Source organism: Hibiscus syriacus, unplaced genomic scaffold (assembly GCF_006381635.1).
Source record: "Hibiscus syriacus cultivar Baekdansim isolate YM2019G1 unplaced genomic scaffold, ASM638163v2 tig00111151_pilon, whole genome shotgun sequence".
NCBI classification, from domain to species: Eukaryota; Viridiplantae; Streptophyta; class Magnoliopsida; order Malvales; family Malvaceae; genus Hibiscus; species Hibiscus syriacus.
Window position 1 is genome coordinate 1,098,978 of NW_024062999.1, and position 144,179 is coordinate 1,243,156.

Sequence of the window (144,179 nt, forward strand, 5' to 3'; positions counted from 1 at the left end):
GGACCCGTATACCCAAATTATAATATTATATGTATACAATAAAGCTTGAGTTGTCCCTCTAGAGCAATTGGTTAAATGCCCCGGCTTTATGGACATAATTTAGCTAGCCTAATAAAGGTGATGATATTATATATACAATAAAGCTGAGATATTCCACTAAAGCAATTGGGTTATAGAGGAAACTCGAAAGCCCTGGCTTTATGAATAGATTATATTCAAACCATGACCTTGATCGGGTACCTGGCAATTTGGTGTATGCTCCACTGTGATTGTCAAGTCAAAGACTTTGTGATGAGATGAACCCTTCAGCTAGCCCGATAGAGGCAAATTACAATAAAGCTGATTTCAGCTAGCCAGATAATGGCAAATTAAATCAATTTTATGAATAAGGAGTTTCGGTAAAGATGGACTAAGGGAGTTAAGGAACACCTGTTATAGTCAATATCACACGAGCATCAGGAATTTCATTTTTAGACCGATATTCTACACTGCCTTTGTTAGAGGAGTCTACGAGGCTTGAACAAATGGAAGATTTCAGAGAACTGAAATAAAAGTGTTCTATAAAGTCTAGTAATTGATTATACAAGTTGCTTCATTTTGTCCGTATCCGATTAAAATACCAAGCCAGAAGGAGGGGCATGTTGTGATGTTCGCAAGGACCGAGAAAGAAATGTAAGTTTGTTGGCCGAAACCTTAAAAAATAGGAAGCCAACCTCAAGCCAACCCATCAATTTTAACACTTGTCAAAGAGTTATAACTCTGAAAAATTAAATAGTTATTGATTCTTTTGATATTCTTTGAACTCATGTTTATGATTTGATTTGATTGTAAGCCTGAATTAAGAGGCAAGTTTTATAAATTCTTTCATTCTTTGATCCCTATAATAAGAGAAAAGGGAAAAACATTTTAAACATGACAGTTTCAAGTGTGAAAGGTCCTTGAAGCTTGTGAGACTCATTATGTCTCTATTGAGAAAAGGAATAAGCAATGCCAGAACATGAAGCATTCCACGATCTTGAAGTAGATGGTCCAAGAGAACAGAATGAATGAAGAATGAAACTTATAACATTTCCTTGTGACGTTGTCAATTACCCATCAAGAAGAAGATGATCTCATTATTCAGAAGGGGCACATATTACAGCTTGCATAAAATGCAAGACATTTTGTTAGAAGAATTGACCACTTCTTAAGTGTTTGTGACAATGCGAAGAGACACCCTCGAGCTATTCAACATTACTGTGTAGTGACACCAGAATGAGAACATTCAAGTTAGGATATGTTGGGCACGAAGAGACCCAAGAGTACCCACTTTGAGGCATGACCAGAAACCCAGATCATGTTGGGATGACAAGATTCAGACCAAGAAGATATTGAGAATGAGTCTCACAACTTGAAGTGTTAGGGACATACCGTGAATTTGAGTAGAGCTTACCTCGTAAAGCAAACCAACCGAGCATCAATCAATGGCAGAGTTCAGAAAGAACAACTTAGAAAGCGTAATTGAGCCAATGATGGAAATGGGGCAACACAGTGGTATTTCTGATCATAGCAAGAAGTTGAGAGAGAAAACAATTTCTCCGAAATGAAGATAAAAAATGAAGACAACAAGAAGATAAAAGAAGATCAGAAGGCTCTTCAAAAATGCAAGTTGAAAATTATAAGTTGTTATACGAATATCTAAAGCAAACCCCGGAAAGGAATGATCAAGTAGAAAAAGACTGAGTTTGCCACTTTCAAGTCAAATGAAGATGGAATCGACATTTATACATTCATGAGAACATCGTTTGCATAAAAGAAAATGCATTACACTAATACATTTAATTGCATTCGTGTTTCATACATAAACACATGGTTTTGACAGATCTTCCAGTGAAAAGAGAAGATGCAGGATATTAAAATCCCGACAATTGAAAGGTAGAAGTTAAACATCAAATACAGAGAATCATGTTTAGAGAGACAGAACTTGAGGAACGCATGGGTCAATCCACAGAGGAAGCTTTGCTTTGAAGAGGGGCACGTGGACCGATCATTAAGTCATTTTTATGAAAGGAAATGAGAAGGATTTCTCATTAAAATATGAAATTTGAGATTTTGAAAAATAAGTAAGGTTTCTTACCAGTAAACAATTTAAGTCCTTCGGGACCATCAGTAAGTCTTTCGAGCATGATGATTGAAAATCCTTCGGGTCATCTATAAGCCTTTAAAGCAAGATGATAAGTCCTTCGGCCATCCATACCTTTAAAAAAAAGATGATTTTTCCCCAAAATTTCGTACTTAGTAAACCCATCAGTAAGTCTTTCGAGCATGATGATGAAGTCCTTCGGGCCATCAGTAAGTCTTTCGAGCATGATGATTAAATCCTTTGGGTAATTTGTAAGCCTTCACCGAAGAGTAGTGAAGCAAATCCATCAATAAGTCTTTCGAGCATGATGATGAAATCCTTCGGGTCATTTGTAAGTCTTTCGAGCATGATGATTAAATCATTCGGGTAATTTGTAAGACTTCACCGAAGAGTAGTGAAGCAAATCCATCAGTAAGTCTTTCGAGCATGATAATTAAATCCTTCGGGTAATTTTTAAGCCTTCACGGAAGAGTAGTGAAGCAAACCCATCAGTAAGTCTTTCGAGCATGATGATAATCATTCAGGTATTGTAAGACTTCACGAAGAGTAGTGAAGCAAATCCATCAGTAAGTCTTTCGAGCATGATAATTAAATCCTTCGGGTAATTTTTAAGCCTTCACGGAAGAGTAGTGAAGCAAATCCGTCAGTAAGTGCCATCAATAAGTCTTTCGAGCATGATGATGAAATCCTTCGGGTCATCAGTAAGTCTTTCGAGCATGATGATTAAATCTTTCGGATCATTTGTGAGTTTCTCGAACAAGATGATAAATCCTTCGGGTCATCCATAAGACCTTCGGGTAGGATATTTTCACACCAAGATGATAAGTCCTCCGGGCCATTTTAAGCCTTCTCGGAAAAGCATTGGAGCCAGCCATCAGATCATCAGATGTGGGAGGAAAGAGAAGGTTCTCAAGTACAAAGAAACGGAACAATTGATTAAAAGAAAATGCGCACGAATTAAATGATTCAAGGTCCCAGGAAGAGAAAGGTTTAGATGGTAGCCGAGTCCAAGAAGATTCTCATATATAGTTTAACCTTCGAAGTTGAGCCTTCATGGAATAATAGTGAAGCAGAATCACACCAGAAGATTGCTCGAGTTCTACTCCCTGAAGCAAGAGGGAGCGAACCCATAGGCAGAAGATTGTTCGAGTTCTACTCCCTGAACAAGAGGGAGCGGACCCATCATTTGAAGATTTTTCAAGTTTAATTTATCCCGAAGTAACAGTGAAGTGCTTTAATCTTTTGAAGTTCTCAACACCGGACAAACTCGATTATCTTTTGATCTTTGCTCTATTCTCGTTACACGACAATGAGCAAAGAGGGGCAGCTGTAGATACTCAATTTGTCCGGGGCTAAGTCGGAACAGACCCGAAGCAATGGCAGACCGAGAGAGGAACTTTGAGGCCCAATTCAAGCTCAATGATCCAGTAGAGAAGCTTCCAACCCACGTGAATACTCCCTGGAAAATAAAAACAGTTATGGGGGTTAACAAGTTATCAGAAGTTACCTAAAAATGAGGTTCCATGAAGAGCAGAAGTTTTAAAAAAAATTGATTGAAAAATGAGGGAACGAGACATAAAAAAGGGAAAATGGGAGTTCTGAATGGAATGAACAAGAGAGAACAGAGGGAGGGGGTATTCAGGAACAAGAAAGAAAAAGTGTGAAAAGAAAAATAGAGAGGGATCATTAAAAAAACTATTGGAAACTAAAAAAAGGAGAAAAAAGCAGAGACCATTTTCAGGAAAAGCAGAACACAAGAACGAAAGCACGGGGAAATCGTTCGTTTTTCTCAGAACAAAGAAAATATAAAAGAGTGTGTAAACAACTAGCAAATTGGAAATTCAACTCTTGTAAGATTTCCTTTCCATGATTATTTACAATTACATTTTTGTTATATTTGTTTTAACAGCTTTCAAAATAAATTTAAAATTCAAAACAAAAGGAACAAGGTGGATCGAATTTACCTTCGGTTTTAGGTTGGCGTTTGAAATAATTGAGTCGTAGGTGCCGGAGTCTTAGCGTCAAGGTTGTAACGTTGTCGGAATCGGGGTTAAAATGTTGAGAGTCTTTCGTATAATCTGCGTATGGTTCAAAATATAGTTTTTAGATTATGAAAAGGGGGTTTCAAGATAGAAAAAAGAAAAAGATTTGGTCTGTTACCCGACTGGTTCGGGTTTACTGTTGAAGTAGAGAGGTCGATAATTGTTGGGTCCCTTCGTCGGAGTTGTAGAGTAATCGCAGTCGAGAGAATTCCAGATTCGAACTTCAACTAAGTTTCATTTTTTTAAGCTTCGGGTCTGTAATTTGGAAGAAAAGGAGAGTGTGTTTGAGCCTAGGCGATGTTGGAACTCGGGCGAATGTTGAACATTAGGGCTCTCGACAGCCATGTGAGTATGAGGGAGAGAGTAGAGTGGAGAAGGAAATGAGCGGCCATTGCTTTTGCTAGGAATAATTAATTTAGCCTAGGTTTAAGTTTTAGTTTAGGTTATATATTATGATTTTTGGGTTAATTATTCACTTAGCCATTGACACTTTAGAGTAAATTAGGTTTTAGTCCTCTTAAGTTTATTTTTGTTTGCATTTCCATCACTTTTAAAGTCTGTTTTCAAAATTTGGCATTTTAAATTTGTCATGTTTTTGGATTATTTGAGCTACTGTTCATTCGAGTTTTCTTCTAAATTCATTTTAATCGAATGTTTTCATGTATTTAATTTTGTCCCTTTATTTTACCGGCATTTAATTTCGGTCCCAAGTAGTATTATTGTATTTAACTTTTATTGTTTTAGACATTTGAACTCTAATTTTTTTTTATATTACTTTTTTAGCCCTTAAACATTTCGGATTAGTATTTTAGGAAAATTACATAGAGACTACTTAATTTGGGTTATTTAGGTGTAGATCTATTGTTTATGCGTGTTGTTTATTTTAGTCCTTGGTTTAATTTTCGATTTGCATGTTTAATTTTATGTATATTAAATTTAGTCATTTTTAATATGTATATATATATTTTTAAAAAATTATTGTTTAGCATGTCATGTTTTCATTTTTGTATTTAAGTCACATTTGTACATTATATGTTAATATGCATGGTTTATGATTTTTAATTAAAGTATATGTATATATTTTTTTTTGTATGTCACGTTGTATGATATTTTTAATTTTGATTAATTAATTTTGGCATGACTTCCTTTTTGCACAATTTGTATGATATCCTCATGTGCATAACTCGACTTATAAATACATAATCGGACTAAGGGTAATACTCTTTTAATTTAAAATTGTCTTGAGTGGCTCTTAACTGATTAGAGGGCCGTTTTGACTATTTTAAATTAAAAGTGTATCCCGAAAGTGAAACCTAAAAAATTGATTTGTCACTTAAAATTTGGGAACGAAAGAAAAGGAAATGTTCGTTTATTTAAATTTTTCGAGAAAAGGTTGTTACAACTCATATAAGATCTGGTCTCGATATTTTAAATAACCGAACATTCTTTATCTTTCTAAAACAACTCGATAATTTTAATTTAGTTTGTTTGGGTGGTTTGAATATTTTTTAAATTTTAAAACTTTGTTTTATGGGATCAAAAGCCAAATTAAATTCAAATTTGTAAAGTTCATTGCAAAGACGTTAATTAATCGACTAGGTACCGATTTAGGGCGTCGTGAGGGTGCTAATCCTTCTCCACACGTAACCGACTCCCGAACTCGATTTTGGTAACGCAGACCTCAATTTGTTGTTTTAATTAAAATTAATTTTTTATTTAAAATGACAACATTTTTTGGTGTCTAATCACACCCTAATCAAAGATTGGTGGCGACTCTTCGAACCATATTTTTCTATTGTAAACGAAATCCCAAATTTGTCGAAACGAGAGGTCTTTTAAATCGCATTTGTTTTTAAATTAAAAGAGAAATTAAGAATTAATGTGGTTTTCAAAATCTCACCTTTTCACCTTTAAGGAAAAATCGTTTCGACATAACTAATTGATTTAATGAAAATAGTGTTCAAATCTTGAGTCATTATATTATAAATAAAATAAAATAAAATAAAATAAATAAAAAATCCTTTTATGATAAAATGTAGGGGATGAGAAAAATACAATAATTATATAGGCTGTGTATTTGATATAATATAAGTTCGTACATTTAGGAACAAACCAAGATTGCGAGGCATTGGCTCTCCTTAGGCCCGTAAAATAACCGAATATTCAGCGAACCGTTCGTGAATTGTTCAACAGGAAGTTCATTTATGTTTGTTTATTTATTAAACGAACGAACATGAATAATATTTTACGTTCGTTTAATTAAATGAACGAACATGAACATAGGGTTCGTTCGTTCATTTACGTTCCTGAACGTTCAGTAAATATGTTCGTTTATGTTCGTTCATGTTCGTTCATTTATGTTCATTCGTTTATGTTAGTTTATGTGTTCATTTATGTATAGCCCAATCTCTCTAGACTCATTTAAAATACTAAAACCCAATAAATTGTAATCTGATTACCCATTAATATTTTAAAATTCAATTAATTTTAAATACAAATAAAAAAGCTCAAAACAGTTAAATAAAATATAATCTTAAAATTGCTAGGAAAGAAAAAAAATTTATTTTCATTTATTTTCGTTTACGTTCATTTATGTTCGTTTACGTTCATTTATGTTCGTTTACGTTCATTTATGTTCATTTATTGTGCTCGTTTATGTTCATTTGTGTTCGTTTACGTTTGTTTGTGTTCGTTTACGTTTGTTTATTGTGTTTGTTTATGTTTGTTTATGTTCGTTCATTTGTGTTCGTTTATTATTTAAATGAACGAACACGAACGAACACGAACAAGCATATTCCTTAACGAACGAACACGAACAAGAACAAAAAAATTTTCGTTCGTTTATGTTCGTGTTCGTTCATTTGTTCAGTTAAAGTTAAACTAACGAACATGAACATACCCCCGTTCGTGTTCATTCGATTCGTTTACAGGCCTAGCTCTCCTTGATTGATGGTATAATTTTTTTATATCTTAATTAAATAAAAAATATAACCTACCAAAAATTAATAAAAAAATTTAACCTTGATTCTTTAAATTTTATCTCAAGTTAAAATAAAATTTAAGATCAATCACATATTTCATCATTCACCTATTATTTAGTTTATGTTTATATAAATCTAATAATTAATAAAGTCATAATCAAAAACATTTAATTTATATAATATGCAAGAATAAAACAATTTCAGTGGTAAAAGAATTGTTGTTATTCCTTAAGGTCTGAGTTCGAGTATCATGAATGTCAATAATGCGAACATTCAATATAAAATAATTAAAAATTATGTTTAAATAGATATTATCTTGTAATTACCTCAAATTAATAAAAAGTTCATATAATGTAAAATTACCTTTCGTAATATGGTTATCAAAAGAGTACTTAAAATTTAAAATTTTATAATTAAATTTTTAAACTTCAGTATTCATATAGATATAATTGTGTAAATTAAAATTTGGGTAAATTACGTGTTTAATAAATAAATTATCAGTTTTGATCCGTTTTAGTATTTAAACTTTTGATTTTTTTAACATCATACTTAACTTTTGGTTTTTGTTTCATTTTAGTACCCTTTGTTAAAAACTTAACGGATGAGCTCGTCGGTCGTCGCATCTACATTAACCGGTTGTTGCATTCAATGGTTGATGAAGCCCAAAAATTTATGCCCACACCTTTTTGACCCCTGAACATGATTTCGATTTCTATTTCATCGAAAAATACCTCAACTCTCCCATATCAACGATGGACTCTTCGACTTCTTCATTCTCTGATTTTTGTCATCACCAGTCTAGTTGGCATGAAACTGAACTATATTGGTCGACGCGTAATTCTCTCATAGTTCATCTTTCGGATTGGTAGTCCGTCCACCGGAGCTATGCCCCGTCAGCCCATCCGTTAAGTTTTTAATGGTGGGTACTAACATGAAACAAAAATTAAATGTTAGGTATGATTTTGAAAAATTTGAAAGTTTAGGTATTAAAATGGACCAAAATTGATAGTTTAGGTACTAAATTCATAATTTACCTTTAAAATTTATAAATTAAAAATATTTTATTTTAAAATCTTAATATTGCTAAAAATATAAAATTGACTCAAAATAATCTTACCAATATTTTATTTTAAAATCTTGATATTGTTTGGGTCAACAATTTTTCTCTTATAGATTTCGATTTTTTATCAAAATTAGAAAGAGATGAAAAATTAACAATTTACAATATAAATTTGTTCTTATCAATATACCATGTGCAAAAGGTTTATTGTTTGAAATGTTGGAAGCAGGTTGTGGGGTAATACTACCAAGACGTGGGGACCTTCGATTCTCGAGGTGGAGATATCACCATTGGAGAAGCACTAGAAGCCACCGCTCTTACATCGGGAGAGAAGCCGGTGGAATGGAGCGATGCTGCCGCAATACACGCTGTGGAAGTGAGAGCCACCGGGCGTAAGACCATAATGCCCAGCGGCCTGCAATGCTAGAACAACTAGAGATGAGGATAAGACTAGATTGGATGAAGTTCTACGAGTGAGTAGCCACAATCTACAAACTTAAAAATCCCAACGATCGAATTCCATTAGAATTGAAGTCTCGATTTCGAATTCCGAATTTACATAATATTTTCTATGAAATTGCAAAATGCGTCGACTATGTTGGGTTCGGATAAGGGAGCATCAAGACGAGATGCGGAAGCAGTAATGAGTGCGGAGAGAAGGGATGATCCCGACTCCACTAAACCTCCGGCCGCCGTTGCTAGTTCCATGGCAATGTAAAAGAATTGAAATGCAATGTATTCATATTTGGTTTATTAGGTCCATTTAATAAACAACTTCAAGATTCATTTTTTTTTAATTTTTTATTTTTTATAAACTAACAAATTAAAAAAAAGCCAACAATATTTCAAGAAAAATGGATGTCCTCAGGTTACACACTATTTGAATACAACAAAACTGGGCCTTTGTCCTATATAATAATATACAAACTATTGTGACAAAATAACAATAATAATGGAAAATCGGATGATCAATCTATTTAAACCTCTCAATCAAACAAGCTTGTTTTTCCAACAAAAAAGAAGAGGAAAATGTTAAGTGTATCAAGAGACTGTAATTACCTTTTCTAATGTCAATTGCTTTGCAATGAGTTTGAGCAAATCTTTTACCAGCTCTCTCACTCTCGCTTCCCTGCCCATCCAAACGGATCATCGTTCGGTTTAGTATGATTGCGGGTAAAGAACCTGTTAAATGGAGAGCTAAATAAATATATTTATTACTCTCACCTCGATACAACTAGTTCGGAGAGAGTGGGGAAAAGAACCAGAAGATGTGGTTGCTTCTTGTTGGAATTTCCTTCTGCTAGGATAGTTCTTAAATGCGGCTGCAGAGGAAGAACAGATGCAGTGTCGAAATGAATAACTATGCAAGCGAGTTCCTGAAGGACGAAGATTACTTCTTCAAGCCTTGTTGTTGGTAGAGGACGATCACCTGTAGGTCGATCAAGATTCAGGATTTCATACTTTGTAGGCCAAGGGAACCTGAGTTCAACATTTTAGGATTTGATTGCAATAGGAATTATACTTACCGATCTCCTTCTCATCGGCTAAAAATCTATTCAAGATGCATTCACATCTCATCATGAGTACCATGATCACATATTTGCTGATCTCAGATCTCGTCGAGTTCCAACTACCCTCTTCATCACTAAAGCTGTGGGAATGTAGACAAAAGGTTAATTTTTTTTTAATAAAATAGACATAATAGTTACTTACAGACGATTAAATGATGTCCTAGAGGTACAACTCATGAAAGGCAATTCATTCCAGAGGCAAGGAGATGTTTGCAGCAAGAAAAATTCTGTTTCTATGATTCTTCAAGTTCTCTAAAATCCGATGTCTAAAACATAACCGGACATGGTGTGTAAATATGCCCTAGTAATTTATTATGAATGAGGCTAGTCTAATATCTAACTTGATTCAAGAAACAATGTTCTTGTTACCAGATAAAGGAAATTCAAACGGTTTTTGGAATGCCATGCGAAATATGGACAATTTTCCAGTTTGACAAAAGAACATTTATGTAAAATTGGACTCTCTATAGGAGAAGCCTGCAGCGCATACGATTTTGCTAATGAGATTGTGATCGGGTTTTATAATCTCGGTTACAACTTATAGAAGCGATCAGAGCAACATTGAACGCGATATTATACTAAATCATCTTGCATTACCTGCTCAAGGAAATAATGCCCGTAAGCATTTCAAGGAAAACCTGCTACAGTGAAGAGGCATAAGTCCCACAGTCTCAACAGGTAAAGAGCATGTACGAGACGCGCAGCGATCCAAAGTGGAAACAAGTCGTTGCAGAATCTGTTAACATATACCAAATTAGGACCTTGAGCCTTGAAGTAACACATCAAGTCGGCTATCTTAACTCAAAACGTAGAGCTGATTTAGGTGGTAAAAAACAAAATAAAAACAGAGTAGAACCTCAGCTAACTATGCTTTATAAGGGGATTGCTTACCTCACTAGGGGCATCAATCGAGGACTTAAGAATCTGCTCAGCCAGAATGTCTACAATGGTCATCTCAAGGGACTCATCATCCTTGAGAGTGGCAGGTGAGAGGGAATTGGGAGGAAGAGCACGTCCACAATAACCCACAAGAAATATTTCGTAGACATCTGCAATTTCTTTCCATATACGCAATCTTGCAGGCTTACTAATTTTTGAATCTGGTTCACTGTCCACGGGTACTTTGCTGATATCCTCAACAAGGATGCGATTAAAGCCTTTAACAGCTAATCTCCAAAGTGAACCCTCAGGATTGTCTCTTCTCGTTATCATTGACCTAACAAAACCAACAATTATTGAAACTAATAAAAGCTAATAAGTCTATAACAAACACAATAAACAGGTATAAAGGAGCATATTAGTTCTTTTGGCAGTTACCAAAATCAGATTCTATTGATTACCTACTGATTACATCAAAACCTAGAAAATAGTATGAAAATAATCACAGTAGCAAATACAATATCATATACCTCCCAAGGCTATGGATAACTTCTGGAAAAATGATGTACTTTTCTATTGCTGGAGCTTGTAGAACGAGATCAACCAGAACAGGAATAATCTTTTCCGCAAACAAATAACTGGGGATATTAAGTGTTGCTTCTTGAGCAGAACTGGAGGTTAGAGACAGAACTTCAGCCTTCTGGACAGACGCAGAAGCGGTATCATAGGTTGTCCCACTCTTCATTTTCCCGTTAGCTTCTGCAGAAATAGGGCATAAATCTAAGCTTCATTTTATCAATATAGACAAAGATAACTGGTCAACTGCAATACTTTTTCCTATACCTATAGTAAGATCACTAGTGCTAACTTCTACTGCCTCCTCTTCCTCACCATGTGGAGGAGAATCTAGACCTGGAAGATACTGTAAGAGCTCTCGTAGAAGAATAAGCCACATTGAAGAAAGGTTCTTGGCTGGACGTAACATTGGCAAGACTTCCAGTGCAGTCCGCAGCAGATGATGAACATGTCCCTGCAAAAGTGCAGCATAAATTCATCCATGTGAATGCTACAAAATTTTCAAGGCTTTTTTTTTTGGTTCTGGATTATTCGGCTTGTAAATACTCAGTGATTCAGTGAGCTACCTTCCCTTCAACCCATTCCAATAGGGGGAGGCAAAGCCAATGAGGCTCAAAGGCCTTACAACTAACATGGTAACTGTTATGATAAATTCAAAGCCAAAAGACATTGAAGTATTGAAAGTTTACAACAAGAAAAGGGGATGACTTAAATAAATTATTAAAAAAAGAACCTGAGCTAGCCCATAGGAAATCAAGGTACGAAGAGCTAAGGGAAGATTTAGCTGGTGTCAAACACAGTATGTGCACATTATTGCTGATCAATGCTACATCTAATAGTTGATTTTGACATTTCAAACTCATCTCTTCTTTCCAAGGGCAAAATGAGCTATTAAAAAAAACAAAAAAAAAGCTTTGTTTATAAGACACTTACAAACTCATCTTCACAGTTGTCACTTTTTGTCACATTCTGCTTGATTGCTAAACCAATTATTGCAAGCAACCGTGTGTACATTTGATTGTCAAACATCCTTTGTGCTTGCACATACAGTTCTCCTATCATATTTGAAGAAATTACAGAAGTGCATATCCAAAATATGGTTCTTCATTGAGCTAGAAACAATGTAACAATTATGTTTCTTATAATCAAATTATTAACCAATGAGGTGAAATGAATCGTACTATTGACATCAATAACATTTGCATGCATTTTACTTTCTTTTGTAAATAAATTCAACTGAGATAATAATCTAAGGCATTACCAAGACCGAGCAAGACCTCCTGCTTCACTTTGACAGTTGTACTGTAGTTTGAAGATTCTTGAATAAAAACTTCATACACATCAAGTACTGAAACAAGGTATGGCATCGGCAAGTTCCCCTGAAAAAATTGCATTTACTTTTATGGAAGAAGTGAATATTTTAACAAGGTTTTGAGGAGGTCAAATGAAATTAACTTCATAATACGAACTTCTACTACAGAGAACAAAGTTTTAGAAGCACCTTGCTGCAATGACCAAGCACAGTTGTCTGTAAACAATTTATCGCGGCAAGAGAAACTTCTTTACTACCATTGAAAATGCTATCTTTTACAATGAGAAGCAAAGATTCCCACCCTGCAAAAATAAGTGAATTTACTAGGAGATCTTAGCAAAATGACAAAAAAAGAAAAAGAAAAGAAAAGATCCAGAAAAATGAAACTACTGATACATCAAAGGAACCAAAATAATGGTCATACCTGACCAGAAATTGTTTATGTTTCTGAGGAAAGAAAAGAAAGAACGCAACAATCGTGCTATTCCACTGAAGACTAGTACAAGTGTCTCATCCCATTGTTTCTGAGCTGTGTTCCGACTACATTTATCTTTAAGGATTAGAAAGTCATATAGCGAGAGAAATGACTGTCTACAATTACAATAAAAGAATGTGAACTAAGTACGTATGTATAGATTTTTAGCCAGATTTATTATGTTACCTATGATGAATAAGCATGTGAACTGCTTTTCCTCCTCGAATTCCAAGTTCTTTCCCTTGCCATTCATCCCTTGATGAAGTTGCTGCCTGCAAGCAAAATCCTTGAAGCCTATTTACACAATAAAATGAAAGTCTTAACCTATCCTATACAGCTTACTACCCTACCATATGGGAAACACGATCTAATGTTGGGAAAACATAATTCCAGAGACAGTCCTCCCACATGCTTTCCGAAAGTTTGTGCCCATGGCCTCCAAGAATTTGAAAAAGTGTCCTGATAGCTGAATTTCTAACCTACAATATATGTTAAATTTAACATAATTAAAGGATTTACATATTCAATGACAATCAAATGACCGCTTCAGTCCAAAATTAAAGAACCCAGCAGGAAGATTTCACAAGTTTTGGATACGGAGATGGAAGGTAAATAACGTAAAGTATAGCAGGAATTAAAAATGTCAAAAGAGAATAAATTTTCTTGACTTAGCTCTTGTCCAAGTCCAACACCGTTGTTAAAGAGTATCAGTAAAGCCTATTACTTGAATCCATCAAACTAAAAGTTAAACCTGAGAAGCTAGTCAATTCCTAAATGAAATATACATCTTTAATAAACCAACTTTTTACAGAGAAACTAAGCCTGCTGAGAAACTACCAACCGCAAAGAACAAATCCTAAGCACGTACATTTACATAAATATATTAGCCGAAGCCAATCTATACCTAACCAGAAAAAAGAGCTTAACAATATCCAACCTACAAGGCGTTAGTTAGAGAAGATCCACCTAGGCGTTTTAGAAAACTTTTTCTGTCTTTATTCCTTTTCTTTTCTCTTTGATGGCGAGTAAGGTGAGAAGATCTGTTGGGAAAAATTGTGTCACAGTGATCATTTTCAACATTCCAGAGTGTCTTCATCATCAAGGTCTTTGGTTATTTTTCGATAAATATGGCGAGGTGGTGGATTCTTTCATCCCTAATAAAAGAAGCAAGGGAGGAAGTAGATTTGGCTTTGTTTGTTTCACCAGACTGGAGGATGCGAGGAAGGCCATCAACTGTGTTGATAGATCTTGGATTCAAGGTAACAAAGTTAGAGTTTTCATGGCGAGATATCATCCTCGTGATGTTTTCTGGAGGAAGAAGTTCTCTGATCCATATCCAGTCGAGGGCAAGAGTTTAGTGGAGGATGCTAGTCATACCGAGGCTCCCATTGTTGGTTCTGTTGACGAGGATAAGCTCTCAACTCTCAAAGACAACTTGGTAGGATGGTGCAAAAATTTTATTAAGATGAAAGAGTTGGTTGCCATTATGCACAAGGCATTGTTGGTCCGAAAATTATAAGATTAAGTGGGCTAGCAATTTTAATCTTATTTGAAGATGTAGAGAGTAGGGACTTTACTCTGCATAATCAGATTGGGGTGTTGAATAAATGTTTCGATAGAGTGGAATTTTGGTCGGAAGATTTTAAGTGCAGCAGCCGTCGGGCATGGCTTTCGTGCAAAGGGATCCCTCCGTTTATGTGGAGTCTCTCCACCTTCAGAAATATTGCACTCAAATGGGGAGTTCTTATTTCCATTGAGGAAGGGACCTTAAATAACAGCTCTTTTGATAGGGCTTTGCTACAGATCATCACGAACTGTCAAGCTCGTGTGGAAAATTCCATTGTTTTGAAAGTCGGGGATAGGCTCTTTACAGTTCATGTTTTTGAGTTTGAGCCGTGTTTCAGTCCAGAATCTGTCTGGATTGAGTCGTCTTCGATGGAAGAGGCAGTCGTCTTCGATGGAAGAGGCAGTCGCCTCCCCGTTATCCAAGGTGGGGTAGCTCGTTGGTGTCTCTCCAGTTAAGTTTCCCGAGTTGGAGGTGTGTGCTGAAGAAGCTGGTAGAAACGTTAACTCATCGGAGTTGCAGTGTCCCGAGAGGTGTTCTGAGGAAGAAGAAATGTTTTCTGTTGTATGGGGAGTGGTACTAGAGGTTGCTTCTTGTCGGGTGAGGGCGAGGAGGACAGGAACATAGGCGAGGAAATGATGATGGGTCTGAGGAGCGCTGTTGTGGGTCAGGGGACGGTTCATTCGCAAATTGAGGAGGTGGGGGAACACGAGACAGTGCTGGTGCACGCGGAGAGAGAAACAATGGATGTCTATAAGGATAGGTGTTTACCTGCACGTGGCTATGAGGGTTCGAAGGATTATTTTTCTGATTTCCCCATGTTGGATGGCCGAGTTGAGTCAAAGGTGGTGGAGGATGTGCTTAAAGAGGACCTTATAAATAATTGTGCATTCAATAGATTAAATGGTGAGGCCATGCTGAACCGGGGAACAAAGGAGGTGGAATACGAGATAGTGTTGGTTTTTGAGGAGAGTGAGGCAGAAAATGTCAACAAGAATTGTTGTATGATAGCACGTGCTAAGGAGGGAATGAAGGACTTTTTAATTGATTTTTCCATCAATGGTGGTGCACGGTCTTGGAGGGATGATTCATTCTCGCACATTTCCAGGCAAAAACACAGAGTTAAGGAGGGGAATTATAATAAATATACCTCTCTCCATTCTTTTCATGAAAAAAATTTGGCTCGTCAAAGGAAGAATTATCTCTGCCGAAGCAAGTTTAAACAGAAGAAGGTGCAACGAGAGGATCCTGCAGGCAGATCTCGCGTTGCACCTTCCTTTATGATTTGGAATTTCCAGCATTAGGGCAGAGTCTAAAGAAGGTAGAGACAGACTCCTTAAAGTTAGGGAAAGATCTGGATTTTGAGTCTTAAGGCCCAGTAGTGGTTCTGTTTTCGGAAGATTACGGCAATGGAAGTTTTGGAAGATGACTTACATATGATCTTTGTTTTTGGAGTTGGAAGTTCGGTTGGTCTCCGATGACAAGATGAGCAATATTTAGCAGTAAGGAGGAGATTCGAAGCTTGCTCCTCTGCATCCATTTTATGTTGAAACTCTTGGCCTTTGTGGTTGATCATGGTGTATATGGATTGAGTCGTTTGTTTTATCTGGCTTATATTAAAGTTGTTTTGTGTTGTGGTGTCTTTCGGGCCAAGCTTAGGTTTTAAGTTTGGTCAGTCTTATTTGAGGCTGTTGTTCTAGCTAAGGTGGATTAGGCAGAGTTTATGTTGTTATTTAGGGTTATTTTCGATTGTTTTTGGTGTTCTGTTTATGTTGGGGGTGGATTTCTGGTTGTATCTTGTAATTTCTTATCTTCAATGAAATCCTAAGGCACTCTTTTCCTCCTTCCGATGATTAAGGAGTTTGTCTTTAAACTCCTTTAATCAAGAAGGGGGTTTTTAACAAGGCCTTCAATTCCTATAAAAAAATATATATATATATATATATATATATATTAGCATTTTTTTTGCAAGGTCACCTCTTCAAGAAAAGGACTTTCCACTAGCCACATATCTAATGTGGACTGTAAAACATATCTCACCAGGAGCAGCATAGACATAGATATTACCTAATCTCAACATTTTCATTCATCTGTTCTTTTCTAGTTGCTAGGTTCGTTAGCACCTAGCAACGGTTGATGAGTGGAATGAGAATTGCGGAAACAGAAATAAAACAGAGACATCATTATAACAGGAAAGTTATTGTACCTCTGGCCTTTCATCAGCTCCAAGTTTTTGAAGCAATGAGAAAACAGTGACTATCAACTTATCTCCGCTCAACATATTGACTGAGGGAGACTGGCTGTTCATGTCATTGGATATATTGTCAGGCTGCTCTTCCCCATTTTGACCATCCATTTTATCTGAAACAGAATTAACCTCTGCAACTTCTGCAGTTGTCTCTCTAGTGTAAATCAATACTACTAGCAAAAATATGCGATTACAAAAAAGATGAGACAAAATTATAATGGCATTTTACCTGTTTCCTTCTCTTCTGCAGGCCCATGTGACAATCCCTTCACAATAAAATCTGTGGTAGTCCACAATAACCCAATTGCAGTCAAGCTTATATTCAACTCGGTTTTTTGAGCACCATATGCTCCAGTAACATCAATACATCTGCAGTTTTCAGATGCATATTTTGTTATCTCAATGAGCTATTAAACAGTAGTATTGCACATATTCATCTTCCAATGGTCAAAAATATCTTGTGAAAAAAACCAATAATGCAGTAAAAAATTTAATCACCCAGGATCTTACTCATTGAGGTAATCGGGAGGTATGGATGAAAGTCCATCATTCATAATTACACGCAGGCTCTACATGGTAAAAGAAAAAGTTAGAATGAACTTACTTTATAGAACAAACCACAATGCCTGTATTTATGTGCTTGCATAACCAAGGAAAGATGTTTTCAAAAGATCAATATAAATTTCCTCAACACTTCTCTGGAAAATATTCACTAACCTGGAAACCCAGGGTGACAAGATCCTTTTCAGATGCATCTGCAACTGACCTAAAAGAGAGAAAAAGCAGAGATTACTGACAAACAGAACCAGACAAAAGGAAGTCAATTACCAGAAACCTCTATAGAAATCAGAGTAATTCTATGTATTTTCTTATTAATTCAATAGGACATATTGCATCTTTATATATACAAATTATATCTCTAAATTAGGAAACTCTAAGTTAGGGAAGATACTAATCCTAGGAGATATGATCCCTTAAAATAAGGGATTGTAAAAAAAAGAATATTTATAGAATCCCTTAACCGAAGGGATGGTAACAGCTCATATATTTCTATAATTCCTACAATCCCCCTCAAGCTGGAGAATATACATTGTATAATCCCAGCTTGAATAAGAATTTATTGAAAACAGACTTTGGCTAAGCCTTAGTAAGAATGTCTGCAATTTGTCCTTCTGAAGGAATGTATGAAAGGGTGATTGTCTTTTTGTTGACTTGATCAGCAATAAAATGCCTATCAATCTCAACATGCTTTGTTCGGTTACGTTGAACTGGGTTCTTGGCAATCTGAATAGCATATTGATTATCACACAAAACTTCAAAGTGATCCTCTTGATTAGTGCCAAGTTCTTTAAGTAGTTTAAGTAGCCAAATTCCTTCACATATTCCCAATGCTAGTGCTCTAAATTCAGCTTCAACACTACTTCTTGAAACGACAGATTGTTTCTTACTTCTCCAAGTTGTAAGGTTACCCCAAACAAAAGTGCAGTAGCCACTAGTGGATCTTCTTTCAGTGAGATCTCCGGCCCAACTAGAGTCTGTAAAAATCTTAACAGTTCTGTCTTGTGTCTTCTTAAACATTAAGCCATGTCCTGGAGTTTTCTTCAAATACTTGAGAATTCTATTTGCTGCTGCCATATGTTCTTCAGTCTGATTAGTCATGTGTTGACTTATCACATTTACGGGAAAGGCTATATCTAACCTTGTCAAGGATAAGTAAATTAGTTTCCCAACTAATCTTTGAAATTTCTCTCTGTCTACTAAGGACCCATCTTCTTTGTTGAATCTCAAGTTTGCCTCCATTGGTGTATCAGTCAGCTTACAACCAAGAAAACCAGTTTCTTTGAGTAAATCAAGTACATACTTTCTTTGGTTGACCACAAATCCTTCTTTTGATCTTGTCACCTCCATTCGTAGGAAATACCTTAGCTTTCCCAAGTCCTTGGTTTCGAATTCCCTATTTAACAACTTCTTCAAATTGCTAATCTCTTCCTCATCATCTCCGGTAATAATTATGTCATCCATGTACACAATTAGGATAGCTTTCTTATTTGTAGAAGTTACCTTGATGAAAAGAATATGATCGGCGAGGGACTGCTTGTAGCCTTTTTTAAGAATGACTTTAGTGAACCTCTCGAACCAAGCTCTGGGTGATTGTTTTAACTCGTATAGAGATTTGTTGAGCTTGCAAACCTTGTTGCTACCTTCAATAGACTTTAAGCCATGTGGCAATTCATATAGACTTCTTCCTCTAGCTTACCATTAAGAAATGCTTTTTTTACATCAAGTTTGTGTAATTGCCAATCGCAATTTACAGCCAAACTTAGGAGTACATGAATAGTGTTAAGTTCTGCTATAGGTGCAAAAGTTTTTGTGAAATCTATCCCATATATTTGCGTAAAGCCTCTGGCCACTATTCTAGCTTTGTATTGTTGGGTACTACCATTGGAGTTATACTTTACAGCAAAGATCCATTTTCAGCCAATAGGCTTTTTCCTTGAGGAAGGTCTGTAACGATCCAAGTAGCATTTTTCTTTAGTGCACAAATTTCCTCTTCAACAACCCTTCTCCATTTTAGATCCTTTAGAACTTCAGCTATGCTTGTGGGAACCTGTTCTTTATCCAAGGTTACTATAAATACTTGAAAAGAAGGCATCAATAAATTATAACCAGCAAATTTTCCAATAGGATGCTTGGTGCACTGTCTAACCCATTTTCTAATAGCAATAGGGAAATCATTTAGAGTAGGAGAAGTGGGCTTACTGATTTCTTCTTCCATTTCGGAGTTGGACCCAAATCCAATTATCGGCAAGAATCAGATTGCAAAACAGCCTCAGGGATACGTTTTCTTTTCCTTGTGTAGACACGAAGCTGTTTGGGTGTTGTTGTTTTTGGAAGACTTTCAATGGGAGTAAGTGTATTTTCAGGAAGGGTGTTCAAAGTAGGTGTGGGTGAATTAGCGATAGGTATTACAGGAGAATCAATGGGAGTAGTCACGGGTGACAAATCTGTAGGTAAAGACAAAAATGGTGGCAATTCTAAAGGTTGAGAATGAAGATTAGGAGGAGATACCTGATGTGGCATAAAATCCCTCCATGTCTCTCTCTGAATTTCAGCCTGAGTGAAATAGGGATCCTACTCATAAAATGTTATATCTGTAGTGGTAAAAAATCGTTTAGAATGAGGATAATAGCATTTATAACCCATTCTTAAGTGAAGAATACCCATCCAATACACATTTTAAAGACTTAGGATCTAACTTGGACTTATTAGGGGAAATGTTTTGGATAAAACAATACAACCAAAGATTTTAAGTGGCAAAATGGAGGAGATAGGTTTAAAATAGGGAAAGTGTTGCAAAAATATAGATTGAGGTGTTTGGAATTGTAAAACCTTACTAGGCATAAGGTTGATTAAATATGTGGCAGTTAATAAGGCTTTCCCACAAATATTTGGAAACATTAGTGGTAAATAGAAGAGAACGAGTAACTTCAAGAAGGTGCATATTTTTTCTTTCGGCAATGCCGTTTTGTTGTGAGGTTCCAACACAAGAACTAAGTTGAACTATTCCCTTTTCCCTAAAAAAATACCCAAAGACCTAGCAAAAAATTCACTGTCATTATCAGATTTAAAGAGTTGGATTTTAGACCCAAATTGAGTGAGAACCATGTTATAAAATTGGGCAAAAACACCAGCGGTTTCAGATTTATCTTTCAGCAAATAAGTCCAAGTTATCCTATTGTGATCATCAATGAACGTGATAAACCACTTACAATTATCAATATTTGTCACCGAAGAAGGGCCCTAAATATCACTGTGGATCAAAGCAAAAGGGTGAGAAGACTTGTATGTAGAAGGAAAATAAGATGATTTAGTATGTTTGGCAAGAGAGCAAACTTTGCAAGAAAAAGAATTTGGCCTTTTATTAATGAATAGAGCAAGAAACAATTTTGCAAGGGAAACTAGGATGGCCTAAACGAAAGCCTCTCGAAGGGAGGGAAGAGGAGAAATAGCCAGGACTCTGCCGCGAACCTCGTCCAGGTTCTTGTTTAAGCCTTGGAGAAATTGAAAAAGCCTTTGCTAAGTGACAATTTGTTGGTAAAGGGTAGCATCTCTTGGATCTGCCCAATCATGTTGTGCATACAAATCTAATTGTTGTCAAAGGGCGGTAAGGGTATTGTAGTAGAGAGTGACGGGCATGGTTCCCCGCTTAAGGGTGGTTGCCTAATCTTTAATGTGATATAATTCAACAATGTTGTCAGTGCTAGAGTAGGTTTCGCGAACTGCACCCATATTTTAGCGGCTGTGGTGTACAGAAGAAAGTTTCTACTTATACTCAGGGTCACGAAATTAAGGAGCCAAGTCATAACTTGACCATTGTCACGCATCCACTTAGCAAAAACAGTTTCAGTCGCAACAGACTTCTTGATTTCACCAGTAACGTAGCCCAATCTTTCTCTGCCCAAGAGAAAAATCTTAACAGATTGGGACCATTCAAGAAAGTTGTTTCCATTCAATCGATGGCAGGTGATAGTCAGACTAGATGAATCTGATTGAGTATCAGAACCAGAAAGATTTTCTGGATTTGAAGTGATCTCCGGAGTAAGAGAAGGAGATGTAGGAGAAGAAGTCGAGGGCATGGTCTAGGTTGGAAAGAAACATTAACCTAATATGATACCATGTAGAAATCATAGTAATTCTCTGTATTTTCTTATTAATTCAATAGGACATATTGCATCTTTATATATACAAATTATATCTCTAAATTAGGAAACTCTAAGTTAGGAAAGATACTAATCGCAGGAGATATGATCCCTTAAAATAAGAGATTGTAAAAAAAAGAATATTTACAGAATCCCTTAACTGAAGGGATGATAACAGCTCATATATTTCTATAATTCCTACAACCTCAGAATACATACACCCACTCCAGTGGGCGGACCTTTATGGACAAGTAAATGATCAACTTAAAATTAAAGTGTAAATAAACAGCAGAGTAGAAGGCAAACCTCAACAATTCAAGTATATCAGGCCAACTGTATCGCAGTTTTTCTCCACACCTCTGGAAAGAGATTGTAATTTAAAACAAAATTAGCATAGTTAACATGTAACTAAAACTTCAATCAGTTTCACTGCAGTAACATATACCTCCAAGACATGCAGAAGAATTTTCAACGACCCGGCACGAACATCATTGCTTTGAGAAGAATATAGGACCCTCAGAGGAGATATGACAGCAGATTCAAGCAATCTTAATTCTGTTTCATTACTTCCTAACTACAGAGGGAGATAGGCGCAGGGGAAGAGAGAGAGAGAGATTTAAGCAACGGTAATATATATTAACACAAACACACACAATCCTCAAATCATATAGTTAATCCAGTCAAAAGAAGGCAGAAGTTCTCACATCCTGAGAATTGTCATCAGATCTGGACGATGTGTGATCTTCAGATTTTTCAGAACCTAAAACGGCACAAATTGATTGATCCAATGCATCAAGTGCCATGTTTCTCAAATTCTGATTAGAATTGTCAGCAAGCTGCAGCACATTTTTGTGTGTCGTGAAAGATCTAAACACTAAATAATGCTATCATTGCTCATGGAATGAAGAGTATAGTTATGATCACCTGAAGAAAGTGGCCAACAACTTGATCCCATAATGGTAATACACCTGTACCAGGAAAAATATCAATAAAAAGCTAAGCCAACTTTTTCTTCACATTGAAGAACGTTTTGGCAGTTATGCTCTTCAAAGTAAGTTAATCACAAACATAAGCATATATAACTGATAAATCTTCAAATACCCAAACATGGGAAGATTTGTGAATATTGATGTGAGGCATGAACCTCAGATAATATCATCTCGCAACTTATGATTATGAAACATCTTTTTAAAAAAATGATCATGAAACATCAAAAAAGCATCAGCAAAACCATACTACTTACGGTGAAGATTATTGACAAGGATGGATATCATTCTTTCAACTGAAAAACTGATACTCCCAATTTTCTGACTTGTTGATGGTCCGAAACCACTTGAAGTGTCAAGCATACATTGATGTGACAATTGACAAAGTGCAGAAAGAAGTGACTTAACAGCAGATATGTTCATAAGTGCTGAGCTTTCAAACAGCTATCAAGAAAAAATGTTAGGTTAGAGTATATACCTTATTATTACTTGTTTACAAGATAGACAAGGGAGTGGCAACTAAAACGAAAAAATGGAAGGAAAAAAATAAAATAGGTAGTTCTAAATCTGGAACACCATGAACTTTTTACATTGCAATTTTAGATCTTCAAAACTTGGATCGACTAAATAAGAGAACATGGATAAAAAGAACAGTCAAAGTTTAAATTTTACATTAGTGCTCCCCAAGCCTTTAACAGCTATTATGCCACTAACAAAAAAAAATACTTGTTTATAATACCTGAGAATTTAACGAGGAAAGAATACTGAAATCACTGTATTGGCCGGAAGATGTTGTTGTAAGTCTTGGCACAGATGTGGAGACTTCCTGTGGTTTCAAAAAATAATAAATTCTAACACTTTTATGCGTGTGTTGAAATAAAACTCTGTTCAAATGCCAGAAAACCATGAGAGGATTAACACTTTAAAAAATAATTTTCAGAAAATCAAAGGCCAAATGAATTATCTTAAGGAAAAACAAGGCTTAAGCAATAGAGCAAATATTGCTGATTCCAGTATAATGCTGTGAGTTATTAAATAACAAAAAGATGGAGACAGGGAGTTACTGAAAAAATTAAACCAAAAAAAGTGTCACAAATTACCTGTGTGGTGGCATGTGGCGAATGGATTGCTCTGTCCAGAGAAGACAAAGTTTCCAACACCTACATTTATTTGTCATAAGCAATCATAGCTTTGAATTCTCTCTGATTTCAGAAAGATATAAAAACCAGACCAACATACCAAAACCCAAGATGGGCCCAACACATTATGTAGTCGATGAGCAATATTGAAGAGAGTCCTCAAAGCCTGGGTTGTAAGAGCAATTAGTACCAAGTAACTAGTTCAAAAGAGTATTTAAATTGTTATATGATCTAGAAAATTATTAACAGAATAGACCATACTCACAAACTATTCATAATACCTGCACATTCTTCTGTGTTAGGACAATGTTATCTCTCTGATCTGAAATCATGTCGGAACGCTTTGGTCCAGGAGATAGCAATGCGCCACTGAAATATCAATTTTAAGTTTTTTCAGAAAGCAAGTGCAACCTCTAAGAGGATAAACTATAAGCATATGCACAAAAAATTAAGTGTGCTAAACAATTTCCTAAAATGTTTTAAAAAATGCCAAACAAGCACTTAGATAGCATTAGCAAGGAATTATTGTCTTCAAAAACTACCATCATAGTTGTCTTCAAAAACTAACATCAGCATCTTAGGTTATAAAAGGACCAACATGATCTCAACTGTATTTGGAAGCTTTATCAAGAGGAGTTATACTTGTTGCTTCTCATTACCAAGGAATTGTTGGGTCTCTGGCGAAGTTATTGGTTACATCTTTTATATAAAGCTACCCAGTTTTCCATATTTTATTGATGACAATACTGCTTTTGATATTTATGTTTCAAACATTTTCCAAAAGCATTATACTATCTGCAAGACTATCAGCTTAATCTGCCAGATGTTTCCAATGGAACATATTGGGCCTATTTCATTCCATGACTCAGTTACTAGTCACCTTGATAGCATTAGCGGTAGTTTAGATTTCAAAAAACCTTAAAAGAAAATAAGGTCACTCTTAAGCGACAATGAGAATAAATAGATTTCTCTTACTTGACGTCTTGTGGCAAGAAAAGAAGGGGAAAATTTTTTTGATAGAAAGGGAGGCCTCATTAAATGAACAGAACTATCTTAAAACTGATTATGAATACCCTACAAAGGGGGTTTAGGAGGATGGGGAAAGGGTTATGATTCAGTTGAATGGCCAATTTTACTGAGATTAATGAAGGTTATGGGCTTTGGGGAAAAATGGATTTCTTGGATTGATCGTTGCATTTCTACAGCCTCTATCTCGGTGTTAGTGAATGGATCTCCTATGAAGGAATTTCACATTTCTAAAGGGTTGAGACAAGGATGTAGTCTGTCCCCTCTTCTGTTCAATTTAGTTGGGGAACTTTTAAACCTAATGTTGATCAAGGCTGCTGATGTAGGCCTTTTCCAAGGGTTCAGAATCGGTAGGGATGGTAATTCCTTCCATTTGACCCATCTTCAGTTTGCAGATGATCTAATTTTATTTTGTAGTGATTCACCGATGCAGATCTTGAATATTAGGAGAGTTTTGAGGGTTTTCAGTGTTATGTCGGGGCTGCATTTAAATTTGTCAAAGAGCACTTTGTATGGCGTCAATGTAGGGGTTGATAGGATTATGGACTGGGCGAAGGAAGCGGGTTGTGGAGTGGGGTCTTTTCCGATGACGTACCTCGGTTTACCGATTGGTTCAAGTAGGAATTCTATAGGTTTGTGGGAACCGGTAATCCAACTTTTCATTAGAAGACTAGCAGGTTGGAAAGCTAATTCTTTATCGATGGCTGGTAGACTTGTGTTGGTTAAATACTTAAATCTGTGTTGTCTTCTTTACCGATTTTTTTTCTCTCTATTTTCAAAATTCCAGTAAAGGTGACTCATAAATTAAATACGTTGATGGCTAACTTTCTTTGGGGAGAAAATCAATCTAAGAATCGAATTCACTGGGTGAATTGGAATTTGGTGTGTAAGCCTTTTGAAGAGGGAGGGTTGGGAATCCTTGATATTAGGTTGATGAATAGAGCCTTGCTTGGGAAATGGGTTTGGAAATTCGCAAATGAGAAAAACAGTCAGTGGAAAAAAATGATATGCTGTAAAAATAACGTTAGCAACTTACCTCTTGCATTATCACATGCCGCTTCACCTATAGATTCTTGGGTATGGAGGGGTATTTTGAATAATTATGTTAAAGATGATACAATGAGAGAGTGTTTGAGAACAAATTCCAAGATCCAATTGGGGAATGGTAGGTCGATTGCCTTCTGGACTAATGTTTGGGTGAATAATTTGACATTGAAAGCTCAATTTCCCAGGATTTTTGCTTTGTCGACGAATAAACGGGGCTTGTAGCCGAGTTCGGTGGTTTTCATAATAATGTTTGGGTTTGGAATATTCTTTTAAGAAGAAACCTTTGTGATTGGGAATTGAGCAGTGGATTACTCTTATGTCTTTGCTCGATAATATTGCGGTTTCCGGTTCTGTGGAAGATTTTCTTGCTTGGTCGGGGATTGGGGTTGGTTTGTTCTCAGTCAAGTCTTATAGACAGACGTTGTCGAGCAATTCTGAATGCAAGTTTGAGTGGAAGAAATGGGTGTGGACAGGTTTGGCTCCTCCTAGAGTCCAAACCTTTCTGTGGCAGGTTTGTCATCGTAAATTGGCAGTCCGAGTGGAGTTGAGGAAAAGGGGAATCCCTTTGGATAATGTTCTTTGTCAGTTATGTGGTTATCTTGAGGAAACAGTAGAGCACCTATTCTTATTGTGTTCTGTTGCAAGAGAAATTTGGAATAAATTACTAAAGTTATGGGATATTTCTACTGCTTTGCCTCAAGATCCCATTTCCCTCCTCTGTTCTTGGGCAAACCTACGGTAGAATTCTATTATTTGGAGGTTTATCCCGGCTGTCGTCTTATGGTCAATTTGGAAGGCTAGAAACTTGGTGGTGTTTGAAAACGGAAATTTGGACAACACAGCTCTTTTTTTCTTCATTAGACTTAGGTTGGCTAAATGGTACCTTGCGAAATACCCTACAACATGTTTGCAGACTGATCTGCTGGTAGGGGATCCATCGCGGGCTGATCAGTTTCCACAACCGTCTTGTTCAAAGAAGGTTATTGGTTGGTCACCTCCACCATCGGATATTTTTAAATTTAACGTGGATGGGGCAGTTACAAGTGATGGGCTGAGAGGTGGAATTGGAGGTATTTTAAGAGATTCAAATAGCTCGACCTTAGCCACTTTCTCTACAGCAGTAGAGTCTACCTATTCTGGCAGAACTTAAAGCTATTAAGGAGGGAATTGATTTTTTTCTATTCATCGGGTTGGTGTAAGAAGGGAAGACTTATTATCGAAAGTGACTCAAAAAGTGCAGTGGATTGGATTAAGAACCAACAACCTGCCCCTACTTCCTTGCGGGATCTGGTACAGGAAATTGGGGCTCTTATTTATGCTTTGGACACTGTTCTTAGATGGATTCCTAGGAGCTGTAATATGGAGGCTGATAAGTTAGCTAAGCAGGGGATTGGTTGATTGTCTGTAGATTTTTGGTTTGTATGTTTTGTGCTTTCTTGGGCAAAGAACAAGCTTTGAGTCTGTAAGGGTGGTGGTAGTTTTGTAAGAGGTAAACCAATCAGGTTTCTAAATTGGTTTACCCTAAGTCAGTGGTGTTGGTTATGGTTGTTTTTGGGTGTATTATGTTTTTCTGTTATTGAAGGGGTGTTTTCCTGGATGTATCTTATGTAATTTCAGGTGTTCAATAAATTTCTAAGGCACTCTTTTCCTCCTTCCACTGATTAAGGAGCTTGGTTATAAGCTCCTATAATCAAGAAGGGGGATTTTAATGAGGCCTACAATTCTTATAAAAAAAAATAACCTCTACACTACACCCCGCTCCCCCAAGGAGAAAAGGGGAAACAATATTTACAAAAACCAGACCACTGTAATCATTAAGACATACCTTTTTCTTTCCACTTCATTTGGAAAATTGATAGTAAATTTGCATAGTGATGCTAAGAAAGAATTTAAAGGTTCTATGGCATGAAGAACTCCACATGCCTGCAGAATAGTCAAAAGGGTTCAGCAGAAACAATCATCCTTCATCAGAGCATCTAAACAAATAGTGTACATTAGAAAAATAGGCCAACACTATGAAGAACAAATATTAATAATTAGACAGTGACCATAAGTTAAACAACTACGAGTTACTTCTGAAAGAACTAAAACCACAAATTAGTCAACCCATAGGTATTGAAATTTAGCTCAGCTGATAGAAATAACAGTCAAAATTGGCACACTTTATGATTTATTATGTGATATGGGGTTACCTGAGTAAATGCCTGATACCCTTTTAATATTTCCAACACAATAGCCTCTCCTTGAGACCTTCAAAGTAAAACAGAATTAGAATGCATACAAACCTGGTTTTACTCGAGAGAGAGACAGAAACACAAACTCAGAAAGAAAAGTCACCCAACCTTGCTAAAATAAGGGACAGAGCATCAAGAATTGTCAACCACAACGAATCAACCATTGAAATACAGAGAACTGCAGTTTTTCCTGTACTTTTTGCTGAAGGTACATAATCGCTTCTAGGAGATTCAAGCTGCTTGTATCAAGAAAACAGAAAACTTGGTAAAAAAGGTAAAGCATACGATATTATATAAAGACGGGACATATTCCCACTTACCTCCCCGACATCCACAGCTTCATCAGTCAGTGAAGCTACAGTAAAGACAACACCTAGCAAACCTTCAATTGCCAAAGAAATAGCGTGTGCCTCACTAGCAACCAGGACAGCAGCATTTGATGCATCATTGTCAAGACTCCACTCAATTCCTGGTGGTTACATACCGAAATCCCACAGTAATAAAGTCACTTATCAAGAAACTAGGGAATAAATATGTCTACATGCCAAAGCATTATTAACAGAGAGGAAAAATGTGATACATCAATCCATGTAACTCTAGGTAACAAATGGACATCTCTCAAGTCCAAAAACTCACTATCTACATATACTTTGAGCTATACAATGTGTGCTATGAAACCATTATAACCTAGGAGATTCCTATTGTATTCAGAGATAATTGGTATTGTTGTATTAGGTCCAGGTTGTGTTTTTCTTGTTCCTAGGCTTCCTTGTTGTTTTGGTCTGGATATGGACTTTGTACCGGTTGTATATTCTGTTGGAATTTTAATAAAATTGGGGCACTCTTTTCCTCCTTCCAATGTTCATTGAGATACTATTTTGTATTTCAATGGATATGAAGGGGTTTTTTAATGAGGTCTCCCTTTCTATCAAAAAATTCTTTTACATATGTATTTTGCAGATGATAAGTAACTAAATAGCACGGTTAAGAACCCAAGAGGGTGGCACTGCTGTAGAATCTCATTTCTAGAAATGACAATCCATAGTCGCTTAAGCAAAATGAAACATCGAAGCCGCTAACCACATTTGCAATCATTTTTCTACTCTGGTCCATGAAATTACCTCCTATCCTGCTTCCAGACAGGAAGATGAGCATATTTCATAATTTCAACAGTCTATATTCTAGCAATTTTAATTCCAACTAATTGCAAATGTGGAAAAGAAACCCACCACATTTTATCTTCTCTTTTTTTTTTAAATAGAAGTTCTATTATCCCATCAAAAGAATTGTGGCATCCAGTACAACAAATGAATATCAGTAGTGTAATCAAAACTGGAAGTAAGAGGATCAATACAATGAAGTCTGATTTTGCAAGGTCATGCTCTACACAGTTCCCAACACTATTTACATAATCTTTGGAAAACAGTGGCTTTTCTGAATTCAAAAGTTGCTTGATTAAATAAAAAATGAAGAAAAAAAAGGTTCTTTAAAACAAGAATAAGGTTTCCTATGGTGAAACAAATCATAAAATAAAGAACATCTTTAATTTATCATTTTATGTGCAAATGCCAAGGATAAACATAGCCGACGGTACCAAAGGACATTGGACAAGATGAACTACAGATCCAAAATTTAAAACAAGACAAAAGGATCTCACCTTTAGCTTTGCTATTGAACATCCCTGCAACTGCTGCCAGGCTCTCTTCACTTGTCTCAAGGAACTATAAGTAAGAAAATGATGTTAGAGAGTGTTTTAACATGTATTTAGGGATCTTATCTGTACTAAAAAGTACTCAAATTTGAAAGTCTAAACATAAAACTCACAGTTATAGTCAAAAACCATGAATTTTACTGTAATTCACTTGTATTGAACGTGTAGGAAACTTACAATTATATATACAAGCCTTTGTCTTATCTTAGGTAACTTCTAAACTAGGTAAGAGACTAATTCTAGTAATGAAAAACAATCTGTGTTCCCATGACTTATATGGGTTTGCCGATTGGTACAAGGAAGAATTCTGAGGGTATGTGGGATCCAGTAATTCAGACTTTTAACAAGAGACTTGCAGGTTGGAAAGCAAATTCATTGTCGCTGGCGGGAAGACTTGTATTGGTTAAATTTGTATTGTCCTCCTTGCCGATTTTTTACCTTTCTATTTTCAAAATACCTCTCAAAGTGACTCAGAAGTTGAACTCTTTGATGGCTAACTTCCTTTGGGGAGATGATCATGCTAGGAAACGAATTCACTGGGTGAATTGGAAATCGGTTTGTCAACCTTTTGAAGAGGGAGGTTTAGGAATCTTTGATTTAAGTTTGATAAATAGAGTTCTGCTTGGGAAATGGTTGTGGAACTTTGCTAATGAAAAGAATAGTCAATGGAAAAAGTTGATTTGCTGCAAAAACAACATTAGTAGCCTGTCTCTTTCTATTTCAAGTGCTGCTTCACCTTTAGATTCTTGGGTATGGAGAGGTATCTTGAATAGCTATGCGAAAAATGATAAGATTGGAGAATGTTTGAGAGATAATTCAAAGATACAAGTGGGAAACGGTAGGTCGACAGCTTTCTGGACTGATGTTTGGGTTACTAATTTGTCTTTAAAAAATCAATTCCCTAGAATTTTTGCTTTGTCGACTAATAAATGGGGGAAAGTATCTGAGTTTGGTGAGTTTGTCAATAATGTTTGGGTATGGAATATTCAACTAAGAAGAAACCTTTGTGATTGGGAATTAGACCAGTGGATTGATTTAATGACGTTGATGGACACTTTTAAGCTTTCTAGTTCTGTGGATGATTTTCTGGGCTGGTTGGGAAAGGGGGATGGCTTGTTTTCGGTCAAGTCTTGCAGATTGACGCTATATGGCAGTCTTGAAGGGAGTTTTGAATGGAATATGTGGGTATGGGCTGGTTTGGCCCTCTTAAAGTCCAAACTTTTTGTGGCAGATTTGTCATCGCAAATTAGCAGTGAGAGTGGAACTAAAAAACAGAGGGATTCCCATGGCGGATGTGTTTTTCCCCTTATGCCATTCCCATGAAGAAACCATAGAACACCTGTTCTTATGGTGTTATGTTGCTAGGGAAATGTGGATCAATTTTCTAAGGCTTTGGGAAATCTCTTCTGTTCTGCCTCAAGATCCATCGTCCCTTCTTTTTTCTTGGTCGAACCTTAGGCAGAATTCTAATATTTGGAGGTTTATCCCGGCTGTTGTTTTCTGGTCAATTTGGAAGGTAAGAAATCTGGTTGTGTTTGAAAACGGGAAATTTGACAGATCGGGTCTGTATTTTATTATTAGATTCAGGTTGGCAAAATGGTTTTTAGCTAAACATCCTATTGTTCAGATTCAGACTGACCTACTAATAGAGGATCCTTCGAGGGCTGATAAATTTCATCTTTCTTCTACTCCAAAGAAGGTTATTGGCTGGACTCCTCCTCCTTCGGATGTATTTAAACTGAATGTGGATGGGGTTGTTAGTGGGGATAGGATGCAAGGCGAAATTGGAGGTATTTTGAGAGATTCTAAAAGTTGCTCCTTAGCCTTTTTCTCTACTGCAGTAGGGCCTGCTCTTCCTATTTTGGCAGAACTGAAAGCTATTAAAGAAGGTATTGATTTCTTATATTCGTTTGATTGGGCCAAAAAGGGAAGACTAATTATAGAGAGTGATTGCAAAAATGCAGTGGATTGGATTCTAAAACTGCAATCTGTCCCTATCTTTTCCAATGAACTGATGGAGGAAATTGGAGCTGCAATTTTTGATAAAGGCTATGTTCTAAATTGGATTCATAGGAGTTGTAATTTGGAGGCTGATAAGCTAGCTAAACAGGGGATTGGTTGAGTGATGAAGGTTTTTTTGATGTATTGTTTTCTAATTTTACTTCAGGTTGTATAGGCTCTTATTTTTGTAATTTTTTCGCTAGTTTGGTAATCAGGACTCACCTTCAGTTGCGGGGGAACTAGCTTACTAGGTTTAGGCTAAGTTAGTGTTGTTGTTTTTGGTTGTTTAAGGGCGTTGTATGGTTGTATGTTTTACACAGGGGTGTTGTTCTGGATGTATCTTATGTACTTAAGTTGTTGAATGAAATTCTAAGGCACTCTTTTCCTCATTCCAATGATTAAGGAGCTTTCTTCAAGCTCCATTAATTAAGGAGGTTTTTAATGAGGCCTTCAATTCTTTTAAAAAAAACAATCCCTTAGATTTAAGGATACAATTATAAAGGAGGATTGTGCTTGATTTGGCTCACAACCCCAACAGCATATGCTATGTCTGGTATGGTGTGTGACAAATAGATAAGCTTTCCCACGAGTCTCTGAAAAGAACTTATGTCAACTGCCATATCATCTTCCTTTGAGTCTCCAAGCTTATAATTGACTTCTATAGGAGTTTCTGCTGGTTTACATCCTAATTTTCCAGTTTCCGTCAAGAAGTCCAAAGTATACTTCTGCTGAGATATAAAAATTCCTTGTTGTGAATGAGTCACCTCAATACCAAGTATTTTAATCTTCCAAGGTCTTTCACTTCAAAATCTTTTATAAGACACTTTTTTAAATTACCAATTCCTTCAGAATCATTACATGTAACAATTATATCATCCAGATACACCAACAGTGCAGTTACTTCCCTTGAAGGAGAGTATTTCACAAACAGAGTATGATCACCTTGACTCTGTTTGAAGCCTTGTCTTAGCATTACTTTAGTAAATCTCCCCAACCAAGCTCTTGGGGATTATTTTAGTCCATAAAGAGTTTTCCTCAATTTGCACACTGCTTGTCTAGTATTCGAACCAAATCCGGGTGGAAAATCCATGTATACTTCTTCTTTAAGGTCCCCATGCAAAAAGGCATTCTTGATGTCAAACTGCTACAAATTTCATCCCTGAATAGCTGCTAAGGACAGTAGGACCCTCACTGTGTTAATCTTTGTAACAAGAGCAAAAGTTTCAAGATAGTCATTTCCTTAGCTTTGAGAGTACCCCTTTGCCATCAATCTTGCTTTGTACCTTTCTAAAGAACCATCTGACTTATACTTGATAGTAAATACCCATCTACATCCCACTGTTTTTTTCCCTTCTGGCAGCTTAAGTAACTTCCATGTCTTATTCATCTCCAGCGCCTCCATTTCCTCTTTCATAGCATTTTTCCAGTTCTCATTTTCTAATGCCTCAGATATTGTTTTAGGAATAGCAATGTCATTTAGGCTAGTAAGAAAGGTTCTGTGATTGGGGGATAGGTTTTTGTAGGTCATAAACAAATAGGAAGGATGTTTGGTGGTGCAGGTTTTTTTTCTTTTTCTAATAGCAATAAGAAATTCAAAATCAGAAGCAGATATAGTATTTTCAGCCTCACTTTGTTCAGAAGGAATTTCAGAATGTACCTCAAATTGTATAGGAGCAAGAGCAGGAGCAGAAGAAGGGGACGATTAAATCTGCATAGGTGTCTTCTTCCTCGAATAGACCTTTAGGGGACAAGTAGTGCCCCGAATATTGGGTTGTGGTGTTTTAATGTTTGGTTGAGGAGTAGGAGCTTGAGGAGTATTAGGTTCTGATAGGGGAGAGGACGGAGTAGAAGGAGTATTAGGCTCTTGCTGGGGAGAAGATGGAATAGAAGCAAGCTGTGCAGACTGTGTAGGTTGTGTCCTTTCAGAATGTGTAGATGTAGGAAGATCAATAAGGGGCTGAAGTAGAAACAAATTTGCATCCTTATCGTCCCTAAATGATATCTCCCCCTGAAGATAAGGAACTAAAAAATAACTTTCTTTTTCCACAAAAGTTACATCAGCAGAGGTGTAGTATGTCCCTGTAGGTGGGTGATGGAACTTGTAGCCCTTTTGAGTGGAAGAATAGCCAATGAATATGCATTTCAATGCCCTTGGATCAAGTTTACCCCTACTTTGAAAATGTATGTGAACAAAAGCAACAAACCCAAATACCCTCAGTTTTACATTAAGTGATGGGCTGAAATTTGGAAAGAATTTTATAAGGGTTTGAATGGGACTTTGGGATTCAAGGACTTTAATGGGAGTCTGTTTATCATGTAAATAGCAGTTAACACAGCCTCCCCCAATACTTTTTAGGGACCTTGTTTTGAAATAGAAAAGCTCTTGTTGTGACAAGAAGATTGTCATTTTTTCTTTCTACTACCCATTCTATTGGGGAATATTTACGTAAGCGGACTTAATATAATACCTTTTTCTAGGAAATAGGGGATAAGACTTGATTAAAGTAATTATTGGCATTATCTGATCTGATTCGCATATTTCAGCCCAAAATTGAGTCTTAACCATGGTGTAGAAAGTTTTAGAAGTAGGGGTAACATCTGACTTCTGTTACAGTAGGTAAACCCAAGTAACCCGAGTACAATCGTCTATAAAAGATACAAATCTTAGCCTCAGTTATTTTAGGAATAGTGGAAGGCCCCCAAACATAACTGTGAATAAGAGTAAAGAGACTGGTGGTCCTTTAATTGCTTGTTGGGAAAGGGGAACGTTTATGCTTTGCAAGTTCACATACTTTGCAATGAAATTCTTCAACATTTAAGGATTTACACAAAGAGGGAAACATAGTTTTTAAGAGTCTGAAAGGTGGGTGACCAAGGCGAAAATGTTGTAGCCAGATTTTGCCTTTATTGGTTGTTGATTCTGATAAAAAGGACAATGGTTGGGTATTCAGGGCTCTACCTGTTCCGCTAAGGTCTTCAAGGTAGTATAGGTCATTTACTTCCCTAACACACCCAATTATCCTCTTCGTTTCTTGCTCCTGAAAAATGCATTGTGTAGGATGAAACAAAACACTGCAGTTAGTATTTTTGATAAGCTTTGGAATAGAGATAAGACTAGTAAATAATTTGGCACATGTAGGACATTTTTAAGCAATAGGGTTTTACTAATGGCAAATCTCCTTGTCCAACAACCGTTACCATGGTACCATCTGCAACTGTGATCTTCTTGTTGCTAGGGCAGGGTGTGTAGGTGGGGAATTTTAGTGAGGTTTAGTCATATGATCCGTGGCTCCTAAGTCAATTACCCATGAGTTTTGGATAGGTATATGGGTGGATGATTCCAAGGCATTAGAATCTTGAGAACAAGAAAAGGATATACCTGAGAAAACCATATTGCATGTACCTGTAGAGGAATGTTTTTCTAAAGATTACAGTAGGTTCTTTATTTTTTTCTACTTTTTCTCGGTTGAATTCGACAGATTGTTCATCTGATTTCTTAGCCACCTGTTTGGTTGCATAAGCTTTGCTCTGTCCTCTTACTGAGCCTCCTTGAACAGTTTTAGCACTGCTATAATCACCCCCACCACCTACATTTTGCTGAACATGTACCTTACTCTCTCAAGGGAGGATAAGAACTAAGAAACGCTGCTCAACAAGAAAATTAGGACCAAAAAACGAGAGGCTTTGATACCATGTCAAAAACCATGAATTTTACCGTAATTCACTTGTATTGAACGTGTAGGAAACTTACAATTATATATACAAGTCTATATCTTATCTTAGGTAACTTCTAAACTAGGTAAGAGACTAATTCTATTAATAAAAAACAATCCCATAGATTTAGGGATACTAACTAATAGAATATATACAAATCCAACTCAATCTCCTTAACTTAGGTAACTAATCTCTGACAGTTATCATAAGTTAATAGACAAATGGTTGATGAAGACACAGCAGAGCCAACAGATGATACATAGCAATAACCGAAAAAGATATTGTGGCAGGGGCTGAAGTAAGGGAAAACATTTCATCACAGAAAGGCCAAAAAATGCTACAAAGACATACTACAAATTTTCAAATAAATACACCTAGAGACAATCACATTCGTGCGAATATAAAATTAAAAAACTTGGCATGACTAAAACTTAATGAAAATTAACAAATAAATCACCTGCACACTTGAAACAACTCGAGCAAGGGCTTTAACCATACCCTCCACGACGTTTGTGTTCTTCGGATGCCTAAATGAGTGAAGTCATGAGATTACTCTTATTTTCCAAAAATTAATCAACTAGTGAAGAAGGGGCAGAGGAAAGAAACAGTTTAGATGATCAAACTTTGATGACATTTGAAATCGAGTAACAAATGACTCGTTGATCTTTGAATCTAATCAAACCAAAATAATCACTGACATCGGGAAACTTGTGAAATTGGACATTAAGAAAGATATTCAGTTCAAATTCACATCAAATTTGGCTAATAACACAACTACAATATCAGCTTCATGAGACATGGACTGGGCATGGGGATAATTTCATGGATTTGACCTAACTTCATAAAAGATACATCTGATATCCCGAGTATTAATACTGGTAGATAATAACTCAGTCGACATTCAGAAATGACATAAAATCACTCTCACAAAGAGAGCATTATGTTCAAAGCACAAACCTAAAATAAATAAATAAAACAAGGAAACAACACTCTGTAGAGTAAAGAAACATGTATGCAACCAGATAGAGAAAAAAGGTGGATGGTACTGAGCATACATATCAAAGTTATGGAAAAGGATCCGTAATGTCCGTGCTTCCACACAAAAGCCCTGACAAATTCCGATTCCAAGATTAGACAAATTTAAAATTTTAAACAATTTCTAAATAAATCATAAAAGGAAATTATGGCATATTTAGGTTGTTGAGTTTACCCTTAAGATCTCAAGAACAAGAATTCGATGCCACAATGGTAGATCAAGAAAATTTAATTTGATCAGCATGCTAAGGAAAACCTGTATACCATAAGACCTTGGAATTAGGAGTTCAAATAAACAGAGTTGAAACTGAATGGAAGTAAAATTAAAACAAAGGATCTGGCTATTTTACCATAAATAGATAGAAGGTATTAAGCCAAAATAAAACTTAAAACAATGGAATAGTAAAGAGTATGATAATAACATATTAATAACACTATTAATACATCATCGAACCTTTTTACTACTTGTCCTAAATTCCAATTGACAAAAGCCATGAATTTTACTGTAATTCACTCTTATTTAAACGTGTAGGAAACTTACAATTATATATACAAGCCTAGACCTTATATTCGGTAACTTCTAAACTAGATAAGAGACTAATTCTAGTAATAAAAAGAATCCCTTAGATTTAAGGATACTAACTAAATAAAATATTTACAAATCCAACTCAAGGTAACTAATCTCTGACACTCCCCCTAAAGTTGGGAGCATGGATATCTTCCATCCTCAGCTTGCCTGTTAGCTTCTAAAAATACTTACCAGGTAAACCTTTGGTAAGTATGTCTGCAACTTGATCTCCAGTGATCACGTAGGGAGTACAGATCAAGCCACTGTCAAGTTTCTCTTTTATGAAATGTCTATCCACTTCAACATTTTTGTTCCGTCACGTTGAACTAGATTATGAACAATGTTGATTGCTGACTTGTTATCACAGTAGAGTTTCATTGGCCTATTCAGCTTTATCTTCAAGTCTTCTAAAATAATCTTCAGCCATAATAACTCACAAATTCCCAATGTCATAGCTCGAAATTCAGCTTCTACACTTGATCTAGCCACCACATTTTTTTTTTTTTGCTTCTCCAAATAACTAAGTTACCTCCAAAGAAAGGGCAATATCCTGAAGTTGGCCTTCTATCAATTATGGATCCAGCATAATCTGCATCCGTGTATGCTTCCAGAGTCAAGTTTCCCCCTCTTCTAAATAGAATTCCTTTGCCTGGTGTACCCTTCAAGTATTGCGAAATTTGGACAACAACCCTTAGGTATGATTCCTTGGGATTGTGCATGAATTGGCTCACAACCTCAACAGCATATGTTATGTATAGTCTGGTGTGTGACAAATAGATAAGCTTTCCCACGAGTCTCTGAAAAAAACTTCTGTCAACTATCATATCATCCTCCTTTGAGTCTCCAAGCTTGTGATTGACTTCTATAGGAGTTTCTGTTGGTTTACATCCTAGTTTTCCAGTTTCCTTCAACAAGTCCAAAGTATACTTCTGCTGAGATATAAAAATCCCTTGTTGTGAGTGAGTCACCTCAATACCAAGGAAGTATTTTAATCTTCCAAGGTCCTTCACTTCAAACTCTTTTATAAGACACTTCTTTAAATTATCAATTCGTTCAGAATCATTACAATTAACAATTATATCATCTACATACACCAACAGTGCAGTTACTCCCCCTGAAGGAGAGTATTTCACAAACAGAGTATGATCATCTTGACTCTGTTTGAAGCCTTGTTTTAGCATTACTTTAGTAAACCTCCCAAACCAAGCTCTTGGGGACTATTTTAGTCCATAAAGAGCTTTTCTCATTTTACAAACTACTTGTCCAGTATTCGAACCAAATCCGAGTGGAATATCCATGTAAACTTCTTCTTCAAGGTCCCCATGCAAGAAGGCATTCTTGATGTCAAATTGCTGCAAATTCCATCCCTGAATAGCTGCTAAGGACAGTAAGACCCTCACTGTGTTCATCTTTGCAATAGGGGCAAGAGTTTTAAGATAGTAAATTCCATAGGTTTGAGAGAACTCCTTTGCCACCAATCTTGCTTTGTACCATTCTAGAGAACCATCTGATTTATACTTGACAGTAAATAACCATTTGCATCCCACTGTTTTTTCCAATCTGGAAGCTTCACTAAATCACATGTCTTATTCTTCTCCAGAACCTCCATTTCCTCTTTCATAGCCTTTTTTCAGTTCTCGTTTTCTAATGCCTTAGTTACTGTTTTAGGAATAGCAATGTCATTTAGGCTAGTAAGGAAGGTTCTGTGATTGGGGGATAGGATTTTGTAGGTAAAAAACAAATAGGTAGGATGTTTGGTGGTCCAGGTTCTTTTTCCTTTTCTAATAGCAATTGGAAATTCAAAATCAGAAGCAGATATAGTATTTTCAGCATCACTTTGTTTAGAAAGAGTTTTAGAGTGTACCTCAAACTGTATAGGAGCAGGAGGAGATGATTGAATCTGCATAGGTGCCTTTTTCCTCGAATAGACCCTTAGTGGGCAAGTAGTGTCTTGAATATTGGGTTGTGGTATATTAATGTTTGGTTGAAGAGTAGAAGTTTATGGAGTACTAGGTTCTGACTGGGGAGAGAATGAAGGAGAAACAGGTTGTGTTTCTGTAGAATGTATAGATATAGGTGTAGAAGCATATTGTGTTTCTGTAGAACATATAGGTATAGGTATAGGTATAGGTATCGGTATAGATGTAGAAAGATCAACAAGGGGTTGAAGTAAAAACAAATTTGTATCTTTATCTTCCCTAAAATATATCTCCCCCTGAAGATAAAAAACTTTAAAATAACTCCCTTTTTCAACAAAAGTGGCATCAACAGAAGTGTAGTATTTTCTTGTAGGAGGGTGGTAGCACTTGTAGCCCTTTTGAGTGGAGGAATACCCAATAAAAATGCATTTCAATGCCTTTGGATCAAGTTTCCCTCGACCTTGAGAATGAATGTAAACAAAAGCAACACACCCAAATACCTTGGTTTTAGGTTAAGAGATGGACTGAAATCTGGAAAGAACTTTGTAAGGGTTTGAAGGAGACTTTGAGATTCAAGGACTTTAGTGGGTAGTCTATTTATCATGTAAGTGGTAGTTAACACAGCTTCCCTCCAGTACCTTTTAGGGACATTGTTTTGAAATAAAAAGGACTCTAGTTATGGCAAGAAGATGTCCATTCTCCCTTTCTGCTACCTCATTCTGTTAGGGAATGTTTACACAAGAGGACTCATGTATAATACATCTTTCTAAGAATTAAGGAGACAGGACTTGATTAAAGTAGTCATTGGCATTTGTCTGTTCTGATTCATTTTATTTCAGCCCCAAAATGAGTCTTAATCATGGTATAAAAGGTTTTAAAAGTAGAGGTAACATCAAACTTCTTTTTAGTAGAAAAATCCAAGTAACCCGAGTATAATTGTCTATAAAAGACAAGCCATCTAGCCCCAATTATGTTAGGAACAGTGGAAGGCCCTAAACATCACTGTGAATAACGATAAGGGACTGCTGGTCTGCTTACTATTTACTGGAAAAGAGGAACGTTTATGCTTTGCAAATTCACAAACTTCACAATGAAATTCTTCAACATTTAAGGAATTACACAAGGAGGGAAACATAGTGAGTCTAAAAGGTGGGTTACCAAGGCGAAAGTGATGTAGCCAGATTTGGTCTTTATTGATTGTAGATTCGGATAGAAAAGACAATGGTTGAGTATTCAAAACTCTAGATGGTCCACTAAGGTCTTCAAAGTAGTATAAGTCATTTATTTCCCTAGCAGGCCCAATCATCCTTTTCGTTTCTTGCCTCTGAAAAATACATTGTGTAGGATGAAATAAAACATTGCAGTTAGTGTCTTTGATAAGCTTTGGAATAGAGATAAGGCTAGTAAATAGTTTTGGCATATGTAGGACATTTTTAAGCAATAGGGTCTTACTGATGGCCATATCTCTTTGGCCAATAATCGTTACCATAATACCATCTGTAACTGTGATTTTCTTATTGCTAGAGCAGGGTATGTAGGTGAGGAATTTTAGTGATGAATTAATAATGTGATCAGTGGCTCCTAAGTCAATTACCCAGGAGTTTTGGGTAGGTATGTGGGTGAATAATTCCAAGGCATTAGAATTATGAGAAGAGGAAGAAGATATACCTGAGAAAACTAGATTGCATGTACCTGTAGAAGATGGTTTTACTAAGGATTCCAGTAGGTTTTTCAATTTTTCTACTTCTTCCAAGTTGAATTCAACAGATTCATCAGACTCCTTAGTCACATGTTTAGTTGCATAAGCTTTGCTTTGTCCTCTTGTTGAAACTCCTTTCTTTGTGAAATTCTTATTTGCATTCTGAGGCTTTCCATGTAATCTCCAGCACTTCTCTTTGGAGTGACGAGATTTTTTTTTGCAGTAAGTACACCATAAGGAGTCCTTGTTAACCGTACGTGTTCCTTCTGATCTGCCTTCAATATTTTGTTGCTCCAGACGATTTGGTCCCTCAAGAACAGCCCTAGTAACCAAGGTTGAACTCTCTACTTGATTTTTTCAACCATCATCACTACTCTTCTTCCTTCTTCAACACGAATGATAGCAATAGTTTCATTCAGTGAAGGCATGTCTTCTTTTTCTAGAATATGGACCCTTACTGCATCAAATTTTATATTTAGTCTAACAAGAAAATCATAAAGCCTATCTTTTTCTACAAACCTCTTTAGAATTATTGCATCCTCACTGCAGTTCATCTGAATGCATTAATAGTGGTCCATTTCCTGTCTCAGATTCTGTAGCATATTAGAATACACTGTAATAGATTTGCTTCCTTGTTTAGTGGCTAAAATTTTGATCTTGATTTCATAAATCTGGGCAGCATCTCAAACTTTCGAATAGGTTTGTTTTACAGCCTCCTATATCTCTTAGGTTGTTCCAAGAAATATGTAGGCGTCACTAATTTCAGACACCATTGAATTCCACAACCAATGAGACTTGTTCATCCCAAGCCTCAAATCTGGGATCTCCTTCCTTAGAACTCGTTCCGAGGTGATGACTAAGTTTACTTCTCCCTTTTAGGAAAGTCCAAACCAATTATGATCACTTAAGGTAGGTTTTTTCATTCAATCTATAAGCGGCTTGTATGTTTTGTAAGTCACTTATCGAATTAGAGTGACTTCCCTCACCCATTGTGCCTCCTTGAGCAGTTTTTGTACTGCTGAAATCACACGTATTGCCTATATCTTGCTAATCAGGTGTCATACTCTCTTAAGAAATAATAAGAACAAAGAAACAAATGCTCAACAAGAAGATTAAGACCCAAAAAATGAGTAGCTCTGATACCATGACAAAAAATATGAATTTTATTGTAATTCACTCTTATTTAAACGTGTAGAAAACTTACAATTATATATACAAGCCTAGGTCTTATCTTAGGTAACTTCTAAACTAGGTAATAGACTAATTCTAGTAATAAAAATAATCCCTTAGATTTAGGGATACTAACTAAATAGAATATTTACAAATCCAACTCAATCTTCTTAACTTAGGTAACTAATCACTGACACTAATACCTATTTACTCAATCCTCAACTCTGAAGAAATGAATTTTCTCATCGAATATCGACATTAACCTTTGACTCGACTGAGCATTTCCCAATTATCTAAACCCTAAAATTATAACATGTTCTTGCTAAATTGCTGACATGTTTTATTTTTACTTCCATCTTATCTCCCACATCAGTATATAATTCAAAGAATGTAAAAAAGGCACAAATACAACATACCTCACATTCAGTAATAAGAGATGAACTATAACGTCTGATAATATGAGCAACAGATCGCAAGACCAAGCGACGAAAATATGGCTCTCCTACTTCTCCTTCAAGCTGAATGGACATTAAACAAATAGAAATGCCCAAATAAATTCATGAAAGCCCTTTAAAAGGGAAAAGCTCTGGTAGGCAAAAGATGGATTTCTTCACAAGAGGATAGAGAAGTTACCTCATAGTTGGTTCGAAGTGAAGTCATTAAAAGCGAACATATTTGGTGCCGCAAGACCTGTTCAAGTACCATGCAAACTTTACAACTATAAAGGTCCTACTAGCACGCTTAGACAAAATATAAAAGGATGTTTTCAGTTGGATAATTATGTTATCACCTGTTCATAAGGAACCAAAATCTTGAACATTACTACATAATTGGATAGGATGAACCTGCAAAACACAAGCATTAAGCGCAAATGTCCATGAAGAAACTAGTAGTTAAAAATACATAAAAAAGTAGAGGCAGAGACAGATATCTCACTCAAGTATATCAAGTGCAAATGTCCGTTGAAGAGAGCTAACACGCAACCAACATGCCTGCATGGCATAACAAAGTAATCCATATTTCTATCAAAAAAAAAACAAAGTAATCCATATAAGAAGCTCTGTTCTATTTTGTCATTGTTATTGAAGAAATGCAGTCGGTTCAAGGAATCATTCAAAGAATCATAATTCCCAAAACCACTAGAAGTGAATTCTAGATGAGCAATCTAGCTATAAAAACAAAATCCAACATTTTAAAATTAACACATACAGATCCACCTGCAGCAAGAGCTGTCAGGTCTTCAAGCAAACGAAGCCCAAGCTTCCCAGAAGTAGTTGTAGTCTCCCTCATCAATGATGACTTTCTAGAATCAAAGTTGTTTTCCAACCTGTTAATGATTGATTAGTTCAGATGTTGATGAGCAAAACCATAGACATTAAAAAAACTACATAAATTATAAATAAAAGAGTACCTAATTGGATAAGCACAGGTACAAAGAAAAAGGTACTAATTGACACAGTATGCTCAATTACACACAGAAAAAACATACCAAATATGACATATGTGCAGGACAAACATAAATATGGGAGAATCTAACAAAACGGTTTTAGGAAAGCAGTAAACCCACAAAAACAACATACTCTGAATTATTCATACTGCGAGTAACATCATCTGTAACTGAGCTTGTTCGAGACATATAAATTCCAGAACCAAACTTTTCAGGTGGAAGAGACTCGATTAGGACAACATGTTCAAAAACCAAAGCTACAGCCTGCCTGAAGGTAGCAGCAGCAGTGCTGAAAAAAAATGGATTTAGATGAAAAAGAAAAATCAGCAAAAAGGGAGGGGAACATTGCTAACAAATACAGAAGCCTATGAAGAAGGTTTCAAATTGAAAGCTCTTGACCTATAGAGCAACTTACTTCCGAACACTATCAGAAGAACGGTTGTTTTCAAGAAGTTGAAGACAGATTCCAAGAGCTTGAGCCATATTCTCCTGATAATTATGCAATAGGAAACACAGATGAATAAGAAAACTGGACTTACAAATTAATTAACACAGCCAATTCAGAAGCCTCACAGCTTTCAATGGTTCCAATGCGTAATTGCTATCTAAATGCAAATATTTACTTTCAAAAATCTTGTTTATGTTATTTATCTGATGTTTCCAATAGAAATAGAATGGTTTTTGGTAATTCAGGCTAGCCAACAGACACCTATATACTCAATATATTCCTACTACCAACAAAGTTTAAGATTATGCATATGAATCATATACATGTTTTAGTAATTCAATACAAAAGCATCAAATCATCGGTAAATACTACAAAGCTTACTTATTCTTCAGTTAAAGGAAATTTTGTTTAATCAGCTTCAGTCTGACAATTTGCCGACTTCAGTTCAACCAAAGTACATTGCCTAAGCCATTCATACAATGAAAACAAGCATGTAACCAATGTTTACCTCACTTTCAGGATGCAACCGTGACTGAAATATTATTAATATAGTCTGTAAAGTCTTTAATTGAACATTCTCATCTGAAATTTCAGCATGCTGCAAGAAGAGTAACAAAAATGCAAGATTTCAGTGGTCTATAATTAAGTTTATGTTGAAAATATTGTGTAACGAATACAAGTATAAACTTACATCTTTTAATATAGGAAGTATCTCACTGAGAACTGATGGGGCAACTGCATCATGAGAGACGAGCTTTTGTAGACACGAAAGTCCAATAACACTAAGCTTGACAGTTTTAACCTCACATGCCATTAAAAAGATCCGCACTATGTCATCATTAAGAGAAATTTCACTAGGACTTGACAATGTCCGAAGCTGTAGAAAACACATGTTTCAAATTCAGCTACTGCCATCTATCGTCAAATAAACATCTAAGTCTATTACTTCCACATTATGCATGAGATTTACAGAATGCTTCGTAGACTTCGATAACTTCTGAGTGATCGCGATTTCCAAAAATTGAAGTAACACTGACAACACTATCTCCATAAAAAAAAAAACTTCATTCAATGTCTAAACTTTGCTGAGTTTACTTTCAAAAAGATGTTAAAGAGTCTAGAACCTAAACAAAATCTCGCTTAACAAATCTTGTGGCAACATAAAATCGTCTACGGAATCAAATTCAAGCCAAAATGTAATAATTAATAAGTTTTCATTTTTTTCATCTAATTCGGTTGCTTCTAAGAAAACCAAACACGCAACAAAATAATCGTTTCAAGCTTAAAACATAAGAAAGAAAATGCGACTAAATGAAGTAACATATACATCAATTCCACTAAAATAGCTGCATATGAAAGCGAATTGTGACCTTTAATATGGCGTGTTCAGCGGCGTCTTTGACGGCGGGGTGGCGGCGTCGTGCTTCGGTGGAGAGAGCGCGGAGATCGGATTCAAGAACAGCCATGAAAGCCATCTCCACGGAGCGCTGTCTGTTTCTCTGTCTGGCTCTCTTTCTAATTCGTGAATAAGAATGAATCTGTAACCAGCCGAAGGTTTGCGAAGAATTGAAAATTTTGTAATTTAATTCATCGAAATCGAAGAGCCCGATTGCAGAAATGAAGAAAGCGAGCTTTGTAGATCTTGTTGTTCGAGTGAGAGATCTGTTGGAGGAATGAGGCTGTTTTCGCATTTGCAGATGTCACGTGCTGGATTGTGAAAGAAGGAATCTGTTGCCCGAATTTTGATTGGGCTTTTCGTAGCTTGAATGAAAAATATTACTGGCCCATACGAGAATTTGACGTTAAGATTATATTTGAAAATCAGGAAAGAAAATAATTTTTATTTTCCGAGGTAAAATGTCATCTATTTACATGAAAACAGCTACATGTAGTTGATATGAGATTATCATATATCCTAACTGATGATGTATATATTACGTATCGAAAGTGGTGATACGATATCTATTATGTGTCGAAAATAATGACATGACACATACTATATGTTGAATGTAACGACATGACACATGTTATGCCCCGAATGTGATGACGTAATGTATATCAAGTGTTGAAAAATGTGATATAATAATCTCACGTAAGTGATAAATTGTTCAACTAACGATTTTCATTTAATTAGAGGTCATTTTGTTTCATAATGAAACTCTGCGGTTAAAGTATTCCAAAAAAATAGGAATCAAACTTTAAAAATCCATTTTTGTTTGAATTTTCAGTTTTTTTTATTTTTATTAATTATTATTAATATTTATTTATTTATTTTACTGATTACAACAAAACTCAAAATGGGCCAATCTAACTCTAGTCCAAAACAGGCCTAATATATAAATTTAGTTCAAGTATTTTGGGGTTTATTTTGAAACCTTAGGATTTCCACCACCTGGTGCCGCCAACAAAGGAGAAGAGCCCTCCCAGCCGCCTTTGGTTCCTATCACTATCGCCGCCCTTAGGGGTGTTTAAAAAAATCTGAAACCGTTAATCGGTATAACTGTTATGTTTAATAGGTTAATTAACCGAATCGTTAATACTAAACGATTTGATTAATTAAACTGCTAAAAATGATGGTCAATGGTTAAAGTTACTGTTATAAATTTTGATAAGCGGTTACCAATATTTAACCGTTAATAAATTAAATTATATTTCTAATTTATTATATTTTTACACAAGTATCTTGATATAAGTTTATATTATTTACAATTTTTATATATATTTAATAAAATTTGTATACAAATAACTTAATATTCTTTTTATTATTTATTTCTTTGAAAATATAGAAGTATACTTACACAATATAATTATATGTTTATTGTTAGATACTAAAAGTGTAAGTATGTGTTAAGTGTTACATTTTTTTATTTTATTACTTACATCGGTGTAAGTATGTGTTAAGTGTTACACTTTTTTTATTTTATTCACTTACACTCGTGTAGTATGTATTAAGTACTATACTTATTTATTTTATTTACTTACATCAATGTACGTATGTATTAAGTGTTACATTTTTTATAATATAAATTATGAAAATAAATTGACAAAAAAAATTATAATAAATTAACCTAAAACCGAACAGTTAATGACTGTTAACCGTTAGCAGTTAATCATTTTTTAATAATTAGATTACTGTTAAAAATATCTCTTAACCGTCCATGAACAGCCCTACCGAGCATCTCAACAAATTAGACTGGATCAAGAAAATAAGAAGAAATCAAAATAGGTCATCACAGGAGAAATAAAAAATCATCATCAATCAAATTCCCAACAAAATTCCAAAAATTCAGGGCATTAAAGGATGAGATTTTCACCAACTCTACTAGCTAGACCTACTGCTGCCATCATTTTATATAGCTAAGCAAGACCGAATAAAACAGAAGATCAAGCATGCAACAAAATAAATGAAAGGTGGAGCAGTTTGAAAGAAAAAGAATCAAGAAGAGAGAAAATAAAAGGAAAAAAGGAAAAGAAAGAAAGGATTCCATTTTCTTCAAGACATGCAGATGTTGGCTTCACTAGAGTTGAAAGTACCCCACAACGACGAAGGTAATCTTTTGCCTTTTGGATCAGAGTTTAGAGTCTTTGTTTGGGGTTGGTTTGTTGGGATTTTGGTGATTTATGTCTCGAATTTTAGTTAAGGAGGCTATTAGGTGCAAAAGGTTGGTGTTTAGGGGTCATTGGCCCCTCATCGGAACCGTTTGGGGGTGGCCGGAGGAGAGATTCATCTCTCTTTTCCGTTGAGATGGAAAAAAAGAGAAGAGAGGGATGAAGATAAGAAACAACGGGCAAGGAGAAAAATGGGGTTAGGGTTTTTCTAAAATTATAGTTAGGTATATAAATGGGTTTCAAAACGACGTGGTTTAGGGTTAGGGCAGTCATGTTAAACTACAAGGGCTATTTGCGCAAGAAGGGTTCCTTATTTTGTAATATTTCCATTTTAGTCACTAATTGAAATTCTGATTTCTTTTAATATGGTGTTTAAATTTTACGTGTGTTGCATTTTAGTCACTGCTTTATTATGGATTATTTACGTGTTTAACCTTTGTTACTTTAGTTTTCTTCGATTTGGTCCTTGCTTGTTTTTTGCATTTAGTAAAGAATTTTGTTCTTGTATCCTCGTGGTCCTGGTTTCATTATTTGTTCATTATTATAATAGATATCGTATAATTTATTATAATATTGTATATAATGACATACAAGTACTTCATGTGCTAATGTACTTAAATTGGTTTTGCAGAATATATATGTATGTTATACGTATGCAAACATATATATTATAGTTTGATTATGTATATCTATATATATGTATATGCTTCTCATTTTTTTTGTTAAATATTAATATATATACGTAATAGATGTGTTATATGCCTCTGTTTCCATGTCAACTCTTTATTTCTATATTAATTTATTATCTAAATATTTTTTGGGTTGTTAATTAATTTTTCAATGATGTATGTATAATAAGTATATTTTATATATTGTTTCTAGTAGGTAATAGGTCATATGTGTACATATTTTTAATATGATCTATTTTGTTATATTAAGTATAATATAGTATAAATAGTATAATAAAGGATATATATATATATATATATATATATTAATTGTATTTTTTATGCATTCTATGTATGTAAATGTATAATTTGATGCATATAGGTCTAGGTTTTATTTTAATTGATATGTATGTTATCCTCATGTGCATTACTCGAACCTCATTAAAATAATTTGACTAAGAGTAATATCCATTTATTTTGGGATTATGGGAAGTGATTGTCTTAATGTATGAGAATGTCACTTTCAATAGTCTTAAAACAAAAGGGTATCTTATCAATTGAAACCATAAAAATTGTTTTCACTTAAAATTTGGGACTAAGAAAAAGATCATGTTTTTTTAATTAAATTCACTGAAAAAAAATTGTTAGATTGGATCTATGGTCTGATTTCGATGTCTTTAAATAATTGAACATGTTTATTCTCATTAAAGGTTGGTAAAATAGTTAATTAATAGTATTCGTTTTATGTATGCATTTAAGTTTCATCTTACTTTTTATGTATTTAAAAGGTGTCTCAAATTAAGTTATACTCAAACGTATAAGTTTTATTGCAAGGACAACTAATTAATTAACTAGGTAACGATTTAGGGTGTTGTGGGGGTGTTAATCATTCCCCACACGTAACTGACTCCTGAACTTAAATTTTTGGTAGCACAGACCTTAAAATTGTTGTTTTAATTAAAATTAATATTTTATTAAAATGACAAATATGTTTTTGGGTTCCCAAACAAACCATAATCAAAGATTGATGGCGACTAGACGAATCGATTTTATTATTTTTAAATTTGTGTCCCAAATTATTCGAGGCGGACATTTTTACAAAGTCCTAATTTTTTTAATCGACACCAGATTTAAAAAAAACATCTCGACAACTTGGTGACTCTGCTAGAGAAATTTAGAGAGTCAGACCATTAGTTAATTAATTAGTTGTCTTTGCAATGAAAATTATTAACTCACCTTAAGTTAATTTTTGATTCCTTGTGTTTTTATTGTGTTTTTTTATTTTAATTAACCACTAAATAATTGTACTGATTTGTTTGCTAATGTTTTCATATTAAAAGGAATTGAGAACTTTGTTTTGAGTTGCTTTCTTATATTTTATTTTTTTCCACTTTTCCTCACACACTGCACTGTTGCATTTGCATAACATGAGCTAAAAACCCCTCCGTTCCACTTAAGTGGGAGTGAGAAGCTACTATCTCGTGATGGTTTTCACCTCTGCATGAGATAACTGATCGCTCGCAGGGCACACGCTTTGTGGTCCTCGTGATGGTAATCACCTCTGTATGGACATAAGGAACTGTACATCTTCGAATTGAACTCGATTTGTATAAGCTTGTGATGGGTCAGGATTGAGGGTCTGGCAGCCCAAAGGGGTACCAGTAAAGACAATTCAAGTACCTTTTACCTTAGAAACAAACCCAACATATAGTGAACCCATGACTTAAATAGAGCCTTACCAGACCTTAGAAATCCTGTAAGGAGAGTACACAAGGAAAATCTTTTGCGAGTATTGGGACATTTAATGTTTTGAATAAATGTATGAGAACTAGATATCATGTGATTAGTTTTTTTTAAAAATAAGCATGTGAATTAGATATCATACGGCTAGTTTTTTTTAAACAAAGCATGCGGGTAGAAAACATGTTTGGGTAGGATTTATTAAACCATGTATGGGTAGTCAACTTGTGAAGGTAGGTTTTATTCGATGCTTATAGTTCTTATTATCCTATTGTTTTTCTTATGTGTACTAACCCATTTTTGTTTTATGTTTATTTTATTTTGGTTTTATTTTCTTGCATTTGCATCTTCATGTCATCCAAAGGTGCTAACTTGCAAGTGATTGACTAAATAGAAGGTTGTTCATAATGAGATAGGAAATTTTTAGCCACGTAGTAAAAACCAGGAGATCCAAAGATGTTTAAATGATCCATGAAGAAAAACAACCGATGAATGAAGAAATTAAAAGTGGATTGAAGAATTCCATTAAAGGCACAAATACTAAGATGCTTTCTTAAGAGGTAGATACAATCATATCAAAGATGAGAAGACCCTTCACAAAGGCAAGGAGTGTAACACTCTAATCAATTTTGACCCGAAAATCTATGGTTTACAATGTTACATGGGACTACCAAAATAGTGACCCAAAATTTCCTTTTAAAACTGCTTGTAAATTTCTTAAATTTAACCATCCATACATAATAAAAAAATGTAATAAAAATCTGGTTCCACCAAAATAATGGGGAGCTCCCAAAATACATCCACAAAATAATACAAAATACTGAGTTCCAAAACAGAGTTATGACTAAATACATAACAAGGGTCCATAACAGTACATGCCCTCTAAAGATGACTCAGAACGTACTCTGAAGGTCTCTAGGAATCTAATCTGTTACACTGGAATATCTTATGACGATAACTCCCCACGAACTTCCCCTAAGGACTTGCACACGAAAACACATTCTGAACGCTGAGCTTACGAGCTTAGTACCTCACTAATAAATGTACTATAATATATGCATGCACTAAATGAAATGGTAAATGACACATGTATGAGTATACAACTACCGAACTACTGAACTACTGATCTATGGTTGGCAACATGGTGCGGCTAAGGGATTCTACATCTCGGAGCTCACACACCCTCTAGCACTATCATGTACCCACGGGCACACCTGGGTGAGGTCTAGAATTCTGCATCGAAAACATACACCCACCAACTTACTTCATCGAGTCTTGGGAATCTAGCGCTCATTTGACAAAGAAGTGTCGTAGCACTGACTTGGATCCACTAATTGTCGTATTCTGCTAAAATAAACTCGAGTGTCTTTAATGTTTCCCAAGCGTTAACCAAGGCTAATTTTATGTAAACCTAGTTGTTATTGTTTTTACTATTATGATATTATTTATTATTATCTCTTGAAGTCTTATTTGTTGTTACCCGGGTGTATGTAGGGTACTTAGAGTTTAGTCTAAAATCCCATGAATTATTTATTAAAAAATATTTGACTGTACCGATACTAGGACCTCAATATCGATACTAAGCCACTTGGTATCGATACCCACGTATTGGTATCGATACCTACTGACTAACGTAGACCATATGGTTAGGTAACATCGATACCCATGAGTGAGTATCGATACTCTAGCTCTGAGGTATCAATACTAACATGAGTATCAATACCAAATTTAGGTTCGATGTTCTAAAAATTACCCTAGTATCAATACCCCCTTATATCGATACTCTATGTGAGTATTGGTACCAAAATTATATTCTGGAATATGGGTTTCGATACCTGTGATAACTCTCCAAAAGAGTTATCTTTAATATCCTTGATTACCTAGGTTTAGTTTGAACTTAAGTATATTTAGGATCATTTGAGGATTAAAATTACTTGATTTTACATATTTTGAATGTTAGGAGCATAGTGGGTTGTTAAGGGCTAAACTTGATCTTGGGTGCTGCAAACTATTGCACTGATGTTGTAAAATACTGATTGAATGTTGTAGCGGTCGTTTAAACTCCAAATGGTTCGAAGAACCTTCTGGATTGGGACAGCTAGCGCTGGTAGCTGTCATGTTGATGGATGACACCTGAAATGTGGATTTATCCTATTGGGCGATGATATTTTTATTCAAGCAATAAAAGGGGAGTACTAGGGTGCAAAAAGTGTGACAATTGTGAGAGATCCAAAGTACCCTTTCCATGTTATTTCTTATTAAGCCATGGACACCTAAATCCTCTGTCAGAGATTGTTGTAGTAGAAAAAAAGCTTGTTGAAGAGCTTCTGCGGTCAGCGGGTCACCGTTCAATGCCTTCTATTGAGAGAGTGAGTGTTTTGAATGTTTAAACTATTGTTGGATGTTTATTATGGATTTCTTTATTTTGTGTTCTCTTGGATACTTGGTTTATGAGCTTTGAACTTCATGATTGTGAGTAGAAATATTTGTAATTACATATATAATATTTTTGTTTAAATATAGAAGTAATTTTATTCGAGTTATTATATACTTGTGTAAGCATTGGTGTTGCTAAGTAGCATCGGTACACTAAAAAGTGTGCAACCAATTGATTAATATTGTTACATATATAATATATTTTTTTTAAATCTAGATGAAGTTTTATTCGAGTTGCTATATACTTGTGTAAGCATTGGTGTTACTGAGCATCATAGGTACACTGAAAAGTGTGCAACCAATGATAATCAATTGATAAATTCACATTTCAGGTGTTATCCATCCGCATGATAGCTACTAGCGCCAACTATCCCAATCCATAAGGTTTTTCCAATCATTTGGAGTTTAGATAACCGCTACAACATCCGATCAACATTTCTTGCATCGCTATAGCAATAATGTAACAAATTACAGCAACAAAAAGTTTAGCCCTTAACAACCCACTATACTCCTAACATGCAAAACATGTAAAATCAAGTAATTTTAATCCTAAAATGATCCTATATATGTTTAAGTTCAAACTAAACCTAGTTAATCAAGGCTACTAAAGATAACTCTTTTGGATAGTTATCATACCCCAAACCTAAGTGTTTGTTTTTCCTCAAGCAAAACATGCATGAAACACCTAAACTAAAGGCAATGCAATAGAATAACAAAAAAAAAACCAAGTAGCAAAGTTTTTTTTCCAGCACTCAGAGAATAATGTAAAGCATATATGTAATCTCAAATAAGAAAATACCATGTCATCCCTTCAAAATCAGAATCCTCATAGTGCAGTGTGTGAAATATAGGTGTATCAAATTAATACTTAGCTAAGTTAGAAAAGTTTTCACCTATTCTGTTAAAGGTATTCAATGCTACAACAATATTAATGCGATCATATATGTTTGTATCTATCTTTGTTCGAGTTTTTTTAGATGTAATCTTTCATTGTATGATCCTTATGTGATCTTAAGTTGCTAGTTTTGTTTCAATAATTATAAGAAATTTTCCTAATTATGTGCTTAATTTATTATTATTATTGTAAATCTTTATTGTAATTTGGGATATTTTATATTTTGAATAAAATTATTTACTTCTATAAAAAAACTATCACTAAAAGGGTTAAAATTAGTTTCTTGATTTATTTATTTGGGTTAGCTACACGGATGGTCACTTATGTTTGCGTTTTGTCTACTTTTGGTCACTAATTTCAAAAAATATAAGATATGATCACTTTCATTTTTACTTAATTAAGATAAGGTCACTTTTGTTTTTATTTAATTAAGATGTAGTCATCATGGGTTAATTGTTGTTAACAATTAACATAGTATGTGACATAATAGTTGGTATAACCACACATTTGGTCCTTGTTATTTATGTATCCTCTCAATTTAGCAATACTTTAAAATCAATTTTAACATAAAATATATATTTTTAAATGAAAATAAAATATTTTAAAATAAAATATTTTAAAATTAAATTAATAAAAATATATATTTAATAAGTTAATATAAAAATATTTAAAGTTAATATATATAAAATATTATGAATTTAAGCATTTATACACTAAAATACAAAATATATACACTAAGATGCAAAATATATACACCATGTTATCTACTTTAGACAGGGTCTTGGCTTAATGGTTGAATACATATTTAGTTTCATAATTGACCAATGTTTGAATCTTTTTTGCCCCAATTTGCTTTCCTTTTTTTTCTTTCCTTTATTTTCTTTCAACCAAAGGATAACACATGTCACTCTTTGATTGGTAAAAATAAATATATTATATTAAAATAAATTTAGTCCTCCAACCGAATAGTAACATGTTTCATCATTTGTTGAAGGATTAAATTTATTTTAATTTATTAAAAGTATGACTAAATTGAGAGAATATGTAAATAACATGGACCAAATGTGTGATTATATCAAAATATTTAATTATTGTTAACGACAGTTAACTCGGGGTGACCACATCTTAATTAAATAAAAACAAAAGTGAACATATCTTATGTTTTTTTTTTAAATCAATAATTAAAAGTTGACAAAACACAAACATAAGTTATCATCTGTGTAATTAACCCTATTTATTTTTACATATATATGGTTGTCCCTTGTTCCCAAATATAATAGGGTAAGGGGAGATAAGATAATAGGTTGCCCCTAATATTAAGTTGAGAACAGCTTCCGTAGGAGACCTCCAAATTATGAAATAGAATTCCTTAATTAGGATATTTTGTAGTTTTTTTTTAGAAAATTAGTATTGTTCTACAACTCTCCTAAGAGAGCAAATCAGTATCACGTCATAAATAAGCAAATTTTAATGTCAAAACCCAAATGATTGCTCTCCTAAATAAATAAATTATTAGTCATAAAACATGTTTTATTTAAAAAATAAAAAATAAAGATTTAGTTCCGACAACAATTAAGAAACTTTTTAACCAACTTTTAAATAAGTGAAATCGTGATAAATGGGTTTTTTTAAAGTGAACCGACTAAAACGTAAATATCAGAAATCTATAAAATAAATAAAAGTTCAATGAAAAAAATAAATAAATGTTTAATTTTTTTTAAATTTTAGCTGTTCAATTTTTTTTTGACAATTTAAGTGTTTAATGTCTTTTTATATCAGAGTAGGTGTCTCACATTTTGTTATGCTACTATTTCAAAAGCCAAAAATCAAAATTTGTAATAAAAAATGAATATATGACTTATTTTTATATTTTTTGATTAAAAACAAACATAAAATTCTTTAAATTTTAAAAACAGATGGCCACTTATGTTTGTGTATGGCCACGTTTGGTCACTATTTTTAAAAAACATAAATACGACCACTTTCGTGTTTATTTAATTAAGATATGATCACTTTCATTTTTATTTAATTAAGATGTGATCATCATTGGTTAACTGATGTTAACAATTAACATATTATGTGACGTGATAGTTGGTATAATCATACATTTGGTCCTTGTTATTTACATATTCTCTCAATTTAATCATACTTTTAAATAAATTTTAACATAAATTATATATTTTAAATAAAAATAAAAATAAAATATTTTTAAATTAAGTTAATAATAAAATATATTAATAAGTTAATATAAAAATTTTGAAGTTAATATATATAAATATTATGAATTTAAGTATTTATACATTAAGATACAAAATATAATCGTGTTGTCTACTTTTGACTAAGCAATCTCTTGGCTTAATGATTGTATACATGTTTACGTTTTTAAGTGACCAAGATTTGAATCTTTTTTCTCAATTTGCTTTCTTTTGTTTTCTTTCAACAAGAGGGTGACGTGTGCTACCATTTTATTTTTGGAAATAAATATATTAAATTAAAATAAAGTTAGTCCTCCAACCAAATGGTGACGCATGGCATGATATGTGGCATCATTCAATTGGAGGATTTAATTTATTTTAATTTATTAAAAGTGTGACTAAATTGATAGAATATGTAAACAACATAGACCAAATATGTGATTATATCAAAATATTTAACTGTTGTTAACGGCAATTAACTCGGGGTGACCATATCTTAGTTAAATAAAAATGAAAATTACCATATCTTATGTTTTTATGAAACAAGTGACTAAAAGTGGACAAAACATAAATATAAATGACCATTTGCGTAGTTAACCAAATCTATTATGGAATCAGATGCCAATCCGTAATTAAATATATTGTTAGTGTGAGAATTCATGCATTCACATGTAACAAATTTATTTTATCAGATACAAATACACATTCACTTAATTAATAAGTGTTTAAATTAGTGTGGATATGAACTAAATGATCTTATCTTTAAAAGTTCGGATATAAACTAAATGATATTAGTGGTTAAAGAAATTATTTTTATCTTACAATTTTCAGATTCTAACACCAACAATTACAAAACATTTGAGTGATTGAAAATTCTTCAAACAATATTATACTTTTAGATTAATAAAAAAAACTATTTTTTTTGTTAAATTAAGTGTTCAATATCTTATAATATTTTGAAGTCGAACTATCAATGTATTTCATAAAAAAGTCAACCAATAAATATCTACATGTGAACTAATTTTTAATTTCTTTTATTTATCTTTAAAATAAAGTCATTGGTTTTCTAAAAAAGTATATAAAATCTTTAAATCCTAAAAATATCTTAAAAACCATTGATGATAAGGAAATCACTCACAATTGTAACTCTTTATTGATTTTAAGATTCTATGAAAATCATGTTTAAAACACTTTTATTTCAAATATTTTTATCATTTTTATTCCCACGAAACATGTTGAAAACTTAGACGAGTTCCAATCCAACATGATAAGGAAATTAAATGACTATTGATCTTTACTCGGCCAATTTCCCAAAAACAACTTATATTTAAATGATACCTTCACTAGCTTGCACCCACAACAAAAGTACGAGAATTAAATTCCTCCCAAAAATAACAGTCCAAAATCCTGTACTGGAAGAGGAACCAAAACAGGATAGTCGACCGGAATCCGGTTTCCGAAACAAAATGGAAAACTGGTTCAATAACACCTAAACACTTGAGACTAGTAAACAACAGCTGTTGGAAAACATTGGCACCAAGATGGACATAGATTTCACCTTTTCCTTCATCCCCTTCCCCTCACTTCTTCTTCGATGCTTCACTGGCCTTTGTCTATGTTAAACAAGTAAAATAGTAAGAAAATCAGCCTCGTCGAACCCCGAATGTTTTGGGAGTGAAACCATCTGAAGTAACAATAAGAAAAAAGAAAAAAAAAGTTTACCTTTTTCACTCCACGGATCTTCTTAGCCCTGTTCTTCCTCTCCTTCATTTGCTTCCTTGATTTCTCCACTTTGGTATCGAGTCCATTCTGTGATAGCAACACATAATTAGCATCATGCATCATACCTTGATGCATTTAAAGAGAACAACAAATGCAACTCTCATAACTAACAGCAAGAAGACAAACTATGTGACAGTGAACCGAAACAACAGAAATGTCAGGAAAACTAGAAGGTTAAATAAACATTATGTTAAGAGTTACAAAAGAACTATTCCCGTCATCAAACTTAACTTGGCAGAAACTTGACCGATCAAATGCCCTTCATACCTACATTATGTAACTAAAAATGCATGTATTACAAAAAATTCAATACAGTTTGCAGGTCCTTGGAAGGTCATATCTTCATATCCAAATCTGAATAAATGTCAGACATAGATTACAATCAAGGGTAATTAGAGAAAAATAAAAAGTTGTGGCGCTATAGTTGAATACTATATTATAGGATAACCTATTTTCTGGGTCATTAAACCTGACATCAACTTTCATCAAAGTCACACTCGTTTAGATTTACCAAATTATATCAATGAACTACTATTCTTAACCAATCAGATCACTCATGCTAACTACATTAAATAGTTTTAACATAAAAGCAGTCTTGGCATGCATCTATGACTTAATTTCCAAACAGAGTCAACATAGGACTACATTACCTAAATGAAAACCGACATACGTTAAGTGACCTAAAATGTAACACTCTCCAACACCATGTTTGCTTCATAAACAAAAAGTTGCAAGCACCAAATACAACAAAAGCTCTACTTCCAAATCCAACTTGTTAGGCTTAAAAGACAATTGTTCTATGCTCAACGGCGTCACCATTAGAAGATGTTTTAATAAAAAGCATCAAAGCGAACAGTGCAAACAAAAATGTCAAGAAAGTGACTTCAATATGCTACTAACAAAAAACAATCACACTACAAACAAGATCAATAGAAAATGTACAGAAAACACATCAGAAATTACCCTGATTAGCCTGTATTTAGGCTCGTATTTCTTCGCATTCTCGACAGAATCATATATCAAACCAAATCCAGTAGATTTACCACCTCCAAAATGAGTCCGGAATTTGAACACAAAGATCGAATTTGGGTCCTTCACCTCATACATTCTACTAAGCTTCTCCTTCAGCTCAGCCTAACAATGCAGGATCAACAAATGAAAAAAAAAAGCAAGTTACCACAAACAGTCAAAATTTCCAGCAGTTAAAACAAACAACAATGTTAATGAGAAATATTAAACAATTACCTTGGAAACATTGGGCCTCCCAGGATGCAAAACATCAATGATCTACGTAAAAAAGGCGCGAAGTAGACAAGTTTAATTTTCCAAGTAATCAATAAAGTCAAACAAATACAAGCTAATTTGACTTTTATGTTCCCCAAATAAATCATATTTACCATATTTTCAAATTTCTTAAGAATTTTTTTTATTATCCTCAAATGGAAAATCAAGGAAAGCCCTAAAACACACATATCCCAATCAAACTTACAAGAACCCAAGATTTATTTTCTCTAAACTAACATATAACCCAACACTTATTCCACTTTTTCTTCTATTTTCTATCTTTGATCGATCTACAACTTAAAACTAGACCCTGCCAAATGTAATGGGAAAATAAAACGAGAGATAACGAGCAAAATACAATGCAAGACTGAAACCTAAAGTTGGCCCATGTTTGGTTAACGAGAAAATGAGACAAAAAAATGGAACTGGAGCTTACAAATTGTTTCCTGGAAAGTAACCTGTTCGTCATGAACTTCCTTGTCCTAATAGTCACTGCCTTGTCCGCCATGGCCAAGCAAAAATCTTCCTTCTTGTTTGAGACCCGGTGGAATCACCAAAGGTATACAAAATGCGGCAGCGGCTTATAGAGAAAAAGTGAGAAAAGCTAAATACCAAGTCTTTATAGGGTTTCCAACGGGATTGGCGTTGAAACTTCATTAGGGTTTCTTTTAGGTTTTGAATTAGGCTGCAATTTTTAACATTGATTTTTGCCTACGAGGCCCGTTATCCTTGTTCTTTAGTACTACCCGCCCTATTAGAAATACATTTTTTAAAAGTTAATTTTTTTTTAAATTTTGAATCTGGTTATTTAAAATATTTTTAAAAATTAAATTTTATTAAATATTTATAAAATATATTTTTTATATTTTTATCAATAAAAATTTTCAGACTAACTATACTGATAATCACTTATGTTTGTGTTTGTTTGGTCACTGATTTAAGAAAACATAAAATACTTTCATTTTTATTTTTAATTAAATAATATATGATAACTTTTGTTTTTATTTAATTAATATGTGGTCATCATGGGTTAACAATTATCAGAACATATGACGTGATGGTTGGTATAATTACACATTTGATCCTTGTTATTCAGGTATTTCAATTTAGTCATATTTTTAAATATATTTTAACAAAATATATAATTTTAAATAAAAATAAAATATTTTTAAATTAAGTTAATAATAAAATATATTTAATAAGTTAATATAAAAATATTTTAAGTTAATATATATAATATTATGAATATAAGTATTTATACACTAAAATACAAATATATATTTCATGTTGTTTACTTTAGACCAAGCAATGATCTTGGCTTAATGGTTGGATATATGTTTAGTTTCTAAGTGACCAAGGTTTAACCACGATTATTTTAAACATTAAAAAATATTTTTATTAAATATATATTTCAAAAATATTTGATTAAATATTTTTAAAATATATTTTTTCATCTTTTTATCAATAATAAATTTTAAATAATAATGAGTCAAAGTTAAAAAATATTGACAAAAAAATCAATAAGAGACAATTTAAAAGGAGCAGAGAGAGTAACAAATTGTTACAGTAACATCAAAATTCAAACTTTTATCTCCTTTGATACTCCATGACGAGTCACTTCTAGTTTTTGCTTCTATAATGCAATAAATTTCCCTACTTCATGTTATAATAAGACTATCTTCTAAGATCATTTAAGCGAGCTAATATAATAACTAATTGAGTGATGATATGTGTGCATTCCCATAATATTAAAAAAATGAGCTAATGTAGATAACGATGATATGAAATTATAAAATTTAGCACGTGTGAAATTAAAAAATTATATAAGATATGAAATTAAATTAGAAATCGAAGATACAAAGAATAGATCTAGATTATATGGAGATTTGAAATTTTAACAAAAAATGTAACTCCCTCAGACTGATGCGGTTAACCCTATCCGATCTGGAGTGTCACATTAGGGGCACCGGAGTGACCCACAGTAAAAATAGCGGAAAATGTAAAACTTTTATTAAAACATGTAAATTATAAAATGATTTATAAGTACGAAGAAATAAAACAGGTTTTCAGACTCGTATATAAAACAAAATACAATTACATGCCCCCTAATCACATATAGCGTACTTTGCAAGCAACCCCGGAAGAACTCCCTTACTGATGTCGATAGATATACTGGTACGATTCTTTTAACCTGCAAATGTGAGTAATAGAGTGAGCTTCGAAAAGTTCAGTAATACAGAACTACCAGATGATGCTAATGAACGTGCAGAGACAGATAAACATATATTTTTCTTATCGGTTCAGACATCTAAAAATCTTTATGTTGAGCAGAAATCCTACTGGTATTTTAGATGGTAACGGACAATGGGCGTTCAGTTTAAAGAAATATTTCAGACGACTGAGTTCAGGAGATCAGAATAGGTTATCTAATGTGTTCCCGTAAAACCAGTAAAAATATATAGATCTTTTAAAACATATATATATATATATACCCACATCCCTTCACAACAGAATGTGTAGGTTCCCCATAACCACACACCCAACCCACACAACTTGTAAGGCCCTGAGCACAAAGCCGAGGAACCTACAAAAATACTTCCTTCAACAATACCCCCAATTAAAACATTTTTCCGTCAGTAAACGGAGATATCAGAAATCAAAACAGAATTCAGAACAGATATCATAACAGAATCCAGATCAGAAATCAGAACAAAATTCAGGTCAGTATCAGAACAGAATTCAAGTCGGAAATCAGATAAAATATTTATATGATTAGGGAACACACCAGAGTTTACAGATATTATTAAGAGGTACTGAATAATCTTATCAAGCCGAGAAACACAGATCTTCAGTATGTCGATATAATATCAGAATTCAGAATCACTATTGGAAGAGTTTAATAACTGACGGATTCATCAATTATTCAGAATATGACTTGAGCTGATAAAGAAGAAATGAAGGTTCAGGATATTTACAGTCTATGTCGATTTATTTCATTATCAAACAGCTTCAAATGAGTATCTCCCATAATTAATGCTTGTCGACTGGTCAATTCATTGTCCTTACAGGGTATTTACACTTTAATACCACAAATTCTAATCCATATATCATCTTCGGAATCATCGTTGAATAAATCTTCCAATGTCTTTATTTCATGTTCACGCTTTCACTATATCATAAAATGCTGACGTGATTGATTTGTAGTTCATTATCCATAAGAACATTACATCATGTATGCTCATTAACGTTTCCAGACTCATCCAAATCACTTACTTAATCCTTAGTCCTTGAGGTTACTTAATTCATTTAGCAGTCAAGTCCATTACTGTTACTTCGGGTTTTTCAGGGTAATCCAGACGTTTCTGAATATCATATACATATTGTACTTCCGTTCAATTTAATTTGGTCTTCGTGGTTGATTTGTCTAATGAATATCCATTTCTTATTACCGAATGCGACCTAGAGTTGAGCTGAGCTGAGTCCTTTCAAAATTATCATCGAACCACACTTGAGAAGACGAACACACATTCAAGTAACATCTATGCCGTTCAGGTACTGACATATAACACTAACATTGATTGCTCGGCTTAATATGTGATCCATAACTTTTAAGAGCAGTACCCCATCCATGTTTATTTGGATTCCTTAATTAATCCAACACTTCTACTAAGTTTAGGTCATAAGGGTATTTTGGTCATTTTGGTGCTCAGTTTCATTCCATTCTTTTCAGAGCTCGAGGATATCCAATCATTCATGAGTTTGGTGATATTCTTGAGTCATTTTCATTACAAGGGTATTCTGGTCATTTTAGAGATCCGGTGTATTTCAATCATTTCCTTCAATTTTGTCTTATTATTTAATTCCAACTTATCATTTATTCCAGACCTTTCAAACAATTATGACAAAAGAGAACCCTCGATAATTTATTCTTAACTTGAAGATTTTTAGGTCAATTGTCTTCTCAAAAGTTACCAACATGTTATCAGAAATTTTCTGTACAAAGACAAGATCTTAACAATTAAATCCGTAATTCATTGAGTTAAGTACAAATCCTCAAAGTACTTTCTGTACAAAGACATGATCTCTATCCCGCATGCTAATTTCAAACGAATCCTAACCGCATATTTGTCTGCTTCGCATGCTTTGAACAGAAAATAGAGCAGGAAACAAAGCAACATAGGGTTTAGAATGAGGTTTTGGGATGGACTCTAATTCCCTATAGTCTCCCGATTTAGGTTCTAAAATGGTACGCGAGTTCTCCTTGCTGGTGCCCCCTTGGGCTTGCCAGACCCTTAATCCTAAGCCCATTACAAGCTTGTGTGGACTAAGTTAAACTCGAGAGGACACATTCCCTTATGTCTGTGAGGTGAATAAATTCACACGAAGACATAAGATATATGAATCTCGAAGGCTACTTGCTAGGCCTATGCGGTGAATACATTCACACGAAGGCATCGCTTTCACCCCCACTTAAATAGGGTTCAGAGCTCGGGTATAGAGCCAGAGATAGAAACTTTTCAAAAATCTGAAATCATAAAAAAATGTCAGTACAACTATCTATTTGAAAAATAATCAAAGGTAAATAATTGGAATCGAATAAATAAATTTAAATTTACCATTTTCGCATAAAAAGGTAACCGAAAATTAATTTTGGCATGACTCACTTACCTGTCCCTAGCGGAGTCGCCAAGCTGTCGCGGTCGTCTCTCGGTTGGGCCCGGAATTGAGCTTCGATTTGGATTAAATGATTAGAGTCGCCACCAATCATTTATTTTAAAAATAAATAGGTTGACTGAATACTTTTATTTCTTACATGATCTGCATTTTACCATAAATTTCAGGTTTGGGAGTCGGTTACAGTCAAGGAAGGATTAGCACCCATGAACCGCCCTTTCGGTACTAATTAATTTGTTGGTTGTCCTAATTGCAAAAATTTGAAATTTAAATTAGAAATTTAAAAACCCGATTCAAATTACTTAACTCTGATCGGTTGGAATTACTATTACAAAAATATGTTAGAAAAAAATAAAATAATAAAAAAATGTTAATATAACAATAATAAAATATAGATAAATAAAAATAAATAAATTTAGTAAAAAGACAAATAAAAAATAAAATAAATAAATAAATAAAGAAAAATAAAACAAAACAAAATAAAAAATAAATTAAATTCCACTAGCGACCAAAATAAAGCATGCATAGAATTGGAAATCAAAATTAAAATAATGAAAATAAAGTGCAGTGATCAAAATATAAAGTATACAACTTACAAGGAACGAGGAATAGATTTACCCATAATAATTGAAGGACCACATAAAGAATTTACCCAGTCCAACTTCACGTGGGCTTTTATCAAAACAAAATGAGGTCCCATATGTATTTTGACTAAGGATTTTGTTTCTTATGCTGTGCAAGCTCTAAACTAATTGTTGTGTTCTGCTCTAACTAATCACCAGTACCACCGTTGTCTACATCCATATCCTCTTGATCAATCTCAGTTCCATTTTCATCCAAAGACGGACAGCTCGAGTCCTCGGATAAGTATCCACCGCTGCCGGAATTATCTTCAACTGCATCGCTCTCATCACCAAATACCGTATCAAGCTCAGCATCATCTATATTTTTGCTTTCGAGGCCTCTTTCATTCGACTTCCTTGTTTGATCTTCGTCAAGGTTTTCTGCTTCTTCCTTCTTATCTCTTTTAAAAGCCTTCATTTTGAACATAGATTTCAACTGTCGTTTCCTTTTCAACACAGATTGAAGATTCTTCTTCACAAATTTACTCTCTTTTCCCCTAATTTCCCCATTTTCTCAAATATTTCGAGGAACACCTGCAACAATTGCGACCTTGTGTTTTTTTATTTTTGGGGGCGGGGGCGGAGTTGATTGTGGGTTGGATTCGGTGCAGAGGCCACGGTGGGTTTTAAGAATGTGGCGGCGAAGGAGTCTTGAGGACTTCAATAACGGAAGTGTGGTGTTCATTCCTATGGCTGCCAAAAAGAATGGTGCACCAGTATCAGCTATGCTCTCCGTCGTTTTGAATGTTGGGCCATTTTTTTCCCTCGATCTCTTGTGAGTTGCATGCATTTATAGGGTTCAAAAGTCCTATTTTTAGTTCGATCTTGGACTCCTACTAGGACTCAAACTCTAATATATTTTTCTGTTTTTTTTTTGTTGCCTTGTTTGTGCGCCGGAAAACTCGGTGTTGCCGTCGGAATAGAGTCTAAAAATTCGGGGTTGTTGGCGTGGCTAGAGTGTAGCACGACGCTGAGGAACAAAATAGGAGAAACCCTAACTCACCTAGGGTTGCACACTTGTTGGGCTTCACTTGAAACGGGCTTTGGGTTTGAGCCTGATACAAAACCAAGCAACATTAATGTATGTAAATTCCATATATGAAAAAAATGTATATATAATATACGCATAATATATACATATAAATACAATGTATACAAATGCATGCACACTATATAACGTAAATAACCTCATAAATATACAATGCGTATTCACCATATAATATACGTATATCATATACTATAAATAAGTCACATAATAAATAGGAATGAATTATGTAATGTCGGACGAAAATTAGTGTCTACAGATCTATCGATGATTTTTATATTTGTTTTATGTGTCATTTTCGTATGCACGATCAACCTAGATTTCAAATTTACAATTACAAGGTTATTGCCAATGAGAAATACAATAAATATAATGAAAAAAACCCGTTAATGAAACAAGAATATCTTGAAAAATAACAAATTGCTTGAATTATAAAGTATAACACTGTATACATGAACTTGAAATATAAAAGAGATGGACTAAGGGTAAAATACCCCAAACGGAAATCCAACAAACTATATGAGCCAATATTCAATCCCGAAAATATAAAAGGAGGAAAAAATAAATAAAAGAACACTGCACAACATATCAAATTATGCATTAAAAAATGGATGCTAACTCATCACATAATACCCCAAAATTTTGATTAGTGGTCAAAATGTAAATTTTAAAACTTTAGTAACTAAAGTGTAAAGTTGGAAAAAGTTTAGGGACCTAAGTGGTAATTTTATCAAAAAGAATTTTTATTCCATAAATGGATAGTTTACTCTTGAGAGTGGGGTTTTATTGAAATTAGATTCTTGATCCAAAATTTGTGTTAAAGACTAGAAAGTGTTAAAGTTTGGTAAAAATTCGATAAATTGGATTGAATAGAAATTTCAGGAAAATTTGAAGGCTAAATTAGCATGAAATTTACCAAAATTTCATGAAACCAAGCCAATTTTCAGCCAACATTTCGTGCTCCTTCATACCTAGGTAAGAGAATTTTTTATTTTTAATTTTTGAGCAATTTCTTTTAGATTTTGGATTATATCGTGAAATAGAAATTTTTCTATTTAAAAAACGCTATCATTTGGCACTGTTATTGCTTGCTAATTTGGTTTGTGTTGAAAGATCCTAAACTCTAGCGTTTATGTTCACATTAGGGTTTATGGAATTGATGAAGGATTTTGATTTTTTGAGGTTATAGAATCATTTCCAAGCACGATTGATGATTAAAATCACTTGTATAAGGTTATATGAACATATAAAGTTTCGGCCAAACCCTAGCTTTAGGGAAAAATATTTTTTTGATGAAATTAAGTTAGGGCTTTGATAGTAGAGATTGTATAAGGTTGAATCGATGTTGATTTCATCCTTGAATCGAATCAAAATCGAGTAAAATCATGAAAACCCTAGTCTTTAACTTTTAAAGTATTCAGCCTAAGCTTGAACAAGGGAGAAAAATTTTAGAAAATTTATGTAGGGGCTGGAAATGATGTAAAAAGTATTCCACAAGCCTTAGAAAAATTTGGGGACCATTTGATAATTTTTGAAAAGTTGGGGGACCTGGTAATTATGAAAAAGTTATGGGTTGATGTGTAATTATGAAATAGTTGATTTATTATGCTGTAAATTAATGTTTGAGTGTTGAAATTGATGTTAGAATGTAAAATTTGACTATTTTGGAAAGTTGGAAGCTTAAGTGAAAATGTTTGTGAAATTAGGATTAAATTGAATTTGAATGACCAATTGGAAGTGTTAAGGTCAACATTTATGTTGTGACATGAAATTATTATTGAATGAGCATTGAAAGAATTTTTAAGAGTCTAATTTCTATGTATGCCTATGTTAGTAAGATTCTAACATGTGGTTTGCATTTGAATATATTTGGTAATGATGTTCATTTAGATTGTGTGATGGAATCAAGATTAAACAATATTAAAGCTAAGGAGAAGCTTAAGGATGAAATGTGAATTTCTAAGGAATGTTTACAAATTAAGGACACCAGGTGAGAGCATTTAGTTCGTATTTATGTTTCGAATAAACATTGGCTTGCGATGAGCTAGTGTTTGAGTTATGTTAAGAAGCGACTCCTAGTGTTATATGAAGTATAATTTAAGCTTATATGTTCATCTAGTAAGCTAATAGAATTAGTGAATAAATCAAGGACACTATTTGGTAAAATCTGCCTAGAGATTATGTTCTGAACGGTAAGTTTATAAAATCATCATAAATTCTAAAAAAATTATTAGGGGATGAATCTTATACCATTGGATTAGTATATCAATTTATTTTCGTTTAGAACAAACAAAAATTGATTTCAATAAATATACAAAAAGATAATAATTTTCAATTAGTGATAGGTCAGAAATCAGGACAACATATTCTGTCAAAGACACTTAAAAAACTAAACATGTAACTAACCATTAAGCCAAGATCATTGTTTGGTCTAAAGTAGACAACATGGTGAATATATTTTGTATCTTAGCGTATAAATAATTAAATTCATAATATTTTTTATATGTTAAATTTAAAAATATTTTTATATTAACTTATTAAATATATTTTATGTCAAAATTTATTTAAAAGTATGACTAAATTGAGAGAATATGTAAACAGTAGGGACCAAATATATGATTATACCAACTATCACATCACATATTCTGTTAATTATTAACCGTAATTAACCTGTGATGATTACATTTTAATTAAATAATAACTAAAATGATCGTATCTTAATTAAATAAAAACAAATGTCACCATATTTTTTTAAATCATTGATCAAAAGTAGAAAAACATAAACATAAGTTATCATTTGTGTAGTTAACCCTTACTTTTAATTGTAACACTCGAGCCTCTCTTTTAATAGTAATAGACCTAACAAAACAATAACTTATTTTAATTGGATGTTATAATTTTGAATGACAATTCAAATGGAGATGAGGTTAGGCAAGAAGCTCCTCTTTCCATGGCCACAAACTCCTTCAAATTTCACCATCACAACAATCCTCCAAACTTATTATTCCCCACTAAATCTCATCTACCTCATTTATTCATAAAATATCTCCTTCAGACCCAAAGCTCATCGTCATCATCTTTCTCCATTCACCATGGCGACATCTACTTCTTCTTTGCTCAAACCCAACACTTTGAACTTCAAACACTCTTTACCTCTTCATCTGCCTCCTCTTCCCATTCCTCGCTTATTCAAATTCACCGGAACGTTGGCTTTGAACGGCCGCCGTTCGGCTAAGTACGCGGTTAAATGCTTCTTCTCGTCGGAGCAGAGGAAGCATTCGATGAGCGCGAGTTTGGGTTCCGACAACCAATTGAGTTCCAGCTCGATTGATAAAAGCCCATTCGAGATTGTTGCTCAAACAATCTCCAGAGCTTTGAAAGCATTAAAAAGGCCGGCTATAGCTGCTGTTTTACTGGGTTTGTTGCTAATGTACGATCCCAATAACGCTGCTTTGGCTGCATCTGGTGGGAGGATGGCCGGAAGGTCTTTTTCTTCGAGTTCTTCGTCTTCGAGGAGTTATTCGGTTCCCAGGAATGGAGGGTCGCGTTTTTCTTCTTCGTATTCGGTTCCTTATTACGCGCCTGCTCCGTTTGGCGGTGGTGGATTTTACATGGGGCCAGCTTTTGGTGTTGGTGTTGGTGCCGGTTCGAGTTTGTTCTTTATTTTGGTTGGGTTTGCTGCCTTTGTTTTGGTTTCCGGTTTCCTTTCGGATCGGTCTGAGAGCAGTGTGCTTACTGCTAGTGAAAAGACTACTGTTCTTAAGCTTCAGGTAAGTTTTTGGATAATTTTAATTGGTTTTTATTTGTTCCTTTTACTTTAATTAAGTTTGAATAGGTGTATAGTTCTCAAATGTATGTTTAACATTACTGAACCGATTACTGTTCGTTCTGTAATTATTTGTGCATGTAAATCTCCTAGTAATTATGGTGAAGTTGCTTTTTAGGTTAGAAGAAATATTGTATTATAAGGAATTGTTCCTTTGTTTTTTGCATAATTGATACAAATCAACAAGTTGATATCCATTATCCAAGAATGAGAATACTACTGATCAGATGTGTTTACAAGTGTAAGATATGAAGTACCGATTCTCGTATGCATCAATAAATACATGGTTAATCAACATGTGAAAAAATAGGATTATCAACTGCATATATTGAATGTGAAATGAAAATTATAGAGGAGGGTTGCTTAAATTGAATTTTGGTAGAATCTTTATAGTCACATAGTGTTTATATGAATTTCTTTTCTAATTAAGTATTGAGGCTTTGTTTTGTGTGAAGAATTGTTATGCAAAATGAGCTAGACAAGGAATTCGATCGTCATTTGTTCATATGTAGTCTCACTATTGTTTGTATTATTAGGTCGGGTTGTTGGGTATAGGACGGACTCTTCAAAAGGATTTTAATCGGATCGCTGAAGTGGCTGATACCTCTACCTCTGAGGGTCTAAGCTTTGTATTGACAGGTAAAGCTTTCTAAGATCTGTCTATATTTAAAGGTTTTGAATCTTACAGCCCTATAGCCTAATTATGCTATTTACTATTCTGAAATCTGCTTTAGAGAATAACAGCTGTACGGTAGCTAATAAAATTGCTGACATACAATTATTACAACGGGTTCCTAAACTTTTTACCCAGTTAGTGGCTTAGTTTTATTGAAATGCACATAGATACCATCCATTGCATTGCTTTCTTCTGATTTTGCTGATGGTTAAATGGATATTTCCCATGCAATGAATGGGCACAGAGCTGCAATATTTCTTCTCTGTTTTACTAGAGCAATACTTGTAACATGTATAAAGTGATCTGGTTCTAAGTAGTGTATGTCTGCTATTTTTCTTAACCATGTCAAGTTCAATGTCTGTCAGAATGGTTACCTTACATCCCTCTTTTTCATGTTTGCAGAGACAACATTAGTTTTGCTTCGTCATCCTGATTATTGCATCTCAGGTTATTCATCTGTAAGTTAACCTTTTGTAATATTTTGTTTGTGTTCCTTGGTGAACGAATTGCGTATGTGGGTATGCTTTTTTATGTAACTCAAGTCTTGGAGAATAGTTTAAAGACAAGCACATGCTTTGTGGTAGATATAAAGATTCTTTTGCATGCATAAAATGTTCTCAAAGATCAAAACAATGCCACACTCTGAAGTTAAAAACCTCCTTCATAATTGTCAGAATACCAAAGCGGTATCCCGACAAAAAGCGGAAGGGGGAAAAGAGTACCTAAGGTTTTATTGAAAATAGGGCTGAAACCAACCCTCAGGATTTACAATCAGTTTAAAAAAGCGCACCCTTACAAAAATCGTACAACTAGACTCAACCCTCTTACTTCCTAACATTAACCAATCCCTTTCTTAGCTAACTCGTCTGCCTCCCAATGAGCACTTCTTTGGATGAAACGAAATAGGATCTCCTTACCCGATACAAGAGACTCGATTTCCCTAACAATTGACTCAAAACACGAAGGACATGAAGCAGGGTTCTTAATCCACTCTAGAGCACTCTTACAACCACTTTCCAAGATCAAGCGACCCTTTTCTCCCCATTCTGATGATGTGAAAAAACAAAGTCCATCTCTGATTGCTTTTAGTTCAGCCAGTACAGGAGGTACCGAGCCAGTAGGTTCCGAAAATGAGCCTAAAATACACCTGCTGGAATCCCTTAGCAAACCTCCTATACCACCCGCTTTCCAATCCCAGTTAACTGCTTCATCGACATTTAACTTTAGAAAACCCTCAGGAGGGGGAGACCAAACCACGGGAAGAGTCTTTTTCTTTTTAATAATTTTTCATGAGTCTGCTAGGGAAGGGTCACCAATAAGAAGGCCAAGAGGAATCAAAGACGTAGGATTCTTTGCCGAATACCATGCTGCTAATCTGAACCTTGATAAAAAGATAAGAGTGATGAGTTTGCAGATCCTTTTTCGAAGACAATGGAGTTCCTGAATTTCCAGATTGTCCAAATTATGGCACCAGGGACAAGTCTCCAAATAAAAGAATGAGGAACAAGCTCCTCGAAGGCTGATATGAGAGCTGGAATATCAGAGGGTAGAGCTGAGGAAATCTTGAAGTTTATGAATGTTGGTAATTTCTTAGGTAGTAATATTTTAGCTGGAAAGGTCTTGGTTGAAGATATCCAGGACCGTCATTCTTTGCATTCCTCATTGGCCACATAACTAAAGGGTCCTTTTATTGTAGTAATCTCATTAACAGTATACCATTGTTGAAATTTTGACATACTATATATCTTCAGGTTGACGTGAAACGAAGCATGGACGACGGGGAGAAACGCTTCAATCAACTCTCGATTGAAGAACGGGGTAAATTCGATGAAGAGACTCTAGTGAATGTGAACAATATTAAAAGACAAAGTACAAGTAGTCTGAAAGCTAGTGGATTTAGCAATGAGTACATAGTGGTAAGACCTTACTTTTTATGGTTACTGCAAATCTATTGGGTGAATGATATGAAAAATACACATTGTTTCAGTAGTAAATTACCATTAAAATTGATGTAAACTGGGTTTTAGTGATAAATTTCAGAGGGAATAAGAACCGTGAGTCTAGTTTTCGAGTTAATACTTATTTTGTTTCTAACCAAGTTCTGAAATTTCAGATAACAATATTGGTGGCTGCTGAGGGAGTACATAAATTGCCTGCCATTAATGGAAGTGGTGACTTAAAGGAAGCCTTGCAAAAGCTTGCCTCCATCCCTTCAAGCAAAATAATGGTAAGAACTCGTCTTATTCCCCCGAATTTCGAGCACTCGAGATTGCTCATTCCTGATATTTCCTTGATTCCCATTCAGGCAGTTGAGGTCTTGTGGACACCTCAAAATGAAGATGACACATTATCGGAGCGAGAACTACTCGAGGACTACCCACTATTGAGGCCTCTATAAGATTGTATAACTAGATACCTTGTATCTTCGGGTATGGATTGAACCGCTTCTTAAATCTCTGTGTTCATTTGTATATAATAAAACTGAGGTTCTGATGGTCTAAAGATCGATTTCGTGTGGTAAACTGGATTGCATATATATTGAGAGGGTATATATTTGCTTGAAAGATTAGTTTTTCCCCCCTTGATCTCTTTGATCCAACTCCAAGGCTTGTTCACCTCATAGCTTAGCTTTTATTATTTATTTTTTTATCTATGTTGCTCTGACTCTTGAAAAGGCGTCGAGGCGCGCTCTAACTAGCGTCGGACGAATTTTTTTTGAGAATTATACTAAATTATTTAAATATGAAATATTGAGTTCATTATTGATTTTTATTTATAATGTTGGACTTATTGAGTTCATTATTGATTTTTATTTATAATGTTGTTGGCATTGACCACTTTATACATAGCAATCTTTTGTTGCCATAATTGGATTGTTTGTGGATCTTTATCTCAAAGTTGAATCCTTTTATGGTACATTGATTTCCCCCCCTTAAATTTGGGGCTCCATGTTTCACACTTGAAACTAGGATTGTAAACGAAGCGAACATTCAGTAAATGGTTCATGAATCGTTCGACGGGAAGTTCGTTTTTGTTCATTTTTTTATTAAACAAACGAACATGAACAAGATTTTATGTTCGTTTAATTAAATGAATGAACCATAGTCACATGGATCGCGGTACGCTCCGGTACGGGAACGTCGAACGGGATCGTAATTCGCTAGGTCCCTAAAATTCGGTACGAGGAGGTGTAGACTCATTTCGGATCGCTCCGGTACGATGTACCATATAAATTGGTATGATGTACCAGTTTCTTAGGTTGCTATTTTTCTATATCAAATTTTATAAGTAACTATAAATAGTAGGAATAAAAGAAATTAAAACTTCCTTAATAACTGAAATAACACATAAAAAACAAGGATTTAAACAGATATTTACCTTAACCAGAAACACTGAAATGTGGAAAAGCCAAAATGATTGTGTTTTGCTTAATATATATATATATATATATATATATATATATATATATGTATGTATGTATGTATGTATGTATGTATGTATGTATGTATGTATGTATGTATGTATGTATGTATGTATGTATGTATGTATGTATGTATGTATGTAATCATATAAGCCCAATGGGGATTATTTTCATTTTGTTTCATTTCTCAGTTTTGAGAGAGAGAGGGAGGGAGATACAACCGGCGCCCAGATTTCGGTGGGTTTTTCGCCGCGTCATCGACGGCCGCCATCGTACGTCGGCGTCGGAATTAAAAGAGAGATGTCACCCGAAGCGTTTCCTCACCCTTGTTTCAGATCCAAGGTTATTTTCGCCTAAAAATGGGTCTATCAACATAGATCTACGAAGAAAGCTTCAACTTTTTTCGTCTCCGGCGATTTTGGAACGACCTAGAACGCGTTCGTACCGAATTATATAAGCTTTCGTACCGAATCGCAATTTTGGAACGACCTGGAACACGTTCGTACCGCGTTTTGGATCGCAGCGTACATTACGTAGATCGTGGGCTATTGAGCGATTTATGTAACTATAAAATGAACACGAACAAAAGACTCGTTCATTCATTTACGCTCGTGAACATTCGATAGTCCGTTTGTTTAAGTTCATTCTATTGAACTATATTTTAATATAACAATTTAAGGCAAAATGTTTTTGGACTTGAATTGAATTTATTCAAAGTTTTCAAAAATAATTCGAAGTTCGTTTAACTTGGAATTGAACACAAAATGTTTTTCTGGACAAACAGTACTGATATTGTTCTTACAGTATCGATACCTCATGAATAGTACCGATATTGTTCATATGGTAACGATACCAAAGGTAAGGGAGGTATCGATACTACTAGCATTGCTCAAATTTCAGAATGCAAAAATGGTACTGATACTTAAAGGAGTATCGATACTACTTTGTATAGTAGTATCGATACCATAGGAATAGTCTCGATATCATCAGGCCTCAACGGCTAGTAACGGTTAGTTGATTTAAAAATAACAAAGGTATTACTGATACTCCCTATAAGAGTACCAATACCCTCTGTTCTGGGCAATTTTATTTTGCAACGAAAAACATCCCCAACAGTTCCAAAACACTTTTAACGGCTAGAATTGATAACAACTTCATTCCAACATATAAATACAAGTTCAAGACACTTGAAGAAGGGTTAGAACACATATCCAAGCAATCAAACACAAGAGAAGAACTTTTCACTCTTTATTCTATTCTCTTGTAAATATTTTGTTCTAGTGAGCTTAATTCTTTGTAAACACCTACCTTAGAAATGTTTTATTTGTTTACATTTCATTTCCTTATAAAGGGGTTTTGGTTCTAGTTGAGCATTTGAAAAGCTAGGGAGTATTGCAAAGGTTATCTCTTTGTCCTTGAAAAAGAAAGAACAAATTAGTGAATTTGTTAGAAAATCCTTAGTGAGGAGCTAAGGTAGTGGAGATAGACTTAGTTGAGAAGTCGAAACACTATAAATTGCTATGCAAAATTTTTGTATCTTCTATTCCCCTTGCTCCCTAAACAAACTTTTGCCAATTCACCCTCTTGTGCAATTTTTGGTTGATCAAATTGAGCCTCTTCGATCCTAACACATTCATTTATGTTCGTTCGTTTATGTTCTCCAGGCTCGTTTGAAATATAAAGACTTCTTAAATTTTAACCTTAAACCCATTAAAATTTTTAAACTCGATTAATTTTAAACCCAAATAAAAAGTACTCAAATCAATTAAAGAAAAACATAAGTCCTAAAATTATTTGAAAAAAAAGACACTTCTCAGATATAAACCAATTAATTTTATGTTCATTCGTTTATGTATGTTCATTTGTGTTCATTTATCGTTTAAACAGACGAAAATGAACGAACACGAACAAGCTAAAATTTTTAATGAACGAACACAAACAAAAAATTTCGTTCGTTTGTTCGGTTAAAATTAAACGAATAAACATGAACATATCCTCGTTCGTGTTTGTTCGGTTCGTTTACATCTCTACTTGAACCATCATATTCTCTGAATTCAGTGACAAATTTAGAAATTACGCACACATTTATTAACAATATAATTTTTTATATATGAGCGAACATAAATAAAATCTCATGATCGACACAATTAATAAAAGGAATAATCAAATCGGATTTTAAAGAGAAATTTTAATTTTAGGGTCGGTACTTATCCACCTTAAGGACAACATGCATATGCCAATGCCTAAATTATGATGTGCATCTATGTCATGCACAATTTGAATCCGTTAGGTTAGAAAATATCAATAAAACTTGGAGGGTTATTTCTTTAAATTGGTAAAACGATATAATAGGTGTACGTGTTTAAAATTTAATTAATATATTTTAAATATAATTTACGTCAGATTTAAAATATCTAACTTAATAACTACTATGGTAGGTTAATTTAATTAACATTATACTAATATTTTTTTTGACTAACAAGGGTTAGTTCAAGTGGTAAGTAATTTGATTCCGCTTAAGTGATGTATTATGTTTAAGTTTTAGTGTATGAAATTGAAAGATTTACTCACCAAAATCAGATGTACAACGTAAGTACTTACGTTCAAAAACAGTTAACTCACAAAAGTAGAATATGAAAAAATGGAAAAATCATTCTAGTTTTAGCCACGTGGAAGGCATTTTCTGAGATTAAAATGTGCATTAAGTCAATATATATATATATATATATATATATATATATATATATATTCATTCCTTTTTGAAAATTAACGAGTTCCCATTGGATTTGAGGCATGAAAGAAACAAACCACCATTCCATTTCTTAATCACTTTGAAAACTTTGACCAGCCCAACTCGCTGTGGCGGAACATCATGGGGATTAAGGGAGTTTTTCCATAATTATTTTTTAAGTATCAATTAATATTAAATAAATATATATTTAAAAAATAAATAAAGAAAATTTTATTAATTCCCCTTTCAATTAAAAAAATTATATTTATAAAATATAAAAATATTTTAATCTCATTAAAATAAATTTCTAATTCCGTCCCTGACAACTTATAACATCAGTGCTCAAATCCCAATAGTTGTACTACAATTTATACAAACCATAAATTCTAATTTATTGATTATATATATATATATTAATAATTTCTATATCCATAATTCTAATAAGTGAAGAAATAAAAAAAAAGCACGATGTCAAAATTTAAAACAAATAGTATTAATATTCTTTCAAAATTATGTCATTTATTTTTAATATCTTTTATATAATACATGTCATACTTGATTATTTTTCATAATATATTATGCTTTAATACATTTGTAATATTTTATTAATATCATATAATTATACTGTATTTGAAATTACAAAATATTTTTAAATGAAATGATAGGGTAACATCAAAGTCAGCTAAAATGAGGTTTTCATTGGAACATGATGGTCACTTGTGGGGGTCATTTTAACATGCAATGCATGGGAATGGAACATGTTCCTCAGTCTCATTATCCCATGCCTCTATGCCCTATTGGGGCCCCATTTAATTTACTTCCCCCTCGGTTATGTGAATCGGGGAAGATCTTGTTATCGCCATGGAAGTTGCAGTTAGAATGCTTGTTAGGGGCAAACGTTGATAATGTCGGGACCTCGTCGGTTCTGTTCTCGTCTTTGTTACTGCAGTTTGATGAGTCTGATACAATTCCTAGTTGTTGGTCTCTAAGTTCTCTTAATTCCACTTTGCCTTGAGCCATCTGAGTTCCTGTTGGACTTCGTTCTTGTAATTGTCGGAGATATCGCAGTATAATGAATGAGCCGCGGAGAAAGAACGTGAACCATTCAAACATCGGATCAGATTACTTGTAGGAGACGGGGTTTTCCTTTCTTCTCTTGTTGCTTTCTTGTTGTTTGCCGGTAAAGATTGATCAGGTTTTTCAAAGTCTTCGTCTGAATGTCTGTGTCAAGATCCCTCCGGGATATGTTCGTGGCTGTCTTGGTGATCCCAGATTTCCTGGTAAAGCAAATTGTCCGATTGGCTCGATTCGTTTGGTGCACCATCTGTCACGCAATGCTTGGATTCCTCGACTTGAAATGTAGGTCATGCATCGAAGTACATCCAGTTTTACAACACTGAAGAAGACGCGAGTCTTTGGCGCCTCCATTATGCGTCAAAAAATCTAAGACGGAACCAGTAGATGTACGGTTTGAAGCACAATTGTGGCATAAGTTTCGATTCGAAAAGCGGGGTGTTTCCTCGATTCCTGGCCCTTGTCTCTGCTCAGGTACTAAGGAAGCGATTTCTCCGTCAATTATATCCGCTATTTTCGTCACATCTTGGTCGGTGATATCCAATTCTGCTACCATTTCAGCAGCAACACTCATTGCTGTATCAGTTTCAACATCAAATGGGAAATATATATTTCTGATACGACCTGCGAGTAGACAAAAAGAGAAACTCGAGTCAGATCTCCGCGAAGAAAAAGTCGAGGGCAAATGTTAACGAGTTTCTAACCTTCTTTATCCACAATCCGGAGTCTCAAAAAGATACCACCATCATCTCCCATCCTCCCCTTGATGCTTACGTCTACATTTGCAGCATGCTCATCCTCCTGATGTTCAAAAAGCTCGATTCCACTCGGTTCAATTTCAGCAGGATGGTACCCCCATTCGTTTGGTGTTTTGTAAGCATAACCGTTCGAGTATCTGTCACCATAAGAATTACTACTGTGATGAAGTTCGAGATACGGTAGCCTAAGGAGGGGACCCATATCATCATATCGCCTTCCATGAGCATACTCTAGTTGTCTCAAATCAGATTCACAATCGTCAATCTGGAGAAAAGGATCAGCTAACAACTCTCTCGCGGAAAGCCTCAAAGACACGGTTGCCAAGCATTTCTCGACAAGTTGTCGAACTTCAGGATCCTTAACTTTATACAAAGCATCCGGTTTTCTACCCTAAAAGGAACAACACATTAACAAAACCCGGTCATTTCATCGGATGAAACCAAGCAAAAAAAGCAAGTCAAGCAAAGTGAAAAGCCCTTACAGATATACTTTCTTGTAGATTTGAGCCGGATGCGTACATTCACTATAAGGATATTCAAATGTAACCATTTCTAAAATGCACATGCCGAATGAATAAATGTCGACTAATTCATTGTACGCTTCTTCGTAAACCTCGGGAGCCATAAACTCCGGTGTCCCTGGAGAAAAAAAGCAATCCCCCGAAAAACGGTGACTTTCATTTTATTGAATCAGCCCCCTTTCCTTTACTCAAAATCATACAAGATGCCAACCAAAGTTCAGCTCGAGTAAACATACCGACACAGTGAGCCGCCTGAGATTTCCGGAGGATCGCAGCGAGGCCGAGATCGCCGATCTTAACTTCTCCTTGGTTGCCATTAACAAAAATGTTATCACATTTAAGATCTCTATGAATCACTGGGGGATCATGGCTATGGAGATAAAGAAGGCCACTCAAGATCTGCCTACACCAATGCTTCACTGCTCTAATGTTGACTCTCTTATGCTTTAGCCTAAACCTATTCAAAGATCAAAAATAAGGGAATCCCAATACAGATATAAGATCAAACACCTAAACTACACCAAAAAGAAGCAAAATTTCAACATAACCAAAAAAAAAATATCTCAACTTGTTTTTGTTTTACTTACTGTCTTAAAGATCCAGAAGTGAACATTTCAGTGACAAAATTAATGTTCCTATTGGCAGTATCAACCCAGGAAGTATAGAACTTCATGATATTCTTGTGTTTCAATGTCTTGAGAAGATGAATCTCACAGTAGAGCCTTTCAAGATCTTCAGGGCTTTGAAGAAAATCATAGAGTTTGACTTGGTTCCAAGCAACTTCAATCCCTTCATACTCATCAAACGCTCTATAACTGCAATAAAGATCAGCCCTTTATATCAAATGGAGCTCAAATTCTGTAAAAAAAACATGGATAAAAGCAAATTTAATGATTTTTATGAATTGAGTATTGAAAAAGATGAAAAAAATGTTGGGTTTTGATCATACACTGTTTGAAGCACCTTTTCCAAGGATTTCATTGTACTGCAACAAAAAAAAAATGAAACTAAAAGATCAGAAAAAAGGGGAGAAAAATAAAGAAGGGAAGAGTTAATTTATTCATACTCTGCCATATCTTCCAGTTGGATCAACTTCAACAAACTCAGAGCAATCTGGTTCTTCAAGATGTAAAGGACCATTCATCCTCCAAAGCTTATATTTTGCTTAAATTGTCCTTTTTTACTCTCTTTCCTTGTTATAACAGAGATTTCTCCGTGTAAACTGTGTAAGAAGCAAGGAGGGAAATGGGTTTTTCTGCTACAAAAATAGATAAATAAAACTAATTTATTGTACCCTTTTTGGAGATGAAGAGAGAGGGAGAGGGAGAGAAGATAAAGGAAGCTTAAAGATGAGAAATGAGGAATTATTCACATGGAGAATGAACAGAGAAAGCTGTGGAGTTAAAAAGACAGGTTTTTAAGGCAAAATCTGCCACAATTTTTTGAGGGGATACATTAAAAAGGAAAAAAAAAACACCCCATGAAAGAAGATGACAAACAAGAGACAAGAAATTTTAAAAATAAATTAGAAAAATGTCCAAAAAAAATCAAAGGTAAATTCATTAGAAAAACATGGCCTCACCATGAGTTTGATGCTATAAAAAACTGTTTCATGTTCCAGTTTTATTACATGTTAAAATTTGGACATTAATAAATGCAAAACAACTGCTTCTTTGTCAAACAGTCTAAGATCTAACATTCTAACTATTCCTGTGTCTCCCATTGGATCTTAACCAAACCAAGCTTCAACCTTAATTCAACCAACACCTTTTTGCTGTACTCTTTATTTTCTTTTTGTTTTTTAATCGACAATAATGCATTGTCATTTTTTAAATGATTATATCACAATTTTGGAAAAATTCTACGTTCGACAACGAAACATATCACTAACTAAATTAAAATAAAATAAGATAAATTTACGAATGCTCATTAAACTATGATAAATAATTTTTTGGCATTCAACTTTTAAAATATTATAAAATAAACATCAGATTATAGTTTTTTTATTAATATAAACACTAATCATTAACGAATGATGTGATATTTTAAATTAATAAAATATATTTTCTTTGGGCTGACTAAAATTTTCTTTTAATATTTTTAAGTAAGAATTTTAAAAAAACAATTAGAAATTCTATTTTCAAAAAATATATTAAATTACACAATTTATTTTTGAAATTATAAATATATTTTTAAATTATATTTAAACTTATTAAACAAAGTTAAATAATTGAGTTACATTGTTTAACAAAAAATTGACTTTACTTCCTTATAGCTTAAATTATTGGATCGAAAATTATAAATTATAAATTTTACATATTCAATCATAATTAAATGAAATATTATTTATAAAAAAATTTGACGGATTAAATAATTCATAAATTTATATTTTAAAAAAATATTTTATAATTTTAAAAATAGATTGTGAATTTCTTTTATGTAAAATGAAAAAGGAAAAGAAAAGTCCATCATTTTTCATTTGAACAAAATTTGTTAAATTTGAATTCAATGCTTTAAATGATTAGAAATTAAGTACCAATCATATTACTATATCAATTTTTTGGACTTTTTTGTGAAAAATGGATTTTAAGTAATCATTCCCCACTTTTGAGAAATATAATTGGCTACAAAAAATATTTTTTTAAAAACGTTTTATAGTATTTGAGTTAATTTGAATTTGTAAAAATATTGTACGAACAAAACAACCTAAGTGATTAAGGGATTTATTGCTATTCTTTGATGTCTCGAGTTCGACTAAAGTGTATGTTAGGAGTATGAGCGTTCATTGTCAAAAGGGTGAGAATCTCAAACGACTATCATATCTCAGTTAGCATGTTTACGTACAGCTCAGACGACCGCCAATTTTTTAATGAAAGAGAACAAATTTGAAATATATGAATAGTCATGTGATCCTTTTATAACGTTTAATAGTTGACAGACTCAACAAAACAACACCCTATAGCCAAAGGACCATTTTGTATCTTAATAGTTGAAGTACTAAACAAAATAATATCTTATAGTTAGGGGACTATTTATGTACTTTATCCTAAATTTTATAATTAAAGATTTTTATTATTTTTTATTGGACCAATAGTTAGAAATTCTTTTAAAAGAATGATTCATACCAGTTTGACAAACAAATCTCTCTAAAAATGGTTGCAATATATTCCTAATCTCCACAATAAATTTGAATAGTCAAAGTCATATATTCTTTGAGTTTTTATTTTAAAATTTATCTCTAATTAGTTATCATATTGCCTTGATTCCTTCTTTTTATGATTTAAAATGTACTTCATCTGTTTTTTATATTTAATATCCATTTTATAAATTCCTTAACTCTCTTAAAAGTATTTCATTTAGTTAAAAATTTGTGTAAAATTTATTTTATACACTCTATCTTAGTTAGGGTTTATAGTTTATAATTTTTAGGTTTTAAGATTTAGGGTTTAGGGTTTTAAATTTTAGAATTTAAAATTAAAATAAACAAGGTATGTAAAATAAATTGTATACACATTGTGTGTAAAATAATAATCTTTAATTAATATATTTTAGAAATTATGGAAAATAGTTAATTTTTTTAATGTGATATTTGACATATGAAGGATCAATAAATTCTAAAGAATAATCAATTAGAAGCCATAAAGAAGAATATATAAACAAATATGTAACATCCTAAATCAGTACGACACACAATTGACCAATGAGAGTTCTATACGAACCACCGAAGTGGTTGAACAAACTTTTTATCAGTTCTTTTACTTAAAAATGACCATTTTTAAATATAAAATCACCATAACTTGAACATAATAAAATAACTATACATCTGAGAGCTCTCAAAATAAATATTTACATTAAAAAATATAAAGACTAATTCTTGACTAACTGTAAGACTCAACTTTACATCAGAGTTTATAAATATACATGTCATTTCAAAATCTTGAGACGTACTCTGAATTTACTCAGGTATGGACATCGGTCTCTACTGCTCATCCTAATATGCGTAAAGAAACAAATTCCAAATGTTGAGTTAACTAGCTCAGTGCCACACTAACAACTAACTCATACTAAAAGTGCATCAGGGAAAATACATCAAGCTATCTCATCTCCATCATTAGTGAGTATCCTCGTGATACTCACCCTCTACTCTAGGGTAGACGTCACGGTGCGACTGCTGGATCTCTGCATCTTGGAGCTCATACACCCTTTAGTCTACCAAGGATGGTGTCTGAAATCTCTGCATCGATCAACATCCTTGACTAACCCACCCCTCACACGTGTCAGACTTCGTGTGCTAGTTAGTCAGATTAAAGTGCCTCGTGTACTACCTAATGATATCCGGACTGCATATATACTTTCGACATCTCTAGCTTTTCTAAAGGAACTCGGGTATCCTGATCGTTTCCCGGGCTTTCAATCAAGGCTAGTCTTATTTAATCTTAATTATTCTCATTTCTATGTTTTAATTAATCACCATTAATGTTCTCACTTGTAGTATTATTTAGGAGTAATTATAAGTTTTTGGGAAAACCTCATCTCTTCTAAGAACTCTCTTGTATTACTGTTAAAAAATATAACCTTGATATCGATACTAGTCTGGCAGTATCGATACCCTCTTTGCAGTATCGATACCCTACCTAAGGTATCGATAGCCTCTAGATGAAATGCCTTGAAAGAAAAGGAGAAGTATCGATACTCATATGGGAGTATCGATATGAGTATCGATGCTAGGAACTTGGGTATCAACACTCCCTAAAGTACCAATACCAAAATTAGCTACTGGAATCCCAGTCTCGATATCGAGCACTCTGGTCTCGATACTAGACCCTTAGTATCGATACTCCTTTAAGAGGTATTGCTCCTCAAAAACTCAGATATCACGCTTTCCTTAAGAACAATATCAATACTGCTCTATGTAGTATCGATATAAACCCTAAAAATGCCTTATTTAGGAACAAATTTACCCATTAAACTATCTAGTTTTGTTACCATGAGTTTTCCCAATGATTATTAAGTCTTAGGTTAATATTAAGGATCATAAATAAGGCTTTAAAACATCTCATAATTCTAAAACATGCATCTTGCCATGAAAATCTACTAAACATGCTTAATCTCATTTCACAAGCTCTCTTGCATTTCTAATGATCCACTAAGGGTATGAATGAGTTGTGAGTGTGTTACCTAACTTCTCTTGTTTCTAAAACTCCTCTTGAATCAACTAGGATTCACTTTTCTTCTTTAACTCCTGTCATTAAGCTTCCCCCCATTTCCTTAGCTAATCAAAGGTAACAAAAATGTTTGCTAACTTGTTTAAAGCTTGGAAATAGAGTTAAGAACACTTCAAAAGCCTAATGTTAGTAAAACTAGCTCGAATCCTTTAATTCCTTTAACATCCATAAAAATTTATTTTTAGAAACCTCAACCAAAACTTAAGATTAAGGGCTCAAATTGAAGCATGAGGGAAGAAGATTAAGGTTCTTACCTTGGTTTCTTCAATCTAGATTTGATAATCTTAAAGCTTTTACCTTAGCTTGCTTTTGGAAAAGAAGAAGAGAGAGATGGAAGAGATATTTTGATGGGTTGTTCTCACGTGAATTCTAAAATAATAAGTGGTTTTTATCCTTTAAAACTGTTATGGGTAAACTACACTTTTGGTACCTTACATTAGCACCTCTAATTAAAACCATCACTTATCCTATGCTCTTGGGCCAACTTATGGGTCTCAGGTTGACTCAAACTACTGATCCGAGATTCAGGATATTACAAAATATTTCTCCCCACTCAAAAGTAAAGTGACCCTTGGAAAATTTCCCTATTGAAAATGTCTTCTACTTTCTTTCTCTCTTTTTGACAAACAAAATGTTTAGACTTTATTCTTTCCGTCTCTTTTTCATTAGGTAAAATTAGATTTTTTTTAATTACAATTTATACACATAATTATATGTTTTCTTTAGATTTTTCATTAGGTACAATTAGATTTTTTAGTTATACATAAAATATATATTTATCCCCACATATATATTTAAAAAAAGAGAAAATCGCCTCAGTGACCAAAAATGCCTTATAATATACGATTTTAATCAACTTTTTTTGGATTTGCCAAAATGACCAACAAAATCGCAATGCGAAACAAAAATCGCAACGCGATTTAGAAAATCGCAATGTTGAAAAGAAAATCGCAACGGTCAAAAGAAAATCGCAACGCGATCTTCCAAGAATCGCAATGCGATTCAAAGAATCGCAACGCGATTGAGAAAATCGCAACGCGATTCCAGGAATCGCAATGCGATTGAGAAAATCGCAACGCGATTCCAAGAATCGCAAAACGGCAAAAGAAAATCTCAAAAGCAGTAGAGCTGTTCGTATTGCATTTGTTTCTTAAGAATTTTCTCTAAAAAGATAGTATCCGCGCGGACGTGTCGAAGACACGTATTACCACGACCACGACCACGACCACGACCACGACCACGACCACGACCACGACCACGACCACGACCACGACCACGACCACGACCACGACCACGACCACGACCCGAGACGAGACGGCGGCGGCGGCGGAGCGCGAGAGTCCCCCTTGTTCTCTTTCACTCAACAAGGAAATGAGAAATTCAAACCTTAAATACACTTCCCAATAGTTTCCAATACTATGTGGGATTGACATTACCAACAATCTTCACATGTCAACCTATTTTGCTAAGAGCTTGAGTGTGACTATAAGAGAGATTAGTTCATTTGGTATGCCAAAATTGTTTTTGTTAGTGAAAAAGGTGGGTTGCCGTATACAAATATAATTTCTACCTGGTTATGCATACATGTGGATTTATACACAACAATTCTACATTCAAGACTCTCCTCATAGCTGATCAATTTCTTGTAGATTTTTTTGCTTTGTGATATTGGAGATAAAGTTACAAGTTATGATTTTAAATTCTCTACTGGATGGAACTGGAAGCATAGTTCAAGTTTATTACAAGGTCCAAAGTTCCACCAAAGGTTGCAGGGACATCATTTCACGACAAATAAAAGCAATTTACTTGGCTTATGGTTTATTAGTTACACTTCTTCAAATGAACTAATCTCCAACAATTTTAGTGAATGGCACAGTCAAATTAAGCACACAAAATAGGTTGACATGTGAAGGTTGTTGGTAATGTTCAATCCCACATAGTATTGGAAACACTATTGGGAAGTGTATTTAAGGCTTGGATTTCTCATTTCCTTGTTGAGTGAAAGAGAACAAGGGGGACTCTCGCGCGCCGCCGCCGCCGCCGTCTCGTCTCGGGTCGTGGTCGTGGTCGTGGTCGTGGTCGTGGTCGTGGTCGTGGTCGTGGTAATACGTGTCTTCGACACGTCCGCGCGGATACTGTCTTTTTAGAGAAAATTTTTAAGAAACAAATGCAATACGAACAACTCTACTGCTTTTGAGATTTTCTTTTGCCGTTTTGCGATTCTTGGAATCGCATTGCGATTTTCTCAATCGCGTTGCGATTCTTGGAATCGCGTTGCGATTTTCTCAATCGCGTTGCGATTATTGGAATCGCGTTGCGATTTTCTCGATCGCGTTGCGATTCTTCGAAGATCGCATTGCGATTCTTGGAATCGCATTGCGATTCTTTGGCTCGCATTGCGATTCTTTGGATCGCATTGCGATTCTTGGAATCGCATTGCGATTCTTTGGATCGCATTGCGATTCTTTGGATCGCATTGCGATTCTTGGAAGATCGCGTTGTGATTTTCTTTTAACCGTTGCGATTTTCTTTTGACCGTTGCGATTTTCTTTTCAACGTTGCGATTTTCTAAATCGCGTTGCGATTTTGATATCGCGTTGCGATTTTGTTGGTCATTTTGGCAAATCCAAAAAAAGTTGATTAAAATCGTATATTATAAGACATTTTTGGTCACTGAGGCGATTTTCTCTTAAAAAAAATGTCAAATTGATTTCTTATTTTCTTGCTTTGTTTACTCTGGTATTTAAAAAAAGGGTTAATACCGAATTTGATCCTTTATTATTATTTAATGTGTAAATTCTGTATTTGGAAAGGAAAGAATCATGCATTGATGTATTTATGGAAACTTGGTTTAGAATTTTTTTTATAACCATCGGTATCCGATCTATTAATCGACTAATTCAAATAGGATATTGCAGAGACGAGGGCGACCCTCCCAACCCAGTTTGCTCCATTCATAAACGTCAAATTTTGAATCTCTGCCTTACTAAAAGAATTTAGTATCTCGTTCTATTAGACGAACTTGTTGTTGATTAGAAAAATCTTTTTATTAGGTGTAAACTTTATAATATGTTACCGAAATCCAATTGACACCATAAAAAATTGTAGCAGGGCCACGTGTACAGTAAGGGGGTTAGGGAACACACTCAACAGTGGAGGTCTGAATTTCACATGCAAATCCATGCAAACCTAACGCTAAAATATGTGTGGTCTTATTCATTGCCTTTGCCTAATACATTAGCTTTGGTTAGGGTTTGTTTGGGAGTGACACTTTATTACATCAACTTGGTTAGGGCAACCCCTTTGAAAATTGGGATCTTGATAGTGATCCAAACCGTAATCACTAAATTGTTGTAAACCTGGATGGATTAAGTGGACGGATGGGACTAGTTGTATTCTTATAAAATTTTAAATTATCATATATTTTAAATATTTTTTATTGATGATTTATTTTTACCTCTTTATGAGTTTTTCATTTTAATATAAATTTTTGTGTTCGTCAATGGCGGAGTCACAACTTGGTGAAGATGGGCATGTGTTCACCTTGAAATTTTAATTTTCTTCGATTAATTATTTATTTTACTTTTGGTCCCACCCTGAAATCTGAGTTTTCTTCGATTAGTTACTTATTTTACGGATGGTATCCACCCTGAAATTTTATTTGTACCCATCTCATTTGAAAATTTTATGTTGTTAACATATGTGTGGCCACCATGAAAAATATTTTTGGATCCGCCACTGGTGTCCGTCCCCCGTTACAAAATAATCCATGCACTTTATAAAGCGATGATAAATTTTAGTAAGTTTAAGGATCATTTTATAATAGTCTCACGAATTAAATGATTGCTGTATAATAGTTTGGTAGAGTTTAATGACCATTTTATTACTATTTGAGAAGTTTAATGATCATTTTATAACTTATAAAATTTTAATGATTAAAACAATTATTTCAACATGATTTAGTGATGATTTATGTATTTTACCCAAAACCTAATAGAATTGCCTGAACCATAACCAAAGCTAAAGCTGCAATTGTGGTGACAAAAGTTGTTGCAAGTTGGTTTAAAAATAGTTGAAGTTTTGAGTAGTTCTTATTCTTCCTCAAATTCATATTGTGCTAACTTTTTTTTGTTAAATATGTTTATAAGACCATGTATTTTAGCAGAATTTGAGATTTAGTCCTTAAACTCTAAAAAGTTAAAACTAATCTACTTACTTTTTCTGTTTACAATTTCTGGTCGATTAATTAACATAGGTAGTACTTTCCATCAAAATTTAACAGAAAATACTAATTATGTTAATGGTTGAAAATTTGAGATAAAAAGTAATTTTCTAATATAAAATATGTAATATATTTTATTTATTTTCTTGGTTGCCCTATAGTTCCGATGCTTCGACCTAGCTAATTTGGATCAACCAAGGTCGCACAACTGATATTGGTGGGTGATTCTCATAGTGGGGATTTTCTGCTTACACAAGGACTCGAACCTGAGATATTGCTTAAGCGATATCAAGCTGCTTACCACTTGAAGCAACCCTATTGGTTAATATATTTTAATTTATTCATTGAAAAGTTTGAAATAAAAATTAAGGTTTGGTGTAAATAGTTTTTACCAACATTTACACATTTTTTTTCTAATTATTTCTTGAACATTGTATGTAACAAAATTGTAACGAAGAGCATTTACTAATTGGATTATATCATTTAATGACAAAAATGAAATGTATTGCATCATTTAATGACAAAAATGAATTGGATTGCATCATTTAATGAAAAAAATGAATTGGATTACATCATTTAATGACAAATTAATTTGATTATATCATTTATTTATTTCGTACTTGTATAGATTAAAGTATGTTTTAATTCTTTGTACATTTAGAATTTAATCCTTCTATATTGTTAATTATAAAAAAACGAAAATTTTATTTAAATTACTTTATAATATTTATAAAAATTAAAATTTAATGAAAGAACTTAATTGAAAATGAAAATAATGACAAAAGTCAATAAAATTTAATAGTTTCACTTAAAAATTTCTATCAACAAAAGGTTGAATAGATATTAGTGCAGAGGAGGACCCATAATTTTATGTTGGGAGAAACTTATAATATTTTAGGTGAGACGAATTTGTAAAATTTTAGGAGAGTGAAAATATATTATCAATACAAAATATAAAATGTATATAAAATATATGTGAATTTGAAATTTTTAGAAGGACAACTGCTCCTGAACATCACTCTCAGTCCATTACCAACTAGATGATGTGTTACATCTTTTAGACGTTGTTATGGTTCGAATCTTTACATTTTAAATAGAAAAATCAGATTAAAATGATTGTAATTGGTTTATCAATGAGATAAATATTAATTGTTATATATATAATAAATTAGTAACGATAAATAAATATTTATTAATGAGATTAATTACTATTGAAAATTAGACGGAGATTAAGAGACAATTTGCTTCTAGAAAATATTAGACTATCATTTTCTTAAAAAATAAAAAAACATTGAAGAAAACATGTTTGAATGTAAAATTAGGAAATGATTTCTAGAAAATAAAAACAAAAATAAGTGAAAAATATGAAACATAAAAAAGATTTTTCAGTATTTTCATTAAAACTGTTTTAGAAATTTGAAAATAAGAAAACACAAAATCTAAAATTTTAACTTAATTTACATGGGATTATATCATTTTAACAATATTTTTTTAATTTAACCGTATCTAAAATCCTCAAACTTTTACAAAAAAATCAATATGATCCTTAAACTTTTTTTATACTCAATGTGGTCCTTAAACTAATTTTTTTAATGATTTAATTTATAATATTTTTATACTTAATATATTAAATATATTAATAGTTGTTTATATTTTACATTTTAAATTTTAAATAATATCTTAACTTTTCTAAAAACACTAAATAAGTCTAAATTATACCCTCAAACTTAGTAAAAAAATCAATTAAGTTTATCTACCACATCATCTTTCATCATGTACTGCTACAACAATATCGTGAAATGTCACGTTAATATTGTAGATTACCATGTAAGTTTTGTGAACGGTCATGTAAGCATCGTTACAATTTGATTCTATTGGTTAAAAGATAGACAAATAGATTTTTGTCTTAGTTTAAATGTTACACTAATTTAAATTAGATGTCAAATATATTTTTACTATTTTATTCTTAAATACATGTTTTCATTTATATTAACCAAACATGTTTTTTAATTTTTAAAAAATTGAAAATGAAAACTAATTTCTAAAAAATTAAATAAAAATATTTTCTAAAATAAACAGAGCTAAGATTTTGTATTAATATAAATTAGATATTAATTTGTTTTATTGTAGGGAACAAATGACTAAAAGCAACATAATTATCAGTCACTAAACTGCAAAATCCATTATTTTATCTCATGTCTTCTTTTAAATTAATAATAATATTATTATAAATCACTAATCAAATCATGATAAATATATGTTTTAAATATCTATATATTTTAATTGATTAAATAGTTACCAGAATCGAAATTGAAATATTGTATCCTACACAACACAATTTTACTACGATGCTGTTGATGAGGGATTGCAAAATATATTTTCCTGATCGTATTTTTTAAAAAATATTTTAAATTGAATTTCAAGTTTTTTTTTAAGTTTATCACAGTCAATCAAACTAGTGATTCTAAAATATGACCATAATTTTCTGCTGTTTTTTTTTAAATAAATTTGAAAATAACCTCTAAAATAAGACTGTAAGCTTGAATAGAGTCAGAGGGTGAATTCATACAAGTAAAAATAATAATATAATTTTAAATCTCGACACGTACATGAACATTTGACTTTTATGATCAAACGATGTGGGTTGATAATCAAGATCATACCTGCAACTAAAAGGTTACAGATTTTATAAGTTATCTAATCTAAATAAAAAAGAATTACTTTTACGTTTCAAAGTGCATAATCACCTTTGACCGTGGTTTAAATTAATGAAAAATTGACCACTTTGCCATGTTTGTAGATATACCTTGTTTTAGATATAGTCGAAACCTATTGCAGCGTTTTTATACAAACGTCGTAAAATAATACTTTGTCATGGCGTTTATTGAGAAACATCTATGGATGAATCTATTGCGGCTTTTGTATAAAAATGTTGCTAAAGTACAACTCTGTTGCGGTTTTTTTTTAAAAAATGCCACTAGATGACCCTATTACGGCATTTTTATACAAAAGCTGCTAAACTACAACTCTGTCGCGGCGTTTAATAAAACGCCGTTAAAATTACTATTTTGTGGCGTTTTGAATGTAAAAGCCGCTATAGTTTAAATTTAGTAACGTTTACTCTCAAAACGCCGCTGTAGAATAGTTTTGCTGTAGTGTATTGTTATAAATAATCTTAATTATTTGACAATGAATGTTCAATCATCCTGCTATAGCCTTTGGTACTCAAACCTGTAATCTCTAAAAAAAATCACGATTCCTTTAATCACTGAATTAAATTAGTCCGTACATTAAAGTTATTTGATTTGCTTTTGTGGATATATATATATATATATATTGAAAATAACAAGTTTAGGTAAGGTTAAGTTTTCTCTCGAAGCATTCGGACAGCTAAAAAAGACAACAGATTTCGTTGCGTTTCATGTTGTTGTATTTTATAATTACAAGAATAATTACAAGAAAATAATATTTCTTTTAAAAAATAAGATTATAATAATGCATTTTATTCTTTACAAAGTTTAAGAAAATAATTTAGTTAATCTTTTAAGGAAGGCCTGCAACATGTTTACAACATTAACAAGTAAATGTTACATCAATATTTCTCAAAATTTAACTATAGTAACTATAAATTAAACGGCGGTCCATTTTAAAAAATAAAAAAATATATTATTATTTTTATTTAAAATATTCAAAGGCTGCCGGAAATATTTTGAGGAGAAACCCAATACTATACATAAAATGAATAAATTTTTTTTGTTCGTTCGCTCATTCATTAAGAAATGCATGAAATTAATTCATACCTCGTATGATATCTACCCTATATTCCCACCCGATCATGATTTCTATCTTGCATATTTTTTTCGAAATAAAATCCTAACCGCATATCTCTAGTTCGTATGCTTCGAACAGTTAAATAAAAGCAGGAAATAAACAATAAGTACCTAGGGTTTGCATGGGGTTTAGGGAAGTTTCTAATTGCCCGTAGTGACATGGTTTAGTTCTATAAAGAGACCCGAGTTCTCCTTGTCGGTGTCTCATTGGGCTTGCCAAACCCTCGATCCTAAACACATCACATGCTTATGTGGACCGAGTTAAACTTGAGGGACACATTTCCCTATTTCTGACATGAGGAATAAATTCCTACAAAGACCTAAGGCATATGAATCCCGGAGGCTAATTGCTAGGTTTGACACGGAGAATAAAATTCTCACTAATGCTTCACTTTCACCCTCACTTAAACGGGTTCGGAGCTCAGTTTTAGAGCTTAAAATGACTTTCTTTTGAAAATCTGAAAAAACTGAGAGAAAATATCAGTACAAATATTTACGTAAAGAAAAAAATAATAAAAGGTAAGTAAAGTGGATCGAAAATAAATTAAAATTTAAACTTACAATTTTCACCGAAGAAGAACTGGGGAATCAATTTTTGGTATGACTCTTAAAGTCCCCAGCGGAGTCGCCAAGCTGTCACAACAATCCCTCGAGTGGTCCCAGGTTCGCGCTTTGACTTGGAATCATGAGATGATCGCCACTGATCATTTTCAATGAGGTAGATCGGACAACCTGTTTTACCCATTTACCGGATCTGAGTTTCACCAGATAATTGTCGGATTCGGACTCAATTACAATCGGGGAATAAGCTCTCCCGAATTACCCTTTTGGTACCACTCGATTACCCAATTGTCTTAATTTCAAAATTGAAGTTTATATAAAAATTTAAATAATCGATATGACCACTTGCCTTTGAGGCTTTGTTACTAAAAATAAAAATAATCAAAGTTATAAAATAAAATAAAGAAAATTGGGAGTAATGCACAAATAGACAAAAGGGTCACGGGTACCAAAATAAAGAAATATATAAAAATGGAATTAACGAAATAAATATAAATACACAAAATCAAAAAGTAAGCAATAATATGAAAAAGAATACATAGAAAGATTAAGAAAAACGTAAATAAATAAAATGATGATTTGAAAAAATCTATTATATTGGAAAAAATAAAAGAAAATGGCGTGTCTGCCTCCAGCCGATTAAAATAAAAAGGTAAATTTTGAGAATCAAATTATGAAAATCAATCAAAGCAAAAATGGAATCAAATCAAATGAAATATACCATATGTTCGATCAACATGAAAAAAAAATCAAAAAAAGTTAAAAAGAAACCGACCGAAAGTCAAGTAAAAAGGATAATGTTTAAAATAAATTACCATATTAAAAGGTTAAATCAAATCAAATAAAATGAATTTTTAAAAAATGGAGGATTGTGAAAAGAATTATCTCCTATCCATTTAAAGAGCGGGAATCCTCTAAGAGATATGAATCGGGTCATTGGGTCATTTAATAGAGTATAAAATAAAAGAAATCCAACATTGGATTAATAGAGTTTTTCTCTTTTAGAGTTTTTGAGAGCCTATAAGTAGACACTCGATGATTATCAATGGTGGATCTTGAATGAATTTTTTTTCTTCCTTTTTTTTTATTATTCATTTTAATCCTTGTTCCTCAATTTTTTCCTCGTTCAATGGAATATTTTAGAAAAAATTGAGGTCTTGCCTAAAAACAAATAGATATAAAAAAATAAAGATAAAAAAATAAAAGAAAATGACAATTGATTTTCATTGAGGAACCTCAAAAAGATTTATCTATGAAGATTAATTTAAAAATATTTTTCATTGTTCCTTGATTTTCTTTCATCCATGAGTTTTTTTAAAAAAAAACCAAAGATAAGACGAAATTGAATAAAGTGACAAGAACAAAATAAACAAACGAATTAACTTTAGTCAAAGATTTCTTTTATTTCTCGTATTTTCTGGGTTACAATGCTTGGTCCCATTACAAGATAGATGTCTATTTATAAGCTCCTAAAACCCTAAAAAAGAAACTCTAATACATTTTCATTATGCTAGATATACTAAAAATACTAAAATAATAAAAAGACACTAACTTGCCATAAATAAATAATGAAAGTTAAAGCTGAATTTATTTACAATAATCAATAAATATTTAAAATTCAGAATAAAATTAAAATTCTCGTATTGAGCCCATATCAAATTTTCTGCACGCTTTATCTTTGTTAAAATGAGCATATCTTGAATTCTCGATGCTCGATTGAACATTTTAAAATGCGTTGAAAGCTAGCTGAAAGTTAATTCTATCTCAAGAAACATCATGTTCTGAAAATATTTGGATATGTTTGAAAATTTATTGCAAATACTGATGTCTTGAGCTTCAAATTAAAATATTTTAGCTTTAAAAGAAAATTAGACCGGACAAAATCAGATATTACACGGGATTCATGCAACGAAGGTCCTCTTAATGCCAGTTACATTGAAGCTCGTGCAATTTGTTTTGGAATCCGGCTTGCAGTTGATTTGGGTTTCTCTCATGTAATAATTGAAAGCGACTCCAATAATGTGGTTCACCAATTATTACATCATGAGTCCGATCTGTCTTCGCTTTGTTTCATTTTGTCTGAAGCTGGGCAAATTTTAGACTCGAATTTCACTTGGTCTCTCAGTCCGCCAATGAAGCGACTCACGGGAAACGCTCACGTCCGACAACTTTGATATAAGGTTAAAATAAGATGTTAAACAATAATAAAATTAATAAAAATTAATCGAAAATATTATTAGACGTTAAAAAATGATCGATTTTATTATTACTAGACGTTTTAATTGGATTTTAAAAAAACCGAAAATATTATTAAGCGCTAAAAATAATTAGAAACATTACTAGGCGCTAAAAATTACCGAAAATGTTAAAAGAAATGATTTTTAGGTAAAAATAATAATATTATCGTTAAATTTTTTATTGATTTTATTATTTAAATAATAACAAAACTGATAACACCTTATTTAGCCTTATATTAAAGTGTCGCACTGTAGAATTTCCCGTGACTCACAGATTGGCCAACCTTGCGTTGACAGCTTTAGATTCAATTTCTTTTCAATATGATTATCCTTTGTGTTAGCTGATAGTTTTATAAGTGTGAATTAATGACTGACATTAAATTATAAAAATATTATAAAAAAGATAGACAATTTTAAGCATCAATCTGTTTATCAATAATTTTAAATCTGTAATTTTTTTTAAATCGTTGATATAATCTCATAAGGTACCCACTCAGAATATACCAAGTAAAAATTAAAGGTTAGGTTAATTTTTTATTAGTTAAGGGATTACAAATTAATATTTGTTCTAAATACTCTCAATCATTGACAATGGACGCTTAATCACTCTGTTGTAATTGCTGGTGTTCAAACTTTTGACCTCTAGGAACAATAACGATTCTTTAACCACTAAAGTAAGTTGGTTCGTGCAAAATTAAAGGTTAGGTTAGAGATTAATCACGATACAACTAAATTATGTAACCCAAATGTGGTTATGGATATAGTAAAATATAGACAATATTTATTTGTATGAATTGTTTGCGTAGCTATTTTACATTGAATTATACTCTCAAATTCTTAAGGTGTTGAAAATAGGGAGATACTTGATTAATTAACCATGATGATTTTATGCTTGATTCATTTGGTGAATATAAGTAATATATGTTCAAAAAATAACTCATCGTTTGATGTTGACGTTTATACCCTTGACATTCACCGTACTCGAATCTAGAATCTCAAAAATAAGAACAACTCATTTATCACTGAGATCGATCACTCGGTTCGTGCTTAATTACTATGTATCTTTTTCAAACACATCTAAATAATAAACTTTAGTATCCAATTTAGTACCTAAACTACTACCTTTGTTCTATTTTAGTATCCATTTTTTTCGAAATTATATCTAACATTTAGTTTAGGTTTCAATTTGATACACAAGAACATAATTTGCATAAAAGAAAATGTATTACATAAACACATTTGATTGCATTCAAACACAAGGTTTTTACAAGTTTTCATATGAAAAAAGAAGATTCATGATGAAAAACCTTACAAGTGGAAGGTAGAATTCAAACCTCAAATGCAGGAATCATTTCACGAGAAACAAATATATGAAGAATAGATGGTCGCAATTCACAAAAGAAGCATTACTTTGAAGTGGGGCATGTTACCCAATCAACAAGTTATTTCGAAAAATGAGAAACGATTTCTAAAGTTTCTTTTAATCTTTTCTGAAAATAAAATGTTGAATATAAGAAAGCGATTTCCAAAGTTCTTACTTAGTAAACTATTTCCCTGATATTTAAATCCTTTGGGTAATATGTAAGCCTTCCGAGCAAGATGATAAGACCTTCGGGCCATCCATAAGACCTCCGGGCAGAATGTTTTCAACATTTCTAGAAGGAGTTCGTAATAAGAGAACTCATCTGAAGAGGAAGAAGAAGTTCATAATATGAAGAACTTATTCAACCTTTTGCTCGACTCTATTGCAAAAGGAGATAGAGCAACATTAACATTTCTAAAAGGAGTTCGTAATAAGAAGAACTCATCTGAAGAGGAAGAAAAAGTTCATAATCTAAAGAACTTATTCAACATTTTGCTTGATTCTATTACAGAAGGAGATAGAGTAGCATCAACATTTCCAGAAGGAGTTCATAATAAGAAGAACTCATCATAAGAGGAAGAAGAAGTTTATAATCTGAAGAACTTATTCAACCTTTTGCTCGATTCTATCGCAGAAGGAAATAGAGCATCATTAGTATTTCTAGAAGAAGTTCAATATCTGAAGAACTTGTTCAACCTTAGCTCGATTCATCGCAGAAGGAGATAGATCAGCATTAATATTTCCATCTTAATCAAGAGAAGTCAAATGGACAAAAAACTTATTGTCTTTTCGTTTTTGCCATATTCTTGTTAACACAAGAATGAGCAAAGAGGGGCAGCTGTAGACACTATTTTTTTGATCCATTTGTTATTAATTTATTATTAGTCGTTTTATTATTATTATTATTATTAATAAAATTTATTATTATTACAATCCCATTTACAAATCCCGAAGCCCAAAGAATTACAAAGCCCAACAACTTGGCCCAAATACAACAGAACCCAGTCTAAGCCCAGACCCGGTCCAAAAACCCAGTAGAACCCTTTTAGGTTTTCATCATCTTTTCCAGCAGCCAGCAACCATCAGCCGTTGGATTTGGTGAGATCCAACGGTCCAGAAGCCTCCAGCAGAAAACCCTATAGTATCATCACCCTAGGGCTAAGTTGGCCGCCTCTGCCACGCCACCTCCACGTCCACGCTCCAACCAGCTACTTTCGACGCTCCGCTGCCACTCCACGTATCGCCGAAGACTCCAAAAGCACCACAACTGCACACGTCAAAGCCTAGGGTGAGTCATAACCGCTCTTTAACCGGTCCAAAAGGAGCTCTGTGGTGGCTTGTAAAAGCCACCGATCACCTGCAAGATAGAAGGACACACATCAAGCAACAAAGAGAGAGATACGAACAAAAAAATAGAGAAAAGAACGAGAGTAGCATCCATATATACAACAAGTGAACATCAACCAAATCACCAAGAAGAAAAGGAAAAGAAATGGTAGAAACATACCGAGAACGTCGCCGGAAGCCACCGAAAACCCAAAGGTATAAATCTAGATCTAGGAAATTCTAAGGCTTTTTAGGGGAAACGGAGACCGGATTCAACCTTAGGGCGTTCAGATCTTTAATTTGGGGTGATTTGATATTTTTCGGCCACCGTGGGCGGTGGCCGACGATGGTGATCGGCACCGGAGCACGGCTGTCGATCGGTGAATGGCTTCCCTCCGATGAGGGAAGACTAGACAGAAGGGAGAGAGTTCTATCCTTAGAGAGAAAACCAAAAAAGAAAAATGAAGAAAAATGGCCTAAAGGGCCGGCTAAAAGGGGTATTTATACCCTCCCTAAAACGACGCCGTTTAAGGGAGAGACCCCTGCGTAATTTTACGTATGGGTAATTAATACTAGCAGTTCTTCCAAGTTTTGTAATCTTTTCATTTTAGTCACTGGAATTATATTTGTGTCTTTTAATTTCGTATACGAATTTTATTTAATTTATTTTTATTCCTTGCACTTTATTCACATCTATTAGGGTAAATACCCTATTTAGTCCTTTTAATTATAATATTTTATTTTAATCACTAGTTAATAAGTAAGGCTAAATTATACTATCGGTACCTAGATTTTATAATATTTCTAATTAGGGCTATTAATTTTTATATTTTGCAATTTAATCCTATAAGTTTTAATTTTCTTTATTTTGGTCACTGTTTAATTTTATTTTTATTATTAACCTTTAAATTTAAATATGTTTAAATTAGTACTTTAATTATTATTATATTTTATTTTATTTTAGTCATATAAATATATATATTTAATTACATAAATAATATTTATTTATTTTTTAATATTAAGAAAATTAAATATATTTATTTATTTTTTAATATTAAGAAAGGGGTTGTCTTAAAGTAACTAGATGTCCTTTTCTAATATTTTTAAATGAATAAATACCTTACTTATAAAAACCTAAAAAATTATATATTTACTTTAGTTTTATTTAAATTATTTTAATATGATTTTCTTTAGAATTATTCTATTGAATCTGAAATAACAGGACCATAAATTAAATTTATATTTGAATTCTTACATTTCCACTAATAGAGACAACTTATAATTGAAGGGTACCAATTTTGGGCATTATAGGGGTGCTAATCATTCCCTTAACGTAACTGACCACAAATATCTTTTTATTACTAAAAAAATGAATTTTTGGTTAAACGCAGATCGGTTTACTTTTTAACTGATTTTTCTTTAAAACTCTTTTAAAAGGTGATTTTGAGGTATTCGACCTACCTAACCCAAAAGGGTCAATGGTGACTCCAAAACATTTTTTTTCCAATAAAAACCATTTATTTATTCACTTACTTTTCCGCTAAGAAAATTCGTGCCCGGACAAAAACCAGTTATGACATCATCGTCGAAAAAAATAAAAAATATTACTTCAACAGTTATGTTAATTTTTTTAACAAGGTATCAAACTAAAACCTAAATTAAACGTTAGATATGATTTTGAAAAAAGTTTAAGTACCAAAATAGAATAAAAGTAATAATTTAAATACTAACAGTATAATTTATCCTAATATTTATTGTTATATTCGGTGTATCTATCTCTAATTTCTTTTACCAAGCATCCTTTTTATTCCACATTATTCACGCGAGCAACTTAGTCAAGAACTAACAAGAGTATTAGCCTATTTGGGCATGAAAGATGCCAGATGTCACATTCTAATTGAGGAACAATCCAGTTTTAAAGCCCAATCAACCATTGAAAATTTCCATATTTAGCAATAAAAAAACCCTAGATATATATAAATAAAGTGAATCAATGCAAAAGCAAAAACCTAAAATTAAAAAGAAAAAATATTATTTTCCATAAACCATTATATATATTTATTATCTACAAAAATGAGTGTAGCTGTTCTTGATAGCAACACAGTGATTAAATTTATAGAAGCAAAAGAAGCATTCGAAAAATGTGTCGAGAAATACTTCAAACTGGTCGATTCGAACGGGGATGGAGTGATTTGTCGTGAGGATTTCCGAGAAGGGTCGTGCTGGCTCTTCACCGTGGAACTTAAATCGGCAACGAAAGAAGATGTCGATGAATTCCACCGTATGATTTTCGACAAGTTCGACAAGGATCACAACGAGAAGCTCGATTTTAGGGAGTTCAAATCGCTGGTGGAGGAGATCATGCTGGCCATGGCTCGTGGGATGGGCAGTTTGCCCGTCATTGTGGCTCTTGATCAAGATAGCTTGCTCAGGATGGCGGTTCAACATGAAATTGCTTCTAAATGATGTGGGATTTTCTGCATTTTTTTAATAGAAAAAAGGGTTTGTTTTAGGATTTATTTATTTTATATATTATTTGTTTTTACAACTGTTGATTAGCATTTATAAAGTTTCTCAGTAGCAGTGATGGATTTCGGTAAAGTAATTTAGAGGTTAAAGTTAAAATTTTGTTAGGTCAAAATATTGCAGGTCTTCGACCAAATGAAGTTGCACGTTCTATCAATAAATTAATTTATTAATTTTAATTATTGCGTATTTTATTACCCAAAAAATACTAAAGATCATTATATTGTAACCCCCCAAAAAAAAGATCATACTAATTCAACGAGATGATAACAACTAGAGATTACTTTATGAATAATCATACTAATTCCAACGCACATCATCACTCTATGACTGTAAATTATTCCTTCAAAATAATGCAATTTCTCCACTTTCCCATCAAAATTTTACATTACAAACGAAGACTCGTCCTTGGACTACCATGTATGAACCAGTGTAGTTACTTTCCTCCTTTAAAAGTAACAACCAGAAGCAGATTTAATGGAGAAAAGTAAACATAAAAAAAATATGGCAAATTTAAGCTTACTTTCTAAATCATGGTATATAGATTTTGTTCTAAGTCTCAGCTTCATTGGTTCCTTTCCATGTCTTCACGAGCAGCGTGATGCTTTCCTGGAGTTCAAGGATTTACTAGTTTGAGACTCAACGAGAGACGACAACTCAACAGTTTCTTGCTGGCTTACAGACGTGGAATTCCAGTTCAGAATGCTAGTGGTCCCTCGTGCAATGTAGTTCCAGTTCATCTTCACAAGTGATTGGTCCGAATTAATCTATCCAGTGTTTTTCCCACACCAGGAAATATTTGAAATGCTTTGGCATCCATTTTCCAGATCGAGACCTTGATGTCGGTAGACATTTCCTACAATTCCATACAAGGTTAGATCCCAGGGATTGGACTGGGAAATTTGAGTGAGCTGGTGCATCTTGACACGAGAGGAAATAGCTTCAATGGTTTCAATTCCTCTGCAGTTGTTTCATTTGACTAATCTGGAATTCCTTGATCTCAGTGGCAATATGATTGAATGAGAGTTACCTAATGAGGAAGCTGACGGTTTCCGGCAACCGAACATCGGGTAGGATTCCATTGTCCACATTGCAGCTTGAACACCTTGATCTTCATTCTTCATGACAACAATATCAGTGGTGAATTCCCAGCTTTCTTCTCTCAATTGTCCTCTCTTCAATTACTTAATCTTGTGAACAATTCCATTGATGGATCGATTTCCAATGATCTGTCGAGTCTTACCAGTCTCCGAATCCTCGACCTCACCAACAACCTCAATGGTGAAATTCCTCAAAGCTTGGGAAACCCTACAGGGATGAAATCAAAGCAAAGAAAGGCCTCTGGATCCGAAACCGTTACATCCATACATTCCTCAACTTGACAAAGAACCAGTTATCAGGAGAAATTCCTCATTCATTAGGTGGCCTCAAAAGTTTGAAGCTACTTAACCTTTCATTCAAAATCCCAGTGAGTTTTGGTGACCTGCAGAGTCTTGAGACCCTTGATTTGTCACACAATAACCTTAATGGTGAAATACCAGGAACATTTTCCGAGCTCCAGCAGCTGCATTATTTAGACTTGAGCAACAAGGAACTCGGTCCAAAGATTCCTGAAGGTCCTTAAATGGATAGGCAGGTCAATCTTTGGGGACTCATGCCAATTACAGTGGCTCGTGTGGGTGCCAATTAGGGTTCCTTGTGAAGAAGATTCGGTCCCACCAGGGTCACCATTGATGAAGAAACAGGAAACAATGTTTTCATGGGTAGCTACAACAATTGGCTACCCTGTTGGGTTCTTGTTTTCAACTGCAGAGATTATGTTATTGGTTATTTCAACTGTGCACCGTCACATCATCATCGGGACCATCGTACTTTTTTAAAGAGAAGATTTATTTAAAGCTCCTAATTGAACTACGCATTTTTAGGCAAAGATTATGACCTATATCCGTAATTATATATTTCCTAGGGCTTGGGTTGTGACCAAGCTATGCGCATTTGTTACCACGGTCTTGAACTGTCTCACTGCAAAAGCAGGAGAGGGTTGAAACAATTTGGTTTCAAGGCCAAAGATAAATGCCCAGAGTCTCAACATTCTCAAACCATACAAATTCAAGCCATTCTAGGGTTGACTGTTTCCATGGACATTGAACTACCTCACAGCAAAAAGCAAGAGAAGATTGAAACAATTTGGATAAGTGCTTAAAGTCAAAGGAAATCATCCGAAGTCTCGGCACTCTAACCATCATTGTTCAAGCCAAACTACATATGTTTTGTTGTTCCCATTGTCTTGAACTGGTTCACTGCAAAAGCAAAGAGAGAACTGAAACTATATGGACGAATGTTTAAATCCCAAGAAAACACTTTCTTTAAATGTCCATGTTCAAGCCAATGTATGCTTGGTTGTTGCTATGGTCATAGAATTGCCTCACTGCAAAATCAAGAGGAATCTATATCGGAAACAATAGGAATGTAACTTAATTTATGACCGTTCAAAAGGGTATATGTTTGATTTACAACCACTTTTAATCAGTGATATAAAGAAACAAGGAAACATATTCTATGACATAGGCTCTCCCACTTTGGGGAGACCTTAGGCGAGCGCCCCCTCCCAAGTGCAATGGAGGTCGCTAAACTACGTCATAATTTGTGGTAGTGGGGGCCTGCGTTCGTTCGGAGCAATTTGGAGGAACGTTGGAAGCCAAAGAGTCCAAGTTCAAGCCAAAACTATGCTTTGATTGTTGCTACGGACATTAAATAACCTCGCAACAAAAGCAAGAGAATACTGAAAGTAAAAACATGAAATGGATCAGTTCTTGGTAGCGAAGGGGATACTAATCTTTCAGCATTAATGCTAAAATATGGGCACACCTCGTTACGAGAACCCCCAGCTCTGTCGAGGACTTACTTTTTTGCATACTCTGATATCTTAGTTTATGACGATTTCATGTCTTGATTTATATAGTTTTTTTCTGTATCATTTGAGATGAATAAACAAGGAATCAAATTCTTATATGTTTTACTAATTCCATGTATTCTTCAGCCCCACCACCACAACAACAACAAAATCCTATTCCCATACGCAATGGGGTAAGAGGGGTAGGGTGGTAGATTTCCCCGAACGCCAGGTTAAGACTTCAGCCCCGCCAGTCTTAGGGAAATTGGGAATCCTGACGAAACACTAGTCCCACATCGACGAAGGAAGAGGAAGAACCACGTCCTGGACGTAATAAATAAGAGGCAACTAACATAATATCAAATTTACTTACCTGGACTGGTCAATGGGTGATCAATAAGACTCGTCGCATAAGGTCTCCCCAAAGTGGGAGAGCCTACGTCATAATTTGTTTCTGTATCAGTTCAAACAATGTACGTGGTATTTCATTGGTTTGTTTGGTGCCGTTTTATGGTGTTCAATATTTGGTATCTGTCTCCCTTGCTGGAGTTGGTTATGAAATACTGCTCATTAATAACACAACTAATGCCATGCTCCCAGTTTGTTCAAAATTTAAAAATACGAAATTCTCGTTCAAAATCAATAAAATTAAAAAAGAAAAACTCAATAATTTAACAGTTTTTGGCCCAAAATTCCAATTATGAAACCTAAAAGTACGTGAACAGTTTTGGTTGTTGCATATGTTAATATTCACCGAGTATACGTTTAAGTAGCCAAATCTGTTTCTTTTTACATGGTACGTATTTTCCTACACTAATAATGTAAAAGAATTATTTCATATAATTTCCAGTTTTCAAGACAAAAATGATTGAAGAAGAAAGGGGCAACAGTGTTGCTGTCCGAGGCTTCACTTGTTGAGATGGTGATGATGATGGTGGTGAGCATCAGAATACTTCGAGTGTGATCACAACTACACTTGTTCTTAGAACCATTGTATTTGTAGCAGCTTCCATTTACTTTGGTTATGGATTGTAGTAAGTATAGATCAGTCACCAATCTTGTATGTGGCAGTGGGGATTAGGGGTGCTTATCGAGAGAGTCGATCGCAAGTTGGACAGTGCTCGACTCGTGCTTATTAAAAAATTTTGCTGCTCGACTTGACTCGTTGCTCGTTAAAATTGTGCTCGACTCGTGATTGTTAAAAAAATTTGCTGCTCAACTTGACTCATTGCTCGTTAAACTCGACTCGTATGCACGTTAAGTTTACTAAAAAAAATACCTTATTTTTTTAACTAAATATAAAATTTACTAATACTATGAGGATATTTGGGTTGGGTTTTTTTGTATTAAAATAATATTATTAATTAATAATATTTTATTTTTTATTAAAAAACAATAGATTAGTTAACTTATTATTATTTTTATTTATTAATAAATTAATAATTATCATTTAGATTTATTTTTTGAATGAAATAATTTTCAAGTAATTACTAAAAATATATTTTTAAAAACTAATGAGCTGCTCGCGAACTTATCGAGTTGAGTTAGACTTTGCTCGGCTTAGCTCGTTAAGGTCTCGAGTCGATTTCGAGTTCGAGTCGAGCTTTTACCGAGTTTTAACCGAGTCGATGGGGATTATTGGTTGAACCATGTACTCATGTTCTCATTTCATGATTTTTATCTCACAGGTAGGATACACAACACTCTCTTACTTTGCGGTTCTCGGTTTGATGTCGAATATCTGATTGATTCTAGGGGCATTAGAAAGTGTGAAGATTGCCTATTGGATCGATCGAGAATCGGAGTTCGAAACGGCTCTTAGGTCACTCGGGAAAGAAAGCCAACGTTTATGAGGAAGCAACGTCTATAAAAGCAAACAACAATCAGTTCATTTTTTCACCTGCAGAACTTGAAGAAAAAGAAATAAGATCACGTCTTTTTTCAGGGGTACAAGGATTCATTGAAATGATTTTCTGGAACTGTAACAGTCCGGAGCGCCCATGGATATTATTCGTATTTGTTACACCTCCGATGTTATCTTCGAATACCACCGGATACAAGTTCTCAAATAAGCTACGATAGATGAACAAGACCCTTAGATAAGGCTTCTATGGATCAGGCTATTCCACTAGGACAAAATCTAGTTGTCGCAACCGGCCCCTCGGGGAAAGGCCGACGAGTTGCAACGATAGGGTTTTTTAAGTGTTATAAAAATGGTTTTATGAAATGTTTAGAGCCGCCACCAATCATTTTAAGGTGCGAATGGAACACTATAAAAAGGGTAATTTTAATAAAAAAATTATTTTTATCAAAATACCAAGTTTGGGGTCTTTGAAAACCAGTATACAAGTTCGGAAGTCGGTTACGCGTGGGCAAGCGTTAACACCCCACAACGCCTAGAAATTGGTACCTAGTTGATTACCCTATATTTTAGAATTTGAAAAATTGGAGTTCAAAATTTTATTTAATTTAGAAATCACTATGGATGCAAAGTTGAAGAGGGTGCTCGTTTATTAAAGCCAATGATATGCACCCCAAGCATGAATGTGAGAGATCAATTATTGTGTCCAATAACTGGACATTGCCTCGAAATTTAAAAAAAAAATGAAAGTTTTCGAAAAGGATGTCCATCTACTTCAAGAATTAACAGCGGTCATCCTGTGAGCATAATGCAGAGAATACACCAATAACTCCTTAATAATCAACATTACCTTTTTATTTTAAATCCAAATGCAAACAAACAACTTTTTTATTAGACCTAATTACACTAGGTAAGTTAATTAAGGATTCCTCTATCCTAAAGTGTCAAATTATGAAAATTAAAGAACCTAGATCTCTAAACCTAAAAATGGAGGCTCTACTATTAATCCTATTTAATTTTAATCAGTTATTGGATCGAATAATTGAGATGGTCCCTTGAGCATGAAGGCGAGGCCAACTCAGATTACTCCATAAATTAAAGGACTAGAATGAAATATAACCTAATGTGGAGGCTCTAATTAAAAACCTAATTAATTATATAAAAGGAAAGCCTAATTAAAAGTTCAGGGACTAAAGTGTGAAAGATCTAAATCTAGGGATTGAATCTAAAGTTTGAACTTATGAACTAAATTTAAAGAACCTAGACTAAAAGGTTAACCCTAAATCTAATAAATTAAAGAAAGCATTAAACTTAAAGAAAAGAAATTAAATGTGTCACAATAAAATGAAATAAATTAACAAGCATGCATAAAAAATCTAAATGCACTAAAATAAATAATTACAAAGCCTACATTTAGTATACTAATTAGCACTAGGATTAATTGATCTGAGGATTAAATTAGAAAAAGAATAGTTCAAGGACTAATTTAAACTAATTGTACAATTACAAGGCAGTGACCTAATTAAAATAAATAAATTGAAATTAAACATATAATTTAGAATTCACTCAGTGATCTAAATGCAAAAATACGCCTAAGTTAGAAGGACTAAACATAAATTTTCATTTTTAACAAACCTAAAATGCACTAAAACAATAACATGCGGAAAATTGTAAAATAGGACATCACAATTGAATTAATCTCGCAGAAAACACAACAAATGACGAAGATGTAAATACATGGAAAAAGTGAGGGATTAAAGAGTTATTTTCCACTTTTTACACACATGATAATTACTAATGTTCACAAAAATGAGAAAAATACTCAATAATGACAACACATTCGAATTAACTAAAAACAATATAAAACAAGTAACCAAAACTCTATATAAAAGCTTAAACTTTGATTAACAAACCTTAACCTAATTACTTATACTGCCCCCTTTTTTGTTTTACCTTATTCCCCTCCCAAACTCTCTCATTCTCTCTCGACGGCGCCTCTAACAGATATAAAAATTACCACTGACCACCACGCCATGGTGGTCGAGGAAGCCAAAACCACCCTTAAACTAAACCTAACCTCTCGCTTTCTCCTCTAAACTGCGAATCTAAGGCCAAAACTCAACAAATCAACCCTAATCCCCTAAATGGCTTTCAAAATCCCCTTATTTCCAACTCTGATGACCTCTAATGGCGGTTCTACTCTCTATTCTATGTAAACCTACCCGATAAAGACAAAAAAACCTTTAGACACAGCTAACCCTCAACATACAAGCCCCAAACGATTACGATCTCACGACCTTTCAACTTGCCGACGACAAAAATTGGTTTCGAGAAAAAGATACCTCAAAAAAAGCATGAAATCCCTTAGAGAGTCCTAGAGGGCTTGACCCCTTGGTTTCCTCTCTCCGACGATGGGAGATAAAATCCGATTAGACCTAACGAACCAGGTAAACAACTCAACCTCTCATTTTTCTCTTTGTTTGTTTTATGAAAAAAATTGAAGAAGATGGTTGTTGTTTTTTTAAATAAAAAATTGGAGTATCTTGTATTGCTTGGTTCTCGAATGAAAGGGAGAAAAAACCCTTTTACAATCTGTTTGAGGGGTTTATATAATGGATTGTGGACATTTAATCTATTATATTGGGTAATTGGTATTGAATTTGGCATCAAATGAAAGGGTTTCAAAAATGAATTTTAATTTGGATTCCAATTTTGAAATAAATGATCACCATAACATAATTAATCAAGGATTTGAACCCATGGCCAAACTTTCTATCACCCTATTACCTATGACGTTAAAATGGTCTTCAATAGCATTCAATCCAACTCATCCCCAAATAAATCCAATTACAAGCCTCCTAAATTAATCAATGCACAAACACCCAAAATTGTTCTTTGATTGTGCTCGACCCAATTTGAATTGAACTACCCGGACGAAATTAGGGTATGGCAGTTGCCCCTCTTTGCTTGTTGTTGTGGAAATAAGAACGAAGCAAAGACGAATATTGGCCTAATTTTGTCTGAATTGATTGTAACTCCATCTTAATGTTAACATCTTCGATCTTCTATTGATTTCTCTTTCCAAATTTTAATCGAATGATCTGCCAAATCCGCGTTTAAAACTTTTATCGCTCAGTTTGCCCCAATATCTCATGATGGTCCTTTCAATCAATTGATTTGACCTAATCTCCCGAATTTTGGTTCTACAAAAACACCATTTTCTTTAATTAGTATGTCTAAGGATTTATTTATGTTTTTATTTTAGAAACAATGTTGTCTCATGTGAGACTGGAAATGATATTTGATCTCAAGAAGGACAAAATCTTTTTTTAAGACAAGAACAATCTCAAGTGAGATAAAATTGTTGAAAAATAAATGATTTTAAGCTTCGAGGGAAGCTATCTCGAGTGAGATGAAATCTTTTTTTAAGAAAAGTAATCTTGAGCGAGATAAAATTGTTAAAATGATTTTGAGCTCCTAGGGAAGTTATCTCGAGTGAGATAAAATTGTTGAAATGTTTTTGAGCTTCGAGGGAAGATATCTCGAGTGACATGAAACCTTGTTTTAAGAAAAACAATCTCGAGTGGGATAAAATTGTTGAAATGATTTTGAGATTTTAGGGAAACTACCTTGAGCGAGATAAAAATTTTGAAATGTTTTTGAAATGATTTTCATTTTTCAAGAATTTCATATGAAAACATCCTACCCAAAGGTCTTGTAGATGGCCCAAAAGACTTATCACCCTGCTTCAAGGGCTTATAGATGACCCGAAGGATTTCATCAACATTCTCGAAATACTTACTGATGGCATGAAGGACTTACTCAAGTAAGAAACCTTTGAAAATCAAACTTAGTTTCTTTAAAATATCATATTGCTTGGGAATGTTTGTTCAAAGTAACAATGGTTCTATGAATTGGGCTTCTCAATTCTTTAGGTTTTGTTATTCTGAATGTAATTCCCTCCATTTGAGGCTTGAATTTTGACTTTCTCTTTTTCTTGGAAGATCTGTACTAATTATGCATTTTTATATGAAAATATGAATGTAATGTAATGCATGAAAATGTAATGTATGATTGTCTTGTATGCAAAAATGTTGATAATCAATCTTTTGTTGGCTTTAAAATGGAAAGCTCAATCTTCTTTCACTTTATTATTGAATAGTTTGACCTCAATGTCTTGCAACTTGTGCAATCTTGTCTTTTCTGTCTTTTGGTTCTTTGTTAAAATCTTAGAATAAATGTTTTCTCTTTTGAATTCTTGTTGTGATCAGATATATGGTTGAAAACTTTGTTTGTATCTGATTCAAGTGCTCAATCGAAATTGTCTTTCAAGACCTATCTGTCAAATATGGCATGAATTTTTCGTCTCTTAAGGTAAGCTCTTCTTGTCTTCATATTTTTCCTTGACACTCCAAGTAGCGAAGGTCAAATTTCAATGTCTTCTTAATCTAAATCTTTTTGTCTCAATATTATCTATGCTTTTGGAAATGCCCCAATGTGGGTTCGAGAAACATTACCTTTGAATGGCGTCATTCTCATGTTGTTTGTCAACTTGGAAAAGCAAAAGTGTCATCCAATGTTTTTTCTTCTTCTTTTTCTTTTTCTTTATATTCTGATCAAATAGTTTAAGTCCCTCCTTTTATGAAGCTTCAAAACCATATGAGAACTCAAGAAGTGATCAATTCTTCTATAAAAAATGTCTTTAAGATATGTCGTGCCCTATCTTATTACGACGATCATTTTATTCTTTATTGATTATTAATGATGTCACGAAGAAGTGTGAGAAAATTATTGTTGATCCTTCTTAAATTTCATTTTATTGCTAAAAAATCAGAGAATGTCTTTGTTTCTCTTGCATCGCTTGCTTTAACTCGTATTTGTTGTTTTACTTCTCTATTTGAGGCAGAATGAGCCTTATCAGCTTCAAGAACCTCCTTCATTCTCGGAAGATTGTCCTGTTCGAAAATGTTTCTCTTTTCTTCTATTTTAGAATTAAAAAGAATGAAAGAATTTTATAAAATAGTTCCTCTTAACTCAGGATCACAATTGATACAAATCATAATACACGAGTTAATTGAATATCATGAGAATCAAATGCTCTTTAAATTTTTGAAGTTATATCCCTTTGACAAATGTTAAAATTGATGGGTTGGTTTTAGGTTGGCTTCCTATTTTCTAATGTTTCAATCATTAAATCCTCGTTCTTTTTCCTATTCGTGTGAACATTATGATATACCCTTTTTCTCGGCTTGGCATTTAAATCTGCCGCGGATAAAATATAGCAACTAGCATATTCAATTGTAGACCTTTTAGAATAATCGCATTTCAATTCTCTTAAACTTCCATTTTTCAAGCTTCGTAGACTCTTTCAGCAGAGGTAGTGCAGAAATATTGCTCTAAAACTAAAATTTATGAGTGCTTGTGTGAGGTTGACTATAATACGTGTTTCTCAACTCCCTTAGTCCATCTTCCACCTAAATTCAATCCTAATCATTATTTTTTTCTCTTCTCTTTTTCTTTTATTTCTTTTGGTTTTTTTTTGTTTTGTTTTGTTTTTCATTTCTTCAGCGTTTTATTTCTTTCCCTTACATCGGGGAATTCATCACGTCATAATTAATGTCATGATTTAAATATAACCACTTCATGAAGCTCAGACTTACCTCAATAGCTGCTTGAATTTGTTTCCAAGTTATCAGCTTACTGCTTTTAGTGAAGTGACCCCGTTTTATTGCACTCACTTATTAACTCTTTCTTCTTGTTTTTTCTCACACATCGAAAAATTCACCGCGTCACAATTAATGTCACGATTTGAATATAACCACTTCATGAATCTTAGACTTACTTCAATAGCTGTTTGAAATTACCTTCAATTTATCAGCTTATTGTTTTCAACAGAGTGGCCTCGTTTTATTACGCTCACTTATTGACAATTTTTTGAGCATTCAGTTTCAATATTTCTTAAGCTCGTCGAGAAAAACTGTTATATTCTAGGTATCATTAAGAGTAAAGAAAACTTTATCCTTATAATTCAATTCCCAAGGAACCGGTCTAAACTAAATTTATCTACTCCACTATTCCATCTGTGAAGATTAGGGTCATCACTGAACGTCCTCAATAAAAGTGTGATCCAATCAACTTTGCAATATTATATATAGTAGATGCCCCATGTTGTCCATTCCTATACATACCTAAATGTAGAGCCCTTTGATTGTCTCTTCATGGGAGGAGAAAGATATATTGATCCCTATAAGAGAATAGTATGATATTCGGGTGTATCTTCTGAAGTAGGATCAAGGGTCTTTGTTTTATAACAGTTAAATCTTAACACTTGCCAAAGAGGCCATAACTTTAATTCACAAGAGAGCATTTAATTCAGTTGATATTTAAATAATTTCAAGATTGAAATTTACTCATTGTTCATAACCTTATGAAGTGACTTACACTTAAAAAGAAATAAAGAAAAACAAGTTCAAACAAGATAATATGATTGCAAATGCAACAAATGTTTATGGTATATGTAAAGGCTTCTTTTCGGTTCGCATTAGAATGCCCCATCACTCATCGAAAGATCATGCCATGATTCGATCAGATTATAAACCTTACGCTTCAATACCCCACAATTCTCACTAGTGTGTCCTGAGCTTCCTATGCTGTAGCTACACTGTATTAACATCATATCTTTTAGGAAACGAGGGTACTTTCGGCTCGGACTGCTTTGGAGTCACTAGATTCTTCTCAACCAGGATTGGGAATAATTCTTCGTATGCCATTAAAATCAAACTAATGAGAGTTTTTTCTCGGATCACCTTGTGGTATCTAGTCCCCTGATTAGCTGGATATGACCTCACAGTGTTGACCTCCGCTCTTGTCTCAGCATCAATGGTACTAGTGCCCCCTATCTTACCATTCTTGTAAGCTCATTCGTTCATTTTCTCACACATGACAATGTCAGAAAAATTTTTGGTGGCAACCCCTATCACGTGATCAATATATGGAGACTTCAATGTATTGACAACCAAAAAGGTAAACTCTTTTTCAGTCACTGGCGGACGTACTTGGGATGTCATGTCCCTCCATAGATGTGCATATTATCAGAAGGTCTCGTTGTACTTCATCTCTATATCTGGTAGTGTTATTCAACCAAGAACCATATCAGTGATTTGGTTGTACAAACCTAATAAGTCCTGAACTAAGTCTTTCCAACATCTAATCTGAGTAAATTTCAGCTGGTTATACCACCTAGAAGCGGATCAGTTAAGTTGTCCTAAAAATAGTGAATCAACAACTTTCCATTTTCTACATAGCCAACCATTCGCCTGCAGAACATAGTAATGTGGGACGAAGGGCAAGTGGTCCCTTCATACTTCTCAAAGTCAGGAGCTTGGGAACTTCTACAGAAGGGCCAGGTCAGGGACCCAACTTAATTCTTTGGCATCAAACTCATAGATAGATTCAGTAATCTCTCTAGATTTTATCTTCTCCTCTATACCTTTCAATTATTGGGTGAGGTCATTTCTAGCTCTTTCATCCAAGTCTGGGACATTGTTGTCAGTACAGAGACCACTAGGTTTTTCTCTAGATATCGTGGGGCAATTAATGTGGATAGAAGCTCCAGCCTGATATTGAGGTGGGTTCTCAGTAACAAATGAAGCTTGAGGTTTAAACTCTTGATGCACTGGAGATGTTATTGGAATATGAACATGCATGAAACCTAGATGATGTGCAGGATCCTCAGCATCATTCTTCCCAACTGTAACGTGATTCTTGAATATTTCTTCAACTTTTTTTAGCAAATCAGTATGGGCATTAGTGATGTCAGCCTCGATCTTTGCTAATCTATCCCTTACTTCTTTCTGCATTTCTTTTTAATCATTCTCGATTTTCAGCTAGGTGTTCCTTAATTTCCTTAGTCATCATCTTAGAACCGTGTAGACACAAAGTGTTATTTTTTGGAATAAGGGACAATATCACTATGATCGAAAGTCTTGTTTTATTATTAATGGTTTTTATTAAATGAATGAATGTTCTGATGTATGATTTTAAAAATGTGTAAAGACATCAAGAAAATAATGTCACAACCCAAATTTTTATTTAAAATAATAATTAATTTAATTTAATTAAGGGACTAAAATGAAGATTTTTGGGTTAAATTCAAAAGTTTGGAAAATTTAGGTACTAGCCTTGTAATATTTCCATACTCTCATGACACCAAAGATAAAAAATATGGTGGTTGGGGAGGCTTGAACCCGTGTCCCCGGGTAAGGCTTTCCATGCCCTAGCAATTAGACTATTAGTGTTTATTTTAAAAAAATATAATTTTATATTATTAGTTTGGGGTTTTAACCCAAAAATTGAAACATCCACGGTGAGAAAATTCCCAAAATTTTCTAACCTAGCCACCGCCTCCCTCCCTCGATCTGCCTGTTTCGGCCGCCGGTGAGTGTCACTGCCACCTCCAGTCTAAGCTTCACGACCGTCCGACCAAACCCCCTAAGGTCAATAGTAAAAAATAGAAGTTGTTCGTCAGGATCGAACTATTAAAAGCTTCATCGAAATCCCCAGCCTCAGCTCATATTTTCCTCGTTTTTCGGTCTAACTCGTTGTCGGGATACCTCACCGCCTCCAACACTGTGTTCCCTGGATATTCCTATCCAAACCCGTTTGGGTTTATCATCCACTGTTGTCGTTCACTCCATCCGCCGTGGGTAAGATTTCGATCATTCGATTCAATTATTTTCCCAATGTTTTGTCTTGAAAATAGGTTGTTTTGAGTTGTGGTTGGTGTGTACTTGCTCCCGGAAGAATCTACCGATCAACTTGACCTTCGTCGCCGCCTCACACGCCAGAAGTGCACATGGGCTCTTCCCCTACCAAGGAAACCTTCTGGAACTGATTTAGGTAGACTGAATCGGCCTGACCCAGTTTGAATCGAGTCTGCTAGACCAGAACTGATCTGACCGTTGATTGGTCTGACCGTTGAATATTGACTTTGACCCGAAAAGTCAAATTTTTTTAAAATGTCATATTTTATGTTTTTGATGTCTTGAGTCCAAATTCGAAGTTTGTTTCTCCAAATTCCAACCCGATAAGCTATTTTTCAGCATTTTACCTTTCGATTTGATACGCTTTCCGCAACTAAACCCCGTTTCTAATATAATTTATGTTTATATGTATCCGAGATATTATTGGATTCAAGTTCGAGAGTGATCGAATAGAGTTTAAATGTTTGATTGGTAGAGCACAAAAATTGAGGTAATATATTACTACCTTATGTATGTTGTATGGAACATGTTGGTATTGGTAAATGTATGGTTGAATATATATATATATATATATGGCTACATGTGTGTAGTTAAAATTTCTAAACTCGATTCGATTGTGAAATAAAGTAAATTAAATTGAATAAGGCTCAAACTACCTACATAGACACAAGAAGACTGATACGAATGATTTCAAGTTCAGTGATTATCCGAAAAAGCAAATAACATCATAATCTCTAAATTCTATTTATCCTTGTTAAAAACTTTAATACTGAAATTACCTGATTATAAAATTAAAAAATTGCCCCTATGATGTAAAAATGGCCCGGACTGACCCTGAGAGCGAAAGTAACTTGAGAATTTGTATTTAATTGGATAGAATATTGATTCACCTATTAAATTTCTAATATTTTCAGAAAATCATTGATAATCAGATCATAAAAACGGAGAAGGTACAAGACATAGAATTATTAACTTATCAGCAAGCACATAAAGATTAAAACATCATAAGCATTATTCGTGTTCAGTAAATTAAATTAAATGGAAAGTCTAGATTGAAGAAAATAACCAAAATGCCCCTGAAGTGTACAATGACCCAAAGTTCCTCCAAGCCCTGGAATGACTCAATACCCTCAAGATTCGAAATGAATAAATCAACCTCGAATACCAAAATGACCTAGAATTTCTATTTTATGAGTAAACACTTGGAGACTAAATTACCGAAGGTACTTTACACGTTTGAATTTCTCGAAATAACTATACTATATGACCAAGTTGAACTGAATGGAAGTATTGTATGTGTCTAAATTGTGGAAATGACCGAATTACTCTGGAAACTCCAAAATGATCGGGAAAAACTTAACTACTAAATGACCTAAGTACCCTGAATGACCTAGAATTAAATGAATGACTTGGATAAGTCTGGAAATAATTATGAACTTATATAGTGTACCTTTCATAAGGGTTTTAAACCACGAATCATACACGTCGACATTTCTTGATACCGTTGTAATACAAAAATAAAATAAATATTGTTGGAATACCTATTCATCTCCCTTAGATCCATTCAATGATGATTCTGAAGATGGTCAGTTCAACTAGTGATGGCAGTATTAAAGTGTGAATATCCTTGAAGTGAATCGATTTGACTGATTAATAGGTATCATAGTGCTGAGATATGTTCAGTTCCATTTGACTCAATATACTGATAAATCAATATAAATCTTAAATACCATGAATCATCATTTCATTCTTATTAGATTAAATTACTAAGAATTCTCTTAGAACCAAATGTCCAAAAGGCCCCCAATTTCCTAAATAATGGAATCACTTTTGTCATACCTGAAATCTCAAGTAACTCTGATGCAAAAGATTCTGAATACCTTCTTGATTACCAAGTACCTCCGAAGAATAATTGGATCCTCTAGTGTGTTCCCTATGTGACATGTAATTGTTTTACCTGTTTTAAAACGCAAATTTCCAAAATTTCTTATTTACTAATGGTTTGATTGCTGTTAAGAAACTACGACTACATGATATGTATTCTCTTATTACCTATTTTCGCTGAAAAATATAATCTTTCTTGATTTATGGATCATTGGTTCTACTGGTTACTACTTGAACTGTTTTATTGGGACATTATCTGGGTATGTTGGAGTTTGGAGGTTCAACTCAGTCAAACTGGTAATTTCTTATATAGGTTAAGACCGATCGAGATGTAAATTCCTTACAAACCTAAGGTGTCCCTTGGGTAGGCTCTGAGGCCCCGAAAAACTGTATTGGGTATGCTTTCAGGCCCTAAGACACTCCCTTGGGTAAATCATGGGACTGCATATGGTGTATAGATGGATGACATTCATGTGATATAAATAACTACATGATCATTTTATTACAATATACTATCGAATCATGATTTTGATATTATAGGGTACTGCTAAATCTGATTTCTACTAGGGATTGTATGGGTAGGCTGGAGTGTACAGGTTCAACTTGGTCAAACTAGTAATTCCTTATATAGGTTTAGACCGATTGAGCTAGTAATTCCTTACGGACCTAAGGTGATCCTTGGGTAGGCTCCGAGGCCCTGAGAAACTTCCTTGGGTAGGCTATCAGGCCCCAAGACACTCCTTTAGGATGGCTCATTTCCTGTGTGCTTAGGGTAAGTCCTTATGGATATAGTTTGGGGAAACTGCATTTCAGGTTAAAAGAATTTATCAATTCAGCTATCAACATTCGTAATGGGAGTTCTTTTGGTTGTATTGACAGAGTATGATATAAGTGTAATAAGGGGGCATGTAGGTCACATATGATTTTTTACTGAGTCTGAAACTTGTATGATTTTAATTCTGTTTGTAATATATGAATGGTTTTTTGAACTTTTATTTTATTTATAAATCATTTTATGATCTCATATAGTTTCACAAAAGTTAAAACAAATTCCTGGATTTTTACTGTGATGCTCCGATGGCCCTAATATGACACCTCAGATCGGATCGGGTCACCTGTATTAACTTGTGGGTTTTAAAAATAAAGTGAATAATGCATGTATGTAAAAGGTATTGATCTAAAAAATAATTGTTCTTAGAATATTTCTTGAAGAACTAACAATGTCTCGGTATTATGGGAAAGCAAAAATTAAAAATTATATGGTTTATCTCCTAGCTATTCAACTACTGCGAGTGGCTAAATGATGCATCGTTCTTCATCAGATTTGGGTAAATTGAAAGCCCTTAAAGTTTCTACTTCATCTTTTATGAAATAAATTCATTGAGCTAGTTCGTGAACTTTAACTATTGACTTCAGTGTTGAATCACCTTGAGTCTAGCTTCTGACCTCAGCAGGTAGATTGTCTCGTTGCTTTGTTTTTTCTATGACAGAATCTTTTAAATTTTTTCAAACTCAATAAAAGGTATTTTCCTTTCGAAAACCTTCTAAATGACCAGTAATTTCAGGGATCAACACTTTTGATAAGATGTCATGTTCATACAACAAATACAAACACAACAAGGCACATAACAAGGCGAAAGAAAATAAAATCCAGTTAGTGGTAATGATATCTAAATTGATGTGAACATATAAAAATAATTAAATATAGCTCATAAATGAAGCTACAAACAAAACATACAAAGGAAATTAAAGTCTTAACAACATGCATTCTAGTTCTCTTAGGTTATCCACATGGCTCTAAAGGGGTGGGCTGGCTAAATTCTCTATATGATAGTTCGGTTCTAATAAGGGTTCCCAAACTATCCTGACAACCTTCTATGGTTAATAATGACTTCAATTCTGGCCATTTACAGACTTGCTAATCAAATTACGTCCAAGGGATCACATCAATAAATTCCTACATCAAAATTGATATCTGGACAAACACTTAGAATGCTTTCCAGAGGTACTTTATCAAACCTACCCGAGGAAGACCAATGTTCCTCAACGGTGTGACATTTCCCTTACTTAGGTGAAACATGAAGAAGCTCGGGTATAAAGCTATGATATGCAACAGTTCTAAATATATTCACACAAATGTAAGCATTAACCAGAGAGAAAATATTTTCAAGTTTTTTTAAAAGAACATAATGAAATGTAAATTAAATAAATTTGAACTCAAAATTTCCAAATTCCAAATATAGGGAACTCAACTCATTGCTCGACTCTCAATTTGTTTTACAAAACAAAATATCCCCAGTAGAGTCGCCAAGTTGTCACAACCGGTCCCTCGGTGAAAGACTGACCACTTGAAACGATGGGGGTTTTGAAGTGTTTTAAAAATGGATTTATGAAATGTTTAGAGTCGCCACCAACCATTTTATGGTGTGATTGGAACACCATATAAAATCATGTAGTTTTAATAAAAAAAAATTATTTTTATCAAAATACCAAGTTTGGGGTCTACGAAAACCAAAAAACAGGTTTGGTAGTCGGTTACGCATGAAGAAAGATTAGCATCCTCACAGCGTGTTGAACTGTATTTTGATATAACAATTTATGGAAAAATGTTTTTGGACTTGAATTGAATTTATTCTAAGTTTTCAAAAATAATTCAAAGTCCATTTAATTTGGAATTGAGCACAAAAATGTTTTTATGAATAGTATTGTACTGTATAAATTGTACCGATATTGTGTGAACAATAATGAACAGTCCCGATGCTAAAAAATTTCAGAATGCAAAATGGGTATCGATACCTCTATAGTAGCATCGATACTGCTACAGTAAAATCAAGCCCAATGGTCAAAAATTCAAATATTACAAAGGTAGTACCGATACCCACTGAAGGGGTACCGATACTACTTGTTCTGGGCAGTTTTATTTTGCAGAAAATGAATCCCCAACGACTCCAAAACATCCCCAACGGCTATATACGACTTCAAACTCATTTCAACTTATAAATACATGTTTAAGACACTTGAAGAACATAGAGAACACCTATCCAAGCATTCAAACACAAGAGAAGAGTTTTTCAATCTTATTTTTCTATTCTCTTGTAAATATTATGTTCTTATGAGCTTAAATTTTGTAAACACCCTACCTTTGAGAGGTTTTGTTGGTTACTTCTTTTATCCTTTTGTAAAAAGAAAGGTTCTAGCTGAGCCCTTGAAAAGCTAAGGATAAGGTTTTAGTTTAGCCTGTTAAAAACTAGGGAGTTATAAAGGTTATCTCTTTGTCCTGTAAAAAGAAAGAACAAATTAGTGAATTTGTTGGAAAATCCTTGGTGAAGAGCTAAGGTAGTGGATGTAGACTTGGTTGAGAAGTCGAACCACTATAAATCGATGTGCAAATTTTTTATCTTTCAATCTCCTTACTCCCTAAACACAAGAACCGTCCCGACCCCTCTTGGCAAACTCTTTTGGTTGTCGATTCGAGCTTCCGTAAATCCCAACAATTGGTATCATAGCCTAACTCGTTTGGAGATTTAACCACCTTGGAACGATCCTAGAAGTAGCTCTACCAATTTCCAATGCAACCGACAAGAAATGGCTTCCAACTCTGGCTCATTCTACATGCAAGACTCCCAACCGATCGACAAGCCTCCACTTTTCAATAGAGCAAACTATCGCCATTGGAAGAAATTAATGAAGTTATTCATACAATCCAATGATCTTGATGCATGAAAGATGATCGATGACGACTACTCTTCTCTAAAGAAGAAGGATAAGAAGTGGAGCGACCAAGAATGGAAGAAAGCTCACTTAATGCCAAGGTCATGCACATGTTGTTTTGTGCATTTGGTCCAGATATATATGAAGGAATTTCTTCTTGTTCAAGTGCAAATGAGCTTTGGAATAAGCTCGAAAAGCTTCATGGAAACAAGAAAGAAGAACCAACAAAGGTGGTGTCTCTAATGGCTCGTGAAGAGCCCGAGGTATCTTCTAGCTCAAATGAATTAAATTCATATTCTTTTGATGAGTTACAAGCTGCCTACGGCGATTTATTTTCGGAGTTTGAGACCATGAACTCCAAATATAGGAAAATGATTTCAAAATTTAAAATTTAAAACGATTTTATTTTGAAAGCAAAAATAGATTTTGAAAATCAAAATGAAATGTTAAAAAAGTATTTAGAGCTTTCAAAAATGAAAATTGAAAGTTTTAAAAAAATTTGATTTAAAAGTTAAGCTTGAATGCTTAACAAAAGAAAAAGAAATCATTTTAAATAATTCATCTAGTTTAATAATGGAAAAATGCTCATATTGCCATTATCATGGTCATAAGGAACATACTTGTCCTTTAAAGAAAGAAAAACATTTTAAAATTAGACAAGTATGGGTTCCCAAGGTAACAAGGGGCATTGAAGCTAACGTTCAAGGATCCAAAGAAATTTGGATACCAAAATCTACTTAAATGTTTCTTGTAGGTGTGTGAGAGCAATGATGATGAAGATGACGAAATCAATATGCTCTAGCCACACATGAAAAAGGAATGGGTAACCTCTAAGCTTAATGCTTTTGATTTTGGTTATTTAGTTGCTCATTTGGATTTAGGCAAGCATGAGTTTTGATATTGAATGATTATGTATTGTTTTAATCTCATGTATGTTGGAAACAATTTTTATGATGAACATTTTAAAATTTTAATATTTTTCATAATTTTTAGTTCATCATAAGGAATTTTGGTCAAAATCAGTTTTAAATGCAAATGATATCTCTCTAACAACTGATATCAACTTTTTAAATACTTTGATTTTACAAATTTTAAATTTTTGACCTAAATTTGAATGTTTATGCAATGTGATTTAAATGAAAATATATCTCTTTAACAATTGATATCAAAAATTTTCAAACGCATAGCATTTTTGGAAAACTTTATGCATATCCACTTAATTTCAATAATTGGTATTGCATAAAGTATTTTAGTCTTGGATATATTGAATTTCATGTGCTACTAACATGTTTGTTAATTTTTGATGAAATTCAATTTTTATTTAAGTGTCAAGATTTTAAAGATAATTTTTGTTTGGAATGAATTTATTGAGGGGGAGCTTTGATTTTTTTTTTCAAATAATTTTTAATGTTAAAATTTAACACTTACTCTCCAAAGTTATTTTTGAACTTTAAAGATGAATTATTTTTTATATAACAAAAAGGGGGAGAAGTTATGGTTTGAAAAAAATTCAATTTCTTAATGAAAAAGGGGACCTGAACATTTTCATATATTTTCCAACAATTGGTGACAATTGGTATATTTTTCATTAAATATTTTATTAAGGGGGAGTTTTGCCAAAAATAATTTTTTAAATGTTTTGTTATATCAAAAAGGGGGAGATTGTTGAACTATATTTTGATATAACAATTTATGGCAAAATGTTTTTGGACTTGAATTGAATTTATTCAAAGTTTTCAAAAATAATTCAAAGTCCATTTAATTTGGAATTGAGCACAAAACTGTTTTTATGAATAGTATTGTACTGTATGAATAGTACCGATACTGTATGAATAGTACCGATACTATGTGAACAATAATGAATAGTACCAATGCTAAAAAATTCCAGAATACAAAATGAGTATCGATATCTCTACAGTAGTATCGATACTACTACAGTAAAATCAAGAACAACGGTAAAAAATTTCAAATATTACAAATGTAGTACCGATACTACTTGTTCTGGGCAGTTTTATTTTACAGAAAATTAATCCTCAACGGCCCCAAAACATCCCCAACGGCTATATACGACTTCAAACTCATTCCAACTTATAAATACATGATCAAGATACTTGAAGAATATAGAGAACACCTATCCAAGCATTTAAACACAAGAGAAGAGTTTTTCAATCTTATTTTTCTATTCTCTTGTAAATATTGTGTTCTTGTGAGCTTAAATTTTGTAAACACCCTACCTTTGAGAGGTTTTGTTGGTTACTTCGTTTATCCTTTTGTAAAAGGAAAGGTTCCAGCTGAGCCCTTGAAAAGCTAGGGATAAGGTTCTAGTTTAGGCCTGTTAAAAACTAGGGAGTTGTAAAGATTATCTTTGTCCTGTAAAAAGAAAGAAAAAATTAGTGAATTTGTTGAAAAATCCTTGGTGAGGAGCTAAGGTAGTGGATGTAGACTTGGTTGAGAAGGCGAACCACTATAAATCGTTGTGCAAATTTTCTATCTTTCAATCTCCTTACTCCCTAAACACAAGAACCGTCCCAAGCCCTCTTGGCAAACTCTTTCAGTTATCGATTTGAGCTTCCACAAATCCCAACACAACGCCCACCAATTAGTACCTAGTTGATTACACTATATTTTAGAATTTAAAAATTTAGAGTTCAAAGTTTTATTTAATTTAGAAATCACTATAGATGCAAAGTTGAAGAGGATTTTCCTTTATTAAAGTCAATAATATTCATTGCCAAACATGAATGTGGGAGATCAATTATTGTGCCCGATAACCGGACATTGCCTCGAAATTTTAAAAATTGAAGGGTTTTGAAAATGATGTCCATATACTTCGGGAATTACTAGCGGTCACCCCCTGAGCATAATACGGAGGATACGCCGATAACTCCTTGGTAAATCAACATTTCCTTGTTGTTTTAAATCCAAATGCTAACAAACAACTTTTTATTAGACCTAATTAGACTAAGTGAGTTAATTAAGGCTTCCTCTATCCTAAAGTTTCAAATTATGAAAATGAAAGAACATAAATGTCTAAACCTAAAAATAGAGTTTCTACTATTAACTCTATTTAATTTTAATTGGTTATTGGATCGAATAATCAAGATGGTCCCTTGAGCATGAAGGCGAGGGCCAACTCAGATTACTCCCTAAATTAAAGGACTAATTTGAAATCTAACCTAATGTGGAGGCTCTAATTAAAAACCTAATTAATTATGTCAAATGAAAGTCTAATTAAAAGTTCAAGGACTAAAGTGTGAAAGATCTAAATCTAGGGATTGAATCTAAAGTTTGAACTTATAAACTAAATTTAAAGAAACTGGACTAAAAGGCTAACCCTAAATATAATAAATTAAAGAAAGCATTAAACTTAAAGAAAAGAAATTAAATTAAATGTGTCACAATAAAATGAAATAAATTAACAAACATGCATAAAAAAATCTAAATGCACTAAAATACATAATTACAAAGCCTACATTTAATATACTAATTAGCACTAAGATTAATTTATCTGAGGATTGATTTAGAAAAAGAATAGACTAATTTAAACTAATTGTACAATTTACAAGGCATTGATCTAATTAAAAAAATAAATTGAAATTAAACATATAATTTAGAATTCACACAATGATCTACATGCAAAAATGCGCCTAAGTTAAAAGGACTAAAACACAATTTTTCATTTTTAACAAACATAAAATACACTAAAGCAATAAGATGCAGAAAATTGTAATAGGACATCACAATCGAATTAATCTCGTAGAAACAATAGATGACAAAGATGTAAATACATGGAAAAGTAAAGGGATTAAAGAGTTATTTTCTAGTTTTTACACACATTATAATTACTAATGTTCAAAAAATGAGAAAAATACTCAATAAGGACAACACATTCGAATGAACTATAAACAATACAATACAAGTGACCAAAATGTAAATTTATGCTAAAAGTTAGAGGGTAAAAACAACATTAACCCTAAACAATATATATATAAAAGCTTGAACTTTGATTAACAAACCCTAACCTAATTACTTCCGCTGCCTTTTTTTGTTTTACCTTATTCCCCTCCCAAACTCTCTCATTTTCTCTCGACGACGCCTTTCACTGACATCAAAATCACCATTGACCACCACGCCACGGTGGTCGGGGAAGCCAAAACCACCCTTAAACTAAACCTAACCTCTCATTTTCTCCTCTAAACTGCAAATCTAAGGAAAAAAACTCAACAAACCATCCCTAATCCCCTAAATGGCTTTCGATATCCCCTTATTTCCAACTTCGATGACCTCTAACGGATGTTCTACTCTCGGTTCTACGTAAACCTACTCGATGAAGACTAAAAAACCTTTAGACACTCATAACCTTCAACATGCAAGCCTCAAAAGGTTACAGTCTCTCGGCATTTCAAGTATCAACTCGCCAACGCGACAATGACACTTCGACCACCTCCAACTGGTAAGGTAACGAAACCCTCTCCCATTTTATTCTATGACGCCTCAATCATGAATGAAAAAAATGGGCTTCGTGAAAAACTAACCTCAAAATGAGCATGGAAGCCCTTAGACAGCCCTGGAGGCTTGACCCCTTGGTTTCCTCTCTTTGACGATGGGAGACAGACTCCGGCGAAATCCAGCGAACCATGTAAACAACTGAACCTCCCCTTTCTCTCTTTGTTTGATTTACAGAAAAAATGAAGAAGATGGTTGCTTTTTTTAAATAAAAAATTAGAGTATCTTGTATTGTTTGGTTCTCGAATGAAAGGGAAAATCCCTTTTACAATCCGTTTGAGGGGTTTATAATACCCGATTTCTTTACAAGTTGAAAAGAAAATTAAAAAAAAGAAATTACAAAGTTTTATTTGGTTTTGTTGTATGTGACTGTTGGGAGCATGATTTGGCTGATTTGGAGGTCAATTCTCACTGCTTTGTTACCCCTGCCATAACCGTTTTGGCAGGGTTTAATCACGGGGATGGGACCATTGAGGGTTGTTGTAGCGATGAGGGGCTGCTATTTATGACCACTAGGGTACGTGAGATGGCTCACATACGTGGATATGAGCCACGATTGCACTGTTGGAATTCGGTGAGATGATGGAATGAATTGGGCTTCTGGAATGTTGCAAGCGACTACTATTGAAGTTGGTTGGAGCATTAGGTGCGACTGGATAGGAACCCTAACTAGGGTTTCTCACAAGCATAAGATTTTGGGCTGATTGGGCATCTATTGGGGTGTTTGTCATGCTTGGGTCTTGGAGTTAATGGGTTGTAATTTTTGTAATTGGGTTGGTTGTAAATGGGCATGAAGTGTATAGGTCGTTAAATGTGGGTTTGTAAAATAAAAAATGGATTGTGAACATTTAATCTATTATGTTGGGTAATTGTTTCATGTTGTATGTTGTAGGCGATGTTATGCTCCAAGGGATTGTTTCCGGAAAGGCGGGCTAATATACGGCGTTATCGGATACATTATAATATATTTACAATATTCGGTTTAGCGCTATCGGAAATGAGTAATAATAATGTAGTAGGTCTAAATCATGAAGAAATATTAAAAAATTTGGCAACCGGTAAACTTAGCTTGTCGGTTTGTATCGATACAAATGAAAAATGGATCGCTCCATAGCAATATTACAGGTACAAATATGACAAAACCGGTCCCAAAATGACAAAATCGGTAAAACGCTACCGGATATATTGAAAGTGTCGATAATTTAATATAAGTATCGAAACTTTCTGAATTTAATAGAAAAGTTATAGCACTTATAAAGTGTCGATACTTTAAAAATATATATCGATCCAGAACAATATAACAGGTAAAAATATGATAAAACTGGTCTAAAAATGACAAAACCGGAAAAAGTTACCGGATATATTGAAAGTGTCGATAATTTAATATTAGTATAGACACTTTCTAAATTTAAAAGAGAAGAAGTTATAGCGCCTAAAAAGTGTCAACACTTTATTAAAATATATCGATCATTACCAATATAACAGGTAAAAATATGATAAAACATGTCTCAAAAATGACAAAACCGGAAAAAGTTACCGAATATGTTAAAAGTGTCGATAATTTAATATAAGTATCGACACTTTCTGAATTTAAAAGAGAAAAAGTTATTGCGCTTATAAAGTGTCGACACTTTATGAAAATGTATCGATCCATAACAATATAACAGGTACAAATATGATAAAACAGGTCACAAAATTGACAAAACCAGTAAAACGCTACCAGATATATTGAAAGTGTCGATAATTTAATATAAGTATCTAAACTTTCTGAATTTAAAAGAGAAGAAGTTATAGCGCCTATAAAGTGTCGATACTTTAAAAAAAAATATCGATCCATAACAATATAACAGGTAAAAATATGATAAAACCGGTCTCAAAAATGAAAAAACCGGAAAAAGTTGCCGGATATATTGAAAGTGTCGATAATTTAATATTAGTATCGACACTTTCTGAATTTAAAAGAGAAGAAGTTATAGCGCCTAAAAAGTGTCGACACTTTATGAAAATGTATCGATCCTTACCAATATAACAGGGTAAAAATATGATAAAACAGGTCTCAAAAATGACAAAACCGGAAAAAGCTACTGGATATGTTAAAATTGTCGATAATTTAATATAAGTATCGACACTTTCTTAATTTAAAAGAGAAGAAGTTATAGCACTTAAAAAGTGTTGACACTTTATGAAAATGTATCGATCCATAACAATATAACAGGTAAAAATATTATAAAACCGGTCTCAAAATGACAAAACTGGTAAATAGATATCGGATATGTTGAAAGTGTCGATACTTTAATAAGTACGCGTAATAAATTATCGATACATTCAAAGAAATAGGTAAATATCCTATCGAAAGTATCGACACTTGACATAAAAGTATCGACACTTATGTAGTTGTATCGATTAAATATAAATAACATATCCGATGTAAATATAAAGGCATTGCTATCCTCTGAAAATAGATAGAGTTTTTGAAATCGAAGTATAAATTGTTGTTGCATTTCAGAAGGCGTTTCTACGTGAAGTTTTATTTGTTTGTTGCTGCAGTCGAATCGAAAGGTACGTTGTTGAAACCCTAGTTTTTTATTATTATAGTAATGGAAAATAGGGTTTTTATGTATTGTTGTTTGGGGGGTTTTCGAACTAAAGAAGCATTTGGGACCGAATCGATACTTTTAGTTAATATTTATAGGTAAAAATGATATTATAGGTAGAAAATGATATTTTAGGTTGTATAAATGTGCCGATACTTGTTGTAGTGGCTATTCAAATTCTTTTGAAGACCAACCGTTTTACCACAAAGAGTGGTTATTGATTTTTGTATATTGAATAAAGTGTATGTAAGCAATATTTGATTTGATTTGATTTGCACAAACTGATATATGAAGGAAAAATGATGTCAATGGGAGGAAAGCAACCAAAGGGTGAATATATGTACTTCTAGTAAGTATCAGTCTTTTTGTTATTATTGTTGAAATGGTAATTGGATTAAAACTTTAAATTGATTACAAATTTTAAATGTTGACAGTATGGCCGAATGCAAAAGGATGAAGGAAGATGGCACACACAATGGTTTGGTATTTAAAATGAAATTGACATTGAGTATTATTTAGCGTTAATATATTGATTAAGAAACATTTACGCTTAATATTAGGTGACAAAAGATGTGAGGTCCAAATGGAATTCGATGAGTGATACCGAAAAGGAACCTTACATCACACTGTCAAGGAATGATAGTAAAGAATACAAAGAACGGATGAAAGCACATGAAAAGAAGGTATTCATTAAACTTGTAAATATGTTGATACAAGATATATAAGAACAATAACATTATATATTGTTAAAAAATGTAGGAAGTGTCAACAATGTGCAACATAAAAAGGGTGAATTCATTAATTGAACACCTTAAAGAGAAGAATCAGTTGAATGTGCTGAGGGAAATGAGGTTTGGATTAGTTGAAATGGGGTTTGGATCGTTGATAGGAGTAAGAGAAGAAGCAGTCGATCCTTGATGGAGCAATTTGATGTCAAACAATGTATTGCTAAATATGGTGATTATTCATTCCCTCTGGGGGTATCGACTGCTGCAGCCGTCCTGGAGGTACAAAACAAAGGCAAAAGTGTTGTAGAAGTCTGTAGGAGTATGAACTGGAAAGCACTTGCCTCCAAATTTGGTTTGAATCAGAAGGTGACATATGCTGAAGTTGAAGAAGATATCAAAAGTGGATCTTACGGGGGGATGAGCTGAAGGCCCGAGTTCTATTGTACCTTGTTGGGATATTTCTTTGTCCAACGGGTGATACGTCAACGAATAAGGAATATATGAAGCTCATTTGCGATGAAGGCTTGAAGGGTGAATTCAATTGGGCTGAATATGTCTATTCGAGATTGATTGAATCAATAATCACCTTTCAAAAGGGCAGCCAGAGATACCTCAAAGGGTGCATAGCAATCTTAGAGGTAACTGAGTTGAAGAATGTTTTTGTTTTTTTATATAAAATGATGGTATAATTATTATATAGAATGATAACTTTTATTATAAATGTAGGTTGCACTATTTGATTTTTGGTCGGGCTGTGATAGTTTGCCGGCTTATGAAAGAAACAGAGTGGCACGCATCCGTGCATGGGGGAAAGAAGAGGTGGTTAGAGTGATGGCGAAGTTGAAGTTGGATAGACCGAGGAAGCTAGAAATGGTAATAAATGTAATTAAATAATATTAAGAATATAATCAATATCTTAATACAAATTTAATTTTGAAGGTTATTGTCAATGAGGTAGAGGAGGCAGAGGAGGTAGATGAGGCAGAGGAGGCAGTGGAGAATGAATAAGAGATGGTTGGAGGGGTGGATGACGGTCGGGGGGATTACGGTGAGGGAAAACAGAGTAAATTCGATATTTTGATGTCTGAATTGGCTGATATTAAAAAAAATCCTTTTTGATATTCATCAAAGACAATCAAGAGATGAAGAGATACTTGAGAGGCATAAGGGGGAAGTGAAAGGAAAGGTAGATGTAGTGGTGAATAAAGTTGAGGTGTTGAGGGAACTTAATCTGTTGACGGGTGGAAAAATTGATGTAGTTGTCAAGGAGGTTGTGGAATTGAGGAGTGAACTTACGGGGCTGAAGGAGGTGGTTGAGAAAAACTTGGGATGAAGGGGAAAAATGAAGGGTGAAATAAAAGAGATGAAGAGCTATGTAGAGCAAAAATATGATGAACTGAAAAAATTTGAAGAAGAGAAGATGGAGGAAGAAGAAAAGATGGAGGAAATGAGGAGAAATGATGTCACTAACATCTATACACCGGAGAGTGTTATAGATGTAGATTTGGATTCGGAATGTCCTGTACCCCATAAGAAGAAACAGAAGGTAAGTTGAATAAAAGAAAACTTATTTTGATTTTTATCATGTTGTTGTGACTAAAATTTGAATGCAAAATTGTAGGTTGAAAAAGCAGTTATTCCAAGCGGAATTGAACCGGTCGAAGCTGTAATTTGTGATTATTTATGGAATAGTGGGTTAGAATCGGGATAAGTTAAATATATTGCTTTGTGAGTGATATTTAAATATTTTTATGACAATATATTAATCCTAATGATTCATACAGATGTTCTGTAATCTCAATGGGAAATTAATACGCTAGTGTATCCGACGTTGCAACGTTGAAGCCTAGTGAATGGGTTGGCTGTGTGGTAAGTAGACATCGACTAAAAGTTAAAACCTATTGAATATATTCTGATTGTGTAATTAATTTTGTTAGGTTATTGATTTGCTCGCCTGGACAGTATGCTACGATTCTAAAAAGTCAGACCGGACGATTGACTACATTCCATACCACTTAGCGGTGAGTTAAATTAATAAATGTTGAAAAGTAATGTTATAGACGGTAAATTAATAATGATTGTCACGTAATTGCAGCAACAGGCGTTGGACAACGTCTGTATTGAGGGTATTACGAGTTTTTGGGGTCCCATGTTGCATAACTATGAGAAATTCACCAACTGTGAGAAGGTAAGACACCATACGAATAGGCATAAATGATGTTTTTGGATATATAATGTTGAATTTTGTCAAATTGGGTGTGAAATTTGTTACAGATCATGATCATAATAAACCACAAAAATTCACATTGGTATCTGTTGGTGTTGGATATGGTAGATCGTGTTGCAACTGTATATGATAGTCAGTTTACATCTGAATCAGCTAAACAGAGAGTGAATGATGCTAAGAGATTGGTATGTAGGAAAGGAAATTATGTCAATTATAATGCATAATTTGTTTGGATCATAACTTCATATTTTTTAATGCAGATGAAAATATTAGATAGTTATAATAAGAAACGCATTTGGGTAGAATCATGTGGATCTCTAGGAAATTTCCCCTTGCAAAGATTCAAATTCGCGGAGCATAAGATGAACGAGCAATCAAATGGACATGATTGCTGCATTTATGTGATGATGTGGATGGAATCGATTGGTTCTAGAGGGGCTACTTGTGATTTTGTAAGTAGAATTAAAAATTTGTTTGCGGTTAAATTGTTAAAAGTCGTAGATTGAATGTTGTGGTCTACAATACTTAACGTACTGACAATTTGAATATAGGTTGTTGGAGAATGGGATCATATGCGAATATTAAACGATCTCGTAAGCCACAATCAAAATCAACTAAGAGAGAAGATGACAAAAGCTGTCATGCTATACAAGAATAACAAAAGGAAGGGATGATGTAAATGCATGGTTAATTTGTATAAGATTTTTAATTTTGTATACGATTTATAATTTTGTATGTGAATGTAATTATGTATGAGATGGGAAAAGTTATCCAAATGTTTTTTGTACATGTTTCTTATACACAGTAGGAGTCATGTTTTTTGTCTGCATTATTCCAAATGTCACTAACATAATTGTCATCATGTGCGGGACTGAATGGCCATTCCATATTTAGGTATGTTCAATAACTACAAAATGCAATAACTTTAAAGTAATAGGTAAATTTACAATATAGGTGGCAAAAATAGAATATAAAAATGACAAAATTAATAAACACAAAGATTTGATTCCAACATTTTGTCCAAGTTTGGGAACTTAATAGGTAAAATATACCGGTTTAATGAGAGAATAGGTAAACTTATGTGTCGATACATTTATAACAAGTGTCCATCCCAAAAATATCGAAAACCATAATTATAATGTCATAGGTAAATTAGCATTATAACCGGTCTAAATATACCGGTTTTTGAGAAAACAGGTGTAAAAAAAATATCGACACGAATAGAACAAGTGTCGATACTTTTTGTCCAGAATGTATTTCAAAAACAAGTACCCTAAAAAGTGTCGATACATTTGTAACAAGTGTCGATCCCGAAAACATCGAAAAACATAATTATAATGTAATAGGTAAATTAGCAATATAACCGGTCTAAATATACCGGTTTTTGAGAAAACAGGTGTAAAAAAAGTATCGACACAAATAGAACAAGTGTCGATACTTTTTGTCCATAATGTATTTCAAAAACAAGTGCCCTAAAAAGTGTCGATACATTTGTAACAAGTGTCGATCCCAAAAACATCGAAAAACATAATTATAATGTAATAGGTAAATTATTCATGTAAACAGTCTAAATATACCGGTTTTTGATAAAAACAGGTGTACAAAAAGTATCGACACAAATAGAACAAGTGTCGATACTTTTTGTCCAGAATGTATTTCAAAAACAAGTACCCTAAAAAGTGTCGATACATTTGTAACAAGTGTCGATCCCAAAAACATCGAAAACCATAATTATAATGTAATAGGTAAATTAACAATATAACCGGTCTAAATATACCAATTTTTGAGAAAACAGGTGTACAAACAATATCGACACAAATAGAACAAGTGTCGATACTTTTTGTCCAGAATGTATTTCAAAACCAAGTGCCCTAAAAAGTGTCGATACATTTGTAACAAGTGTCGATCCCAAAAACATCGAAAACCATAATTATAATGTAATAGGTAAATTAGCAATATAACCGGTCTAAATATACCGATTTTTGAGAAAACAGGTGTACAAACAGTATCGACACAAATAGAACAAGTGTCGATACTTTTGGTCCAGAATGTATTTCAGAACCAAGTGCACTAAAAAGTGTCGATACATTTGTAACAAGTATCGATCCTAAAAACATCGAAAACCATAATTATAATGTAATAGGTAAATTAGCAATATAACCGGTCTAAATATACTGGTTTTTGAGAAAACAGGTGTACAAATAGTATCGACACAAATAGAACAAGTGTCGATACTTTTGGTCCAGAATGTATTTCAGAACCAAGTGCACTAAAAAGTGTCGATACATTTGTAACAAGTGTCGATCCCAGAAATATCGAAAACCATAATTATAATGTAATAGGTAAATTAGAAATATAACCGGTCTAAATATACTGGTTTAAATTGAAAACAGATTACCATAATGTATCGACACAATATTAATTTGTGTCGATACCTTTTTAAATTACTCATTTTTTTTTCATTTATTATAAATATGATACAAACTCCAAATCTAAAAACCCTAAACCTAAAGGCAGAAAAAAACTCATCGACTCTAACGAATACCAGCGTTCATAACTATTACGATCAGATATTCAGGTACATATTTTGATATTTTGCCATAAATTAGGGTTTGTTTGATTTGCAGATTGGTCTTTTTTTTCCTTAATGTGTTTTTGTTCCAATGTAACAGCATCCACACCCAAAATGGCTCCAAAATGTCGGCGTCAGAAGCGGGGTCTTTCTTAAATCTCTTCTCAACCCACCTCTTCCCAACCCAGCTCTTCTCAACCACAACCTCCTTCTCAAACAATCGCCCCTTCTGAGGAAATCAGGTTGTTCGAAACTGACAACTTTAGATCCGATGCGGAGAAAGAAAGATGGAAAAGGAGTTTTAAAGTAAGGAAGATTCGTCTCGAACATCTCATTGACTTGGGTTTCTTGTTCGATGATAAATATGCTTTTAGTTTTAAATCCACGTTTACATCTTGGGGTTGGCTTGAATTCCTTGGTGTAGAACTAAAATATTACCCCAACCTAGTTAGAGTCTTCTACAATAATGCTTCCTTCGAGTATGAGCCTAATAAGAGTAATATAATAGGAATTAATACCCATGTCATAGGGAAGGATATTTATATATATCTCCGGAAACTATTGCGAAGGGTTTAGGTGTAACGAATAAAGGGGATTCAGATGAAAATGATGTAGATTGGTCTACAATTAAACGAGTTGCTAGAAATATCCCAATTCACCTAGATCTAGAGTACAGAGTGTTTCACAAAATGCTGACTTAGTTTATTCGGCCTAGTGGGGGAAAACATTCAATGCTTCGAGACAGCGATTATTGGTGGATAGCAAAGTATAAATCTAAAGCCAAAACGGCTCCAAACATTACTAAACTGATTTTTAATACAATTGTATATATAGTCACAAAGGGAACATCAATTTCAACTTCACTACCATATGGATGTGTCATCACCCATCTATTGAAGAAGAAAAAAGTTGATTTTTTGTTTGACTCCCCTGTTCGATTAACCCGCAAGATTGACATGTTATTTGTTAAAAAAACGGGATATGATTTTTGTTGAAAAAGTCGGTTGGAAGCATGTCAAGGATGTCGGATTAGATCTAGAGAGGGAGGACAATGAAGATGACCAACCAATGGGAGACGCAATGATGGAAGAAGCTGTAGAAGCTCAAGTTGGACAGGATGTCACAATTACGACAGTGATGGAATACATGGTCAATTTTCGGGAGCATATTGATTCCCTTGTGAGCAGAATGCGAGCCGATATTTCATCATTGCGCGATGAAGTCTCCATGTTGCGTGACGAATTACAGCAATGACATCAAACGAGTTAGGTAATTATTTATTTATGTTTCTAAACATTTACAAGTTCTGAAATGTATTTTATTTTCTTTTAACAGATGTGGACAACCAAGCGGTCAATGAAGATGACGATGAAGATGATGATGATCCAAACAAGTATATCGTGTCTGCAACGCCGCTTACAAGAAAACTAGTAATTTTTTATGTCAATGGTGTCCTTGCCTACATCCCAAGACATCCAGAAGGTTTCAATTCTGTTAATTTGTATCCATTATTTTAATATATAAGCGTACAACTTTAATATCATTTTCTTCATGTTGTAGATGTTATCCTCAGAAATGGATTATATGAATTTATGCAATTTTGTTTATAGAATTTTGTTGTTGCCATTTGGTCATCCAAGATGATGTTAGAACTATTGAGCAATTTAAATTACTATAGCCAAAATCGTTAATATACAATTAAATGTTAACATTCAAACTTGATTACAATCTCAGGCATAACATGGACCGTGTACTTGATAAACTACATTTGTTCTCTGACCACTTTCTATTCGTTTGGGTAAGATGATTGTCATTACGCTTTGCTAACTTTAATTTCTCTAAGATTCCTACATATTTATGTTCGATTGTTTGTAAGCAGGATCAAAGTAAGTGCAAAACAGAAGATAGGTTTACCTACTGTAAAGATCTCAATGATGTTTGGAACGAGTTTACTGATTTTAACGCCCTAAATACACTGTTGGTCGATGATTCACCGTGAAAAATGATTCATAATCCGGTAAGTTACATTCATGCCATATTTTCATAGTTAAACAGTTGTTCATAGATTGATTGATTAACAATTTATGTTTTTTATTAGATAAACAATTACATATGTCCACATTCTTTCGACGCTGCTTCCCATTCGGACGACGATGCTCTAAGTATGACACAAATTTATTCCTGATTATGCTCATTTAGTTTCTTGTTCCTTATAAAAAAAATAGTTTCTTGTTAGTAAAATTGCACCTGATTAGTTTGATAATTGAAATTATTTATTTATGTCCTCAGTAAAAGGTGGTAAAATACGTGAGTATTTGGAAATTTTGTTGAAGGCGCCTAATGTTCCGGACTTCGTTAGCGATAAACCTTTTCCATCGGATTAATTTCGTTGGTAGGTACATTATTTGAACATTGTTATCTATAAATTGATTGTGTATATATATTTTGGTTTGATTACACAGTATGAATCAATTATACAATTTCCATGTTCAATATAACATGACATTTCATTTATAATTAGAGTTTGAATTTAAATGTAAATTTTAGTCCTAAATCAAAATTTCATCCATCCTAAAAACAACTTACTCAATGGATGCATCGGGAGAAAACATCAAATTACATTTCTAAGGTAACAACATACCTTTTTCAAATATCAACATTAGTGATAATGCGCATAATGAATTTGTACATAATGTATTTCTAAGGTAACACTTACATTTTTCAAATATACGGGTTTTTGAGAAAACAAGTGTACAAAATGTATCGACACAAATAAAACAAGTGTCGATCTCGAAAACATCGAAAAACATAATTATAATGTAATAGGTAAATTATTCATGTAAAAGGTCCGAAACCGAAATTCCATCCATCCTAAAAACAACTTACTCAATGGATGCATCGAGAGAAAACATCAAATTCCATTTCTAAGGTAACAACTTACCTTTTTCAAATATCAACATTAGTGATAATGTGCATAATGAATTTGTCCATAATGTATTTCTAAGGTAACACTTACCTTTTTCAAATATACGGGTTTTTGAGAAAACAAGTGTACAAAATGTATCGACAAAAATAAAACAAGTGTCGATCCCGAAAACATCGAAAAACATAATTATAATGTAATAGGTAAATTGTTCATGTAAACGGTCTAAATGTACCGATTTTTGAGAAAACATGTGTAAAAAAAGTATCGACACAAATCAAACAAGTGTCGATACTTTTGGTCCAAAATGTATTTCAAAACCAAGTGCACTAAAAAGTGTCGATACATTTATAACAAGTGTCGATCCCAAAAACATCGAAAACTATAATTATAATGTAATAGGTAAATTAGCAATATAACCGGTCTAAATATACCAATTTTTGAGAAAACAGGTGTACAAACAATATCGACACAAATAGAACAAGTGTCGATACTTTTTTGTCCAGAATGTATTTCAAAAACAAGTGCCCTAAAAGTGTCGATACATTTGTAACAAGTGTCGATCCCAAAAACATCGAAAACCATAATTATAATGTAATAGGTAAATTAGAAATATAACCGGTCTAAATATATCGGTTTTTGAGAAAACAGGTGTACAAACAGTATCAACACAAATAGAACAAGTGTCGATATTTTTGGTCCAGAATGTATTTCAGAACCAAGTGCACTAAAAAGTGTCGATACATTTGTAACAAGTGTCGATCCTAAAAACATCGAAAACCATAATTATAATGTAATAGGTAAATTATTCATGTAAACGGTCTAAATATACCGGTTTTTGATAAAACAGGTGTACAAAAAGTATCGACACAAATAGAACAAGTGTCGATACTTTTTGTCCAGAATGTATTTCAAAAACAAGTGCCCTAAAAAGTGTCGATACATTTGTAACAAGTGTCGATCCCAAAAACATCGAAAACCATAATTATAATGTAATAGGTAAATTAACAATATAACCGGTCTAAATGTACCGGTTTTTGAGAAAACATGTGTAACACCCCCAACCCATACCCGACCCGGATATGAGTCAGAGATACTACATTGACTTTAAAACACAACTCTTAATAAATAATAGTAAAATATTTGAACTTATATTAAGAAAAATACAATAATATACATACTGTAATATGAGTTTACAAAAATATTCAGAGCATACACAACTTAACCCTTTAATTACATGCCAACTGCTATTACATAACAAAATGACCTACTGATTAAATTGCTTCTGATCTGATGGTTGCAGGAGTAATACTGTCAAGCTGTTCACCTGTCTCTTCTAATTCCTCGGATCCTACGTGTGAAACACTCACACGCTAAGTCATCGACTTAGTGAGGCAGTAATAATAATAACAAGGCAATTGTAATGAAAATGTCATGATCCTATGAGATGAAATGCAACATGTACTTAATCAATGTAGTATACATCATCAATACCCATACCTGTAAGCGTATGACTGTAACATTTATAAATCTGTATTAATAAGTTTATTGGCCCATGATAACATATTGAGAACCTAAGGTATTTGAGTAATGTGAGGTTGTGCACTATGCTGTCACCACAGCTCGTATAAATGCACCGAAGTGCCCGTAGAATTGCACCGAAGTGCCCGTAGAATTGCACCGAAGTGCCCGTAGAATTATGTCCATAAGGACCACGTAGAATTCCTTAAGAATCATATACATACTATGGATCAAGTATGTGTCTTTCAAGACTTCACACAGGTTCCAAAGGATATACATATGTCCTAAAGAACCGAGTATACCCTCTATCCTTGGCATGCCAACTATACCTATAGTTCTCATCTACATAACATGGGCTTATACATTTCCCGTAGTTCATATCGCGTAGACATAGTATTTCCATACCTTTAACACATAGGCATATCATTTACATACCTTTATCACATAGTGCATATAACTTTTTCTGCATATTCATGTCATGTAATACATATAATATGAATTCATGTCATGTAATACATTTAATACAAATTCATGTCATGTATCATAATATGGAATGTAATCATATGTCAAAATATGGAATCTAGACTTATCACAAGTCTAGAACTGAACATACTACTATATTCATGCTATGCATATGCACTCACCTATACTTCTTTGCCTTTTCCTCGATCGATTCTACTTGTAGATTGTTCCCGAACTCGAGTAGGCTCGGTATCTACATAAACATAATTTTTAAGATGATCATCAGATGTCTATGTCTTGCAATTAAGCTTTAATAGCTTACTAATTTAAAGAATTTATAGCTTAGTCTTGCTTTCTTTTCTTTCTTCTTCTTTTTCTCATGGGGGAATCGGTTCCCCCCCTTAGGGGTATCGATTCCCCTCAAGCAATCTGGAATTTCATATACGATGAGGGGGTATCGGTTCCCCCCCTGGGGGTACCGATTCCCCTCTAGCATTCTGGAAATTCATTTCATTGAGGGGGTATCGGTTCCCCTTGAATGGGTACCGATTCCCCTAACCCAGAAATCCTATTTTTAGCCCGAAAATCATCTAATTTCAACTCAAACATACATATTTCAATCCCTTTACTACTCTTAGCTCTCATACACTTACTTAAACTAATTATTATCCATTAAATACCTCTAAAACTTAGAAATCTAATTCTCCATATAGCATTTAAGAATCCAACCCAAATTCCAATATGTTCTAATTTGAATTCTAACACCTCATACTTCTTAGTTAGCTTCTTGACAAGTCAAAAATCTGATTCAAACATCAAAAACTCATCCATATCAAAATTTCATCTAAAAATTCATTTTCCAAATCCTTCTCTAAATCACTTATCTTGTTGTTTTAATGTCCTATAAGCTTTCCTTTAGCTTATATAACATCTAAGCTTCCATTTCCAATCTTAAAACATCAAAGAAACTACCAAGTTCAGTTTCTTACCTTTAATTGCAAGCCCAACGTTGAGAGAAGGAAGAGAAGAAAATAAGGAAGAAGGAAGAAGAAATGGGAGGGTTCTGGAACCTCATATTACACGTGGGTCTCATATACCCCATAACATTTTTATTTTAATTAGAAATTCCTTGCAAATGACCATTTGGTCCTCACCTTAATTTCATATTTACTAACCTTACTTTTTAAACTATATAATTATTCTACTTTAATCACCAAATGTTGAAACTTTGCAAATTAATCACTCACCCGACATGGAGGATGTTACAAATCTCTCCCCCTTAAGAAAATTCGTCCTCGAATTTTCATTGCACGAACAAATGAGGGTATTGATGTTGCATATCCTCTTCACGCTCCCACGTTGCTTCTTCTACTCTGTGATTTCTCCACAACACTTTGACCAAAGGAATGGTCTTGTTCCTCAATTGCTTAACTTCATGTGCTAAAATTTGAATCGGTTCTTCCTCATAAGTCAAGTCAGGAGGAACCTCAATCTCTTCTGGTGTCACGATATGGAGAAGGGTCAGATCTATATCTTCGAAGCATTGAAACGTGAAAAACATCATGTATCTTTTCCATCTCAGGTGGTAAAGTTAGCTGATATGCTACAGGTCCTACTCTCTTTACAATCTCATATGGTCCAATAAACCGAGGACTCAATTTTCCTTTCCGACCAAATCTCAACACCTTCTTCCATGGAGACACTTTTAAAAACACCTTATCTCCAACTTGAAATTCAATTTCTTTCCTTTTAAGATCCGAATAGGACTTTTGCCGATCAGAGGCCACTTTGAGGTTATGCTGAATTTCTCGAACTTTCTGTTCTACATCTTGAATTAAATCCGGACCAAGAACACTTCGGTCTTTGAGTTCATACCAATTTAATGGAGTACGACATTTCCTTCCATATAATGCTTCATATGGGCCATCTTTATACTAGACTGATAACTATTGTTGTAAGCGAACTCTGCCAGCGGTAAATACTTTTCCCATGATCCTTTAAATCCCATTACGCATGCTCTCAACATATCTTCCAATATCTGAATAGTTCTCTCTGATTGCCCATCAGTCTGAGGATGAAAAGACGTACTAAAGTTTAAACGAGTCCCCAACGCTCCATGCAAAGATTTCCAGAATCTAGAAGTGAATCGGGGGTCCCGATCAGAGACTATGGAAACAGGTACTCCATGCAATCTAATAACTTCTCTAATATACAGCTCTGCATACTTTTCCATAGAGAAATCCGTTCTAACAGGGAGAAAATGCGCTGACTTAGTTAACCGATCAACAATTACCCAGATTGATTCTCTTTTGTTCGGAGTCAAGGGTAACCCCGAAACAAAATCCATCGTAACATTTTCCCACTTCCATTGAGGAATGAAAAGCGGTTGCAATAATCCTGATGGAACTTGATGCTCGGCTTTGACTTGTTGACATATCAGACACTTAGACACAAATTCTGTGATGCTTCGCTTCATCCCTGACCACCAAAATCGATCCTTCAAATCCATATACATCTTGGTTCCACCCGGGTGCATCGTTAACGGACTGCAATGAGCCTCTGTTAATATCTCCTTCTTCAAGTCGTCATTGTCGGGTATTACAATTCTTCCTTTACAATATAGATTTCCATCTGACTTAATCTCAAAGTCTTTAATCTCTTTGTTCTTTACTTGCTCAATTCTTTTCAAACACATTTCATCTTTACCTTGCAATACTCCTATTCGTTCCAACCATGTTGGTCTAAGGGTTAATTCTGCACAAAGACCACCGTCTCCCGTTAAAGATAATCTTGCATCCATAGCTCGTAAAGCTGCAAACGTCTTTCTACTCAGAGCATCTGCTACCACATTAGCCTTTCCGGGATGATAGTCAATTATCACATCGTAATCCTTTAAGAACTCTACCCATCTACGTTGCCTCAAATTCAATTCTTTTTGAGTCATCAAGTACTTCAGGCTCTTATGATCCGTATATAAGTAACAACGCTCCCCATAAAGATAATGACGCCAAATCCTGAGAGCGAATACTACAGCAGCCATTTCTAGATCATGTGTGGGGTAATTCCTTTCATGTAGTTTCAACTGTCTCGATGCGTATGCTACCACTTTTCCTTCTTGCATTAGTACACACCCCAACCCGTTATGGGATGCGTCACTGTATACTACAAAATTCTTGCCAGATTCCGGTTGAACCAATATCGGAGTTTCCGTCAGAATTCTCTTTAAAGCTTCGAAACTTTCTTGACATTCAGAAGTCCAAACAAATGGTACGTTCTTTCTCATTAGCTTTGTTAGAGGCAGCACAATCATAGAAAAATTCTTAACGAATCTTCGATAGTAACCGGCAAGTCCCAGAAAACTCCGAACTTCAGACACATTCTTAGGAACTTCCCAATCCATTATAGCTTTAACTTTCTGAGGGTCTACTCTAATCCCAACTGCCGAGATCACATGCCCCAGGAAAATTACTTCCTTTAACCAGAACTCACATTTGGACAATTTGGCATACAACTTTTTATCTCTTAAAATTTGCAAGACGATCCTCAAATGTGTGCTATGCTCTTAATGGGATTTCGAGTACACCAGTATGTCATCAATAAAGACAACGACAAACTGGTCCAGATAGGGCTGAAAAATCCTGTTCATGAGATCCATGAAAGCAGCAGGTGCATTCGTTACCCCGAATGGCATTACTATGAATTCATAATGACCATATCTCGTTCTGAAAGCTGTCTTCGGAATATCTTTCTCCTGGATCTTCAATTGATGATAACCCGAACGTAGATCAATCTTCAAAAATACCGAAGCTCCTTTTAGTTGATCAAACAAGTCATCAATGCGCGGAAGGGGATACTTGTTCTTGATGGTCACCTTATTGAGCTGTCGATAGTCAATGCAAAGACGCATTGATCCATCCTTCTTTTTAACAAATAACACCGGAGCTCCCCAAGGCGATACACTTGGTTGGATAAATCCCTTCTCTAGCAATTCTTGTAATTGATTCTTTAACTCTTGCAATTCTTTCGGAGCCATTCGATAAGGTGCCATTGCAATCGGAGCTGTTCCCGGCATTATTTCTATTTGGAATTCTACCTCTCTATCCGGAGGTAATCCTGGCAATTCAGCAGGAAAAACATCAGGGAACTCTCGAACTATTGGAATTTCCTCTAACCTTTTCTCTTGAGCTCTTGAATCAATCACATTTGCAAGAAAACCCTGACATCCTTGTAGCAATAATTTCTTGGCAGACATCACTGATATTACATTTGCTAAAGGATTAAACCTTTCACTGCTCACACTTATCTCTATTCCTTCTGGACTTTTCAGAGTTACCTTTTTCAATCTGCAACTAATATCTCCATAATACCGGAACAACCAATCCATTCCCAAAATCACTTCAAACTCGTCAAAGGGTAATTCCATCAGATTAGCAGGGAATTCAATTCCCTGAATCTTTATGGGACACCCCTTACAAACTTTATTCACCCGGGCACTCTGGCCTAACGGAGTTGTTACTATAATCTCATTACTCGTAGCTTCTAAGGGAATCCCCAACTCCCTTACTAACTTACTTGTAATATAAGAATAATTAGAACCCGGATCAATCAGTACCAATACTAATTTATCATACATCTGAAAAGTACCTGCTATAATATCAGGGTCATCACTTGTCTTTAGGTTGTATACTCGAGCAGTGGATCGAACTTCAGGTTGAGCAGAGAATTCAGACGGGTTCCTTCCTCTGCCTCTTCCTCGTCCTCTTTGTGAGAAAGAACCAGCTCTTCCAGATGGTGCCGGCTCACCAATAATCAATGTACAATCACGGACAAAATGTCCGGCCTCTCCACATCGAAAACAAGTCCCAGCTGCCATACGACAAGTTCCATAATGGTTTTTCCCACACTGCTGACACTGTCTCCCTTGACCCGGAGTAGATCTCCCAACACCAGATTCCACTGACTGCGTCTGTCTAGGTCTTGCCTGACTTGCTCCCCTAGCAGACGATGCAACTGATTCTGATCTAGCTTGTGATCGAAATCCCGAGTCTCTTCCCCTTTTTGTTGGTGTTGAACCAGAATAAGTAGTCGTCCTCTTTGATGTCTGAACTCTCGAGTCCCCAAATCTTTCATTCTGAGCCCTTTCAAGAGCTTTTGCACGATTGATCACCTCCTGGAACGAGGACAAGTTTAATACTATCAACATTTCTTTAAGTCTAGGGCGCAAGCCCTCCACGAACCACTCGCAAGCATCTTTTTCAGTAGGCACAAGCTCAGCTGCAAACCTGCTCAGCTTATTAAACTCACATTCGTACTCATACACAGAGCGGCTCATCTGCTTCAAACTCATAAATTCCTGCTTCATTTGGCGGATAAACTGATCTCCAATATACTTGCTTTTAAATTCATCTAAAAATAAAGACCAAGTCAACTGGTCGGTTGACATCCTCATGGTGACATTCGTCCACCATATCCTCGCCTGACCCCTTAATAAAGACACAGCTCCATCTAATTTCTCCACTTCGGAACAGTGGAGACCATCTAACATGATTTTCAAATCATTCAACCAAAGATCCGCTGACACCGGACCTTCCTCAGCTTCTCCCTTAAATTCGGGAGCTCCTAAACTTCTCAATTCTTTTGCTACATTAATTCTTGGAGTTAGTGGAGCAGGAGGTTGAAGACGCGTCAGAATAGCGTCTAACGTTCTGAAGAACGTATCTTGATCTTGTACAGGCACTCCTTGAGATGCCTGTTCTTCACCGTGCCTGGCCAGGGCAGGTGAATTACTGCTTTCAGCATGCCTATCTTCTCCCGCTTCACTTCGGGAGCTATTATGTCCGGACATCTAATAAGAATAAACACATTATCCTATTAGCAAAACAGCATACTCATACTATACTAGATCAGAAGTTCTCACTATTAGTTGGCATGTATTCCATTTAAAGACTCCATAGACTCTGGTTTATGCCTAGAATCGGCTAAACCATAGCTCTGATACCATTAAATGTAACACCCCCAACCCATACCCGACCCGGATATGAGTCAGAGATACTACATTGACTTTAAAACACAACTCTTAATAAATAATAGTAAAATATTTGAACTTATATTAAGAAAAATACAATAATATACATACTGTAATATGAGTTTACAAAAATATTCAGAGCATACACAACTTAACCCTTTAATTACATGCCAACTGCTATTACATAACAAAATGACCTACTGATTAAATTGCTTCTGATCTGATGGTTGCAGGAGTAATACTGTCAAGCTGTTCACCTGTTTCTTCTAATTCCTCGGATCCTACGTGTGAAACACTCACACGCTAAGTCATCGACTTAGTGAGGCAGTAATAATAATAACAAGGCAATTGTAATGAAAATGTCATGATCCTATGAGATGAAATGCAACATGTACTTAATCAATGTAGTATACATCATCAATACCCATACCTGTAAGCGTATGACTGTAACATTTATAAATCTGTATTAATAAGTTTATTGGCCCATGATAACATATTGAGAACCTAAGGTATTTGAGTAATGTGAGGTTGTGCACTATGCTGTCACCACAGCTCGTATAAATGCACCGAAGTGCCCGTAGAATTGCACCGAAGTGCCCGTAGAATTATGTCCATAAGGACCACGTAGAATTCCTTAAGAATCATATACATATACTATGGATCAAGTATGTGTCTTTCAAGACTTCACACAGGTTCCAAAGGATATACATATGTCCTAAAGAACCGAGTATACCCTCTACCCTTGGCATGCCAACTATACCTATAGTTCTCATCTATATAACATGGGCTTATACATTTCCCGTAGTTCATATCGCGTAGACATAGTATTTCCATACCTTTAACACATAGGCATATCATTTACATACCTTTATCACATAGTGCATATAACTTTTTCTGCATATTCATGTCATGTATACATATAATATGAATTCATGTCATGTAATACATTTAATACAAATTCATGTCATGTATCATAATATGGAATGTAATCATATGTCAAAATATGGAATCTAGACTTATCACAAGTCTAGAACTGAACATACTACTATATTCATGCTATGCATATGCACTCACCTATACTTCTTTGCCTTTTCCTCGATCGATTCTACTTGTAGATTGTTCCCGAACTCGAGTAGGCTCGGTATCTACATAAACATAATTTTTAAGATGATCATCAGATGTCTATGTCTTGCAATTAAGCTTTAATAGCTTACTAATTTAAAGAATTTATAGCTTAGTCTTGCTTTCTTTTCTTTCTTCTTCTTTTTCTCATGGGGGAATCGGTTCCCCCCCTTAGGGGTATCGATTCCCCTCAAGCAATCTGGAATTTCATATACGATGAGGGGGTATCGGTTCCCCCCCTGGGGGTACCGATTCCCCTCTAGCATTCTGGAAATTCATTTCATTGAGGGGGTATCGGTTCCCTTTGAATGGGTACCGATTCCCCTAACCCAGAAATCCTATTTTTAGCCCGAAAATCATCTAATTTCAACTCAAACATACATATTTCAATCCCTTTACTACTCTTAGCTCTCATACACTTACTTAACTAATTATTATCCATTAAATACCTCTAAAACTTAGAAATCTAATTCTCCATATAGCATTTAAGAATCCAACCCAAATTCCAATATGTTCTAATTTGAATTCTAACACCTCATACTTCTTAGTTAGCTTCTTGACAAGTCAAAAATCTGATTCAAACATCAAAAACTCATCCATATCAAAATTTCATCTAAAAATTCATTTTCCAAATCCTTCTCTAAATCACTTATCTTGTTGTTTTAATGTCCTATAAGCTTTCCTTTAGCTTATATAACATCTAAGCTTCCATTTCCAATCTTAAAACATCAAAGAAACTACCAAGTTCAGTTTCTTACCTTTAATTGCAAGCCCAACGTTGAGAGAAGGAAGAGAAGAAAATAAGGAAGAAGGAAGAAGAAATGGGAGGGTTCTGGAACCTAATATTACACGTGGGTCTCATATACCCCATAACATTTTTATTTTAATTAGAAATTCCTTGCAAATGACCATTTGGTCCTCACCTTAATTTCATATTTACTAACCTTACTTTTTAAACTATATAATTATTCTACTTTAATCACCAAATGTTGAAACTTTGCAAATTAATCACTTACCCGACATGGAGGATGTTACAACATGTGTACAAACAGTATCGACACAAATGGAACAAGTGTCGATACTTTTTGTCCAGAATGGATTTAAGAACCAATTGCACAACAAAGTTTCGATACATTTATAACAATTGTCGATCCCAAAAACATCGAAAAACATAATAATTATAACCAAATGTCTCTAACATCATGTGCTGGAGGTTCATAACCATTCCATTCCGTCTTCAAAAAAATCAGTTGAAGTAGACTGCGTGCTTGTATTCAAACCCAGCTTGGCTTGAGGACATGTTAGTTTGTTATGTCCCTCACCGTTGCAGAACCCACACCACCTAATCTTCTTCTCGACCTTGTTCTTTGTTACTTCTTTTCGCTTGCGTTGTTTCCGTTGAGGGTCGCGAACGTTGTTTAATACACTGCTTCGATTGACTGAATCATTCAAACCAAACGAGTTCT

At 33.9% G+C, this 144,179-nt stretch overlaps 4 protein-coding genes, 1 long non-coding RNA gene and 2 pseudogenes across 6 annotated transcripts; 4 read left to right on the plus strand and 3 right to left on the minus strand.

The window, feature by feature from the left end:
* Positions 1-9,729: 9,729 nt before the first annotated feature.
* On the minus strand, positions 9,730-45,326 carry LOC120154847 (protein MON2 homolog). Of its 2 annotated transcripts, none has more exons than XM_039166493.1 (42): positions 45,045-45,326; positions 44,366-44,551; positions 44,183-44,272; positions 43,642-43,715; positions 43,360-43,515; positions 42,989-43,106; positions 42,716-42,771; positions 42,570-42,624; positions 42,413-42,469; positions 42,196-42,297; positions 36,599-36,679; positions 36,444-36,496; positions 35,846-35,915; positions 29,620-29,683; positions 28,283-28,431; positions 28,071-28,198; positions 27,921-27,978; positions 27,554-27,651; positions 23,937-24,024; positions 23,756-23,821; positions 23,617-23,676; positions 23,256-23,342; positions 22,774-22,960; positions 22,455-22,498; positions 22,235-22,366; positions 21,976-22,104; positions 21,837-21,889; positions 17,548-17,596; positions 17,341-17,399; positions 17,060-17,199; positions 16,789-16,970; positions 13,369-13,497; positions 13,205-13,290; positions 12,968-13,083; positions 12,733-12,845; positions 12,493-12,610; positions 12,165-12,286; positions 11,499-11,685; positions 11,186-11,414; positions 10,668-10,992; positions 10,374-10,512; positions 9,730-9,856 (listed from the first exon to the last, which is right to left on the minus strand). In XM_039166493.1, exons 1-41 carry the CDS (start codon positions 45,147-45,149, stop codon positions 10,378-10,380), a joined length of 4,536 nt encoding a protein of 1,511 aa, XP_039022424.1. In that variant the 5' UTR covers positions 45,150-45,326; the 3' UTR covers positions 9,730-9,856; positions 10,374-10,377. The 2 variants fall into 2 exon arrangements, with proteins under 2 accessions (XP_039022424.1, XP_039022425.1); XM_039166494.1 differs by having other exon boundaries at positions 16,789-16,943; positions 45,045-45,324.
* Positions 45,327-48,929: 3,603 nt separating this feature from the next.
* LOC120154853 lies at positions 48,930-56,728 on the plus strand. Its single transcript, XR_005518913.1, has 3 exons — positions 48,930-48,941; positions 53,172-53,187; positions 56,639-56,728. It is a non-coding gene; the product is annotated as an uncharacterized LOC120154853 (long non-coding RNA).
* On the minus strand, positions 56,659-58,869 carry LOC120154851 (40S ribosomal protein S24-1-like). The gene is made up of 5 exons (XM_039166497.1): positions 58,720-58,869; positions 58,245-58,286; positions 57,963-58,133; positions 56,940-57,026; positions 56,659-56,830 (listed from the first exon to the last, which is right to left on the minus strand). Exons 1-5 carry the CDS (start codon positions 58,789-58,791, stop codon positions 56,798-56,800), a joined length of 405 nt encoding a protein of 134 aa, XP_039022428.1. The 5' UTR covers positions 58,792-58,869; the 3' UTR covers positions 56,659-56,797.
* Positions 58,870-67,669: 8,800 nt separating this feature from the next.
* LOC120154850 lies at positions 67,670-71,706 on the plus strand. Its single transcript, XM_039166496.1, has 6 exons — positions 67,670-68,395; positions 68,988-69,090; positions 69,530-69,585; positions 70,879-71,043; positions 71,241-71,354; positions 71,433-71,706. Exons 1-6 carry the CDS (start codon positions 67,718-67,720, stop codon positions 71,523-71,525), a joined length of 1,209 nt encoding a protein of 402 aa, XP_039022427.1. The 5' UTR covers positions 67,670-67,717; the 3' UTR covers positions 71,526-71,706.
* Positions 71,707-75,971: 4,265 nt separating this feature from the next.
* On the minus strand, positions 75,972-78,975 carry LOC120154852 (annotated as a pseudogene).
* Positions 78,976-98,405: 19,430 nt separating this feature from the next.
* LOC120154796 lies at positions 98,406-98,951 on the plus strand. Its single transcript, XM_039166446.1, has one exon. It carries the CDS (start codon positions 98,470-98,472, stop codon positions 98,860-98,862), a length of 393 nt encoding a protein of 130 aa, XP_039022377.1. The 5' UTR covers positions 98,406-98,469; the 3' UTR covers positions 98,863-98,951.
* Positions 98,952-102,180: 3,229 nt separating this feature from the next.
* LOC120154936 lies at positions 102,181-102,318 on the plus strand (annotated as a pseudogene).
* The last annotated feature ends 41,861 nt before the right edge of the window (positions 102,319-144,179 follow it).

Coding starts and splice junctions, on each gene's coding strand:
- LOC120154847 (XM_039166493.1), bottom strand. CDS start 45,149: ATGGCTTTCATGGCTGTTCTTGAATCCGATCTCCGCGCTCTCTCCACC. Junction 17,200..17,340: donor CCTCCCGATTACCTCAATGA/GTAAGATCCTGG, acceptor TGAAAACTGCAG/ATGTATTGATGTTACTGGAG. Junction 10,993..11,185: donor GTTATCCATAGCCTTGGGAG/GTATATGATATT, acceptor TGGTTTTGTTAG/GTCAATGATAACGAGAAGAG.
- LOC120154851 (XM_039166497.1), bottom strand. CDS start 58,791: ATGGCGGACAAGGCAGTGACTATTAGGACAAGGAAGTTCATGACGAAC. Junction 57,027..57,962: donor CTAAATACAGGCTAATCAGG/GTAATTTCTGAT, acceptor TTGCTATCACAG/AATGGACTCGATACCAAAGT. Junction 56,831..56,939: donor AGATCCGTGGAGTGAAAAAG/GTAAACTTTTTT, acceptor TGTTTAACATAG/ACAAAGGCCAGTGAAGCATC.
- LOC120154850 (XM_039166496.1), top strand. CDS start 67,718: ATGGCGACATCTACTTCTTCTTTGCTCAAACCCAACACTTTGAACTTC. Junction 68,396..68,987: donor CTACTGTTCTTAAGCTTCAG/GTAAGTTTTTGG, acceptor TTGTATTATTAG/GTCGGGTTGTTGGGTATAGG. Junction 69,091..69,529: donor TCTAAGCTTTGTATTGACAG/GTAAAGCTTTCT, acceptor TCATGTTTGCAG/AGACAACATTAGTTTTGCTT.
- LOC120154796 (XM_039166446.1), top strand. CDS start 98,470: ATGAGTGTAGCTGTTCTTGATAGCAACACAGTGATTAAATTTATAGAA.